The sequence below is a fragment of the Camponotus floridanus genome, unplaced genomic scaffold, assembly GCF_003227725.1.
Source record: "Camponotus floridanus strain SB8 unplaced genomic scaffold, Cflo_v7.5 scaffold115, whole genome shotgun sequence".
NCBI lineage: Eukaryota > Metazoa > Arthropoda > Insecta > Hymenoptera > Formicidae > Camponotus > Camponotus floridanus.
Window position 1 is genome coordinate 383,730 of NW_020229232.1, and position 117,444 is coordinate 501,173.

At 36.4% G+C, this 117,444-nt stretch overlaps 10 protein-coding genes across 29 annotated transcripts in view; 7 read left to right on the plus strand and 3 right to left on the minus strand.

Annotated features, from left to right (window-relative positions):
- Positions 1 to 1,188, plus strand: part of LOC105258877 (protein spaetzle 5) — a 119,608-nt gene extending 118,420 nt beyond the window's left edge. For 3 of the 9 annotated variants that reach the window (XM_011270433.3, XM_025415196.1, XM_025415194.1), the window contains 3 exons: positions 1 to 73; positions 148 to 390; positions 590 to 1,184. The exon at positions 1 to 73 is cut by the window's left edge and continues 77 nt beyond it. In XM_011270433.3, the coding sequence (XP_011268735.1) occupies positions 1 to 73; positions 148 to 390; positions 590 to 761 (488 nt within the window). In that variant the 3' untranslated portion in view covers positions 762 to 1,184. Of the gene's footprint in view, positions 74 to 147; positions 391 to 589 lie in introns of all 9 variants that reach the window. The other 6 variants (XM_011270429.3, XM_011270430.3, XM_011270431.3 and 3 more) reach the window with 4 other exon arrangements.
- Positions 1,189 to 11,557: 10,369 nt separating this feature from the next.
- On the plus strand, positions 11,558 to 60,132 carry LOC105258876 (DNA N6-methyl adenine demethylase). The gene is given in 13 exon segments (XM_020029878.2): positions 11,558 to 11,814; positions 19,075 to 21,599; positions 39,958 to 40,032; positions 48,010 to 48,240; positions 51,528 to 51,762; positions 52,072 to 52,307; positions 52,473 to 53,408; positions 53,411 to 55,025; positions 55,314 to 55,489; positions 55,601 to 55,954; positions 56,031 to 56,258; positions 56,409 to 56,563; positions 56,659 to 60,132. Coding segments are annotated over 12 exon segments (8,013 nt in total). The 5' UTR covers positions 11,558 to 11,814; positions 19,075 to 20,483; the 3' UTR covers positions 59,315 to 60,132.
- On the minus strand, positions 52,099 to 84,075 carry LOC105258875 (steroid receptor RNA activator 1). Of its 4 annotated transcripts, none has more exons than XR_889776.2 (5): positions 67,746 to 68,129; positions 67,081 to 67,605; positions 66,767 to 66,956; positions 61,723 to 61,908; positions 52,099 to 52,267 (listed from the first exon to the last, which is right to left on the minus strand). XR_889776.2 is itself a non-coding variant. In XM_011270425.3 (5 exons), exons 3-5 carry the CDS (start codon positions 67,583 to 67,585, stop codon positions 61,890 to 61,892), a joined length of 714 nt encoding a protein of 237 aa, XP_011268727.1. In that variant the 5' UTR covers positions 67,586 to 67,605; positions 74,763 to 74,865; positions 83,923 to 84,075; the 3' UTR covers positions 61,615 to 61,889. The 4 variants fall into 4 exon arrangements, 3 of the variants coding, with proteins under 3 accessions (XP_011268727.1, XP_011268725.1, XP_011268728.1); XM_011270425.3 differs by lacking the exons at positions 52,099 to 52,267; positions 67,746 to 68,129 and adding exons at positions 74,763 to 74,865; positions 83,923 to 84,075 and having other exon boundaries at positions 61,615 to 61,908; XM_011270423.3 differs by lacking the exon at positions 52,099 to 52,267 and having other exon boundaries at positions 61,615 to 61,908; positions 67,746 to 67,928; positions 68,023 to 68,128.
- On the plus strand, positions 69,346 to 83,763 carry LOC105258874 (aldehyde dehydrogenase, dimeric NADP-preferring). Of its 4 annotated transcripts, XM_025415193.1 has the most exons (13): positions 69,349 to 69,511; positions 72,154 to 72,250; positions 77,955 to 77,989; positions 78,150 to 78,293; positions 78,449 to 78,544; positions 78,657 to 78,878; positions 79,511 to 79,674; positions 79,787 to 80,017; positions 80,140 to 80,340; positions 80,634 to 80,749; positions 82,294 to 82,429; positions 82,613 to 82,766; positions 83,404 to 83,763. In XM_025415193.1, the coding sequence occupies exons 1-13, from the start codon at positions 69,470 to 69,472 to the stop codon at positions 83,416 to 83,418; spliced, it is 1,653 nt and encodes a 550-aa protein (XP_025270978.1). In that variant the 5' UTR covers positions 69,349 to 69,469; the 3' UTR covers positions 83,419 to 83,763. The 4 variants fall into 4 exon arrangements, with proteins under 4 accessions (XP_025270977.1, XP_025270976.1, XP_025270978.1 ...); XM_025415192.1 differs by lacking the exons at positions 80,634 to 80,749; positions 83,404 to 83,763 and adding an exon at positions 81,583 to 81,698 and having other exon boundaries at positions 69,346 to 69,511; positions 82,613 to 82,864; XM_025415191.1 differs by lacking the exon at positions 83,404 to 83,763 and having other exon boundaries at positions 69,348 to 69,511; positions 82,613 to 82,862.
- Positions 84,076 to 84,135: 60 nt separating the features above from the next.
- On the plus strand, positions 84,136 to 89,541 carry LOC105258881 (spermine synthase). 4 transcript variants are annotated; one of them, XM_011270442.3, is made up of 8 exons: positions 84,136 to 84,257; positions 84,701 to 84,987; positions 86,112 to 86,223; positions 88,091 to 88,213; positions 88,276 to 88,430; positions 88,497 to 88,586; positions 88,661 to 88,852; positions 89,063 to 89,541. In XM_011270442.3, the coding sequence occupies exons 2-8, from the start codon at positions 84,706 to 84,708 to the stop codon at positions 89,207 to 89,209; spliced, it is 1,101 nt and encodes a 366-aa protein (XP_011268744.1). In that variant the 5' UTR covers positions 84,136 to 84,257; positions 84,701 to 84,705; the 3' UTR covers positions 89,210 to 89,541. The 4 variants fall into 4 exon arrangements, with proteins under 4 accessions (XP_011268744.1, XP_011268746.1, XP_011268743.1 ...); XM_011270444.3 differs by having other exon boundaries at positions 86,115 to 86,223; XM_011270441.3 differs by lacking the exon at positions 86,112 to 86,223 and adding an exon at positions 87,287 to 87,398 and having other exon boundaries at positions 84,137 to 84,257.
- A 2,129-nt stretch (positions 89,542 to 91,670) lies between these two features.
- On the minus strand, positions 91,671 to 93,370 carry LOC105258882. Its single transcript, XM_011270445.2, has 2 exons — positions 93,100 to 93,370; positions 91,671 to 92,568 (listed from the first exon to the last, which is right to left on the minus strand). Exons 1-2 carry the CDS (start codon positions 93,199 to 93,201, stop codon positions 91,702 to 91,704), a joined length of 969 nt encoding a protein of 322 aa, XP_011268747.2. The 5' UTR covers positions 93,202 to 93,370; the 3' UTR covers positions 91,671 to 91,701.
- A 102-nt stretch (positions 93,371 to 93,472) lies between these two features.
- On the plus strand, positions 93,473 to 97,944 carry LOC105258883 (elongation of very long chain fatty acids protein 6). 2 transcript variants are annotated; one of them, XM_011270446.3, is made up of 3 exons: positions 93,473 to 94,006; positions 95,466 to 95,824; positions 97,387 to 97,944. In XM_011270446.3, the coding sequence occupies exons 2-3, from the start codon at positions 95,499 to 95,501 to the stop codon at positions 97,937 to 97,939; spliced, it is 879 nt and encodes a 292-aa protein (XP_011268748.1). In that variant the 5' UTR covers positions 93,473 to 94,006; positions 95,466 to 95,498; the 3' UTR covers positions 97,940 to 97,944. The 2 variants fall into 2 exon arrangements, with proteins under 2 accessions (XP_011268748.1, XP_011268749.1); XM_011270447.3 differs by lacking the exon at positions 93,473 to 94,006 and adding an exon at positions 94,897 to 95,102.
- Positions 97,945 to 102,025: 4,081 nt separating this feature from the next.
- Positions 102,026 to 103,536, minus strand: LOC105258886 (transmembrane protein 242). Its single transcript, XM_011270449.3, has 3 exons — positions 103,343 to 103,536; positions 102,418 to 102,794; positions 102,026 to 102,049 (listed from the first exon to the last, which is right to left on the minus strand). Exons 1-3 carry the CDS (start codon positions 103,410 to 103,412, stop codon positions 102,044 to 102,046), a joined length of 453 nt encoding a protein of 150 aa, XP_011268751.1. The 5' UTR covers positions 103,413 to 103,536; the 3' UTR covers positions 102,026 to 102,043.
- LOC105258885 (rap1 GTPase-GDP dissociation stimulator 1-B) lies at positions 103,522 to 107,069 on the plus strand. Its single transcript, XM_011270448.2, has 10 exons — positions 103,522 to 103,709; positions 103,807 to 103,944; positions 104,103 to 104,336; positions 104,680 to 104,846; positions 104,978 to 105,209; positions 105,451 to 105,597; positions 105,666 to 106,061; positions 106,167 to 106,299; positions 106,358 to 106,626; positions 106,718 to 107,069. Exons 1-10 carry the CDS (start codon positions 103,697 to 103,699, stop codon positions 106,858 to 106,860), a joined length of 1,872 nt encoding a protein of 623 aa, XP_011268750.1. The 5' UTR covers positions 103,522 to 103,696; the 3' UTR covers positions 106,861 to 107,069.
- A 1,672-nt stretch (positions 107,070 to 108,741) lies between these two features.
- LOC105258887 (protein transport protein Sec24A) lies at positions 108,742 to 116,835 on the plus strand. 2 transcript variants are annotated; one of them, XM_020029891.2, is made up of 15 exons: positions 108,742 to 108,925; positions 109,598 to 109,730; positions 110,209 to 111,341; positions 111,480 to 111,635; positions 111,739 to 111,854; positions 112,413 to 112,515; positions 112,671 to 112,797; positions 112,875 to 112,984; positions 113,155 to 113,770; positions 114,053 to 114,382; positions 114,450 to 114,560; positions 114,734 to 114,906; positions 114,993 to 115,328; positions 115,442 to 115,545; positions 115,705 to 116,835. In XM_020029891.2, the coding sequence occupies exons 2-15, from the start codon at positions 109,619 to 109,621 to the stop codon at positions 115,817 to 115,819; spliced, it is 3,642 nt and encodes a 1,213-aa protein (XP_019885450.1). In that variant the 5' UTR covers positions 108,742 to 108,925; positions 109,598 to 109,618; the 3' UTR covers positions 115,820 to 116,835. The 2 variants fall into 2 exon arrangements, with proteins under 2 accessions (XP_019885450.1, XP_011268754.1); XM_011270452.3 differs by having other exon boundaries at positions 108,745 to 108,925; positions 109,598 to 109,760; positions 115,705 to 116,216.
- Positions 116,836 to 117,444: the final 609 nt, after the last annotated feature.

Below are 117,444 nucleotides of genomic sequence, written 5' to 3' on the forward strand. Positions count from 1 at the left end.
ACCCACGACAAATCGATTATAATTATCCGCAAGAATCCTTGTTCAGACAGAATCAATCATGGTTAGCGAACAGGTAATTACGATTGAAACGGTGAAATTCTCCTTCACACTTGATATATCGATAATACATTTTTCATTAAATAACAGATATTCACGAAGTGATAAAATAGCACCGCGAACTTATAACGTGAATCCTTTATTGGAATATGCGAAACTTAAGGACGATCGTGTTAAGAGACAGTCGAATCCGGATGTCATCGCTCTATGCCCTACACAAGCGCAATATATCGCTCCCAAGGCTGCTCTAAATAATCAAGGCAACTGGATGTATGTTGTTAATCTTCCAGGGCAGAACAAATATACGCAGTTGGTCAAAAGCGAAAGATGCTTGTAAGTCCACATCAAAAAATTTGTCAAAAAGTTTAACGATTACGATACGTTACGATATATCTATTCTGATTGTCAAATGATATCTCAATCTAGAAGAGATTAAACTTTCTAATATCTACGATATACATTTGAACGATATCTTTATAAGTTTAAAGAAGAACGAAATTATCGTGAGATATTTCTCATTTGTTTGTTTTAGGAATAACGAATGTAACGGTATATGTTCGATTCCGGAAGGATATAGAAGCAATTGTCAACAACAATTTGTGCAAAAGAGACTAATTGCACTCGAAGGAAGCGGTAATCGACTTTACACCGACGTGTTCTGGTTTCCACACGGCTGCTCGTGCCAGATTATACCAAATTATTGAATATACAACAACAAACTGTCACATTTAATGAATAGGAATTATTTTCAAGGGTAAGCTATATTAAACGCAATTATATTGTTCTATTCATGATTATAATTCGGCATTCCGTAACGCAGAGTGCGCTTCGCATCAGCGTTTAAGGTAGGTACCGATAATGTAGCGTTCTAGGAACGATGATGCGTACTCGAACAAGACTTGATTCAATGCACATTACCAGTGGTGTTAAAGTAGAGATAGATAAGCATTGTCAACATATTTACTTATTGCAGTAATAATTATAATATAGAGCAAATTGCGCAGGCAATGTGAATTTATCCATAAAAATATTAATTTTTTAACACTGAATGATTGTTAGCTAAAAATAGATAAATTCTTCTTTTCCAAAATGAAAAATGTCATTATTATTCCATCATATGATATTTCATATCTATTTACCGTTAAATGTAAAACATAAAGATCTTTTATTTTATTGATTGAATTATTAAAGATTATTAAAGATCAAGCCTTTTTTTATTTATTTTTTCGATCACGATTTGCTCACAATTACTACAAGGGTAGGCCGCATAGAGTTTTGAACTATATTATATAAATATCAGTAGTTCTTAATTATAATTTATAGTTAATATTACTTTTAATGTATATGCGTATATGCATGTGTGTATAAGAATTTAATTTAGGGGATATTTTTTATAAATATTTGAACTATCATAATTAAGTTTATTATTAGAATAGATAATTTTCATCTCAGAAGATTGAAGAGAGATAGTGAGAAAATTTTTCATATTGCATAATAAGATTTAGAAAAGAATTTTATGTATTTGCTATTTACATATCAATAAGTGACAAATCTATTTAAAAATACCATTTATTGATATTAATTATTTTAATATCATGTGAAAAATATAAAGGGAGAAATTTCGTAGAAAATATGAAATTATTGTCATAAAAAAAATAACTATAAATCTTTGAAACAGATTATTATTTGAAACAGATTATTATTTGAAATCACATAAAATAGGTAATTGCTATCAGAGAGCTTATCTTACTAAATAATTTATCAGCTCTTTTGTTAGCATAATATTGCGTGAAGCACGACATCGCGGTTCTAATCGTGACACCTTATCAAGAAGGTGATTATGCTGGATGTTCAAGGAATGTGGGAGGGACCAAGAAGCATAAAATAAAGGATCTCGATTTCGTTATTACATAGATTGGAAAAGGACAGACGAACGCGAAAAGAGGGATGAAGGCCGAGTAACAGATGAGGAGAGGGATAATGGGGGAAGGAACTGGAGGTCAGACACGCGCAAGTTCCGCAGAAATATTGCGGGGCAACATAACGATATCCTTTTCGCGCTGTTTCTCAACGAATTTTGTACAGTTTAACACGTAGTTTCAATGCGTTATATAATTTTTTGCGTATTATAATTTTTACAACGTACACACAGTTCGCACTTTCATGTATATACAAATATTTAACATTAATCTAGGAGTCAGAATGACAAACGGCGATACTTGCGTGTATAATTTTCTTTTTTTATGGAATATCGCACAAGTCGCTGAATCGCGCGTTTCTAAGAGAAAAAACATTTAACGCGCCCCGGATTTGTGTGCGAGCTCCCGCTATAGATTCCGTTCCGCTTGGAGAAACGCGCTCTCTCACACGCACCCACAGCTCGTACCCGCTCGAGAACCGCCCCGTATCCCCCTCAACATCCCTCCGTGGCCAGCGGAAAGAGGGGTGAATTCTAGGCGAACGTAAATGCACCTACACGGTGCCTATACGCGTGCACTTGTACCTTACGCGTTTCCCTCCACTCGTGCGTGGCAGAAGTGTCTGTACACATGAGGTGGATGGTAGGCTACTTGAAGGGTTTCCGTTTATATGCACGCGTGTAAGCGTGTGCGAGTTGAACGACGGACGAAGGGGCCTTCCACAGAGAAGCGAGGTCGTCCTGCGATAGCGTGCATATCATATACGCGAGAGAAGCGAAGGATAGTATATAATTAAGAGAATTTCCTAATTACAAATAATTTTTTTTCAATAAGCAAAAAATTCTGTCTGACAATCTAGTTGATCTAGCTACAAAAATATATTCGCATGTTTTTTTTTTCCTTTTTTTAAATAAGATGGAAGATACCAAACGGTATCGCGCGATAAAGTTTACGCCGCAGTTGCTGCAGTTTGCTTCGCATCTGGAGTCTCGCGAGATTAAATCGAGATTCCGAGTCGATTCACGGCGTCCAGATGTCACGTTTCAGGAAGAGGAAGCCTGACCACCTTTGATCCCTACCTCCAGTCGCAAGATGACGAACGAAGCACATGGACCACAAACGAGAGTGAATTTATTTACAAAAATGAATCGAATACATAATCAAAGACGTTATGTATATGCTATTAATCTTGGGAAAGATTTCGTTGACTCTCTAATTTACGTCGAAACTATACGCGTCTTGTATTAAATCCCGTCTGACCCATTTCCGCTTGCGTGCTATCCTATATAAACGTCGCGGTCAGATAGGTCAAGTTTGCGACGCGGTCTCGATTCATCGTAAAATCTCATACTGCGATTGGCATCATCAATCAACAATTTTGTTCAATCGATAGGCGCCATCGTCTATTCATTCGACGCGATGGTCAGTCGGTGAAAATACACCGCATAAACGGAATCGAGTTTATCGTGTGTGAAAAAAATGCGTAAGGTCAACGCTGACGGCACACACTTTACCTATGATATTTTTTTCCACGCCAACTTTTGTATAAAAAGCGACCTTGATTACTTGGCGACAATTTTTTTTTAATGTGACGTAAGTCTCCATGCAGCGTTTAATGCACCGTGCACGCGAATGCCCTGCGTCATCGAATACCATGACATTATTATTTACTGGAAGTGAACTGATACGGGACACATATGCGTCTATCCGCGCTTCAATGGTGTTCCAAAAAAAAATATGTGTATATATATATATATATATATATATATTTCTGTAGAAAAATTGCGCAAGTTCAAAATGCTATGGTGTGTGTGTGTGAACTTCTTTTTTTAGAAGAGAATGGCGGCTTTGTTTCCGTTTCCGTGACGAGATCGGGACCAAGGCTGGAGGGTTCGAAACTTTTTTTCTTCTCGAGAAATCCACCCCCGTAACGGCAGGGAGTTTTACAGTAATCTCTGTGCCAAAAGTCGATTGCGTTCTCCGTCTCGCTCCGAGCGTCCATCTCCTCCCTTCTTCCTCTTTTTTTCTCGCACTACACCGAGCCGGTCGACCAGCAGCTTCGAGCGCCGGGATAAAGTCACGAGCAGTAATTATGAACGATAGCAGGGGAGAGAGAGGATATAATTGTGATTGATGGAGAGATGAGAAGGGAGGAGCAGGGGGTGACTTCCTTTTAATCTCGAAGCTAACCCTTTCGTTCATCCATTGCCGCTTCTGCCCGACCGACACCGCGCGGCGCGACGACGCGATTTTATTACCTCGAGTTGTATCTCTTCTCGGGAAAGAACTTGGATCTCTCATACATTTTTGTTCCTCTGAATCGAAAAGTCGAAGGTGTATTAAATATCATAGAATATGTTTCGTTACAAATGTTGATTATATCATTTTATTCTCATTATTCATTGAAAACTCCGGCAAAATACAAATATACGAATGTCTTACAACGAGTAGAAACATAAATTTGCGCGAGCAGGAAGCAAAAATAAAATATGATAATTAAAAGTAAAATATGATAGATCCGAGGACGTTTGATAATAGTATATATCTGATCGAGCGATACGAGTCCACGATGCCGGGGGCTGAATTTAATAAAAATAAATAAATGATCACTGTTTTGTAACAAGAGGCGAAAATAATGACAGTCTAAACGGACGCTCTAAATCGTCGTTATAAAACACGAAAGAAAGCCTCGGTAGCGAGGAAGCCCGTCGTGTCCGCTTCGTACGCGCATTATCCCCGATGCCTGCCTCTCCGCGTGCATGCGTGCGTGCGTGGTGCGTGCGTGCGTGCGTGCGTGCATGCGTGCGCCCGTATATGCATTCGTGTGTGCGTATTCTCCTCTCCTCTTTCTCCGTCGCGTCTCTACGCACTCGACTCCACAGTCCACGCACCGCCGAGCGAGCGAGCGGGAGTCTGCGATCAATGCGTGGCACTGCCACCGGTCGTCATGGCAACGAAGCGCGCCACGCACAACGAGCGAACGATCCGCGTCGATCGTGCGTAAGTGCGTGCTCGGGGCGCGCGCGCACACGTATACGCACGCACGTACGTATGTGTGTATGTATGTATGTATGTATGGACGGCCTCCTGCGACGTATCGCGACGAGACTCGCGAAAGACCGCGTGCAGGACGATCGATGGCCCGCAAACTTGGCGACGTACTACGAGCACGTGGCACACGACAAATCTACGCAAAATCTCTCTCGCTACGCGTTTTAAAATCTCTGCTATCGATACTTTTCACATGTAATTGTAATTTGAATGTCATTAAATTAAAGTCGACTTTAAAGTAACATTGAAGTTAGATAGGCGAATGTGTAAATATGTAACGAAGCTGCGAAATAGATAATAATTTTTGATATTAATGAGGCTTTAAATATTAAAATATCAACGACTATTAAAATTGCAAATAAGAGCCATTAGATAGACCCCAAGGCCATTGGAGAACCATTGGATAGACCCCAAAAATTATACATCTTCTTAGCTTCAAAATAAAATTTTTATCGTTGAATATTACTTGTTTATGTACGCGTAACACATTTTGATTTTGAATAATTATTTTCGACCGTTTCTTTTAAAAAATAATCTTTTCCTCGAGAAGTCTCATACAATGTATTGAAGTCTCATACAATGTGATTTATATTTGATCTTATATACATAGAAGATTTTGCGGGTTCACGCGTGACAAAAGACTACGCAGGTATCTTCCCCAAAATTAGCGGTCAATGACACTATCCTTTTTTGTGGATTTCCTGGTCTAGTGTCGTTGACATCTGTCCGGAATTTTCTGCCCGAACTTTTTATCGCTTTTACTTTGAATTTGTCTAATGTACGTCTTGTAAGATACATTGTCTCATTTCGCGATGTTTAATCGCAAATTATTCACTAATTATTCTTTCTTTATAACGTAAAATCTTCTAATAATTTTTATTTCATTATATTTTATGGAATATTTGAAAGCACTATGTAAATAAATATTATCAAATACGTAGATTAAGGCTGTTAATGCCATAAAAATTTTAATCTATTTTTTATTTGAATTTTAATAGAATTTAACAATAATTGTTGCAATTGCATCTAGTGTAATTGTATCACTGTTATTGATGTAAAAAATTGAACGATAGTGTATAATACTTATAGTATACTTGAGAAATAGAATAGACAGATAGTGATAGGCAGACAGAGAAAGAAAGCAACAATCAAAGAGGATAATGTCTAGAAATTGTCTTGATACTTTGCAGCCACAACCGCAAACACTCGCGAGAATAACAACGTCAGGATGCGGCAGATGTTCCTAACGAGCTTCAGAGCGAGAGAGAAAGTATCGATCGATATCGTTACGATTATGTTGTCCATCATAATGAAAATAAGTTTTAACGACTTTGCCGTGAGAAAAATAATTGCGCCTTGCGCGACGCATTAATCTCTTATGCACTAATGCTTATCATAACTCAACGATATTCGCGACTACATGTTTACAAGATCAGTGCAACAAGATCAGTGTACACTAGTTATCAATGTATCATTTATATTTATATTTATTATCGTTAAGAGCGATTCTTCTTTCAACATTTGACTCTTAAACTTTATCACGGATTAATTCGCGAAAAACGTAGAGGTAAGAAAATGTGTGTGGAATACATCAATTTCTCGCTTTCCTCTCCGAGAAATGTCGAATGTCCTACTACTCCGATTATTACCCCATCGTAGAAGGCGGAAAAAAGAGCATTTAAACCCTTTCGGTCGGGGTAATTCAGTGGCAGACCACTACATCGAAGATGGCACGCGTTGGGGAGAAAGGGAGGAGGGGGTTGCGCGACCCCCAATTCGCTCAAACACCTAGAGTAACCCCTGCACCCTCGCACTAGGGTTCATTGCAGATGAATCCACCGATTCTCGGCCTATAGCGCCATCAGGAACGCAAGGTGTTTTATGATAAATATCGTACAAAATTTCAGATCTATTTTTAATCAAAGTATTTCATTATACATATGTATATGTTGCGCGTATTTGTATCTCTTTGACTTGTAGAAATTTTAATTAGATGCAAGTTATTTATAAAAGAGATTTCCTATTTCCTATTTCATAGGGCGATTAAAAAAAACAGAGGAGATGCCGTGAGAGTAAATTTTCCAAAAAAAGATTTCTCTTTCTCTCTTCCATGGTCCAGGTGATTCTCGCAACGACGAAGAGCAAAGGGCGAAGGGATTTTGTACAGCGAGAGATGGGAATACGAGGGACGATTTTTCATTTTTCGATGCCCACGAAATACCGACAATGGACGCATGTCACACGACGTTGCAGCTGCTTTCGCCACTGTATTTGACGCAATACAGCACACATGGCGCAAGATCCCGTAAGACCGAAATGTACGAGTAACCGAACCTTCCTCAATCGATTTTGCTTCATCGATGTGCGTCAGTATCGAATTGATATTTATTAAGATTCCTGATTAACGACTGCCATTAATATGCATTGCACAATTATAAATTTTGATGCTTAACATTATCATGAATTTTATCATGAAATCTTGAGATTTAAAATTTAATAAAAAAACTCTGAACTGGGGTTTTTTCATTTTAATGTCTTTTTAACAAAAACATCAAAATACATTAAAATCAAATTTTAATCTGTTTTGTATAATTTTATATTATATGAATAAAATAGATAACAATTTTATACATATGTATATATATATATATATATATATATATATATATATATATTGTATATATATGTCTGTAGATTGTAAAAGGATTAATGATGTTTATTCAATAGAAAATAATTTTCAATTAAAGATTGCGATTTTACGATAGTTGAAAAATGAATACAATTGAAAAGATGCCGAAATGCGATAGAATGTTTCTTCAGATTTAGTTCTGCATTGAATGTTCGACTAGTCAGAGTTAAAGGTCAGGTAGGCAGTCGTGCTCTACGATCAGTTTCAGGAACGCATTTCAAATTTAACTCGATCGATGAACAATGCTGAAATTGTCAATAATACACATTCTACGAAATATCTATAGATATTTTGTAGAATAATTTCCCAAACACTTCCGAGATCATATTATTTGGTTGTAACTCGCACAAGTAAAAGCGTCACCCGGAAGAAATAATTAGGTCGATGATTCTTGTATTGAGAATCGCTGCTCGTAAAATATTTGATGGACCACCGAAGGTATCCAAGCCGGCACTTCCTACCTACCTGGCTTCGATAAACTGATTTATTTCGACATCATTGTAATCTCCCCGAGCAGCATCTGTCCTCCGGAATTTCATGCGAGACTGCAAGATGGCCGATGCTGGCCGCGTAAAGACTCGATTCACTTTTTGCAAGCAAGACTTGATCGAGTACAACGCTTGATCTAGTTAGGGCTGGAGATGATTTATCAAGCGGCCACATCATTACGAAGGGACACAGAATCCGTGTGCCGCATGATCCGTCGTCCTTCCATCGAAAGAAGAATACGTATTAATTTATATCTGCATGCGGCCGCCATTGTCATGTTAATCGGGTCTCTGGGCATTAATCCAGAGCTTTTCGGCGATGCGTGCGTGCGGTTCGCTCTTCCCAGCCGCACACACGAAAGTCGAGAGATAGCCGACAGTGGGGATCTGGGAAACTCGGGCAGAAGGGTTTTCCGGGATAAACTTGGCCCTGGGCCACTGCGATTCGGAGATTGCTTTGATTGCGTATGTAGATTATAAACGATATTAATGCTTGAATTAAAAGAATTATACTCGAAAATCAGATACTTATAATTATTTTTCATTGAGAATAATATGATGATTTTACGATATCTCCCTCTTGATTTTTAACAATGAATAATTCATCGCAATCAATCTTAATTTTTTGAGCGTGACATTCGAATTCTCAGGTCGTTTAACATCTGGTTCAACTGATGCAATAATTTAAAAAATGATAAATGTACCCGCAGCAAAAAACCTATGCGCGTTGAAAAAATTATGCCCGTATATCTGCGTCTTGCGTATGAGAACATCTTGGATAAACATCTCGTTACCCTCATGAGAAATCGACGGTGTAGCGCGGACACGAAGATCGAAGATTTTCGCGCCTGGAGAAATACGGTGAAAATTATTATCACACAACGCGCGTACATTTCAACATGCCTGAGCGCAGCTGGGTCAGACCTGCTCCATTTACCACGAAATGTTAACGCGCGCGTGACTTTTCGGCTTCCGAAATCATTCGCTCGAGGGGGCGGAAGGTGAGAAATTCGCGAGAAGGGTTACCAGGGATATGTTTCGCCCCAGGGCCCGAAAAGTCGTTGATATCGAATACAGGAGGTCGCTGAAATAAATCGTTAGCTCTAGATAGAGGGGAAGGGGCTCGCTCTGGGGTCGCGATTGGTTGCTCGGGGATGAAAGTACCCGAGGCCTAGCTACGTTTTACGAGCTCTTTTTTTTTTACGAGTCCCGGAAAAGAAACCGAGTAGCTCGCAAATTGGAATGTAATTTCGCAAAGGGTGGGAAGGTGCGAGCGAGATAAAAGGAGGGGCACCGGTACGCAAAATTTCGTCGATCTCCAGACTGCTCGAAAATCGCAGATCTAGGAGTAAAAATGGGGAGAAGGAGAACGCTTGAATTAATATCTCTCCACCTTATCATTCTCAGCCTTAGCTAAGTTCTTCACCCTCAGTTTTTTTAGCAAGCTACGATTATTTTTATATACATATATTTAATACAAAGCATCGCTCTCTTAGTAATATTACGTCGTTTTCTCGATTTTTCAGCGATGGGGAAGGTCGCGGTGGAATCCTCGAAGAACATCGAGGACTAAGACGACGACGGAGACCACCCGGAACGAAGAAGAAGAAAGCTACTCGAGCGAAGCAGGTTCGTAACATCCCCTTGTCGCTCGCTCGCTCGTTCGTTCGAGGGGTTGCGACGCGCGTGCGCAATTTCCAACCCCATCCGCCGGCTCCTCCCCGAGCCTGTCCCCCGGCACCCTACCCCGTCCCGCGGCACACGTGCATCGGCGAGCCCGCTTCGCGAGAGAGCCCAACGAGATCGCGCCGTCCTCGTTCTCCCTCCGCGTTACTCTCCCCTTCTCGTCTCCCCGCCGACGATGGTCCTGGGCTAAGTCCTGGGTTCCCGCCATGGCGGGCGGGATGACAGCCGACGAGTGCCGAGCGCGGCCGAATCGCGTTCAAGACGAGCGGGCGAAACGAGCGGGCAGCTGTGAACGGGCGAGCGAGTGAGCGAGCGAGTGAGCGAGTCCGCGCGTATATACGCGGACAGACAAAGACTATTACTAATCGGAGTGTACCACGGTGAGCGTGCGGCGGACATACACCGCACTCGGCACGGGGCAGCCCGTCAAACCAAAGGTAGATAGGCAGTTTCGTTCGTTCCGTCGTGGGCCAACGAGCGGCCGGCCGGCGCGTCCGAGTCCCAATCCCTGTCCCAGTCCCTATCTTGTCTTGTCCAACGCGCGGCGCCCAGCCGCGTAGGTACACGGTATGAGGGAGGCGTCTGTATGAGTGCGTGAGAGGGAGAGAAAGGGGGATAGAGAGAGAAGCGTCGCGCGTATAGAATTAGGAAGTAAAGCGGCGCGAGTGGTGGTGCGTGGATCGGTAATCTGTGACCCTGTGAGAGACAAAGAAGATGCGTGGAGGGAAACATGTTGGATCTAGAGTACAGCGGGGAGGAATCTAGACATGTCCGAGAGTTCGCGGGAGCTTGCGAAACTGCGATTGCATCGAGCCTCGAGTTGGAGAAAGAGTGAACAAAGGGAAGGATAGGATTGTGTGTGAAAAGTTTACGTCGCCGGATTTGCATTCGTAATAACGCTCGAACGTGTTCCGTGCTCGAGGAATCGGGGAAATCGAAAATGTCGCTTTCCGCCGCGCGCGGTTCCTATTGACGAATCGCGACCGCAGCTTTCAAAGTAGCGCGAGAAACGCACTGCAGCCGCGGGACGGACAGCACAATGAGGGAGTGCACGGAATCGCTCGTCTTTTCATTCGGCTAACTTCGACTCTGCTCGCTGCCTGCCAGAGGAGGAAGGACAAGCGGTGGAAAGAAGAGAAAGAATAGGGTGAGTGTGTGCGCGCGCGACGACACCGGTACTCTCCTTCGGCGCGAGAGGTGTGGCGCTCGAATTTTGGATAATCCTCATAAATACGTAGAGCTTGGGTTAAATGAAAAAAAACGAAAAAAAAAAATCCTCCCTACGATCGAGAAGCGATTTAAAGGCCAGACCATGAGGTTTCGCGAGATCGCAAATCCCCCGTAAATACGTGGAAACGCTGGTCGCGCCGGCGGGGCGCGTTACGTCAAGGTATCCTCGGGGACGGGACGTCGCGGAATCACGCGGAAGTCGGGAGCCGCGTTTTCGCCGTTTCTCTCCGCCGAGTCCGCGGAGTCCGCGCTCATCAGCATCGCCATCACCAGCGAAACCACCACCACGACCACCACCACCGTCGTCGCTACCGCTAGGCACCAGTGGCATCGTCGCAACCACCACTACCCGCCGTTACTACCACCACTGCCGCCGCCGCCGTCGCCGTCAACGCCTCTTGCGCTAGCCGGCGGCGGTGCACGGTAGTGTCCTCGAACACGGCATGCACGTATCGTGCTGCGAAAGTTTTACGGGTCTCGCGGTGCGTCAAACGAGAAACGTGTTCGTGTGCCGACGCCGACGTCGGCGTCGTCGTCGAGACGCGTGAGAACGCGGGGCAGCGACGAGTCTGGCGCGTCCCTTACCCCGAAAGAAATCCGCTTCTTCCTAGGCTCGACTTACGCACGCAGCGCGTGTGTGTGTATGTGTGTGCGTGCGTGCGTGCGTGCGTGCGTGCGTGCGTGTGGGAAACAGGTTCTTATAACCACGCATTACATCGTTTTCCGTCAGCGGCTTTTATTTCGGATAGAAGCTCCGGAGGACCCGTGTCTGTCTGTCTTCCCTGCCTGCGCGCGCGAGCCTCTCGTTTCAAATTTTCGTCCGCCCGTCCACTCGCGCGATTCACGAATGCACGAATGCGAGGTCTACGAGTTGAATCGATTTACCGAAATGCGAAACGATAAAGCGATTATCTCCGAACGATTATCGTTCCGGAAATAATCGTCAAAGCCGTCCAGTCGAATGTGTGTCACAATCAGTTTCGTGTCTTACAACTGTCAACAGCTGAGCGAGACTGAAAATTTCTCATTATCGATCTTGATACCTTTAAAAATCGATATTATATACACTTTTAATTGGAAAATTATCTCACGCTCGTGTGCGTATGTGCGAGTGACGTGATTTATTAGGAAAAATTATTGAAACAAATTTGCTAAAGATACAGATAAATAGGGAAAATATCGCTTAGGGAAAATATCGCTTAAGAGCGTGAAATTTTAAAAATTGCATTGTCTCGATTAGAGCCAATTTGATGATAATTCTTTTTCGTAGTCGGGATACGTGAAAGGGAGAAAAAGATTTTTTGATTGTTTCTCTCTCTCTTTTTCTCTCACTCTTTCTCTTTCCTATAACACAGTGGGAGATCGAGATCGAACACAAAGAATCAAAGAAACGAATGAACGATGAATACAAGCGAGAGAGGAACGAACAGCGAAAGATTTACGAGTCAATTCTTTACTTTACATTTAACTCGTTCGATTTTACGCTCGTCGTTTCTATAATCGATCGATTCATCCATGTAACTTTCGCTAGACAGATATGACTCACACAGGCATTTTAATGCATTTTAATAATTCGACAGATTCGGTGCCGCGATACCGCCAACAGTTTGCCGATCTAATTTGGCATCTAATCAATTATTCTCCGTTCGATTTTGATCGCGTTTTTCGGAGCATCTTTTTGCTTAATTAAATGTTTGAATCGCGGATTGCTTTGATTATGCGTCTGATGCGCTTTTGCATGATGATTTTGCGGAAAATGCTATAAAATATTAACCTTTTTTAAAAATTTAAAAGGAAGTTAATTTAAAAGGAAGAAAAAAAGAAAAGGATTTTTCTCTCCGCGATTATTCGACACGATTGTCTATTATTCGGCCGCGTAATATTTTTTTCCACGCAGCACTCTTTTTCGAAGCCCGTGCGTAGGCTCGGACGTCGTTGCGCGCATTAATCCGTGGTTTAGCGAACCAATTTAAATATCAGCGGCGCGCTCGACGCAATTTTATATCATTTCCGATATCGCGCGCCTGTGTGGGTGGGTTTAACGCTGCGAAAGCTCTCCTGTCCCCTCTGCTGGCCCCGCTCCTTCCCCCCCTCGTACGTCCTCGCTGTCCCCCTACCCTTAACACGAACCGTTACGCACCTACACCAGATATGCGTGTTTTACGATGCGTGTCGTCGCGCACTCCATCGCCTTCTTCATCATCGTCCTCGTCGTCGTCTTCGTCGTCTTCGTCATCTTTGTCGTCGTCGTCCTCGTCGTCGCCGTCGTCGTCCTCGTATCTTCCTCTCCTCGTCATCGTCGTTTGTAAACGAGCGTGTGACCGGCTCTCGTACACGACGCTCGTAACGTCGTCACGACGTACTTTGCGGTATCTTGCGAGAGAGAGAGAACACACGCATGCGCACGTGCACGCACTGGTATATACAGGGTGGCGCGTCTTCGATTTCGAATTTTATTCGGTGGCATTGCCGAGCGACATCGCGATATCGGGCCTCTCCCGTCGTTTCGACGTCCCTCTGGATCGAGAGTCGGCTTAAAATTTCGATCGAGGAGACGTTTGCCGTCGAGGAAAAAATCCGAGCGACTCGCCGTTCGTTTTCGTCGACGGGCCCATCAGACACCCCGTACATGCGCACACGAAGAGCGCGCAGCCGGCCGGCCGGCGAGCGTGCGTGCGTGCGTGCGTGCGCTGGCGCGCGCGAATCAGTGCGCGGCCGAATGCGTCGCGTATGCGTGCGCGCCGTCAAACGATTTTGACCGCGACCGTTCTTTTTTTTCCACCGTCTAGAGAGAGGAGATCGGTATAGTCGCCGGAAGTCGCGAGTTCGAGAAACGGTACCGCGAGACCGAAACTGGACAGCAACAAGTGACTCGGTTGACAATCCGCGAACGCAACTGTCAGTTCTCTTCCACCCTCGCTCTCGTCCACCCGCGAGATAGATCCCCCATAGATGTACGGCTCGCGCGGTTTCTTTGTTTCCGCGATGCGTTCGTTTGGATCCGTTCGCGATCGCGGTCGTGAGAACCAATGAAAGGTCTTGGGGAGAGGAAGATCTGTTTCGGAGGTTCGTTATCGCGAGGAAGTCGAGTTCGGTAAAAATAACTACGCGGAAACGATTCCTCTGATAAATTGCGGTCGAGCGTGCTAAGAAGGATCAACGTGTAAGGAACGTATAACTATAACTGTGTCGCAACCGGACCTCTGAGGTAGGTCCGCGAAGTCTCTGTTATGGAAAATTGATAAAGTCCTAAAGAGATTCGTAAAATCTGCGTAGTTACAAATAATATCCTTCTTCAACTTTGACAATCTTCATTTTCCGCAATCGATGCGTATCGTTGCCGACAATGTCACCATCATCGCGCCATTTCCATCGATCATCGTGCACGCTGTATACGAGTCATCGTCATTAGCGATCCGCGACGCTCGGAGAGAATCGGAGTCGAAATCTAATAATAAACGCATCTTCCGTCCGTTTCCGTCGCTCCAAGGAGTTGGCCGAGCCTAGCTTTTAAGAGAAGGAAGAGGGCAAAAATGAGCGCGAGAGGCAGAGCCGCGAGCAAAAAAAGGGAGCTTCGGCGGGTACACACTTTCGCCGACCTCGCGATGCCGGGCGCGTTCGGCCGAGAGGAGCTGTGTGTTCGGCTCTCTCGCGACAAAGGCCGCTTGCTTGATTCAAGGTCCCACGGATGTGCACGCGCACACGCATCGGCCCTTCGCGCGGCCCATTCGTCCGCGGCGCGCTGCATCGAGGACGTGGTCGGGATAGAGTTCCTTCCACATGTGATCCTTCGCCTTCTTAAATCGTCTATAAAATCTCTGCCGGCGTATTGAATCGTATAGCGAGGAAGAATTATTTCATCCTTTCATATGCGCGAAAAAATCCCCTAAAGTTCTCAAAAGCCTTTCCGATTTCTTCATCTTGTCTCGAATAATCTGAGAATTGACTCCAAAAATATTTCGGAGTCGATACTCTCCGATTTTAACTCCCAGTTTAATTTTCCTCCGAATGAATTCGGAAAGAATTGTTAAAGTATTTAACGAATCTTCGAAAGCTTCGAATCCTTGAATGCTTGAAGCTCATCAGTCTTCTTCTCGTGTGGTAGTCCGCTTTCTCGCGATGGCACCGCGCTAATTTCGGCATTACGCTGCGGCAAAAATGGCGCGCGAATCATTCTATTCTTTTTCTTCTCGATGCATAGTACGCCTGTTGATGCATATTCACGTTTCAAAATTTAGGCTGAAATTAATAAATACGACAGAAGTATTATCGCTTCATTTGAATGAGCTTATTGTTCGCAATCGCTCTATTTTTAAGGGTTTCATAGATTCCTCGTGTGTTATTCGTCATAAATATTTTTATCCTTGTCCCTAGCAATCTTAGGCGAGAAACTTGTAAATTAAAATCGGCCAGCAAAGATGAAAATCGTGCGTGTGAACGTTTGTTGCGTTAATTCGGGGGAATTTTGTCGGTGAATAAGAATTCAGCTTTGTAAATCGAAGAGCGGGTGCGATTTTTCTCGGCGACGTTTCCGTTAGCGACGCACGGCTAATATTAATTCCAAGCGTGTGGAATCTCCGGGTCTCTATGGCAGCTGGTTTATATGCGCTTCTCGGAATTTGCGTTCTTCGCCGTGGACGAAAGAATCCGCAAACGACTCGTTCTCTGTCGCAACTATACGGAGTGTCCCAAAAAAGGTGTCCTATTACTCCCTTGCCTCGGTGTCTAAATTTTACTGCCAAAAAAATCTCCATACCTTTCTCATTGAAAATTCCGCTGGAATTCTATTGGTACAATGAATTTTTAATTTCAGTGTTCGAAAATATTGAATATTGAAATTGTCGAGGCAAAATTAGTTATAAAGTAATAAAATAATGTCATTTTTGTAACTTTGTGCTCCTTGTGTTATGTATATTTGCTTTGTAATATGATTTGGTAAATTTTTATTCTACCAGTAGAATATTTTATTGATTAAATGACACTAAAATTCATTCGAGAAAATCAGATTCTCCGTCTTTCGGTGAGAAAGGAACCGATAACTCGCATATATTCTTTTAGATCACCCTATGTATGCCGGGCGACGGTGATATTGAATTTTTGTGCATGCACCTACAGTCGATTCAACGAAAGTGCAAGCGGAGGTGGCTAACGGGTGTCACAACTATTCTTATTAAACACGCATACTGAAAAATGAGAAATTAGGTTTCATCGTTTAAAAAAAATAATTTTATTATATTTTATAAATATATTTTTACTGAGAAACTAATTTACATTTATATATTTTACAATTTTTTAATTAGTTTCATTGAAGGCATAATTTTCTTAAATTTATTTATATGTACTGAAAAAAAAATTTGGTTGAAAATTTACCAAAAAAATATTCTGTTATAGTAACTGTACATCGTTGTACTGAACTCTCTCTTTTAATTTGATGATTTGAATAAGCTTTGTTTATATCAACAAATTATTTCGGAATATTTTAGTTATATTTATTTGAACGTATCGGACAATATATTTAGTTGGACAAAACAAATTTTGCCTTTTTTTCAACCAAGTTTTTTTTTCAGTGTAAGTATTATTTTATATATTGTTCGAGAAAGTCTGTATCACATTATAAAGCCGTTATATTTGAGAGTTTTCTCGAATATTCTTGAACGGAACGTTACTTTTGCGGACAAAGGCCGATTATTTGATTTGATTTTTCGGGCTCCACGTCATAAAGTCAATATCTAAATCGACAAAGAGGGTATCAGTGTCGATCAACGATTGATCGAAATAATCGAACGATCGTTGCCTTATTTGGATAATTCGCTACCGGTAACCTTATTCCGTGTTGTCGAAAAGATTCACGATCAGAAGGATCACATGGGATACACGCGTTCACCTTTGTCCGTAAAATATTAATTGTTTCGCGAACCGAAGTTCTAAACGTGCTCGGACGGTCCGTAAGAATCGATTTTGCTTTTTTAAATAAAAATATTTTAGTTCTTTGTCCGGATTCTTTTCCGTCTACCTTTCTCACCAGTGAAGAAGAATAAATATTTTTAATGCAGTCGTGAAAATCGAAGACACGGCTGCATATATGTATAATTTAATTAATATATAATTATAATTCCGTTTTACATAAAAAATTATATGCTACCACTTGAAGTTTTTGGTAATATTCACATCGAGACCTTTAAAGACTAAAGTTCGCGATATTCAGCCTAGTCCAAGATTTATGGACATTAGTAAAGTTCAATTGCTGAGACGAAAACCCTCCGGTCTTTATACGAAAATTTAATCAATTCAATTAAATAAGACTCCGCGTAGCTTATTTCATTATTTCATTATTTACATGCGTATAACCACGAATTTCTAATCAGAGTACATAAAATATAATTTACATTCGCGTATATTAGTTATTAATTATGAAAACAGATTACCAGACTGGATCGTAAATTATAATTATAATATTATTAATATTTATATTAGGCAATAAACATTAAATGATTGCAATAATGAAAGTGAATCTAGGAATAGAGTCTTAAATTCTTACATCGACAAGTATGCACGCAAAGTACGTAAATGGTGTCGTTCACGTGTAGCGCGAAATAGCAGACGCATCTCCGCAAGGTCAAACCAGCGAGCGAAAGTTCTGGCCAAACGACAGTGCAAGTTTCCAGCGATAGCGAAAGCGCCGGGCGGTCACAGCTGTAAAGCTATTAGAGTTTGGGGGTGGAAAACGAGGCGGATACAAGGGGTGGAAAGGCAACCGCTACACAGCGAGAGCTACTATCGCGCGGTTTATGTTACATATCCGCGTACTTTGCGAAAGCTCTCCGTTTATAGCCGCATGCGCGTGTGTATGTCACCTAGATTATATACAGGGTAGTAGAACGTCCAGAGATTCTATCTCTCACGTCTGTACAATTGAAGCATAATCCGATTGTACTTGTACAGCTTTTCGCGTACAATCGTACAATTTTTGCTTCTTTTACAAATGTCTCATTTTTTTAATCCGCATTAAGAATAATATACTTGAAATCCGTCAAATAACAGTTCCGTGCTGTTTTCGTCACCCTATGTAAAAGATCGTATTCTATATGTATTGGTTGTGCGCCGAGAGAAAAAGGGAAAGGCGGGAAGAGGAGATAGAAAAAAAGAGAAACAGTGAGAGAACGAGAGAGTAAACATCGATCGATATTTCGCAAAGGGCTAGTCGGATTTTTGACGATGGTAACAAAACTCTCACGAACGCGAACAAATACCTGGAAAATATTAACTAAAATGATATAAAATCTATATTTACACATTTAGATATTTTGGACGCTAATCTTTTGAAAGTAAATTTGTCTAGGCAAAAGATAAATGAAAAATTTTTACGTTTAATGTAGAAATGTTATTGTTTAATTAAATATTAAAATAAAAAATATTATTTATTATATGTACTTAAAAATATAATTTTCTCCACCCGCGAAATTATTCGATTTTTGAAGAATTTTCAGTCAACAAGGCAACACTTTTTATCTTGTTTGTCTCCGATCGAATCGGAATCCACTCGGAATGACGCGACGAGTTCCAAGCCATCGTCAGACTTCTAAACAACGTGAATGAAACAGCTAGGCACAACGTACGCGAATATCAAAGCGAACGTACGAGAGTTGATGCGCGAACACACTGAACGTAATAGTAGCCTTGGCTTAGCGATGGTCACGTTATAAGCAACGTCTGTGACACATTCTCGCATAGTCTCGCGTCACGTGCTCGCTCGCGCTCACGTGACACATTCGTTAATCCGCGCATCCCCCTTATTCTTGTCGATTTCTCACCCTTTTGAGATATGACGCTGACGGATAAAATTAACGTTGATCGAGCAATTTTTTTTTTATGTTTGAGTAATTTTCATTTTCTTATAAACGAGATACGCTAGAAATTTTTCTGATGGATGATCTTTCTCTGTTTCATGTTTCAGATCGTACAAATCAACCGCCTTCTAACAAGCCACATTAACCTCAAGTGATTTCTATTTTCTTACGAAGCGCGAAAGAAATATGTAATTAGTATGTTTATATTGACGTAAAGAAAAACCACACAAAAAGAAGATATTCCAAGAGCTTAGGTTCAGAAGAAGACAAAAGATTAAGAGCTATATTATCTAATAAGTGTACAAAGTATATCTAACGAGAAAGGGGGAAGAAACAGATAAATTAAACAACTCCGCCAGTGCCAAATCGAGGAAGAAAGCAAGGTGAAAGTGATCGTTGTAACAGAGAGAAACGGAAAGAAGATAGCGAAAAAGTAGAATAAAGTAGAGCAAGATTTATTTTATCCTGGAATAAATAAAGTAACTCTTTAGGCACATACAGTGTTATCTACAAATTTCTTAAAAATAAACAAACAAGTGCAAAAGCGGCAGCGATAATAGAAGGAAAAAACAAGAGAGAGGAAGAGAGAGAACAGACAAGGTAATATACAGTGCGAGGGCAGGACCGTAAACCAAAGAATCTACCATTTTTTTCTATTCATTGAATAACATAATCTCTCGTCAGGTGAAATAATAGTGAGACACACACACACCGATTCCTTCGTCAGAACCGATTAAGAGTTAAGCGAGCCGGCGCCGTTTTGTAAAGGTTTATAGAAATAGCCGTAAAATATAAGTGCATTTTTTAAACTGGACGCGTCACGTGACAGATTTTCGCCAAGCGAAAGGAAGAAGAAGCAGACAAAGGGAGGAATCAACCAGATTCGCTTGAACACTCCCAGAGCAACCGATCTACTTCAGTTCGTAGCCTAAACCTGTTGAGTACAAAAAGACACAGAGCTAGAGATATAGATAGAGACAGAGGTAAAGGAAGAGAGAGAGAGAGAGAAAGAGTGAGAAGTTGAGTGCAAAAAAAAAGGGGGGAAAACGATCGTAATATCGAAGAACCAACAAAGAAGACTACGTGCGAAATATACGGAATATCCAATCGCGCGACATCGTGCATCGAAGTTGAAGAATTGACTTCAAGACGAGAGTTGGACAGACACCGCGAATGTCAATCCACAAACGACACTACGCCGTTTCTAAGTCGGGTCTCTAGGATCCGGCTCGACGCATCAACGAGAATCAAAGTGCGACTAGTCGCGAAAGAAGCGCCAATGTCGCGTGCAAGAATTTCATTGATTATCCGTTCGAAAAAGACTAGATAATCTCGAGCCCGCGTACACATCTCTGGGGCAAGTATATAGTGTTGAGGAGAATCGGAACGCGAGAGGGAGTATCGCTCGCGCGATTCCGAGAGGATCCGAAACGAAAAAGGATTACCACCGTCAAGTGGCGAGACTCGCCGTACGAGGGACGGACGTTAAGGTCGCGATGACGTGGCGAGGAAGAAGATGAGCGCCGAGGTGACGAAGGAGGTCGTCGCCACCGAGAGGGTCCCGACGAGCCCTCCGGCGGCGGTCGCGACCTCACCGGGCACGGTTGGCGCCGGCGACCTGTCCGCGCGGCATCTGCCGCCCTTCAGCAGCTTCGCCGGCGACAATACGATGGATACCTCGACAACGCTGACGACCCTCCACTCGCAAGACGTCGGCACGGGTCTGATACCGTCCTGGGAGTACTACGAGGGCCTGACTGGACGGCTGATCGACTCCCGCGGCGAGGTTTTGGCGAACCAATATCGACCATGGGAGTCTAAGGGCGGTATAGAGGGCTTGCCCAGCTTCGCCAGCCAATTTACCGCTCCGAGCGAGGCCGAACCGCAATTGACGGCGTTGACGCCACTATCACCGGCATCTATCTCGCATTCGCCGCCAGTCACGTCGGCCGTGGGTCTACCGAGTTTCCACACGCTCGGGACACCGCTTCCAGTACCTCACCCGCATCGCGGATCCGTCGGTTATCCTCTGGTACCGGCACCGGTACAGGCTCGGGAGGTCCCGGCGCTTCAGCAGCAGTTATTCGACGAGCGTCACATACAGCTGTTGGGCTCCAATCCGGCCCAAGCGTTTCCGCCGCCGGGTCACCCTCATCATACCGTGCTGACCGTGGTGAAGCCCGAGTATCCGCAATTGCACCATGCGAATTTTCAAAATCCGATGTCGACCGTGCTGGATTCATCGCCGACCTCGCGACCGATCGGCATCGACGGTCGTAAGAAGGAGCGCAGAAAAATCCGCGCGGGTTCCATGGAATCGGAAGATGGCGGGGGCGGTGGCGGTGGTAGCGGGAGCGGCGGTACCGGTACCGGCAACGTGGAGAGTTCCGGCCAGGTCGCAGCTGTATCCTCCACCGCGAATCGCGGCGTGCATCATCTCGGCGGTGGTATGACTGACGGCGACGGTGACAGCGGCCTCGGGGACAAGCCGGCGAAGAAGAAGCGAAAGAGATGCGGAGAGTGCATAGGCTGTCAGCGCAAAGACAACTGCGGGGAGTGTGCACCGTGCAGAAACGACAAGAGCCATCAGATCTGCAAGATGAGGAGATGCGAGAAGCTCACGGAGAAGAAGGTGAGTAGATCGTTGAATCACGAATTCATCATTAATTTACGATTCATATTACTTATCTAAACGTTCCTTTCGTTATACGCATATCTTTTTTTTATTATCGTAAAGCACTTTAAAATGAATAGCGCGATGAGGGAGATGAGTGAAATAATTCTCTGCGACTTAAATGTTCGTGTCGTCTACAAATCTAATGCATGTTTGATATAAAGAAATGTATATATATTTAAAAATGTTTCTAGCGTTGAGCAATTTGTTAAAAAATGCATACTCGCTTTTCCAGCGATTTGTTTTTATAAGCAAAAAATCTTTCTTGCATTAAATTTGTCTTTATTCATGATTAATTTTATCAATTTTATTAATATATATTTTATCGCGTTTTATGAAACATGTTTTATCCGCTCGGTAAAATTCATTTTATATATATTAATAAAGACGCACGATAGAGAAATTAATAAACCGCAAAATAAAATGTAACGCAAAAAAAAAAATTTAAAGGGCGTTTTAATATCATTAGATACGCGCAATGCATGTTATAATCGTGATAGTATGTACAAGATGGTATAAATGCACAGACAAAACGCCGTTATAGAACGATATATATAGCCTGAACTTGGCCTCGATGCCTGAATGTGCCGAGAATCCCTGAGGGAAATACAGAAATACAGATAACCGAGGTGGTTTATTATTGTAGCGACATTGAACAGGGGGTTGGTGGGTTAACTGTTCAGCTGCTACTGCAACTAGAGATGGCGTCGAACTACCTGCAATCTCGCGTTTGATCAAGCTTGAGCTAATTACTATATCGATATCAGACAGGAAGTGTAAATATCTTATCTCGCCTCGTTTTCAGTTTCAAAGATCTGAATCTATTTTTGTATACAATGCATACAATGTGTGCTTTCGATACAAGAGTAAAATTGCTTAAATCTATTTGCCTGAATCTATTTTTGTATACAATGCATACAATGTGTGCTTTCGATACAAGAGTAAAATTGCTTAAATTAAAAATTGACATTCTTGTAATTAATACATTTAATTAAATGCCACAATGTAAATATAACTTAATCGAAAAATACCGCGATTGCTCCGATCTGATTAACGAATGTTGTGATCCACGAATGTTATGTACACATATACAATATATATCGCCTCGGTGATTATTGGTGAATGCCTTTCGAGAAGGCGAGGCGCGCAGCAACAACGACTCATAAAACGGCTTCGCTTATCGTAGGGCAAGTTCAAGGCTCACCGCGGGTCATAATAATCGCGTATCGAACTTCGTCTCGTTCAGAAACAGACGTGTTGTTTGCCGGCGACACGCGCACCGGCACTGTACGTCCCGTTCCGACGTTGCCGTCAACATAATCCTCTGATAACATTCCGCCATTTATCAATTAGCATTTCGCTGATCGGTGCACTTTGCAGCTTCCCGATGGCGCGCTGCATATGTATCTAATCAGTCTTATTTAAGGGGACCAATTTTTTTACGGGACGGTTTACGACAGCGGAATGTTTTAGGAAAGAAAATTTGCTACGTTTTTTCTCAAGTAGATTTGTCAAAATTTCTCGAGTAAGATTTTTCTCTCCTCTCTTTCCTTCGCGCGAGCTGGATCTGTCGAATCTACCGGCACGTCAGATTCCCGACTATTTTCGGCGACGTCAACAGCGATGGCGAAAATGAAACGCGCCGAAAAAAGGGATGATAGATCGCCAAGAGTCGAAGACCGGTGTATAGGCACGCCGTCACAACAACCCCGCACCCCCTAGAACTTAACACCCTCTTTATCCCAAGGGAAGGAACGGCCGTCCCCGCTCTGTCTTTCCTTTCGCCCGCGAGAAAGGACTCTGCCCTCGAGAGTTCATCGCACACCTGCTGTCGAGAGGCCGACATCCACTCTTTCCCCCTCGACTGTGCTGGTTTGATTTTTATCGTCTTCCTCCTTGTTTTGACCCGATTTCTCATAAACACATGGATCATCGACCCGCCGCGTACCATCTTTGCACGATTCGTACTGGTTTTTTTATCCGCGAATAAAAATACAAGCAGGTTCGTACCCAAAGCGTGTATTCTTGTATGGCCTAACGAATTTTTAACGCAATGTGATTTTATGGATAACGATTTTATATCCTAAAAACTTAACCCAATAATTTCCCAATAATTTCTACAAACGGACAAAGTTCGATAAACGATAAAAAATTTCGCGTCTATGAGTTGCCTTTCATCGGGAACGAAATAAATTGCGCTGAAGCGGTTGCTTTTCGGTTCCGGTTTCTCGATAAATCGAAACAACGGAAGCCCGTCAAAGCCAGCGGATAGAAGAATGAGAGAGCGAACAGGGGAGAGGAGAAGGAGAGAAAGAGAGGGCAAAGAGAAAGGGGATCTGTTTGGTAGGAACGAGGGTTTCGGTTACGTTAACTACAGCACTGCTCGGCCTGTCTCGACGAACGGAGCGAGTTTCGCGAGTGCATTACGAATGCTTTTTGCGTTATTCGCCAAAGCGATAACCGTACGATAACCGGATACAATTCTCGGTTGCTCAGGGTTATCTGACGGCAGGCCAATCAACCCGTTCGCGCTCTCTTTGTCATGGCAAAATAATGCGACAGGCTCGTGCCGTTGATGCGGCCATTAAAAACTCAGTGATGCTGCGCATCGACATTTCGATGCGACACTTTGGGATGCTGCGAAGAGCAGGGCAGAATTTATCTCGCGTAACGACAAGGGCTCGATTAACGCTTTCCACGTAATTTGTAATATTCGACCTTAATCATCGACACGACAATCATTGATTAATTTCCAGTATAATTAATCGAATTCGTATCACTTTGTCTTTAGAAATCGATTCTTTCGAGTTTACCAGATTATTTGCGATAATATTTCAAAATACGATTAAATATCTCGCGAAACAAAAAAAAAGAGGCAAAATAGATTTAACGAGCGTTAAAGGCGCTTCCGAGCCCGCCCGAAAAATCGACTGTATCGAGGGTAAAGGCGAGAGGGAAGAGGAAGGAAAACGTAGAAAGGGGTGAAGTGGAAGGGTGCGGGGGAGGACCTTGAAGCTACGCAGTTCCCGCTAACGGCAGGAGCGTTTCAAGTCGATATATCGATCTCCACCCCCACTCGTTGTTTCCTGCCGCGGGAACAGGACTCGCTCTCTTTCTCCCTCTCCCGCAGGATGAGTCACAGCCTCCCCGACACACGTAGGCACGCACGTGCGGCGGTCGCGCGCGCGCGCCTCGACGGTTTCTCTCGAATTCTCTACGCGTTACACGCCAGGATACGAGAATCATAAAAGATATTCTCGAATTCTCGGCATGTTTAGTTTCCAAAACTTTAATGTTAGTCAAGGAGCGTAGATTTTTTAAATATATACAAATATTTTGCACGCGCGCGAATAAAGATAAGTAATTATCGTAGAATATACGAAATATTAAAGTTTTCAAAATTAATCTCAGTCTGAACGAATATTCCATCTTTATGAGTTTAGCACGCTTTAAAAAGCAGAGTGACACGTGTTTCATTATTCAGCGTCTGTTCCTTTGCGAACTTTATTTTCGCACTTTCGAAAATTTTCTACGCGCAAACATGAGAAAACGAGAGAGGGATTAAGAGAAAAAAGAGGGAAGTGAAACTAAGAGGGAAGTTTTTCGTCAAATTCTCAGCATGGCTTGTGTTTATAGGAAATTTTCTACCTCTCGACGCGCTGTTTTTATCGTTGTCTCATCTCCTCCCTCGCTGGCCGAATTTTCCACCCACACGCGAAGAAAACGCACGCGGAAAATGTTTGCACACGCACTTGATCGACCCGTTTGCCACGATGGAGATTCCTTGCACCCCTCCACCCCAGCTTCTCTCCCCTGTATGTCTCACCCTTCGCATCTCTCTTGCTCGATAACTCCATCCCCTCTTCACCCTTCATCCTCCCTTTCTCTCTCTCTCTCTTTCTTTCTCTCGCACGCACACACGCAGGTGTCGTCTTTCTTCCTTCTTTCTCTTCTCGCGGCGATATCCCTCTCTACCCCTCTTTGACGCCGGCATCCCCGCTAAGACTATTTGCCAGAACGCAGGACGAGGAAATTGTAAAGCCAGTTCTACATTATTCAACCTGAAAATTTAATGCGGATCCTCGCAATATTAACTAACTGTAAAATTATGGGTTAGTCTTGATATTATAATAGAAGCTATGTAATATGATGCGATATATAAAAGATTCGATAATCTCACACACATGCGCGCATATACATAAAAATTGTTGACAACGTTTACTAGAAATCTCTTCTAAGAACCACGCAATCATTATTTGAAAGCGTCATCAGTCATTTGTTCACGTGTAGTTGATGATACGATAAAATTCCTCGCTGCACTGTGCAATTATTCTTGAAAAATGCAAAATTATTTCAAGGTTGAATAAATAAGTAAAGAGACAGAAACTAAAAAAACTCGATAAAATTTACAGCCTTTTTGTCGAAACAAGTAATTCGAATCCGAGAAAAAAAAGGAGAAAGAATTATATCGCATGACGAGTATAATTAATAAATAATTACTAATTTAATTTTTTCCAATTGTTATAAATTTATTATATACACGTAATTTAATATCTTTGAGACGAGCCGTCGAAAATAATATAATTTAACAAATTTATTCTTTTGCGCAGAGACTTTTAATTCTTCTCAATAATATTCTTTATTTATATCAGAGACGATTTGGCTACATTCCCATCGCACGCAATATTTATTTGCTATCGATTTTAGACACGCGCCTAAATATCACTACGATCTCAACTGTGGTCACGGTTTACAGCGGATTACATGTATTGTGCGAAGCCCCGCGAAGGATATAATCTGGCTAGATTCGCTATATCGATTTTGAGTTGCAGCTCCGTGCATCAAGCGCGTGCGTGCGTGCGTGCGTGCGTGCGTGCGTTAAACGTGTGTGCGTTGTGTGCTCTGAGTCATACGCGTATGGATGACGCTGCGTGTGCGTTGCACGTTTTACACGCACCTCGAATCTTTGGATCTCATGACGAATCGATTGGAGATATCAAGTTAATGGCTTTCTCTATTTCAAGTCAGAAACTAAATTAATCTTGCTCGCGTATCTAGAAAATTATCATCGGGTAATATTCAGTTTTATATTCCTATATAAAATAGTATATAAGATTTATAACAGCGAGAAAGAATTTGTATCTCTCTTTTTTTTTCAATATATATTCGCGAATAGATTGATAATAAGGGAACGATGAAGCCTGATCTCTTTCAGCGACGTACCCCTCTCCGCCAGGGTACCTTGAATTTTCCCTTTCACGGGAGTCCAAGGTCTGTCTTGGCTTCAGGGTCGATGCCAGGGAGAGAGAGAGACTCTCTCCGCTCTCTCGCGTATCGATCCGACCGCTTGCCGGATGTAACGTCTTCGAGGCGGTTGCGATAGCTAAACGCGAACGCAGCAAACTGCCGCCTCCATTCTTCGCACACTTACACTTTATTTTGTTATTACGCTATTATAATATCGTACAGACATTTTCGACGATAAAAATTTGATAAACGGATAATTAAGAATTGATATTCAGTTATCAATCATTGATTGATTATTTCAGACTGTAGACTGTAAACGAGGAATTTCTTTCCTCGAGCAAAATAATCGCGTCTGTCACGCCGTTCTCGAATGTGATACTTGAAAAAGAAAAAACGCTCGACTTGAATAACAGTATCGTTTGAAAAGCAGCGAAAGTAACAAAGAAGTCATTAATCGGAGCTGCACGGTTGATCGCGAAAGAACAACCAGCGAGACGATAAAAGCAGCAGCAAAAAACGACGAGAAAATGACGAAGAGAGAGAGAGAGAGAGAGAGAGAGAGAGAGAGAGAGAGAAAGAAAGAAAGAGAGGGAGAGAGGGCTCTCCGTTTCTTTCGCGCAGATTTTCCTACGAGATCCACGATCGATTCCGCGGATCGTCGCCGGTATGTTTCGAAGCAGTTGGAATCGTACGCGCGCGATTATAGCGTAAACGCGCGGAGCAGGTAAAAAGCCCCGTACAGCTGTCTGACAGCTGCCGTAGCGGCAGCGGCGCGCCAAGCCAAGCCACGCCATGCCATGCCACGCCATGCCACGCCACGCCACGCCGTCCTATATACATACGTGATGAACCACCCTGTACATAGACCCATAGGCGCATGCGTCTGAAAATACATTTCTCTTCCTTGGTACACGTGCACCGCGCGCGCACAATACGCGTCGCCGATGACGAACGTAACAGAATTAGTGGCGCATCATTTCATCCTTTTTCTGGGTTTCCACCCTTCGCCAGCGAGCGAGGGGCAGGAGGAGACGGGCACAGATTTACCATTGATATTGATTTATCTCGCGTGCGATTCTCCCGCCGAGAGATTCGTTCAATCTAGAAGAAACATTCCGCGAGAAATATTCATATCTCGCAACGGGCGATATATATTTTTCATGCGAGAGAGGTCTCATTTTTTTATTTATGCTTTATGCGAAAAGGTAGAATTTTTCTTCGTTTTATTTAATATATACAAAGATAGTTAAATCGATCGATACTTTGAGAGATCGAGAGATCGCGCTCGAAACAACTTGGGACTTGTACGAAAGTAATTGATCAGATCAGGGTAATCGCGTGCGAATCTCCTCGACATGCAGAATCGCGAGGATATGTAATCGTCGCGACGGTCAATCGTTCGGTCAATTAAGAACACCGATTCGAAAGCTCTTTCTTCCGCGCGGCCAATTTCGAGCGTGTGCGTCAACCACATCGCGTTATCCCTTTTCCCCCCTTGTCGTCCTTGCCGATCCCTTCGTGTGGCTCGTTTCAATTCGACCACATTGCTTCCTATCGATTTAACTTCAAAGTCCTCGCGACGCGGGGTAAAAATGTCTCTTTATATGCGTGACAATCGTACGGGTTTGCTCCAATATTTTCCGGGAATTCTTACGGCCTGTGCGATACTGTGAGACTCGATTAACTTTCCGAAAAGTGTTCCCCCATCCACGTGTTCGATTCACCTTCTTCACCGAAGAAGACGGGACGTAAAAAGGAGCAACGGGAACAATATCGAGTTGACTGGGATCGAGCGAGACAACGCCACGGGAATTATGTCGACAACGCTGCTGATTGCCGGTTCATTATGACGTCATAAAAGCGAATCTAGCTGGTACGATATGTACCTACCTACTACACTAACCTACCGCTGCCGATCAAGGATAATCGCTCTTAAGGCGCGTACAGTTCTCTCCAAAGTGCGAGATGACAAAGAAGCGTTCGCGCGATAGATTAAACTAGTAGAGAACGATACGCGTAAAAAGTTAATTGCGAGATATCGGATTTCTCCTCGTCGCAGATTTCACCAGCTTTTCCGCGGGATGCGAATCTGACCGGTGCGTTCTATCTTTATGTAAATGAGGATAATTAGCGTGTAAACATAAATCAAAGCCGCTTGGCGCGCGATCGATTAACAGTAAAAGCGGGGAGGGTGAAAAAGGAAGATGAGGCACAATTCTCTCGTACGAGTGCTGACCCGATTTTGCCCGATCCGCCGATTAAAATTAACGGTCGTTTGTAATTGGGATTAGCTTAGACCCAGGTCTCGCGGGGTGCGATCGGTGAATTGAAATCGGGATCGGAGAGGTGTCGAGCGACAGCTTGCGAGCATTTATTTCTGACAGCACTACACGTCTCGACGCGAGGGGTGCGCGTTTCTCGTTCATCGATCTTTCAGGATCATCTTTTGTCGCATTAATGGCCGTGTGGATGACGTCATTAAATCCATTAATCTCGGAACGCGTAGGACAGTCGGCAAATCACGTTCGAGTCGTCGAGTAATCAGTATCATCGAGGTTGCTATTCAATCGCTGAATCAAAGTCGCTTGGAGCGATATATATTTATGACGATGTCGTCGATATTTTCTCAATCATCGAAATTAGACGTTTCGGAAATGAGAAATCTCGGGATTCGAAATCAATTCGGAACAATTCGCCCTCCTTCATCTCCCGGCTCCATCAGCTCGAGACTAGAAACTAGATCCGCACAGCTGCCGCGTCGCAGCCGAAACCGGAAGCCGTCGGCCATCTTGTTTGTACAGTAGCTATGGTTACCATGGGAGATCCTGCGAACAAGAATCTGATGTATATACATACATACATATACGTAAATCCGTCACGGATCTTTTTGTCCGTGTGCGATGCGTTGTATTCTCATTGGCGAGGCTGGTTTTAGATTTCTGAAATTTATGAGTCGATCGTGTCATGGGGATCAAATAGGGAGAGCTTTTCCGCTCCTTCTTCGGCCATGGACCTTTCCGACCGGGAAGCTGGCAGATGGTGATTCTCTATTGCGTTTAATCGGCTTATCTCGCTGGTCCACCTTGAAAGATATGATCGCTCCTTATTCATGATTACGGGAAACGTTATGCTTGCATTCGCTAAAGTCATCGATCTCTAAATCACATTCATCTTTAAATTATTAATTATAAGATGAATATGACAGAATGAATGTGATGAATGTATAACAGAGTGTCACTAGTTTAGTGTCTAGACATGAGAAATACTTATATATAATTGTTTCCTATGGTTTTTTATTCTTTCTCGTTGTATATTATATATTTACAAAAAGATTTTATTTCTTGACAGAATAAACGGGTGATTTTAAGAATGACTCGGTACGAGACTCACGAAAATTGCTTAGAAACATAAATTTCAACGAGACTTGTGACAATATGTACATGTAAAAAGTCTATACGAGATGGGCGAAAAGAAAAAGAGGGCCGATTATTCGTTGTCGGATGCTCGAATTGTTGTCACCGAAATAAACATTAGACACATCTGCGCGCGCATTTTTCACAGCCGCCGTAAAAGGAAATGAATTTCCTCCGCACGTGGCCCCTGTTTCATTTCGATTCACGCAGCTTCCAAAAGCACCCGAACATCTGTCCAAGTTAGGAACAGTTGCCAGATTTACTCTCCCAAATTCGGTAAACGAATCGACGAATTTAATCGACTAGGACGATATAGGGAAAATTCATATGCGCATATGCGCGCTGAAAAATTCTGTAAAATATTCTGTATATTTCTTCGAAGTGTAACATCTTGAAAAATTCAGGAAAATTTCTTTGGCATTTCTATAATTTCCAAAAATAGTTTCTGTATAATAATACTTAGGGAAAATCCGAATACTCCACAATTTCGAGAGAACTTGTATAAAGTTTATAATGTTAGAAAAAAAAAAGTTACGCGGACTTATACATCGTTGGAACGGGACTAACGGCGCTCCCGTAAGTAACAGGATGCGTCTGATGTATTTAACATGACAAAGAGGCTAGAGAGCTGGATGCGCGTCATCCAGCATCGTTTCTCCCTGGAATCGCGGTAGCGACAAAAACCCAGGTATATGTGCCGACTGATCGATACGGTAGCCTGTGAGAGCGAGTGAGAGAGAGAGAGAAAAGAGAGAGAGAGAGAGAGAGAGAGAGAGAGAGAGAGAGAGAGAGAGAGAGAGATAGCTCTGAAATATAATAATCGTAGACAGCTGTGAGCTGGAAGAGGATCGGTTGCTTTTGACATCCGTGCTAAATTGAACGCAGCCCTTCTTTTCATTTAGGATCGGTATAATTTATTCGTATATCTCGTCTTTGTTTCTCCATAAAAATTGTGCATATTTCATCGCACACCTACTTTCCTACTTATATTGAAAGAGCGGTACGCAACGCATGTTAATAAATCTATGACAGAAAAAAGACTCGTGCATAGAATTTTTCGATTGTCGGAATCGAAAGTGTATAAGATTATCGCAAAGAGATTAGAGGGAGTCGTAAAGGCAAACGTAGCCTCGCGATGACAGAAACTAGAGACGGACACCGCTATTATCGTACGGGCATACGTAATGTATGTCTGTAGGTTAATGCAATTCGCTCAGATCTCATTGCGAGAATAGTGCGGCAGGGAATTGATTGATTGGCTCTTTCGTTTTAGCGCGGCGATACAGTCGCGGTCTGTCGCGCGCGAAAATGATAATACCTTGACCGTGAACGCAGTCACCGTTTACTAGTTTTCCTCATAATGGAAAAGCTTTTTCGCCTTTTTCCTTGGCCTTTCGGGAAGACCCAGGTAGCCCGGCAAGTTCGGGTCGTTGACCCGACCTCTCCGTCCCGTCGTGTCAAAATGGCCCTCTCTAATGGCATATAATAATTTCCTTATAAAATCTGATACTCTATCGCCTCTATCGCCGCTTCGCTCGCGGCTATTATTATTTTACATCTCGTCTTTATTACACGGATATTCGAATTTGAAATTGAATTTCTAAAGGAAAAGTCGATGTACATTTTTTTTATTCTTAATAATTGCAGATGCATGATTATGTGAGAGCACGGATTGATATTACGAGGACTATATGTCCCGCGATCGGCCGTTGATAGATCGAAAAAAAGCAGTGACGGACGAGACAATGGCGGAATATTTTTATAGCGATTCGTGTTGCGCTACGGTGCGGTGCGACGCGTCGGCAGCTACATCAACATGACCGGTTTCCATTGGGCGTTTTAACATCTGCCGCTTCGAATCTTTTGGCAGTGTGCACGCGTATGTGTACGTCCGCGCGCGCGTGCATCTGTGCGTGCGTGTCTCGCCACGCAACGTCGCACGCCGTTTTCCCACTGGCACGATCGACACGCATGCGGATATATGTGTGCCACTGTAAACGACACTTTTGACAGTCGATCCCAATTCCGCCCTTGGAGGCAGTCAACGGAGACAACGATCGATTCTGCCGTTTCGCGGAAAACCCGAAAGAGCAGAGAAGGCGATGAGAACAGCCTGTGCCAGGAGTAAAGCGATGAATCATCGTACCCGAGGACCGTCTATAGTCTAGAGAAGGCGGGAGCTGTCTCTTTCCAAGCCGGAGGAGCGAAAAACAAACTGTTGACGACGCCAATCGAGCATTACGGAGCTTTCCGACTGCCATGTACATCGCTCGGCAGCTTATACGCCAATTGCGCGGAGTTATAAACGAATTCTTGAGGTAGGCGCTCCATTCGGAAGCAGCCTAGCAATTTTAATTAAAGCAGAAGGCACGCCGAGCGAAGAGAGACGAGTCTTGGAATCGAGGCCACGCCGTCTTTCGATTAATCGTCGAAAATTTCTCATTTGGCACGGCCGGTCGATTTTATCCAGTTACTCGGGAAGATTAATTATTGTTTCGACGATCGGTGATGGGGAAGAAAAGATCGCGCTATCTCGTCCCTATTGCTCGTAGATAACAATCGTTCGTTCGCGCGTTTATCTATCTTCTATTCGAATATTTTTCTAGGACGTTCTTTTATCTGTCGTGCCTAGAAATATAGAAATTACGAGAGATAAATGATCCCTGATGCGTCTCATCGCCGCGATAAGGGGGCCCTTTCCCGTATCGTTGTGTAAATTCCATGTTGCTTTCTTTTCGATTCGAGTTTAAAACGACAGACCGAAGAGAGAATGACGGACACGCGCGGACACTCGCTCTCCTCATCGCTGCTCTTCGTCAGTCAATTTGGCACACTTTTTTTCGCCTCGTCCGTCTGCGAGACGGGGAACGAGGGGGAGGACACGAGTATACGTGCGTACTACGCAACGATATAAATTGAATAGGTAGAGACGGACATGGCCGTGCGCGCTGCACTCGCTCGCTCGCTCGCTCGTTCGCTCACTCACTCGTGGATAGAAAAATCCTGGGAACGAGACCCCTGTACAAGAGGCTCGGAGAGCGAGTCAATGAAAATAAAAAGGATGTCAGATTGTCGCGGCGTCGGAAGTTACGGATTAAGTTAGGAAGTAGACAGTTAATGTCGCTTCGGAGAGAGAGATACGAAGATAGATAAAGAGAAAAAGAGAGATATGTACAGAGATATATATGTAAGATATATATGGCGTACAATTTTGCATCGATTGCTGTACTTTTATAAAAAGTTTCGAGAGAATCAATCTTAAAGAGAGGGGAAAAATAGAAATTTCATTGCGATTAATTTTACTACGATTCGACTTGTTTAAATAAAATCTTTAGCTTGTTGCTGTAAAAGAAAGCAATTTGAAAAGTGTGCATGGAGATTTGACGTCAACTTGAAAGAAATGAAGTGTTTCAAGATTCACTATCAATCAAGAACCACTGTAACAAATCAGCTTTGTCCCCATTATAGCAATAAAATAGATCGGGTTATCTCGAACGGTCTGGCTTTATAGCTCGACCTTGGCAACTAACGCATAACTATCCTACTTACACCTTCGTGGCCGCATATTCTGAGGAGGGTTCCAACCGAGAGGGGGGGGTATAACCGGGTCGGTTAATTTGCGTTTGAACGCAAAGACACCCTGCTTTTTCGTCCTTCCTCTCATTCCCATAGAATCGCTGGCTTTAACCGGTTCGAGTACGACCGATTCGATTACGAGTCGCTTGTGCCTCCGATTGGTAGACGATGCAAGGTAGCGAAAGGTGCTGACCTATTCAGAATCTTGATATTCTATCTTACGAATCTCCATTGTTTCAACTGGAAAATAACAGTGTGACATAGTTGTAAATTTCTTACACAAACTTAAACATTTTCTCCGCTCGCTCCAAGAATGATCTTTCCGAGGAGTCTCCTCTCCCGCGATTAAATGAACCGTTCACGCGATCACCCTCACTGGAAGAAAAAAGTACTAGATAGGGCCGACACCCTCGAGTCCAGAGGATGGTAATGCGAGGAACTGACCTAGCTATCCTCGCTGTCCCGTGTGGCGAAGGTGGCGGCTGCCGTTAAGTAAAATACGATGTGGGAGCGTCCTTGACTCGACAGAGACGCCTCTTCCTCCTCCCTCCTCTTTCTGCCTCTTGCGCGGGTCTTGTATTAAGATATCAAATGGCCAAATCCGAGGGTTTCCCCTACCATTCTCGAGACGTCATGTGCCTCGACACGGAACTACCCTTTTCTGGTGGTAATGTATCGCTTGCCCGCCTGCTCTCGCAGTCTTTGGAGAAGCCGGGCAACGGGGGTGGCTTTCGGGGATCATGAATGAAATCCCTCCTGGTGGCTCTACCCTGGGGTGTCCGACCCTCCGTACCTATTCCCCTATCCTACTCCTGGGCAGGAGTAACAACACCCTTATGTTCAAAACAATAACATGACCACGTGCGATAGCCACGTGGTGGTGATCCCTCCAAGATTTCGACACGAAAGAGCAATTGTCAAGGTCTCTCGCAAGTGTTGAGAATTCAGCCGTTGTCTGCAAGTCCGAACTCTGCTTCCTCGGAACAGATAACGCCAAGTTTTCTGCAGGTCAAGGACCAATACGTGATGAAATATTACGCAATTCGTGGAAGGAGACTAAGAATTTTGTAAAAATAGCTTCATATGTGAAATTAATATATAATCAAATGTATATAAGTTATATTAAATATATATATATATATATATATATATATATATTTCTTTTTTTAATAGAGAATGCGACAAACATCGTTTCATTGAACATTTTGACGAGTAGAAAAATTACACGGGGCATCGCGATAATAGCTGTCCTCGTTATAAATAGCACCTGATGCAGAAGAAGTATTAAGTATTCCCCTCTTGCTTTAAAAGAGCACGTTACTTTCATTACTTACACCTGCCAACCGAGTCGCACGAAGTTCCGCCCTTTCCACGCAGTCCTTGCGCCGTGAAAATTGTACGCAGCCGTCGTCAAATTTTACCTACTTTCTCCCAGGGAACACATCGAGACAATTCCGTTTACGTTCATTTACGAAAAAGAATAATTTCTCCGATAGGCGTAGATTTTTCTAGCGACTCACCTTGTCTTTTCGGAGCAATTAAATTCTCGCTCTCGCAATATTTCTCTTTAAGAACCGATTATCTATTCACGTGAAATATTTTGTGAAATTTAATTTACCTGGAACGTTGATTTTGATTCAAATTGAAAAAAAAAAAAACGCTACGCGATGGAAGGACGACGTCTCGTCGGTTTGCATGCGGAGCCGCCCTTGTGCCGCAGGGTTGTATGGAAGCCAGCTGCGAGTCGGCGAAGCGCGACGAACTGAGGCCGCGTGTACTCGGAAACGTTGTAAAAATAATTATTAAAGCCGTTACCACGCCGTATTACTTGTTCGTCCGTCTGACACGTGTACCGACAACGCCACGAACGACGGTCCAAGGTTCGCGTTGCGTATCTGCGGAAATTGCACCGATAACTCGATAGCTCCCATCGATACCGCAGAAGCTTGTTTATTAGTTTTCGAGCCGCTTCGAAGTAGGTTGTTGCGTGAAGAAAACAAGTCGCAAGTATAGCTAATGAAAGCATGCGCGATTGCTCTGTCGCTTGTCAAAGCGAACGGGAAGCAATCGATGTAATTGTTGTTATAAATTTCTCTTCATCCTACACCTATCTATACATTCTGCTCGAAATTAGAAAGAAACGATTGAGCCTGAGATTATCCTTTCCATGGGAATTATTCCGTTGAATTTCATTTTAGACGCGGGGAATAATTTTGCGAATTTTTCGGCGCTAATTACGAGCGATTCTTCTTTACAACGAGCGCCATTATTCGCGGAAATGTTAACGCACACCATCGTTTTTGCGCTGCATGCTCGGCAACCTGTCCTTCCTTCCGACGCGTATCTACCATTTTTAACCGTCACACTTCTAATGGATGCAACGGTTTTTTCGTCCGCCGTCGCCGGCCATCTGTCGTACAATGAAAATGGTTTGATGAAATTAAAGTCAGCTGATCGAAAAACCAGCGCGGTCTAATATTGCCAGTCTCCCAGCTGCGTGTATTAATGCCTATAACAATAGATACAATTTCAGTCTCGAATGAATTACTTGTAGTCGCCAAAAATATAGCTTCTAATATTCGGTAAGACATGAAAGACTTGCCGGACGTTTTCCTCGCGACGCTGGGATTTGAATATCGAGAATAAAAAAAACTTTCTATGGGCGACAAGCGCAACTTTTTTGCGAATGTCAGGATCCCCCTGTTACCGTTTGACAATTTTATCGGGCTTCCTGTTACTTTTGCGCGTGCATGTGACACGCATGCAATGGATACGCGATGCAGAAAAAAAGAATATAATGCCCAAGTGTTGACGAAGCGTCCAATACTTTCGTTATCGTTTACGGAAATCTAGGATTTTCGTCGCTTTTCCATAGCTTTAAAAACACGAAGTAAAAATATAACAATTTTTCGTCTGCAAAATTATTAATATCTTAAAATAAATAGACATAATTTTATAAAATAATAATTTTCTAAGATAGCTTCTATAATATCTGTGACTAGCAATGGCGGGTAGAAGACATTTGCAATAGTTTGTAATATTATTTTATAAAATTACAAGTAATATTATTTTATAAAATTACATTATTTTATACAATTACAATTATTTTATATTATTTTATAAAAGCCACGACAAGGACACGGAAAAACTAATCCTTATGCGACTTTTAATAGATGATCGACTTGCACGAGTGCGTGATATTTTGACAGATCAGGCAATGTCATCTTTGCTTCATAAAAGGATTATAATGTACCATCTAGCTCAGCAATTAGAAGCACGCGTTCGACTGGCAGCTGCCGGAGTACGCGGCGATTTGACGATAAGGTAATTAAAATATTTCGTAAACATGTTTCCTCGTACTGGCAGATGCCCAGAATTTGATAAGAAAAACGTACGCGAAAGTTACGTATCGTTCCTTTTCATCGGCTGCGTCACAAATTTCCGTCTACATCGAGATATTTGAAAAATAACTTTTCAAAATGCACCGTTCTTTCGTCCCGTCGTTATTACGTTAAATTAGCGCAAATTAGGATTCCTCCTTGTGATTTTCAAGATGCGCGTAGCAGATGCGCCGCGCCAGGACGAGCGTTTAATGTTTCCTCCGGAGGCAAATGTTCGGTGTCGTCGAAACTTAAATAAATATAAGCGCCGGCTGCCACCAGGCTGCTTTCTCGCTGTCGTTGCAACGTAACTTGTAGGCTCTTTAAAGAGCTGTTTACACTGCGAGTCACGCCAACGCAAGCATCCGAGATGCATTCGTTAACATCCAAATTTGAATGACTGAAAAACTGGAGACCAAAACCGGCAGGCTGCCGGGCTCTTCTCGATCTCTTTAGAAACGCGCGATTCAATTTTCCACGCATATATAACGCGAAAAAAAAAAGAGAGAAGGAGAGAAAGGGAGGAAGGAGGGGGAGAAGAACAAGCGAAAGATACAAATTGATCGAAGGAGGAAGAGAAAGAGGGAAGAGATTTCTTGGCTTCGACGATTAATTACGCTCTCATTCCCGCCCTCTCAACGATGCATCGTCGATATTGACATTTGCCTTGCCTCCCTTTCACCCCTGTCTCTGTCCGGCTCTCTTTCTCCGCTTTTCACCGCAAGGGAGAAAGCGTGCAAACGGGCGGGAGGAAAGGCCCGAGAGGGAATAGATACGTGCATAGATTCTTTCCCCGGAAGGGGCGGAGGGGATGAAATCTCGTGAGGGCCTCCGCGGCCTCCCCTGCCTCTCGAGCGTGTGCTTATCGCGGTGCACCGGCGCGATTAGCGCATTTTTCCTCGTTGCCTCCCGAGGAGGCACAGGTAGGTTGGTAGGTAAGGCAGTCAGGTCGGCCAGGAATGCGCGTACAAGGGAATTAGACCATAATCGCCCACGCGTGTGTCGCGAAGGGGACGTTTTCCGCCCTGCCTTTGGATCCCGATGTTCACTCGTTGCCCTCACCCTCGCCCTCGCACACCAATCTTGACCTCACCTCACCGCACGGCAAATTACACTGGCCCTTTGAGCGCGGGATAGAGTCGCCGGATATAAATATAAACGGTTTTCAGCGCTCTCCGTAAAATGGTCACTATGCGATAATTAAGGCTGCGTTATGCAAAAAAAAATAGTTATATCTGTATAAAAGAGGGCGGCTTCAATAATAGCTGATTCAACGCGACAACCAATCGTCTATTCCAGTCTTCGAGAATAATGCGTTTACGATATACGCGAGATTAATCTGGAATTTAATTTCAATTTTTTTCTTTATTAGCTCCGCACTTTGGAATAGCTACGGGTACGTCCATCTTGACAGAAATGGGAAAGGTTTTCGCGGCTTGCTCGCTAATTGGAATTGTGCCAGACATCGATAAGTCACGCATAAGTTATTGAACGTTTAATGAGCGTTTCTGAATGATTTTTTTTGTAGTCTGTTGTTTAATGATTCTTATGTATCATTAACTATTTTTCCTTAATCACTTTAATTAAAAATATCGCGATAATTGTAATTTCCGAAACATTTGCTCGCTGCTTTAATCTTGCGAATGATCCCTCGACCATTCTTTAAAGAAACTCTTAAAGATGAAGTTGCATTTCTTATCTCTTAACTTTGAAGGGTTGTTGCTTGACCGATCAATTGCGCAATTAATTTACGCTTGATTCGATTCTCTTTATGGTCGACGATTTTTTTTACACGTCGGTAAGGACGAAAGGTTCTTCTTTGCTCGGTTACCGCATGTTTCCGCCAACATCATGAGTCGGTAAATGGAATCTTCTTTGAAGGATAATGCAGTTTTCTGCATCCATCTGGCGCAACGTGTGAGATATTTCTATTATTGGGAAACAATAATTTTTGACGAAATTGCACGGTATGTATTGTAGCGCGAAAATTTGATTCCACGCGTTTCTGTCAACTTTTTTCTTATTAAAGAGTCACGATTAGATAAAGATTGATGGATAAAGCAGGTGTTACCGACAAAAAAATTTTATCGAATACGTTTCATGAGATGCAACGTTGAATAAAGAATATATCAAAGCTCCTCTTATATTTTCATATATTTGTATGGATATAATGTTATACTTGTCATGCTTAAAATAAGTGATAAAAAATTGTACTCGTATATCCGTTGCGTTCTTATTAAATCACTGTCAACGTGACATATGCAACATGAAAGAGATTAATCAAACTCTCGATTTCTCACAGAGACAAGACACAATAATTATAATTATATGAAATATAATTATCATAATAAATAATTATCGCGAAGCATGAAATAAGAAGGATCGAGTCAATAAATGACGGATTATCGAGAAACGTCGGCTTGTCTTAATTTATGACTGTAAAATCCGAATCCTTATCCTCATTCTCGAATAATTTAGAACGTTGTTTCATCGTCTAGAATTTAATCTAACACGCCAGCTCTGTGGAAGTGATACTTTTATTACCGGTTCTATTGAACTTAACGAGATCAATTGAGACGATACGGTTGCCTTGATTTTACGGTAGCCAAACGCTGCGATATATATATATAAGCGGCGATCCCGCCGATCGTAAATTGTAATCCACCCACGCGTTTAACAGTTTTTTTTTTTTCATTTCAGCACCTGTACCACCTGCAGACTGGCGAAGGGGCGTTCCGAGAGCGCGGGAGGGGACGAGGCAAGGGTGCCACGAGGGTGAGTAGTGTCTCTGCTTTAAACTCTCATTACGTGTACGTAATTTGATTCTTAACATAAATATATATAATCCTTCAAGTTTTTTTTTTGAAACCTCAAACTGAGGAGATCGTGCTTTTTTAGACGTAATCTTGAATGTGTCGTTTATGATAAAAATATATGGACTTCCGCACGATATTTAAGAATTATCGTGAAAAGTATATACCGTCGAGATGGAGATTGGTCAGTATCAGTTAGTTATCTATTCGCGTTATTTAATTAAAGCTACGACACTTTTAAGTCTTAATACAATTCAATTATCATGAATAACACGTTAATTAATAATAATAATATGTTATATTAAGAAATATAATAATTGACAATTTCCTCCAAATATTTTGAAACCATGAACTAACGGAGATCACTGATGTTTTTATAGGCGTAATCCTAAATATATCGAGGGCATTCTTGATAAAAAGATAAGAGCAATCGATATTTAGGAATTATTATAAAGATTATATATTGTTGGAGGTGGAAATTTGTCAGTATTGGGTGGTCATCTATTCGCGCTATTTGATTAAAGTTACGATATCTTTAACTCTTAATACAATTCAATTATTAAATAACATGTTAATTAATAATAATAATATGTTATATTAAGAAATATAATAATTGACAATTTCCTCCAAATATTTTGAAACCATGAACTAACGGAGATCACGGATATTTTTATAGGCGTAATCCTAAATATATCGAGGGCGTTCTTGATAAAAAGATAAGAGCAATCGATATTTAGAAATTATGATAAAGATTATATATTGTTGGAGGTGGAAATTTATCAGTATTGGGTAGTCATCTATTCGCGCTATTAATTAAAGTTACGACACCTTTAACTCTTAATACAATTCAATTATTAACATAAATAACATGTTAATTAATAATAATAATATGTTATATTAAGAAATATAATTGATAATTTCCTCCAAATATTTTGAAACCATGAACTAACGGAGATCACAGATATTTTTATAAGCGTAATTCTAAATATATCGAGAGCATTCTTGATAAAAAGATAAGAGCAATCGATTAGGAATTATTATAAAGATTATAATATATTGTTTGAGGTGGAAATTTGTCAGTATTGGGTGGTCATCTATTCGCGCTATTTAATTAAAGTTACGACACTTTTAACTCTTAATACAATTCAGTTATTAAATAACATGTCAATTAATAATAATAATATGTTATATTAACAAATATAATTGATAATTTCCTCCAAATATTTTGAAACCTTGAACTAACGGAGATCAACTAACGGATGCTTTTATATGCTTTTAATCCTGAATATATCGAAAACATTTTTAATAAAAAGATAAGACCGATATTTAGGAATTATTATAAAGATTATAATACATTGTTCGAGGTGGAAATTCGTCAGTGGGTGGTCATCTATTCGCGCTATTTAATTGCTAAAGACGCGGTTCGCGCTGCACCGTGTCGGCTCTATTCCGCTGACGTAGGTCTAGCTATCTCTTGGTACCGACAGTACGGAGTTTCAGAACTGATATTAAGCAAGGTGGTATTGATCGACGCACGTTGCGCCTGTCCGCGTTGCACCGCCATGTTTAAAATCCGTTTGCCTTAAGCCGCGTACGAACTTGAGCACGCATACGTCGAAACGTCGCTCATACATACGAGGAACTTTATCAGGATCCATAAGATATTTAATTTTCATTCGCGGAGATGAAATAGAGCAGAGCTTCTATCGCAGCCATTTTAGCGGAGGATCGGTATATATTATCAAACTAAATACGAAATTAGAATAAACATTGAAAATTGAGAGCCGCTCGAAATTTCACGAAATATTTTAATCAAACATGGATTATTCGTCCTAGATTATCAACTAGATTCGTTTCCCTCTTGCCTCGAGTAAAGAAAATATTATCGCTTCGAGAGATCCTGGGTTTCTATCATTTTGTCGTTTCTTTCTCGAATTTCCATTATTCGATGAACGTTCTAGTAGTGCAAGAAAATCGGCCCAACGACCCATGGGGCCTTTTTCTTATCTAATCTGTGAACATGTGGATAAGATACTAACATTCCTCTATTTAACTGCCCTGGTAAAATAAGATAGGGACACGTGCATATTTGCTGACCCCAAATAAACGTCTTTTTCTTTTAACACTTATTTCGTGTTTCTCTTTCAATTTTTTTAGAATAAAATAATATATGAAAATAGCACACACACATTCAGTGCGTATCAGAGTATACTACATTATCTTCAATATATACTAAAGTTCCTAACAAAATAAATATATAAAGTAAAGAAATAATAAATAAATATAAGTACAAAATAATAAATATAATTTATTATACTTGTTTATAGCACATATTTATATTGCATTATTTGTTATAATAAAGAAAGAAAAAAGGCGCATGACAATATGATACAATGGTACAATAAGAAAATGAGAGAGGATTTGGCGTGCAAAGATCGACGAGCTGCGGAGGGCTTAAGGATAGATCCGTAAGACGGTTCTTCGAGAGGGCTCGTTTATTAACGTCCCTGCAACTTGTTGCTGAGCGCGTTGCCATCGGCCCTTCTGACCTCTTTCATGGCATCTCTACCGGCCTCTTCAACGACGCCTTCAGACTTCGGAGAGACAAGTCCGGCCGAATCCTTCCGTTGAATTGATCCTAACGAGCAGCCGATTGAAACATCCGGTTATTTTCTCTTATCCATACCCATGGACAAGTCAATTTCCCCGTAAAAGCATCCCTCAAAATTCAACCATCTCGAGATCGAATCATCTCGCTTAACTAAAATTCCAAATATTGCGTGTAAAATTATATTCAGCGAAATCAGATGCCACAATTTGACGCTGTATTTCTGTAAAGTGTATCATTAACTCGCCAATAATGTTCAATTTGCGCTTAATGCTTTTCCTAGAACGAGCTGCAAGCGCACTTTTTCGTTTCTCCCGATACATAAACATTTCTCTGACGGCGGCAGGTATTCTCTTACCCCTCCAGAGCAGCCCCGTTCTACCCCCTCCGTCGCGTCAGCCACCTCCAGTTACAATGACGCGTTGGTGAACCATCCCCTCTTCCTCATCGTCGTCGTCTCGTCGTCGTCGTCGTCGTCATCGTCGTCGTCGTGCGGCGGTGGCGACGACACCAACACCGACATCGGTCCTATTGCGCTACCATCGTCTATCTATGGAGAGCCATAACGATTCCGCGACGGGAGTTTTGTTTTTTTTCTCTCTCTCCTCTTTCGCGACAGTCGCTGGAGCTTAAGCCGATACTTGAAACATGTTTTTCTCGCGTACAATGCTCCGATACTTTTTTATTTTTCTTTATGCGATAGACAAGCATTACTACTGCTATGGGATTTAATCTAGGTAATAATGTGATGTTAAACAATTATTATATTATTATCGATATGATAGAAAGGGACAGGTACTAATAATTATATGTGCATCATCGTAATCGACGGTAATTTTGACGGTTCATCAAAATTGTCTATTTAAATTTAGTCGTATGTCTGAATTTAGAAGAGAGAAAATTGGATGATGCGATAAAATTTGGAACCGGTATCATTCCACCGCAGGCAAAGTAAGTCGATAACCGAATCAGAGCCCCATCGTTAATTCGATGGCGCGCCGTCTTTCACTTTAGAGAAGGAGAGTCGGTTGGAAACACCAGACGGAAAGAAAACGAGTAAAACAGCTCGAGAAAAAGACACAAAAAGGTTGGGAGTGGAAGGACGAGGAAGCGGGAGGGGAGATCGTGTAAATCAACGTGGGCATACACGACGCGAGTTCGTTCTTCTACATGGGAAGAGAACGGCGCGCGCTTCTTCGCCGAAAAGCTCGTCCGCATGATTCGCCGATGACGATTGAAGAGGTGGTGGCGGTCGCGAAAAATTCGCAACCCTTTCGAATCCTCAAACGGGACGGTCTCGGTCTCTCGCGAACCATATCCTAACTCGCTTTAAGCCGCTTTATCCACCATCCTTCATCTCGCTGTCGCCGGATTCAAGCGAGCGAGTCGTAATCTCGTAATAAACGTTGCATCCCGGAGCGCCGAATACACTTTCGGAGTAACGTTAAAACCCAGTAGAGCCTCCGACTTCCGGTGCAACCCCGGACTCGTCCGGGAACCGGCGCGTCGCGTCGCGTCGAGCCGCGAAGAGACGCTCGACGCAGGAATCCGCGATATCGCGTCGCGATAACGCGCGACGCGGCGGGCCCGCGCGGGGGGGTGAGGGGGTGGCGAGTCGTGGGAGAGAAACAACGAGCACAACCGCGCACACCCACACGCGCGATTGCGCGCTCGTGCTCGCGTTGACGAACGCGAGAGGAAGAGGGAACGTAGAAAGGTGGGAACGCAGTCGGCGAGCGCGAAGAGGCGCGGGAGGAGAAGGTGGAGGAAGAGGCAAGAAAGAGAGAGGAAGGAGGAGGTGGCGGAGGAGGAGGGGGAGGGAGGGAGAGGGCTCGTGCGGAGGGGGTAGCGGAGGAAAAGGGAGAGGCGTCTCATGGGAGTTATTCGGCGGATCGCTCCGCGACCAGAGTGATCTCTCGCGAGTGTCGAGCGATCGATTCGATCGGTTGCCGAGTTCGAAAAGCGGAGGTTGGTGCAGTCGGCGCGAACGCTCACCGGCGGGAGGAAGCTCGCACGAGGCCGCGCGTGACGTACGAGTGTCGATCGAAAGTAGATCGGAAAGGAATCACGGTGCACGCGGGAGATAAAACGCTAGGGAAACCGTATACGCGGATGATATATGCGCATGTATGCGTAAGGATAAGTTGACCGACGAATCCAGGTGTAGTGACTCCTATCGGAAATTCCGGAGTGCCTTCCGGAGCAAGGATTCCGGAGGTGGATCTGGAGTGAACTTTGAAACCGTATTCGGGACGTATCCTCTCCTGCGAAGGATCCGGAAAGTCGACAGAGTGAGTTCCTTCTTCTTCGTCGGCTGTATGCACGCGAATATTTCCCTTTTTTCAATTTTTCTTAAAAAGATTTTCGACACGCGCGATTGATGACACGTGTTTAGATTACGCGATAGCGTTCCCGCTTTCTTCGGCCGGCCGGCAAAATCCGAATCTTGTCTTAATGTCACGTTTTTTTTATGTTTTTTACGTGTAGTGGACATTGATAAAAGCACGAGAAAAATTAAAGAATTTATTTGTTGTTCGATCAATCTTAATTTATCAATCGCGTAGATATTTTCGAGAAAGCACTTCCACTTCAATGATTATGATCGGCGCAATACGATCCTGCCTTGGTATATCTAGAAAAAAAAAGTTGGATGATTCATGAAAAACTCAGTCTCGAGGCACTTTGTATATGCGAATGCGATGTCTCGATCATACTCTGATTGCATTCTAACAGCTTGCATTCCTATTTAACACATAGCTTTTTTGCCCTCTATCATTTTAAATCCAACAAAATTATATAAAAATATGAAAAAAAATCTTCCTTTAATAATTCAAATATGTATGTATATACATATACATACGCATATGCGTAGATAACGGTCGGTTAATTTTATTTATAGCTAAGTCACATGTTGAAATGTCGAATTTTATCGATAAGTCGATAAATTAATTTTTGCACAATATAATCTGTTACAACCGGCTTGATATGTTGTAACGAGTCGTTATAATTGAACAAAGTATAGTGTGTTCGGATTATATAAGTCAACGCACGACTGGTATCTCGACAAAACGGAGCCCTTGCGCGTCAAGGACCAACTCGTCGAGCGCGAAACTGACTTTACAAACCGCTGGTTACGCAAGCGGCATCCGTCTATCGTGATCGCGGAATTTAGGTCAAACGATGTATCCTCCGTTACTATCGGTGGTCCGCGAAACGTCATAAATTCCCCGCTCGTTTATTAACTTTTTACCGTTTTATCAGCGCGCGCGTGCACGCCAACTAAGCAACGATCAAGGTAATCTATAATGGAGAAAAATAAACGCGTTGACCTGCGAGTAATGCGATCGATCGAGTTCGAAGCGAGTTCGTATCAACGTCGAGAAGAATAACGTATCCGCCGTGATTTAAAAGACACGCGGTATTTGTAGCGAAGTTAAATTAAGACTCGGCGATAAAGTGATTCGAGAAAAATTTTATAAAAATATTTCAAATTTACTCCAGACAAAATATTCTCATCCTACGCTTTTTCTCGATTAATACAGTGCTTCGTAATATTCACTGTTCAGCACATTTTTGTCGACGTGCTCTCGTAGAATCTTTAAACTAAGCTCGCGTTGAAGCTTACAACGTCTTATATAGCACATCGATAGCATTCATGTTGCTGAAACGAGTATTGTACGTATGCACTTATACTTTCATTTAGCTTAAGTCAACAAAATGTGAATCACCACGAGTGGAATGGCCGACGTTGACGTTGAAATCGGGTACTAGCGGTCGGTCAATGCCCACGCGCTAACCACGTGGTTTGACAGGGCTCCGTGCTCAATTATTTCCAGAGCTCTCGCTCTAAATTTGAAATAATTGACGATTCAAATCCGTCAACGTTTGTTGCAGTAATGCCGATTCGATTGTCATGGTAATAGAAATGAAAAAAATATCATTATCGACGAGCGTCACGGATGTACGATATAAAAACGCTGACGGTGATTGATAGTATATTGTTCGTTTTAATATTTAATCATATCTATCGGCGTCACAAAAAAATCTATAACGGGTGCGTTATTTTTTTTTCCGAATCTCGAAAAGCTGCACGCACGAATAGTCATGGATAATTGGCTATTCGCCCGCGCATGAGAAGGTAAATCGCAACAACATCTAAAATAAGTGGATCAGCCGATCCAAACCGCCTCTCAGAAAGGTCAGCCGTCTTGTATTACACTTCCTGATCGATGATTGACGTTCGAAAGAGAATCCATCATTCTTTTCCGGACGTATTCAATGAGGATTTATCGATAGATCGAGATCGGCTCGACGTGCGTGCACGAAGAATAAAAGCGCCTCAAAAAGGGCTTCCTTCGTTTTTTTCTTCCTTTTAAAAGATGAATCTTGTCGAATGTATAACGCTGGAAATTTTTTTGAAGGAGAAAACGCTCAGCTCCGATTATATAATATGTTGTTTCTGACGTTTGATCGAAAACGGAGAAAGTGCAAGTTGCTCTTGATTTTTTTATATGCAGTATTTTTGATGACATGTTGTTGCATTTTGATACGTAAAGCTGAAAATTTCTGGTGTTCTGAAGCGTTGATCATCAAGCGTCTCAGCGTGTGACAAATGTTTCGTGAGGAAAGGAACTCTCCTTGCAAGCTCAGCGTGGGTCCGACGCGACGTCTTGTCTATTTATAAACCGATGCATAATATAACACGTACATGCTCACATACGCGACACCATGCCACGTGTATCAGAGTGCGATTCTCGCACTTGATGGCATCGCGCCACGAGAAATTGACCATGTCATCTAATAGATGAAATTCATGAAGAGAGACATTCTGAGGGGAAAACAACAATCAGCAGCTTATAGTTCGATTGACGATGCTTGTTGAACTATGGAAACCATTTCAGCCGCCTCGGCCTACTTAAGCCGCGTCGTTATTTTTAGCATTAGGGTCACACCGCCATATAGCTGGCTCTAGTAGTACCATCTTTTCTTCCTACCATTCGAGTCGACTAACTTTCTCAACCCTTCGCGTCGTTTTTATAAGATTACGACGACCATAACTCGATTTACTTATGTCTACATTAAATAAAAAGAGAGTTTTCTCCATAAAATTAACGACTCCACAAATAAAAATTTGAAAAAATATAACAATTAAATTATAATTAAAAATATTATATTTGAATGAGACTTCATATCGCTTAAATATAGGTATGAAAATTTATTCCATTTAAAATTGATTCTTAAAAAATTCAAGGAAATAGATTTTCTCATAAAACTAACGCACGTGTTTTTGTGCGAAACTTTGAAAATAAATACGGATTATGTTTGTTGCAGAGTTATCGAAAGATTGCACGGCAAGTTAGTACGCCTGACAGCGCACCAGCTGGTCTTGGTAGTCCGCAGGCTGGTATCGGCGGTTTGCAACAACAACACCAGCAACAAACGCAACAACCTTTGCATCAGGCAGATCCCATGCAGCAGACCAAGGACAATCTCAATCCCGCGGCGAACCAACAAACGGGCGCCTTGAGGAACGGCAACCCGCCACCACCCGTCGTTTCTATGGTGAGTTTTTATCCAAATTGTTTCGATTGACGCAAAGGATAGTATCCCTGTTGTGGATGTCAGCTTTTTATTAAAAAATATACGTTGACCGTTTTATATTTAAAAGATTAGCTCGAACGTATAAGACGTGATGCCAGATGCGTTTGCCAGACATTATCGAATTAAAAAGGAAAGGAAAGGAAAAATATTGAAGAGAGATTTTTCGCGAGGATTTAATCGAGCCGATTAGGACGTGTAAGGACTAGTTTTAACATTTCGTGGAGTGACGTTGCTCACGCGACGGTCCATGGCTGCAAAGGAATCGACTGCCGAAATAGCGGCGTAACATGGAGGGCAAGGGTAGACTACCGGCAGACAGTGAGTGCGGGGGCGGTGACCGGCCGCCAACGCGAATCAATACCCGCAGGAACAGGAACCACCGACCTACCGAGAGAGACGAAGATAGCGAGAAAGAGACAGAGGGAGAGAGAGAGGAGAACGACGTGTCCCGGGGACGAAAGGAGAGAGAAAGAGAGGAGCGATGAAAAGCGAGCGGTATCAAGAGGTGGAGCAGGAGTAACGATAGGAGAAGCCGGCGAGGGTAGCCGTTCAAGCACGGGAGGGGGGAGGGAGGTTCGCTAGGTACACTAGGGATAAATCTCTCGTTACATTCGTATATGAGAGATCTTTTTAACGTTACACGTATTTGAATATCTCGATTATCAATGACGACAATTTGATATAATCTTTGCTTCTTTTTCCCTCATAAATATTTGCGGATACTTGAAATAATGGTCGGCGTCAGTGTCAAGTCCATACGAGTGTATTTTTGCGCCCCATCGTTCACACGCGACGCGCGTAAAATCCTCCACGTGTGTATTCTTTAATGAAATAAACGAATCGATATGGCAGAGCGATATCGCGCGTCACATCGCTTCGCTTCGCATCGCGTCGGCAATAAATTCGTAACCTTGTGACTATAAACTCAATGTGTTTTTTAACACCCACTTGATCGTCTGCATTCGACGTGAATCACTCTTTTTTACATCGATGCGTTTAGTTACAATTCGTCGTGTGGAGACGCGGGAAAAATCTCTCTTGCGAGAAAGGCCATTGAAATCAATCAAATAAATTCGAATTACCACTTGATCCGAATTCAAGTTGAATTAATAGCTGTAATCGTTTCAACGATACATTCTCCCGTCTGATAGTCACGCCTTGTACGGCATTCATTATGCAAAAAATACTGCGCTCTATTCCACTATCGTTACAACGATATCATTTTTAATTAAGTGCGATAATCGTATACAACAGATTTATAAACCCAGAGGTAGAAATACAATACGGGCGAAACGCATTCATATCGCTTCTTTCCGTATCGCCGTTGCGTTTACACGTGCGACATTTTCATTGATGACTATGTATCCGACGTTAATTGTGCATTTCGCGCGTTAAACGCGGCTATATCCAACGCACGCAAACACGTTCGGTGTCGGGCACGAATACGATAATTGCTAATGCCGCGGTGATAAAGGAATCAACGTTACAGCGGCGTATTCATTGGAACGCCCAATTATGCAATAAACCGAAACCGCGAAATGCCGTTGCCCGATTGTTGCCGGTACGCAAATTGCGAATTGCGAATCCCACCGCGACGTGTAATGCGGTTTAGCCGCTCACGGATAGCGAGAAATGTACGAGAGACGCGCGAGCAGAATTCTTTTTCGCGACATCAGACATCGTCGATCGGATCGGACATCAATGTCAACATTTACATCGATTACATCGAGCGGTACTTCGTGCGCGATGATGCATTCGCAAATGCAATACGAGACCGAGAACGGGAGTAGGTGAAAAGTCGAGGTCGACAAACTCCCCCGGGATATCCGCCGGAAGGGCAACTTGGCTCCCGAGGGTTATGTTTGGGTGCTGTCACAGAACGTTCCGTTTTATCACGCCAGGGTCTTAGGTTGCCCTAGGTCACGATGCCACGGGAACGGAAGGATTTTCTCCCTGAGGGAGCGCGCGCGAATGTGTGTGCGTAAAGTGGAAGAGGAGGATGATACCGTGGAGAGGAATCCCTCGCCTCGCTTGGCGAGACGCCCAGGTTCTTCGGCGCTATCAACCTCGACCACAAACACCGATTCACGGTCACTTTTGAGGGTTCTCAGAGTTTCTCTATGTTCCGAGAGAGAGAGAGAGAGAGAGAGAGAGAGAGGAGAGAGAGAGAGAGAGAGAGAGACAACTAGAGCGATCGAACATTCGGCATGAACGGCTTGTTTCAATAGCTTGTCGCGACAACGCGTTAAATGTCAAACGATTAAACAATATTAATATACTCTCTTATTTCTATACACGTTGTATTATTATATTTTGATAAGTGCGAAAATCACAAGTCTTTTTATTTAGTTGAGTGGAGTGCATTTCAGCACTTTTACATTTTGGAATCGCGTAAGATCACTCGATTTAGGGAGCGGAATCGATTCGTTTTAGCTATCTAAAAGCAATTAAACGCAAATCTTGTTGTAATTTGAAGTTTAAATGTTCGCTTACGTTGTTTTTGCTTTGACAAATTTCGCTCTTGTAAGATCGCCAACATATTTGCGCGCGCCTTTCGAGGGCAATCGTTGCGAAAGCGGATGACAAAAGATCGGCCGCGGTAAACGAACCAATCGTCCTGACTCTCGCTTCTCTCGTTTTGTGTTGTACAAAGTTTTACAGTCTGGTTGCGAGGTTGCCGGCTTTCCTCTTCTTCGCCTCGCATCGCTGCGGACGGTTGGTTCCTCTCCGCCTCGGCAGCCTCGATACCGTCCTTTTTTCCCCTTCGATTCCATCTCTGTCGATTCCAGTCCCGCACACCGAGCCTTCTCTTTCTCGCTCCATCTCGTTGACGAAGAAGACGCGAGACAGGGAGGCAATGCCGAAGAAAACGAACAAGCGAACGAAAATAAATGAAAGTGAATTCGTAGCTCCATTTTTAACCGTGCGACGCATCATTTTATCTCGGCTGCGATTGCTATTATTCTGTTATTATTTATTATTTAAGTAAGTTATTATTGTAATTTATTGTAAGTTATTATTAATATAAAATATTTCGCATTTTTGCAAAAAAAGTATGGAAATTGTTTAAAGAGAAATGCTAGAAATAAAACTTGAACGCAAGAATAAAATATCGATTCTAATATAAACTTTTTCAATTCTCGGCATGTTTCTTCAACGGCAAAGGAAATTTCTTCGCGAATAAGCTGAAATTGGAGGAACCGACAAGTGACGGAAAAGTTCTTGAGTCCTTCTTTTTTTATGCGCAGTCACCCGGAGTAATGCCATTTTACGGAGATTCCGGTGCTGGCTTCCGACCCGCTGGTTTCGGAAACACAGTTTGGCATCAAGGAGTCGGACCGGTTGGCGCCGTCGCAGTCGAAACGTCACCGGCACCGTGGCCACCTCAACAATTCATTCAACAGATTTCCGCGCCAAATCAACTTGAAGAATTGAGGTATCATACTCAATATGGCGCCGCAACACCCTATCATCCTCAAACAGGTGAGTGCAAAACAAGATAAATATAGAGCGCGGAACGTTTGCATCAAGTTTTCTGAAAATCATTGTAAATGATTGCAAGTGAGAAATGTAAGCAGTATAAAGAATTTTTTTTATACTTCTTTATATCTATATATAGTTTTTCTTTACTTAAATATGGCTTACAGTATACATTTTTTTCTCGTTAAATATTTTTTTTAAATGTGACTTACCGTATACATTTTTTTCTCATTAAATATTTTTTTTCGTGTGACATTATATAAGATTGCGATAAGTGTCTTTCTTATCAATCTATTAATTTGAACGTTGCAGTCTCATATCAGCAGCAAACATTCATACCGGCGGATCAGTCTGCATTTCAACGAGCCGGGACGACGGGACAATACACCATCACGGGACAGCCCTCACCACTGGCTCCAGTTGGAGGACAAACAGTAGTTTCGACATCTCAGAGGCAGTTGAATGGACAATTTGTAGATCCTGCAGCTTCCGCTAATCAATCAGTTGCCTACGAAAGACAGGATTATGTAAATGGCTACCAACAACAAGTAAGAATCGCTGATTAAATAACGGTTCCAGCTTATACATTTAATTACAAGAATGTCTTACGACTTTCTCGTATTTGTCCTTATTTTGATAGCTATTCTAAAGCTCATCATAAATCATGTGAAGCGTTAGCAACGAACGCTACACGTCCCGTGGGCTTCTTGCAGGAAGTGACGATGGCACCGCCTCCATCGACAACGCCGACGAGTCGCAGCAGTTCGGTGCACATGGATAGTCAGCAACAGCAACAGGGAGGTCCACAGCAGCCATCGCAACAGCAGCAGCAGCAGCAACAACAAACTCCCACGGATACGCAAGTAAAAGGATTCGCCACGATTGCCGCCAGTAACGTGTCGGGAAACGAGATGCCTGGGTATCCACTTCAACCGGACCCACAGAGTTTACACAGCTCTAACGGATATCCAGGCTACGTGGAAATGGGTCAACAAACGCAGAACCAATGGCAAATGGTTTCGCAGCAGCAACAACATCATCAACAAACGCAAATGCAACGGCAACAACCAGCAGTTGACAATAATCAACAACATATATGGTCAGATACGAGCGGAAAAATGAGCAACAATGTTAACAGTAATTTAAATTGGCAAGAAAGAACGATGCAACAGCAGTCGCATCATTCCCAACAAAATATGCAAGGTAATATAAAACAAGTGGAGCAGCAACAGGCTACTCAAATGCAACAACAGGAACTGCCGAGACCGGCAAGTCACATGAGCTGGGAGACTGGAAGCGTAAAGGAACCCCAAACACCACAATCGTGGTCAGAGAACGCTGACAACCAGCAGCAACAAACTCAGGGAAACTGGTCGCGACAAAGTCCAAAGCTAAGGGATCCACAAAATTCACGGTTAACGCCATCCAGTCAGCAGCAGTCGTCACAACATCAGACGTGGCTGCAGCACTCTCCAAAACTATCAGATCATAATAGTGCTCAACAAAGCGCAAGAATGACGCCTTCTATCCAACATAATTGGCAGCAAAATAGTCCGGAAATGCAAGGATCTCAGCAGAATCCGAGACTTACGCCCTCAGGACAACAGCTACAACAGCAACCGCAACAACAACAACAGCAACAGCAGCAGCACAACAACAACAACAACAACAACAACAACAACAACAACAATGGACGCAGCAGACCAAAGTAGAGCAGAATCCCAGACTCACGCCGTCCAATCAAATGTCATGGCCCGACACGCCGACTAGTCAACCGAATTGGTCACCAAATAGCATAAAAAGTGATAATAGTCAACAGCCACAGCAACAGTGGCAAGACTCGCAACCCAGTCCTAGACGAACTCCAAGTCATCAATGGCAAAATCAGTTGACACAGGAGAACAAGTTGGACAATCGAATGTCCTGGTCACCAAAATCGGTATCGGAAAATCAACCGAATTGGGGGCAACATACGACAAAGCAAGATATGCAAAATTCTGGAGAAAGAATTGCGTGGCAACAACAACAGCAAACAACGGTAGATATTAACAAGCCGAATGGATTTCCGGAGAATCAGGATAATCCGGAAAATAGTGTCTATACTCAATCTAATCGAGTCAACCTTAATAGTCGTCTAAAATCGATGATCCTGAATAAACAGCAGCAACAACAACAACAGCAACAAATGCAGCAGCAGACATTGCAGACTCATCAACATCATCAGATGCAATCGCAACACATTAATAGTAACAAAGGATCTGCTGGAGAATATTCAACGGATGATCAGATACGCGATGTGCATGAGAATAGCGAAAAGATACAAGAAAAGCGCACGGATCATTTTATTAATCAATCGAATATTATTTCGATGTCGCAATCTAACGAGAACTTGACCGGTAATTTTTTATCGCATAGCCACCACCCTCGGGTAGATAGTTTGCCCGATGGTGGTGGCTTATGGGAATGGACGGGAGGAGAACATAATCATGATAACAATGATAATAACAAGGATAACGGTAATCCTGTATTACCGTCAGAAAATGGAATGACAGCTCTCGAAAGCTTCATGAAGCTTGCTACAGAAAATAAGAATGATATCATTGATCGATCGTGCGAGAACAAAGAGAAAAATCAACAATCTTGGGAGACACAGAGGAAAGACAACGAAGATCGAAACATAGATGACAAGTCTTTTCAGCAAAGATTATGCATAGATCAAATCGCAGACACGTCTTTCGAGGAGTCTCAAAAGACATCTGACAATGATGAAGTGAAAAGCGACAACCTAGATTTCTTAAAGACGACAAGTATTACTGTTCGTACGTCTTCCCAAGATATTGACAAATGCGACTCCGATCATGCCATCAAGCAGGAGAACACCGTGGATTACAATTGTAATGGCGATACGTCTAGCATCGCCGAAAACGAAGAAAGCAGAAAGATTGTTCCGGATTATAAATTCCGCGGTGATGGTGGTCCCGCAAAAGTATCACCGGAAACCGGTTCGTGGTGCTGTCGAAGAGGTGGAACCAAACAACCGAGTCCCGAACATCTAAAGGATGGCTGTTGCCAGGGTCTTCAAACCAAGGATGAAATGTTGGCAGATTCCCCGCAAGCAGCCGAGTTAAAAAACGAAGGGCCGCATAGTCCGCGCACTCCTGCCTCCGCGGCAACCACGACGACAAAATTGCAAGACCACTTGGACAAACTGAAGAATAATGTCAGGACCGAAGTACCGGACTGCAACTGCTTCCCTGCCGACAAATGTGAGTTTCACAATTGCGTATTCCGCATTACACTAACATTGAGAGAACACACTAACCACGAAACCACACGAAAGGAAAGTTATAAACGTATATTAATATACATTTTATGGCCAATAACTACACCGACCGATTATGCGTTCCGAAACTCGGAGGAGAATGTGCGTACCTAACCTACCCCCTTTTGCAAGGGCATACCTACCACATGCGCGGCATAAATGTTTCCGCTTCTGTTGCTTCCTTTCGTTGACGCGTCGGTCGCTCGTAAGTAAAATGAGGTTCAACCACAAGGTCCGCCAGAGCCCGGCTCATACTACACTCATCTCGGGGCGGCTGCAAGCCTGCCTGATCTTCGGAACGATCTTGAACGAAGAACCGGCCTTAAAGGTGATGCGATAAGGTTCGAAAAGGTCATCTACACCGGCAAGGAGGGTAAAACTACACAAGGGTGTCCAATGGCCAAGTGGGTAAGTCGTTTTCTCTAAATAATGATTTAGGATGTTGTTAGAAAACGAACAAATTATATCAGCAGTGGTTCTTTTCACTTTTGCAAAATTGTAATATTAATAATCTGTTAGATTATCCGACGATCTGGCATGGATGAAAAGATCTTAACTATCGTCAAACATCGTCAAGGTCACAAGTGTGCAACTGCCTGGATCGTTGTAGCTATGGTTGCCTGGGAAGGAGTGCCAACTCACGAGGCGGATCGAATTTATTCTCTCTTAACTCACAAACTCAATCGATTTGGTCTTCCAACGACTAGACGATGCGGTACTAATGAACCACGGACTTGCGCATGCCAAGGGCTCGATCCTGACAATTGCGGTGCTAGCTTTTCCTTTGGCTGCTCTTGGTCGATGTATTACAATGGCTGCAAGTATGCTAGAAGCAAAACCGTCCGAAAGTTTCGACTGTCTGTACGATCGGAGGTATACAACTCGAAAACAATCTAAACGAATATCGAGAGATTCGATTTTAAATTATAACGAAAGAATTGTCTTCTAGGAACAAGAAGTCGAGGAGAGAATGCATGTCTTGGCAACACTTCTATCACCTTTATATCTTAGCCTCGCGCCGGAAGCCTTCAATAATCAAACTCAATTCGAACGAGAGGCAAGCGAATGTCGGTTGGGATTTAAGCCAGGTCGACCATTCTCTGGTGTTACAGCTTGCATTGATTTTTGCGCGCACTCTCATCGGGACCTACACAACATGAATAACGGATGTACCGTGGTACGTGAATTCGATATATCGAATCTGATATTAATCCGATAGATTGATGTAATATTGTTTCTTCAATAATATCAAGAAAAAAAATATAAAGCTAATCATTTTATAAATATTAAAACATGTTTAATTTACACACATCGTGGTATTTTTCAGGTAGTTAGCTTGACGAAACATCGGGCATTGTCAAAACCTGAAGACGAGCAGTTACATGTACTACCTCTTTATATAATGGATGATACAGACGAATTCGGTTCAAAAGAAGGACAAGAAAAAAAGGTTCGTTCCGGCGCTCTTGAAATTTTATCCAAGTAAGTACTTCTTGAAGAATCTGGAATATTGTATATGAGGATCGCGTAAAACATTTTAATACACATATAAATGCACAATTGTGACTTTTGTTTAGATATCCATGTGAGGTTCGAGTTAGATCGGTTCCGCTTCAACCTTGCAGACGTCATGGTAAAAAAAGGAAAGAAGACGAATCTGATATTTCGAATGGTAAAAAAGATACAGTCAAAACCTTCTCAGAAAAAATGGTAGACGCTGGACGTTCAATGGGGCACGCGGACTCTTCTAAACCACAATTGAGAGAGTCGCAATTATCGCTGGAGATGACGCCAATGTTTGAAGGAATTGATGCGCAATTACAAAGTTCTCAGGTATCATCTACGGTCTTAGATAGTCCGGTATCCATGTATCAAGGTTGGGGATCGTACCAGACTGAGCAACAAGGATGGAATCGAAATGGTTGGCTTGAACAGCGAAAAAATAACTGGTTGAATCCATGGGGAGATTATCCCTCGTTTAGCGGTCTAGAAAGAGACATCAAAGTAGATCCAGATAGTACTAGTTTAGATCCAGATATCAGACCTAGGAGTACCGTTTCCCAAGAAGAGCATAGACCGAGCTCAAGGAATTTAGCTAACTCTACAGTGGATTCAGCCAGAGGATGTTATGGAAATTCAACTAGAACTCATCCCATTTCGCCTCGTTCTCATGCGAATGTAGAAACGTCTTATAGTGCATCATCGAGAAGCTATGCCTCGATGCTTCACGAACCAAAGATGATTTCGTCGAAAGAGCTAGAACATTCAAACGTGGAAAATAATTATAATCATCATATGATATCTGGAAATTATCCCGTTTCTGATAATAGACAAAATGACTGTTCTCCGAGAATAGGTTCTCTCAATTCATCGTTCGATGTGGAAACCACACAAAACGCTCCATCCAAGATAAATCCGTCGCCAAATATTCATCATGTTCGCAACACGGGACAGGATTACATCGCTAATCAATTAAGATTATCATCTCCTAGATACACGGATTCTAGTCAGAAATATTCAAACAATACGCAAAATTATATAGATGCTGAAAATGCAGCAAAATTATTGAGACCACAGACTGAGCAAACGTTCACAAATAGAATGCAACATTCTTATCCATCGCAACAGATGCAATCACCCATAAATTCCGGCTATCCAAATCAATATGGCGACGGTAATGCAGCAAATTTATTCTCTTGCGTAGACAATAGTAATCATAAGTCAATGGATATGCCAAGCACAGACATTGTGATGCATAGTTCATTGCATTTGCCAACATTTGAACAGCGAAATGATGCGCAATGCTCATTGATGCCGAATGATCAACGAAAACCCATTTATCATGCGCAAAGACAATCGGAATTAAAGCCCTTCGTGGTTAATCATCCTGTATCCCCGTCTTCCAATCAAGTTGTCTGTCCACGTAATTGGAATATGACGAACTCATGGGGTTGTAATCAAGTTAAGAATATACAGCAATCTAATGATCAGCAGATAGGTGATAAAAAAATCTGGGCCAATAAACTAACAAGGCCAGACCAAGCCAAGACTACTTCCTGGGAAACGCCATCTGAACCGTCGCCATTTCGAGTGCCAAAGGGAAGACCGCCCTCGCGAACAATATCGAATCAGAATGCATCTACGGAACTCAATACGTATCCAAATCCTTTAAACAAAACATTTTTAAAACCATCAGAATCGGCAAAACCTATTTTTGCAAATGCTCTAAGTAACAGCTCAGTCCAAAATGGATGTTTACCCAATCAAATAAAGAATAATTACACAGAAGATAAAATGCGAGAAGGATTCTACGATGGTAGACAGGAAGTGTCTAATTCCAATTCGAATTCTTTGGCTTGGGCCGAGGAGATGAAACAAGTACAGGATTTTCATGCCATGTCTGGTTTAAGTCACCATACGTTTCCTCAATATGGATATCCGACCTATCCAGTATTCGAAAAATCTTACGCAAACTCATGGGAAGGTTACAATTACAATCATCAGTCGTATCAAACCCCGGAATATCCCCAACAGTTTTATCAGCAACCAAAGCGCGAAGGCTGCTTCCACTCGTCTCAATATCCGTATCAGGGCTTGAATCCAACATACCAAGGTTTGAATTCCGGTTGGACGAGGTGGGACGCACCGCGGTGGGATATCTATGGACCGCCACCTTACTTTCCGGTAATACCGGAACCTCCGCCAAAAGCGGAGCCGCTTGGTGAAGTAGCGGACTATTCTGAAAACGAGGAATGCTTCAAAGATCCGCAAATGGGTGGTGTTGCGATCGCTTTGGGTCACGGCAGCGTACTCTTTGAGTGCGCAAAGCACGAGATGCATGCCACCACCGCCTTAAAAAAGCCCAATCGCCTCAATCCAACCAGGATTAGCTTGGTATTTTATCAACATCGTAATCTAAATAGACCCAGGCACGGTTGGGACGAGTGGGAGGAGAAGATGCGACTGCGAAAATTGGGCGTCACGACGTCGACCATCAGTAGTATGTCATCGTCGACGACCAATCCATCGACTTCAACCACTGCGACAAGTCCTAGCGGATCCATAAATGGAAAAACAACACCACTTCCATCACTATCCCACATTCCAAATGTTCCCAGCTCACAGTTTATGATGAGATCACCCACATATACCACGATGACTTGGACGACGCTCTTCCCGATGCACCCGTGCATGATAACTGGTCCATATCAGGAAGGCGGTGCGATTGGATGAGTCGAGGTTGGGCGATACAACTTCGATCGTTGATGATTGAAGCTTGTATCGAGAGAAATGCCAGAAATCGAATCTAACAAGAGGATCTAAGATGCAAGATCCTGATGAGAATCGCGACGTCTCCGATCGAGGATGAGCGATGAGGCGGCGACTTTACCACGAGAGGCTTTATATTGTTATTATCGTTATAGTTAGTTATTCCGAAAAAAAACGAGAAACACAATTTGCACTGCCATTTTTCTATTTCGGATTTTACGCAGGATTTAAACATAGCGACAAAAACGTGCTCGAATAAAGCCTCAGGTGTGATATCACTCTTTATCGGGGCTCGCATTTTATATTGACTTTTTACTGAGCTGAACTTGACAAAGGCTCTCGCAATCGAGCCGGAGGCTGCAAAATTGAGATGACAATTGATGAATGACCGAGGCTATTGACGTATCAGAAAAGCTCCGATGAAAGGCTACGCCTTGCGAAGACTTTGATACGATAGATTTTCGTATTCTGATCCTGTACACTTTAAGTAATATCGCTTACATATAACGATTTCGTGTTGGTAGAATTGTAACCTTATTAGCTAGTCGAAGTCTAGATGATGAATCACGCGATGTCACACGTATACACAGAGCACACATTAAGCGTATTGCACACTCCAAACACTCAAAAAAACTTGCACGATATAATCTCAGAATTATCGCACTTTCGAGAAATTTCGTAAAAGATAAAAAAGAAAATAAAGAAATATTCATCGTATAAGAAATATCAATTATTTGAATTAAATATACAATGAAACTGCTGGATAAGATATCTTGATTGGACACACACTATATATATATATATATATATATATATATATATATATATATATATATATATATATATATATGCACCGTGGCCCATTTTAATCGACGCACCTGAATATCTCCGTTGGTAAGCCAAATACAAAAAAATTGTTCAGACAAAAGTTGTATGGTTTCAAGGGGGACATAAGATGATTTTACATAAACCGTAAAATATCTTGTAAAATATTCATTTTTCGATTATTTTACCTTAATACTTTTATGTACAAAATAATGAGAAGAATCAATTGGTGTAAAGAAAACACATAATTGTTTCGAACAAAAAAATGTAATTGTTAATTGCAAATTAAAAAATGATTTCAAGCCTCATAACTTGGAAAGTATTTAATGAAAACTAACTTAATTATAGTGTTTTGGAAAGCTCTTCAGATGAGCTACAAGAATATGCGAAAGCATATAGGGTGTCCCATTTAAAAAGTTGGAGCTGACCTTCACGTGACCTTCAGGTGGCTTTTCAAGATCAAACTAATGACACCATCTTATGTCCCCTTTGAAACCATACAACTTTTGTCTGAACAATTTTTTTGTATTCGGCTTACCAACGGAGATATTCAGGTGCGTCGATTAAAATGGGCCACAGTGTATATACAGAGTGTTGAAAAATTAAGTGCCATAAATTTGTGTGATGAAAGAAGGAATCAATATAAGCATTTTAAGTATAGGAACCGTGGGTCGGCGACGCTTAGTTACGGCGTGACAAGGGTTTAATTAAATTGTCACAATGTCTGCAATACAATGATTTTATTCGGTTAATTTTAGATGTTTATAATAAATGTTCGAAATTACGACCGCCAACGTTCCGACAAAAATCAGAACGACGGAGCAATGATTCCCGCGTTCTTTGGAATATTCCAGGAGTTTGTCGGATAGTTTCAGACGCCTCAACGATACGAGCGACCAGATCCTCCTCGGATTCAACCGGTTCGGAATAAATCATATTTTTCATTGCACCCCAGAAGTAGAAATCGAGAGGCGTCAAATCTGGTGACCTTGCAGGCCACGCCACAGGTCCATCCCGCCCGATCCATCTGTTGCCGAAAGTCTTGTCACGCCGTAACTAAGCGTCGCCGACCCACGGTTCCTATACTTAAAATGCTTATATTGATTCCTTCTTTCATCACACAAATTTATGGCACTTAATTTTTCAACACCCTGTATATATATATTTTTTTATAATATCTCTTATTACATATATCATTTAAATAACACATATATTGAAATGCTTTCAAGTTTTAATATATGTTGATTTTAAATTTCTTTTCAGAATCTATCGAAATGAAAAAGAGAGGGCGATAATTCCGGGAATACTTCTTTTTATTCGTTAGTTGAACGATTCTTCGCGAAAGTCCAAGCACAATCCTAAATATCCAAATGAGGACACGACGACAATGATCTCAAGTCTTTAAATTAATTAAACGATATGTAATGTATATCTGATTTTTAGCCTTTGTACATTTCGCTTCTTATTCTCGTATTTATTTACGTGTTTGTACTCGTAGCTAAGTACTAAGTACGATTAATTCAAGTGACAAGCGATATAATACTAACCATACACCCTTCGGGTCGGCTGAGTACAAAGCATTTATCTAACAATCACGTGACGCGTAGAGTAGGGGTGGTGTATCTATTGGTCCGCGATACACGTTGGACACGCCAAGTGTTGTCTCCATCATCGATTTGACGTTCTTCCCTTACGTGTGTTTGTTTCACTTCATTTAACTCTTTTCACTCGATCTAAAAAATATTCGACATAATTTATTAAAATTCGACAAATATATCAAAATAATTGTGTATGAACTAGTTTTAAAGTAGAGTTTAAAGGGTTAATCATTTTCCAATATGAGCGATGACATTTGTACTTGACATCTTGTCGAAATAAAAGGGATAGATAAGAATGGTCGAAAACTAATTGGTGCGACAAAAGGAATTTACTCAATTCCTCTCTGAGATTTGACGCGTGATCGTATTATTGAATTAGTAGAAATGGAAAGATTCGATCTGTGACTATCATGTTCTCTATTATTCTTGATTTTATTTGTACATATTAATCTTTTAGCCTGAGCCTGTTGCAAGCGGTACAAGGCTAGGCAACAGAGTTCAGTTGATGACCTTTGATATCGAGGGCCAACCTCTGGCGGTATGTCGATTGACTTCTTGATAGAGAATAGATACCCACTGTCATCGTGGAGAGTCTCTTAAAGGATTTCAATGCCGTAGATCGGTGTCTTGACACCATGGTAGCGGATCGAAATCAACTTTTTTGTGCGCATGGATTTTTGTTGCGTATAGAAAATCATTAGATCTTAAAATAGCAGATTTGTTGATAAGAAATGTAATGTTAGCGCATTAGTACATCCGGACTGTTACTTGTGACAAGACTTTTTAAATTTTCACAGTTTGGCGAAAGCTAAGAGTGTTCTTCATCCCGTTACGCTCCTATTAAACTATCGAACACATTCCATGTTTCCGTTAAGAGATCCCAGTAATGTCTTGACGGTAGTTTTTGCACTTTCCATATTCTTGACTCATGCTTTCCATATTCCTACATTTTCGGAGCTTAACTTGCGTTATTTCGAAAGGAGTGACGGGCAGGAGAATTCATCATGTTCTTTAAAAAAAAGGATATCGCAGCCTTTCTCTCAAGTTGCTTGACCTCCCTCAGGGAAGATTGAGAAGTGTAGAGGAAATGTCTTTTTATCGAAAATACGAAATGTCGCGTTGAATTTTAAAAATGCTCTCTTCGATGACATTGGATAGTAAGAAGGTAGATAGAATTGAATCTGGAATGTTAAGAATCAAAAAGGAAAACGGTAAAGCTTCTCGCGAGGGGATCGTATTGTGATCCATCGTCTATGTTTAGCAGAGTAGTAAATAGGTATCTAGATACTCTATCTGCGGAAAATTGACCAGAGGAAGGTAGCCAAAGCGTGGAAGAGAATGCAAAATCGAAAAGGTCCACTTATTTATTTATTTTCGCTACGTTATTTCAACGATTATTTTCGATTTTTTCAAATAAGCATTTTACAGCGCAAAAATTTGTATTTTAGCTGATAATGAAGAGTGAATTGTGAAGGGTTTTTGATTTTGGCTCGCGTATCAGTCGAGTCCTATCTTTCCTTTTTGCATTTATGTCCGCAAATCGGTGAAATGAAAAAAAGAAAGAAGCGAGACGCGACCAACCCTCGCCTACTGGAGTATTATAGGAATCATTAATATATTATCATTCATTAGTTATCGCATGTAATAGTAATAGTAATAGTAATAATAATAATATCGGCAACACAGTAATAACTAGTAATATAATCTCTAATTTAATGTATTATTTATTAATTAAGTTTGATAACGTGGTGTTATACCGTTATTCTATTTTTTCAGCAAGCTGACGACTCGAGTTTCGATTGAGATTATCCGACTTCTCGTGCGTTCCGGTCAATCGAAATTTTTTTAATTTCGAAAATATTTTAATGTTACGTTGATTTTTTGCTCGTATCACTCTTCTCATAAATGAACAATCTCAGATATACGCACATATTTTAATCGAAAAAAAGGTATTAATCAAATTTTTTCACATTTTACATTCATTCGTTTTTTCATTTTTTATATTTATTAACTTTCATCGTATATTATCTCTTGAATATTTTAAACATGATTTAATGATTAAATCTCGAGTTTTTATAATTTTAAAAAAGAGGAATTTTGGATGCATATAAATAGATATTTTTATTAAAAAAAAAAAAAAATCGATTCCGGCAAAAGCACTTGGAAATGTCGCGATACATTTCACATCGAAAATCCACACATATATACTAATTTTCCAATCTATTCCAAAAAAGTATCTCCGTTCTATAAGCTATAAGTTCGCTACTATTTCTTCACGTGAAATTGATAGAAATGCGTACAAGTACGGCAAATGGGATTATTTCAAACGCAACACTCGTTTCTTTCGTTTCACACGGATACACGCGCGTACATTCGGTACGCGAGCGAGATCACTGATACATTTTCTAGATAAGGCAGCTTTTTTCAGATGGCAATGAGAGTACAATGTAGAATATCATCGGGGCCCGATGGCTTTTTTAACATATACAACCAGATTATCCTCCTCCTCGAATCGTTCCGCAAAAATGACAATACAATGACAAACGCGATATATTTGTATCGAATTTTGATTAAATCTCGAAACGCGCGTTTCTCCCATAATTCTCGGATCTAATAGGTGTCGCGAACTCTATGCGTGTTGTATGTTATGGTCTATTGTAAAAATATTTTATTTGGTATCGATTATAGTTAAAGGATATTTTGAATCTTCTCTTCCCCCTTCCCCCGTAACGAAGAATAAATTATGATTTGCCTTTGTTGTGTAATTCAATAATAAATAATTCAGTTAACACTTTGAAAGTATAATGAAAAAGAAGCATAAAAGTTTTTGCGACACCTGTTGCATTCTACGTGCGAAGGAAATCAAAATTCCATATCATCTTCCGGAATAAATAAACTTAGCCTTATGATGCACCTTAAATGCCATTATATAATTACTACTTCCACAACTGTCTATCTATAAATATATTGAAAATCGTTGTTCTTGCTAAAAAGTTTTTTATAAAAGGGAAAACTTGAAATACACACAGTTCGACGATGCCAAAATAGTATTAAATAATGAGGAAGTGTTTGTAAAATAACAATAATTAATATACAAGAATAAAATAACCATTGCGGGTGTCCGAAATATAGATTGATATGCAACGATAGTTCATGCCCATGATTATTTTATTTCTTTGTTGCAGGCACAAATTTATAAAATTAAACAAATGCGTACTTTGTGAACATTTCTCAGATGCAATTTTTATAAAAAATTATTTAATAAATTATTTAATGACACAAAGCGATTGCGCGATTTTTCGGGCGAACGAATCGTTGCATAGATCCCTGTATAAGGAGGAAAAAATCTGAAATCTGATTAACAGAGATTAATTAATTAGCGAAAAAGAGGAGTTACGATTGAAGATAGAACGACGGTGAATTAAGAAAGAAATAAACGTTGAAGAGTGTATTTTTTCTTCCAATGCCAAAAAGATGCCATTTTGTTTTATACAAAAAACTTTATGAGAAAACCCAGAAAAAAAAGAAATAAACGGGCGAGTGAAAAAGAACGGAAAGAAAGAGAGAGAGAAAGATAGAGAGAGAGAAAGAGAAAAGTGCGAAAATAAATTTTTTAAATAGTTTATAGTAAGCGTATGAATGTGTAACAATAAAAAAATAACAAACAAAAAAGCAAAACTAAATAAGTCGATGTATATGTTCCGCGAAATCAATTTTACACGCTTTATTATTGTATGATTAATGGATTAAAATTAGCGTAATACTATATTGTCATAATTACAAGCAGAAAAGTGAACAAAATGCAAAATCGCACTTTCTAGTGTTACCTAAAGACCAATTATATCACATCGATTAACATTAAATTCTAATCAATTAAATTTTCCTTTACTCTCTTTGTATAAGTATTATGATACTATTTACAGGCAAATAGCGAGCACATATATCAGTTGAGTTTGAAATCGATTTGTTGATGTAATTCACAGATGCATGTTGTAAGGATTGTAAGGTATAGCGTTACATATACACCGACCATATATGTGTATATATATTTTTGGATAAAGCCATGAAAAAATTTTAAATCGAAATTCGGGCGGGGACGTGCGAGAACGTGGTCATTTCTCGATGAATTAATAGTTTTTCGCCAGATTGGCCGAGATACATTCTTCCTGAGAGAGAGAGAGAAAGAGAGCGAATGAAAGAGAGAATGAGAATGAATGAAAGGGAAAAATAAATAGTCGAGAGAACCTTCACGCACGTCACTTCCCAATGTATTTATGAATATTTATTTACGTGAAGAGTGGAAAAAAATTTAATATATTGACGATTAAAGAAATGATTGTAAGTTATAAGCGTAAGTTTTCTAAGAGCCATAACTCTTGTAAAGCATTTTTTGTGCGCGGTAGTCGCGACACGAATCGAAGCAAAATGAAAATGGAAAACAGCGAAAGCAATGGAATAAAAGACTCACTTTGGACGAAAAATAAATGAGGACGTTTCAAGTTCAGGTTAATAATAAATTTCGTTCAGGATGCACAGAGACGCGTCCACTTAAGATTGAAATATGCTTAAAGTACGATAGGGAGTATATGATATGTATAAGTAATAAAATAAATGATTTTAGCTATCGACTATTATCAGCATAAGAATACATTTAGACAAAAATATGTGGTAAGACAGATGTAATTGTCCTTTGTGAATATACATAAGACAGAAATGAAAAATACAAAAAACTTTTATGAGTACAATCGCTCTCATTTTTATTCCTATAATTAATTCCTTAAGAAATCGTAGTGAATGTATGTATATATATATATATATATATATATATATATATATATATATATATATATGACAATGTATATGATGCTATATATGAAACTATATAATGCATTTTCTATAAAAATATCGTATATAGTCGAGTATATAGAATAACAAATAAATAACTTTTCTACTCTCTTTTTTTAATTCTGTACTTATTTAACAATAAACTCACTTTTTCTTTAATTCAACAGATAATAGAGGTGACTGTTCTGGCTGTGAGACATTAGAATTCTCACATTCTTTTTTTAGTTCGAAAATAATGTGCCTAATAGCTGGTATCCAGGTACGACAAGCAGTTACATGTTGCGTCATAAGAGCAATATGGATCTTGTTGGCTTGTTCAATATCTTTCCTCAACAATGCTGAAAACATACATTACTTGTTAAAAAAAAAAAATATATATATATATATATGTAGAATTAATATATATATATTTAATACCAATATATTTACATCAACATATAAATACAAAGATCTTATCAATACCTTTCGATATATCCAAAACACTTCTGTGTATCATATTATTCAATTTATTTTCACGCCAATCAGTTTCCATGATATCTAATCTCTTCTCTATTTCTTCTATCATATTCATCTCCATCTTTTGTCCTGTCATTACTGATTTTAAATTGGTCAAAACTTCTGTAAGAGCTTGATCTTTATCAAAATCTGAGTCCAATGTCATTGTTGTAAATTTTTTATCCATAGATGCCACAAGAGGCTTATAGGGAGCTGTAGTTATCGTAGGAACCATCGAAGATTGTAAAATGGGAGGAGTATTTGACGGAAGAGATGAACTAACTTTTTCTGCAGTAGAGGTCTGTGAAGATAATGGAAATGCCACTCGCTTGTTCAAGAGTTTCTTCGTTTTAGAGGAATTATGCTGTAAAGACAGTGCCCACTCTGGTGGATCGTTCCAACCAGAATCGTAAGAAGATGGCAGTGACTTTTGGCTGGACACTGTATCATTTGATGAGTTTTTTTGCTCCATTTCTAGGTTAGATTTGACAGCTGGCAAACAAGATGAATTAATTTAAATGAAAAATCAAAATGCAGATCAATTTCAGAGATTCATAATATATGTGATCAAACAATGTATAGACTATTCTTTGCTATTAATCGAGTTGAGATCCTGTATATCTTTCGCTTACCTGCTTGCCGAGTCGAACGAAATTAAAATTGACAAATTTTTATATCTAACCATTACATGGCTTTCTTTATCGTGCGATAATATTGTTTCTCATATCGATCAAAATACGTATATACTATTTAACCTTCTATTGTAATCTTTCAATCATTTAATTACAATGCGCTTTACGTGCGCATATTTCCAGCTGTTTATTTAAGCAATAAAACGTATATATAAAAAAATCACGTTCAGTAAATACAAAAATATAATCAATCACACAAATCCCGTTGTCATATTACTTATTCTCTATTTCCATTTTATCTCTGTCTCGTCACTTGTCATCTTCGTTACATTGATGCCAGAAGCCAGAATGTCCACGCTAGCAACACGCAACCGCGAGTGGAGGGGGTAACGGTCATATGAGCGATTCATGTGTCCGTTACCCCCTCCATTCATGGTTGCGTGTGTAGCCATTGATTTAGCGTGGGCATTCTGGCATCACTGATTACATACATTGCATGATCACGTGACGATACGTAGAATCAGAGAACAAGTCTTTCTCATTCCCTTGTCTCACTCACTTGTCACGTGTGAATATGAATGGGAAAACAATGCAAAAATGAGAAATGATGAACAATAGAAAAGCAAAGAGGTAAATAATTCGACATGATTAATACTAAAGAATTTCAAGTAACGTGCGTTCGTAAATGAACTCGAAGCGTTTCTATCCTTCTGACTTTTAACGATATGTTTAAAGGCACCTGCACATAAAACGCGATAGTTGTAGCGACGAAAAAGCGATGCGATAATCAATCGTCACGTACCACTGAATCTATTTTTAGAACGAAAAACGAAAAATAAAAAACTGACTATTGTGTGTAAGACAATAATTTCGTAGGCTTACCGCGACATGTGCGCATAAAGGCTCGTATCGAATTACATGAAGATTAAAGATTGAACCAATCGGAAGGGCGAGAGCCTTTCCGAAAATTCCTTTGTCCTGATGGATCAAATTCCAATTTTTTTCTCATTCTTCAACGCGCAGTCTGATACGGGTTTAAGGTCATTAACGAGAATGATGAGATTGTGTTTAATTGATAAATCTTTCAGAATCATTCTCGCATGAAAAATAATCATTGAAATCTTTGAATAAGATATATCTGCAATGATTCTGAAGAAGATATATTTGGCTATTTTTATTTTGTGCTTTAACATCTATATAATATTTCGCAAGTTGTGTAAAACCACGTTAGCCATTCGTATAAATAAAAATATTTGTTTCGAAAGTACGTGAATCTCTGCGACACGTGAGATCACGTAGGGTCATTATAATGATTATTCATGAAACTTGCCTTAGAGAGAAGTCGAAGCTTCAACACAAGACATTTAGTGATTGTGCGCTATGCACTGTTATATTTACTTCTAAGTTTACTGGTTAATATTTTATTAGTTTTTTTGTGGTTTTTAATATAAATTTTTATATTATATTATTTATATTATATTATTTCTCGTATTATATTATTTTTCGTATTTTAAAAAATATTAATTAGTAGCACTTAACAAATCTTACATAACTTGCTTATATTCATATAATATAAATGTGAAGAATTTACATATAAAATCACGCAAAGATTGCGCTATGTAATTTTGTAGTTACACCTGTATATAACAGAGAACCTGTATATAATAGAAAACAAGTTGTTGCTTTGGTTAGTGATCAATCTACGTCTACAAAGATAAATAACGATGAGCGGAACAACGACACCTTGTACGGAATCTGTAGACATGGTGAGTTCTTATACAAATAGTCATAATATCAGCTGATATTTTTGACTTCTTGTGACCACGTGAATACATTTCATCATACTCGATTTGCCGAATTTTGAAGTAAAATAATGCCAAATTATAACCATGACGATAAAAATATATAACAGACATTTAAATTATTTATATAGTTCGAATTTCATCAATCATTTTCTATTAAGCGCTACTAATGTAATTTCGAGGTTTGATACTATTAAACATTATAATATAGCACATAGATTCTTACATTTTAATTGTCGATTCGAAGGACTCAAATTTTAGAACTTTCAACAGAGACGTTATAATAGTATTAAGGTCATCTTAAGTAAACGCGTATTTTAAAATATCCTTCACGAGTAATATTAGTGAAAGATTCGTATTACGTAATTCGTAAAAGTATGTTTGTGCAATACCTAACGAAACATTTGTGTGTGTTCTTTCGGTATTCTTTAAATATTTCACTTCTTAAGGAATCGTTAAGCTTGAAATACTCTTAAAATGTCACGCAATTTTAGATTGCGATAATGATCACAAATAGTACGCTCACTTGACTATGATTTCATTATAAATGTATGAATATGATTACATATCAATGTACAATCGCGAATATTTCACTTCTTAAGGAATCGTTAAGCTTGAAATACTCTTAAAATGTCACGCAATTTTAGATTGCGATAATGATCACAAATAGTACGCTCACTTGACTATGATTTCATTATAAATGTATGAATATGATTACATATTAATGTACAATCGCGAATATTTCACTTCTTAAGGAATCGTTAAGCTTGAAATATTCTTAAAATGTTATGCAATTTCCGATTGCGATAATGATCACAAGTAGCACGCTGAGTTGACTACGATTTCATTATAAATATATTAATATGATTACATATCAATGTACAATCGCAAAGTTCAAATTCCTTTAAGGATGTTTTGTATGTACAATCCCAGCAAAAAGTAGCTGAAATTGACGAATATATCCACTTTTGGTGTATTTTGAGTTAGCTACAGTGCAGAAATGTATTTTTTAAATATTTATTGCGTTTTTACTGAAATATTCCGAATTTTGTTAATCGAAATAATTAACTTTTGGCAGAATTTCGCCTTGTGTCAGATACATGGCTAATTTTATTAAATATCTTTTTAACCAGTTAGTACTTGTATAATATTATTTGATCAAATATTTCCTCTGTATCTAAATTACACTTTTGCAAATTTTAAACAAATTCTGAATATTATTTCCATGTGTTTTTGTTATTTGAATCGACGTGGTTATAGATTTCCCATAAGAACACATGTTAATTCGGTGCAAGTTAAAATCCTTATAATTTGTGAACGCTTTAGTGACTCGATTTAAAAATTGTACTGAAGATTCTGAATATATGAAAGAACATTCTGTACAATTTTCATTTCAAATTCTCAATATTTTGAAAATAGGTACGAAACATTTTTAAATATTTATCAAATGAAAAAAAGATATCAGGTTCTTTAGATGACTGTGAAATATTGTAACATAAGTTTATATTAAATTATATATTTAAATTATAAAAAATTATAAGAGTCAATTTCTTGAGCAACGAAATAATCAGAATTTTGTTAAATAACAAAATAATCATATTCAAACGATAATTATTTTAATTATTTCCAATCCTTTCCGCCTTAATGTGCACATGTGCATAATCTCTGAATGCACATGCGCATAATCTCTGAATAATGTAATAATGTAATTGATTATTTTGCATTATATATATCAAATTCAATTTTAAAAATTATTATTTAGATATTGAAAATAATGATGTGAGATATATGGTATAATATTCTTGTTATAATATGCTATTGTAGCTCTTCTTATTCTATTGTGATTTTCAGAAAATTACCGGTATAAGAAAAAATAACAAATATATGTATTTCATAATACGACACAAGATAAAATGGTAATTTATCTGTCATTTTTAATTACATTATAACGACAGTACATAATAATTAAGGAAACCAGTATTTATTTTAAATCTTAGCATTTAATATAAGCAATTTTTTACGTAATAAAAACTTGTTCTATATATTAAGACTGTTATAGACTATCATTATTCGTATGATTGAGCACTGAATGTAGTATGAGCATTATAAACCACATACGCGTAACTTGCACTTTCGACAAGGAAGTGAAATGGCATGCGATAAAAAGACTAGGAGCTCTCTCTATTTCTCTCTCTCTCTCTCTCTTTCTCTTTCTCTCTCTATTTTCCACTTTCCAGATCGTTAACTGCGATTTGATAACTATATACGTGAATATGTATCAAGTATGTACAATAAATTGAAAAATTCTTTGAAAATATATTTAAAATAGTAATTGTCTGCCATTGTACGATTTAAATGCTGATAATTGTACAATGATTAAACAATTTTTAAAATATATATGAACGCAAGCTAATTACTATCATTCATTATTGTTTCTAAAATTTCTCTAGTGTATATTTAATATAATGTATATTTAATATCTATTTAATGTATATTTAATATATGTATTTATGTACATATTTATTTAACGAGTGAGTCAGAGATAAACAATCTGACAAAATATATTTATTGATGAATTACTAATACTCGTGATATTTTGCATTTAGGATGATGTAGTATTGGAGATTCCGACAGATACCGAGCAACATTCCGATGACTGCCGCATTAATATGCAAGAAGTTGTTATAAATGTTTCTGAACTAAGTAAGTAATTCTTTCATAATTTATTTTACTAAGGCTATAATCTTAAATTATAAGAATAAGATATATATATATATATATATATATATATATATATATATGTATATATATATATATATGTGTGTGTGTGTGTGTGTGTGTGTGTGTGTGTGTGTGTGTGTGTGTGTGTGTGTGTGTGTGTGTGTGTGTGTGTATAGGATACAAAATTGAATTACATTAGTAAAAAAGTTATTATTTCTTTAGCCTTTCCAAATTTATTGCGAAAAAATTGTCATAATTTAACATTTACATAATATAATAATTACATTTTTGAACAAGTTTTTTTTGTAAGTAAAGATCACCTTGGCATAAAAATCTTTCATCACTTGTTCTTTCACCTTGGAACGATAAATTAAAAATAGATGAGACAAAGTAAGGATAAATTCACTTAGCTATATGTATAACTAGAAAATTACATATCTAACAATAAATGGAAGACGAACGTGTAATTTTCTACTTAGCTACCGTATGTCACGCATAGATTATTTACTGATTGACATTGATTTCTTTCTATGAATGTATAACATTGAATTTTTAAATAGAACAATCAATTTACTTAATTGTCAAACAAGGATAAAATTTATAATTATATAAGGATAATTGTGTGATTCTGTTATCAATTTACTTAATTGTCAAACAAGGATAAAATTTATAATTATATAAGGATAATTGTGTGATTCTGTCACTTTTATCTGTAAAAGATAATTCTGTAAAAGATAATTCTAAAAATTAAAGCTAAAATTTTCAAAATTTTTAATTTTAATTTAGAAAATTCTGAAGTCCCAAAAAAAGAGAAAGAGAGAGGGAGAGATATGAAAAAATTTACGATTTGAAATTTTATGCGAATCTTGAATTCAGAATTGAATAATTATAGAAAATCAAATAATTAAATATGTACACTAATTCATACAATTGTGTGTAAGTGTATATATTTTTAAACTACTTTTCACAACAAGTTCACACAGCTTTAGATTAAAAATTAAAGATTTTGAAAGATACTGTTTTATATTCCGAACTATCCCCACCACATATCCTTGAGCCTTTCGCATCATCAACTCACCTTAACCAGTCTCGAATCTGACAACCTCGAAACAACACTTGTGATATAGAGTATCTATACGAGAAATTAATAACACACACACACACACACACAAGTGCTATATTATCTCAAATCATTCAACATCTATTCATAAAAGATCTTATTTTTTTTCTTCTATTATTGGTCAAAAAAAATTTGACGATATTAATATAACTATTGTATTACTTAAAAATTAATAATTGCAGTAACGAAAAATTATTCGATATTGATAAGAGATATTGCTTAGAATTTACTTGCTATAACGAAATATTCTAGTTAAAGATATTTTTCTGTGAAATGTCGAATGATACTGTGAATACATTAAAAGCGGACTGTGTAAAAATACATGTGCATCCAGTACCACGGAATAATCATCACAATGGTATGCCTTTTCATATTTGAAAATGATACTTTAGCTATCGTTCAGCAAATATATTCTCAGATCACATTTTTAGAAAATATGTTTTAATATCTTCGAATTGCTTCTTCGATTTTAGTTATGAATTGTGCTTAAAAAAAATTCGATAAAAAAGGATTATATAAAACTTGCAAAACCGCCTAAAAAAATAAAATGATTGTAGTATAATTAATGTGTATAATTAATACGCTTTTTTATACTTGATGTAATATATAATACTTATCATACAAAAAGAGAATAAGAAATTTATCTTAATATCAAAATATATTTATTACTTCCAAATTTTAGTGAAATCAAGATTTTCAGGAATTAAGTTTCAAGAGAATAATTAAATAAAATTAAATAAAAATTTCGTTCATTTAATTTTCAATGTTTCATGTAATTTTCAATCTTTAATTAGCATACTTTTAACTTGACACTTTAATTTGACACTGAATTATTTAAGTCTCGAATATTTCTTTGAGAATATCTAATGCATTTCTTCTTATATAAATATAGAATAATAAAACTGGTTTTTTTAAACTCATTACATAATAAACTTCCTTCTAAAGAAGGTAAGTGTTAAATCGTTAAATTAAAAAGTCAGTTAATAGTTTTGTAAAGGATAAGGTAATTAAATGAAGTTTCGCACCAAGAAAAAAAAGATCTTGCAAATTATAAAAAAAAGAAACTTACTTCCATATCCAGGTGAAAGTACGTAATATCTAAAGAATGTAATGCCCTATAAGGAAATGCACGTGTGAGACTGGTTTGTAGATAACTATCCACCCCACAAAACTTAAATTTTCACCCTTCACTTTTACTCGGCTAGTTATCCGCGAACTAAGTTTTAACATGAACGTCCTATGTTCTACATTTTATGGCATGGTAATTTTGACAGGTGGTACCCTCTGACGACGGTTATTAATAACCACCTACGACTTTTTTCTCAATATTTATTTATCGATATATATATATATATAATATACGCATGTATGTACCTTCAGTCACTTCTCATGATCTTGAATCCTCGAGCATCTGACACTTCTTAGTTGCAACATTTCTCACTCTCGGCGCTCCTTTCGCTCCCTTCCTTCTGTTTTTCTGAAACACGGAGATAACAGAAGATGAAGATACACTTTGTGCTCCTACGTTGCATTTTAGAACTTAGTCTATAACGTGCAATTGTACGTGCTCGTGCGACCATTGAGTTGTGCCTTGTCAACTTAACGATTAGCTCTAACGATTTATACGAAATAGGAAGACAGCAAGTACCATGATGGGTAAGACCAATTGCTATCGATTTTCCATAATTCGCGTCAAAAGTACGGATATATTATCGTTCAAATAATCTAGTAATAATGCAATTTTAAAATTTGACTGTGCAATATTTTTCCTTCATATTTTTACATAATTGTTTCTTGTGAATCATGTCATTATCATTTGATTGATGTTCTCGATGGCCATGAAATGACGGCACGTAGTCATTACGTATTACATTTCAAGTTCCATTATTCCTGACATGTTTATAACTGGTTTTTTGTGAGTTTAGCTCCAATAGTTGAGACTTCTCAATTTACGTATCTCGATAACGAGAAACATCCGAATGTTATCTGCATACAAAATAAATTCTAGTGTTATCTGCATACAAAATATATACATAACGTCTTAGATCATTCCTTTACATCTATATCGATTTTCGTTTCTTTCTCTCATTCATCTAATAAGGATATATTTATGTTCTTTAACAGAAGCGTGATGCAGCACAATATTATTTCTGATTCTTTTGTTTTCTTTTCCTTCTGTCATTTCGTAACTACAATGTACAATAACACAATAACAATATTGCAATACAGTAACAATATTGCAGAACACTAAACTGATAGATGACAATCTTTTTTAATATATTTATAAATATTGTCTTGTAATCTTAGTTTTATTTATAAATGTATAATATTAAATAAAATAAATATTAATATTTAATGAAATAAATATAATATAAAATAAATAAAATAAAATAAAATAAATTTATAATATTAAAAATGATTTTAACAATTTCTATTTTTTCTCAAAGTTTCACCTAATTTTTAAATATTTTATTTTCGATGAATTTTTTAAAACATTAAATTTCTTATCGAAATAGCTTAATCTTTCAATTTTTTAAGGCTATTTGAATCAAATTTAACTTAATTGTTGATAATTTACAATATGATATGCAGCAAATTAATTTAAAAATTTTTAATATATTAATAATTACATTGTACATTAGAAATTTTGATATCGGTGTCATCCTATAAGTTAATCAATTAGTATTGAGAATTTAGTCAAGGTAGTAACTCTTAGCTTAAGAGATATATATAGGAAAAAGAAAGTAAGAAAGTATTATAAATTAATATTTTCGAGTGAAATAGATTTTTGATTGCCATGAGAGTGATTTTAGACCCAATTTGCGACTAAAATATATGTTTGAAAGTAGATTTTGAACTGATTAATATAAATAATGTAAAGTACAGAAAAGTAAAGATCTGATTAATATAAATAATGTAAAGTACATTCGATTTCTTTTGCTATTTTAGCTTTAAATTACAAAAAATCTTTGCCATGATTGATCAAGCAAATGCTTTCTATTTATTTCAAGGATTAATTTAATAATGCAATAGTAGCTTAAGAATTTATATCGTCATTAATCGCTTTCGGAGCAAACATATTTGCTTCATTTGAAAACATTATAATCAGTCGTTTATATTCAGAGTCACATTTGAAGATATGCTGATGGTAAACTGACAATGATATGCATTATTCAGGAATAGATAAAGCTAAAAATATATGTAAACGTTTGGAACATATTTGATTACGATGTTGCATTATCATATTATATACATCATTATATACATCATAATCAATGATTACGATATTGAGAAATTTGTATTCATCGAAATTAAATCGATTTCAACATTTATAAAAAAGTCTTTAAAAGTATTTCAAAATACCTGTATATATTTAAATATTTTAGCTATAGTTTAATCTTTCAATATGCTCTCAAAATATATGTACTCTATATTTAATAAATATTCAAGGTTGGCGGTTTTATTGTTAAAATGCATTTTACTTTTAAACGAGATACATTCGACTGATTTATTTCGAATCGCAATAATAAAGCCTTTATTATTTTTTCTTATTTATTCTTTATTTACTCGCTGTTTTACATTCAAATATATACACATACATTTTACATTTCAAATATATTAAGGCTAATTACTTATTTATAATTTTAGTAATTTCATTGTTTGCGCATTTTTTTATAATATCTTTATAGTCTTTATAAATTATTATTAATAAATATTATAAATTATTATTAATAAATATAATAAATTCTTTATAATCTTAATATTTCAATATTGTAATTTAAATAAATCATTATACAGGCGCCAAATAATTAATTATGTGAATTAATTAAAATATACTATTGCTCACGTAGCACATATTTATAAATGTAAAAATAAATTTATCAATATTACAAAAATAAATAAAATAAAAATAAATTTTTAAAATTAAATATGAAAATTAATGAGATAATATTTGCATTTCTTTTTAACAAAAACTTATTTTGTGTAATTTTCTTTAAGTAGATTTTTTCGATATTAAATTGCTCTGCAATACTAGTCATTTTATCAAATATTTATTAAAGTGAAGATTTATCGAAATTAATTAAAGATATAAGAATATAAGATATTGTGATATGTTAATGTCCTTATTATTCTTTTATTGAAAGAGTTCTTGATACATTTATATAAAAGCTATTTATTAAATAATTCAATCTTTATAAATTTGGATTCAATTTTTTATTTAAAAAACCGAAATTCAAGATATGCCAAACATTCTATCTTATTATTGTATGCGTTTTTTATAATATATATAATTCAAAATGAATTTGTATACGATATGGATTTAGCATATAATTCGTCGTTACTTCCGTAACTTAATTATATATTTATGTTTCATTCATTTCTTATATTTATAATAATGTGAATTTGCAAGGTTAAATCAGTTGATGTGTAAATCAATTTAATTTACATATATCTTTTTAATATTTAAATTAAGGGTGTTAATATTTAAATTAAGGGGAATATATTTTTAACTTCGCTGTATATTCCTGAGTCATGATTCGGACGCCGAATATTTATTTGTTTCAGCAAATGGTAAACAAGTGTCAGAAAATTATGCTGATGTAAGTACTTTATTGAACATATTTAAGAGAATTATTATTTATATATGCTGTCCTTGTATTTATAATTTAAAATAAATTAATTAAATCTGTTTAATTATAAAAAAACGAATTTTAAAAGATGGATCAGCATTGTTAATAAATTATTAATTATTTATAATAGGTAAATCAACGATTGCGGGATGCATTTAACAGAGGAAAATCAAAACCGATAGAATGGAGAATCAAACAATTAAAGCAGATTTTACGTATGATAACGGAAACTAGCTCAGATATTATAGCAGCATTAGCATCAGACTTGCATAGGGTATGATATAAGAAAAATGATAAAAAATTGCGTTATCTGTATATATAAAAATGAAAAATCTTGTGTTATCTGTATCTTGTATGAAAAAAATGATGTCACATACGATATTATCTTGACATTATTTTAATAACAAATTTTAATCGATAATTTTTCAGAGTAAATTTGAAACGTACGCTTTAGAAATCGATTATATAACTCAAGAAATCAAATACATGCTCATGCATATTAAAGAATGGTCAGCAACAGAAAAGGTAATAATTATTTGTATTATTTTCTTATTCGAGACGATCTTTTGATTTCCGTTTATAAAATGATTTCAATGTTCATCTGATGAATGTAAAAATTTGAAATTTATTCTTGCAGCCATCCAAAGGATTATCGAACCTTTTCGATTCGGTGGAAATTCGGAAGGATCCCTATGGAGTTGTATTAGTTATAGGTGCATGGAATTATCCTCTTCAGCTAAGTCTATTACCTATGATAGGTGCCATGGCAGCTGGAAATTGTGTGATTTTGAAGCCCTCCGAGGTAGCTATGGCTACAGCGAAATATTTGTACGAAACTATTCCGAAATATTTAGATATGGTACGTAGATATGCTGTTTTACACAAAATACTCACAAATTCGGAATGTTAGAGAAATAATAGTAGAAAAATTAAGCTCTAATAAAAATGTTTGCAATTTTTTTGTGTTAAATTGTAAAAATAAGAGAGAAAAAAGAAAATTTTTGAATATAAAAATACTTCAAAATTAGCCAATTGCAAATTGTTAATATTATTATATTGTAAAATATTAATGATTGTATACTATTGATGCGTATACTGACTTACTAATGCTAGAGCAAAGATTAGTTATCTTTTTATGTATATTCTCTTTTCTATGAATCATATACATTAACAGTAATAAGATGCAAATAAGCAGATAATGTTTTTTCCAGCATGAATTGCATAAAAAGCATGATTACATCACTATGGCTGCGGTCAAAACTGCACTATGAATGGTCCGAAACATCATTCTAACTTTATTTTCATGGAATGTAGAACAAAGATAGAATGATGTTTCAAAGCATCCAGAGCGTCTTCCCGACCGCAGCCTATATATGCAATTCGTAAATGTTTAACTATAATTTGATTTAACAATTTTAATTCTACTTTTATATCTAAAATGATTGCTCGAAATTGTAAAGATTCTTATTATTTATCATTTATTGTATACAGGAATGTTGCCATGTAATATTAGGAGGAGTCCAGGAAACAACAGAGCTACTCAATCAACGTTTCGATTATATTTTTTATACCGGATCTTCCATGATTGGAAAAATCGTACGGAATGCTGCCAATAAGTACCTGACACCTGTTACATTGGAATTAGGTGGCAAAAGGTAAATGTAAAAAGCTGATTATATATGTAAATGCAAAAAATGCAAATTTAGTTGCATTTCTCTTTCTTTCTCTTTCGTATGAAATGCATTAAGCAACGATGGAAATTTTTAGTCCCGTATACATAGATAACACAGTGGATATGGCGATGGCAGCAAAACGTATTTTGTGGGGCAAATGTATAAATGTTGGTCAAACTTGTATTGCGCCTGATTACATTTTGTGTACAACCGAGGTACAAAATAAACTTGTTGAAGAAATTAAAAAGATTCTAAAGGAATGGTACGGCGAAAATGCACAAGAAAGTCCTGATTTAGCACGCATAATCACAGATAGACATTATCAGTAAGTTTATTTTACGTACACGTAATCAAACTTTCTGATCATTTATAATTTCTAAACTAGTATTTAATATCTCTATTTTTCTCAATTTGATTAAATCAAACAATTATTTCTTTACTTTTTAGGCGACTTGTCAGTTATTTAAGTGGTAATGGCAAGATTGCCGTTGGTGGCGATACAAATCCTACAGAGAGATATATCTCGCCTACAGTACTCGTTGATGTCAAAGCAACGGATCCTATTATGCAAAATGAGATATTTGGACCGATATTGCCTATAATAAATATTGATAATGCATATGAAGCAATTGAATTCATTAATAAGCGGTAAGTTTTTTAATTGATATTGTAAGTATAAGCCAGAAGAGATCCGAGAATAACGCAATGGATACTTTCTTCTAAAATAACGTGTATTTTTTAACGCGACTTTCCCTATAATTAAACATTTTAATCCGAACCTATTTTATTCTTCTTTTATAATTTCATTATCGAATAATAGAATTTTATTTCAATCTTCAATATTTGTAACAAAAAAAAATACTCATGCGCTCGTGTTTTACATCGATGAGTTCATTGTTGCATATGAGAAAGGCACGAAGTAATTAGTTTTTCGCATCTAGTGAAAGACCACTCGTACTATACGTATTTTCCATGAGCAAGAGGGTGCAAGATTTAATTATAGACCAAATCTCCAGCGGAGCTGTATGTGTCAATGACACGATATTGCAATATACCGGTGAGTCCGGATTCTAGGTGATGACATTGGAATTGTTTCATTATTTATTAAAAATTTTGGAAAAAAATCGTGAAGCAGAGATTAAAGGAGGATCTTCTATTGTAATTCTTTCACAATACTTTTTCCTCGTGCTTGGAATGCCTACCTGTGACAATGACATTGTACATATTTCATCGAAATTAATAATAATCTTTCTTTGGGGAAAATGTGGAAAATAATTGTAATGTTTAGAAAAATGCGCATGAATCTTCCAAGTTGCTTAGAAAGAAATGCTTTTTTATTTTTCATTTAGAAATGTATGAAAAATGTATCCTTTCCTTATCTTAAGAATAATACTATATACTCATTTCTTCTAGTTTTATGTGGGATAAAAAATACTATTATTCTACCAAATCAGATTTCTCATTTGTATATATGTATATAAAGCTTACATCTATGCATGTACATATAAAACTTTTCTATTTTTATTTATACACATATTGTATATAAAGAAAAAGAACTGCAAATCCATCGTTAAACTGTAAATTTTTTTTATAAAATGGAACACACCTAAAAATGATAACAATTATTATTAAGATATTATATTCAAATACACATTCAATATAATAACTGTTTAATAATAGTCTGATTCAAACAATATCAGCTCAATCAGTACAAAAATAAAAGATTTTTAATGACTTTTGCAAATTTAATAGTATAAAATAGTATAAAACATAATTTCAAACAAAATATTCATTATTACTGTGTATACAGCCACATTTACGTTATCATCCCTGAATTATCAAAAGAAGATACAATAATGTTCTTAATTCATTAATTATTTAAACACACAGGGAGAAGCCATTAACATTGTACTTATTTAGCCAAGATAAAGGAACTATATCTGTGATTATAAATAATACATCTAGTGGCGGTGTTCTTGTCAATGATGTAATATTACATGCAGCAGGTATTTTTACATAGCTTGTGTTGTAAAAAATTGTTATAAATTCTGTTTGAATTTTGGTTATTTTTGGTTATTTGGTTATTATTTATTTTTTTAGAAATATTTTTCTTGTTATTTAATGTTTCTTGTATTAATTATAATTTTTTGTTGAATTGTGCTGGGAAAATGGTATATGCACATTATGTAGAAGCAGTACACAAAGAGATGCATGTATATGTATATAGGAAGTGCACGTTTCAATATATGTAGGAATTCTTATGTCAAAGCATTTCTATCCTTCCGTAATCTTTCTGCACTATTTTTATTCCATTATTTATTAGTTTAGTTTATATATATATATATATATATATATATATATATGGTATATATATTCGCACAAAATATATATATATATATACATATCATAAATAATATTTATATAATTATTCCTTTATTTCTAGTTATTTTTATATGCATTAAACATAAAAACTTTAAAGTTAAAATTGATCAAAGTGGATGAAAAAAATAAGAAAAATAAAATATAATACTAATAAACTAATAAAATATTGTCATTCTCATATTATATTTCAAAAACTATCATTATATATTATATTCTCAGTTGAGACTCTACCCTTTGGAGGAGTAGGAAATTCTGGTATAGGAGCCTACCATGGAAAATATACATATGATACATTTACCCACAAAAAAGGTTGTTTGATCCGGAATTATAATAAATTTGCAGAGATATTAGGAAAGTAAGAGAATCTTTTTTTTTATAAGTATTTATCTTGCATTAAAGAATAATTATATATCATAAGTTAATATCATAGAAGTTATATATCATAGAATAACATATTCTGCAATAATTTATTAATCAATGCTTTAGCTCTTCAATATTTAAAAAAAAGAACTTTTTCAAAAGAAAATACGTTTTTCAGGAATCGTTTTTCGCCATATTCCGATAAAAAATTGATGTTGCTTAGACATTTGCTTGAAAGAAGACCGGGAATACCTGGCGCAAAATATTTGCCATACGTATTGATGTTTGGCCTTGGAGTACTTGTTACAATTGGACTCAAGGCTGCATTTAAGGTACAACGAGTATCTAATTAAATTTTACACACAGCATTGTAAATAGATTTTCTGCTTTAATTATATACAATTCATGTTATATTCATGTTTTATATAAATGCTAATAAGAATAAGCAGTCTATATATGTTATAAAATTATGTAATGAATAAAACATTTATTTAATCAATGGTATAGTTGAGAGTGGCGTTGAAGAGTAAAGAAAAATGCAGAAAAAAATCATGATTTTTAAAATATGGCTTTTAAGATACAGCAAGAAAAAGACAAAATGTATAAGTAAATGTTAATATTATTTTTTTTTAATTTGATTACTGATATAAAAAGTTTTGCATTTATAAATTTATTACATATATATGTAGATGTTTTTTAGAATTCTGATCTTCCTTGAATATGAATAATACATCAAGTTTTAAGCATCAAATGAACAGATATTTGATATTCAAGAAATAATAATTTATGCTAAATCATTGCATATTGCTATCATATTTATTTTAAAATAATTTAATCAAATTGTTAATATCATTCTCTCGAAAATTAACTCTCATGGCAAGATACAACTATTTTAAATCTGTTAATAGCAAAATATTCCCAACAATTCAAAGAAAGAGTAAAAAAGAACATATGCAAATATTGTTACAGGATCAGGAGGATTAATTTTAACATGACAATACCATGCATTATTTAAGAAACACAAAATGTACTTGATTTCTTAATATGCATTTCTTGAGTTTTATACACTTACACTATACATTTTACAATTAAGCTTATAATTTAATGGGCAATATATACAAATTTTTTATACAATTGCTTATGGGTTTTACATATATATGTGTAAACATATTGTTTATGTATTATATTTGTTTTACACATTACATACATGTACAAATATATCTGATCCTTTTGTGGATCATGGGGAAGATTGTATTGATAGAAATAAGTACTCTTAATAAGAAATAAGTTTCACAATGAGTTTTAAAATAAATATGATTAAATCTTTAATTTGCACATATTACTCTGTATTCTTTTTACACATACATTCTTTTATATCTCTTAATTGATATCCATATCTTCTACAAGAATCGCACATTATTTTCAATATAATTAAATTACTAGTATATGCAAGTTATATTTACTAGTATATGCAAGTAATAAACTTACGAGTGCTTCTTTTTTACCGAATTGTCTTCAAAACGCAATATTACACGTTTGCACATGGTAAAGTCGTGGAGTAAAAATTTTTTTGAAGGTTAATTCATAGCGCTGTGTTTACGAAGTGGACGGCAAGTTCACGTCAGTGTTCCCAGAGATAAACAAATTTTACCACACGCGGGATTTTTTGCGCCTATCCGAAAACTTGTATATTCCATTAGTATATTAGTACGCATGCGCCAGTCGTCCCTTCCCTCCTCCCCTCCCCACCCCTTCCTTCCCCGGGAGCAATACTGGTGTTCATCCGAACAGACCGAGTGTGATAAACGTTATTGCATAATTATGTGAGTATAAACAACTGTAGATCACACTGGTTTATCAATCACCTGTCGATTATCGGTCACTACTACGATCGGTGGAATTAATTATAATGCGTTGCGGCACAGTAATTATGTAATATTTTTTTATCCCAATGATAATTAATTACGTAATGTTTTCCCTAGTGCTATCGACATTAGCACTCTTCACCGCGGATTCTTGATTATTGTATCTTAACCTTCGGCTTTTTTTATGCATCGATGAAACGAACGATGTTATGCAAATATGTATTTAAAAGGTTGCAAGAGAAGTACATAACCTTTAAGTTAGAACTCCTCGTATGTTAATAAGATACGATTGTACACCTGCTTGCGATAAGAACCCCCTCTACGCGATAAGGGACCCCCGATGGAAAATATAAGACGAATTCATGTGCTCCGAAATGATTTGATTAATCCTATACCTGTAGAAACGATGGTGGCACATACAGTACTCCTGGACTTCACGGTGTCCAGTAGCGTAATCGCCGATATGGAAAAACGATCGGGCTTGAAGTCGGCGATCGGGAACGTACTAGCGGAACATTTCATCGGTCTCAAGCCATTGACAGAATCTAATATCGATGGCAGTTTGCTCGTTTTATATACCGGACCTAGGGGCAGTTTGATCACTGTCAGAGGATACACGGAAGGTCTGATTACGTTAAACATCGAATATTACAAGCAGGATGATCAGGAAGCTCTGTTAACTTTTGAGGTATGTATGCACTAAATTAAACAATTTTGAGTAATAGAAAATGTCCCTTTTATGAATAATTTTAAGAAACGCTTATAATTGTCAAAAATACAATATATCCTTATATGTATGTATAGGTAGAATTTATCCTGTATTTATTTGTTAATGTTTCTTCTTAAAGAAATCTAAAGAGGAATGAATAGCGAATGTAGGTTTTCATTAGAAAATTGTAATTAATTTGACAATGCAACAATGAATGAACAATGCAACATAATGTGATAAAATTATAACTAATTAAAATCTAAAATAGTAAAATGCAGGCTGTTAAAGAAAAAGATATCATACACACAAGTTCCCATTAGAGTTTCAATGTAACAAATTTGATAGACAATTGATTATAAATATAATGCATCTCGATATGTATTTATGACTTAGTGTCTTTAAATAATAAAATTTAAAATTAAATTAAATATAAAATAATAAAATACTAGTTGTTAAAGGAAAGGGTTCAAAATCTAAAGCGCATATAATACTTTTATTGAATTAAAAGTACTTAATTAATATAGTTCGAAAAATTTATTTCATTCAGGATAAAAAAAATTTTTGACTTTAATATACAAATGATTTACGTAAACTTATCCCTTTTATTGTTAACAATTGCTCAACTTTAAGATCAAATAAGTAAAATCAGCAATTTGGTTCTAATTTTTTTCCTTTATCTTAATAAGTTAAAAAAAGTGAGAGAAATAACTACGCTTAATTATAAATAGAAACAATATTTGACTTTAAACTTTGTTAAACTCTCAAATTAATTATACAAACAAATTTTTATATCTGTATTTGTAAAGTTTTGAAATGTGTAAGATCAAATAACCACATTACAATGTGATGTGTATAAATGGAGAATTATGTTATCTTGTCTAAACACACAATGATAAGATAATTTTTATACCTAGTGAGTAAAAAGTTAAATAATATGAGAACAAAATCATAAAGATCTATTTTATTTCGATCTTATTACTTAAATATTATTTTATTCAATTTCTGAGTACTATATGTCTTATTAGTCCCTTCTTTTTAACAACCTGTATAGGCATTTTTACAACAAAAGTAGGAAATATGATATAACTGTCAGAATATTGTAGCAGTTGCGATACTTGGAAGCTGATGTTGCCATGGCTTTGAACAGCCAGCGTAGCAAACACTTACCGCCAATAAGACGAGGAACCATATATGACCTCTATCTGACGCTATCAGGTAGAAAATGTTTTCCCTCAATTAAATTTTGTTCCTCGTTTACTTTTCCTAACACATCTACTTTACATATATATATATGTAGATTTCATATCATGAAATATTTTTGGCATAGAAAGAGTTACAATCGCTATTGACTGTCATTAATAGATATTTAGGATAGGCCGCTTGTTAGGAATGCTAACTTAATTTTTTCCCAGCACTATTACATTCCCAAGTTTTCTATCCAGCACCCTCAATTTATTCATAAAAAAATTTTAACTACTTATTATAAATATAATATTTGAATATATATATTTCTATTACAATTATTCTCTTGTTGTTTTTGATCGTACGAATAAAAGCTCTTAGGCATTTGATTCAATATGTAGGACACATATATCACGTTAAAACTTACTTCAACAATGATTACACAACATTGAAAGATAATTAAAAGATCTAATGTGAACATATGACTTGCATTGTAAATAATAATAATTATTAATGCTATTACATTTTCTATTTTCTATTATTTTAACAAATTAAAATTCTATTAAAATAATGTTTACACGTAACTGAAATGTTTGTGAAGAATTAAGATATATATATATGTTTATAATATATATAAAATTATAAAATAATTTAAGATATTATTTTCGTGATTATATTGTATTTTTCTTCTTTAGTATTCGGAAATTATTTATCCTTTAAATTTTAAAATTTAATTCTTAAATTTGTAAATCTTTGTCACTTTTAGTCGTACGATTCTCGATAATACAACATGTATAAATACACGCAGATACAGCTATCTTTATCATAACTCGCGTTATATCGCTTGTTACGTATCATTTGTTTGGACAAAGATAAGTTTTGCCATATATCATGGCTTGCCAGATTTTGACACCTTTTTTTAGCTTCCTTAACAACAAGGAGTGTAGCGATTCCGTTTTACAAGATAGTGTCTTTGTTCTGTTCATTCATTGGTTCGGCTTGATGATGATGATGATGATGATGATGATGATGATATAATGATAATGATGATGATGATGATGGTCATGACGATGATGATGATGGCCGATCGTGATAGTTTGCCAAAGAATTGGAAGCGGCATTGCAGACAGCAGCAACCGCTACACGGTCGCACACGCTTACCCCAATTAAACGCGGTGGACCTTTTGAGAGATACTTTCCTACCGCTGGTGAGTTTTTATTTATAATTATGTTTACGGACCAGCTAACGACCGCTCTTACGAAGGAACTGCTTATACTTAAGGAGCTCGATCAAATTGGAAAACTAGTATTGTCCATCGATTTGTAAATGTTTGTATTATAAATGTCCTCTCGTTTTTTTTATTTAAAAAAAGGTATAATACGAATAAAGAACATCTATCCAAAAATCTAAAGTATCGAATATATCTCTCAGGCGTTTAAGAATCGAAATTCATCAAGCCACAAACCTGTAAAATTTATTTAAAATGTTTGATTTCGCATATAATTGAAGTTTATAAGAGGCCCTAGGCTTGAGAGATTTTTGATTCTAGACACCTTTATATTCGTTGGTAATATGCACATAAAAACCTGTGCTCGATTGAATTGATTTCCAGATTGAATATCTGGAACGTCTTTCCTACTTCTCCGCGTTAATATCGAGGACATTATTGCATGACGAAGCGACCGCAGCTTTAATAGTATCTTTTACAATCGTCCCTCCTCTCATATCATTTTTCGTCTGGTTATGATGCTAACGTTCCCATGCGTGTTATCAGCTTTGTCTTGCGATACCTCGTTTTCTATTTGTTGCGATGTTTTTCTTGTATGAAAGCATGCTTTAAATTAGCGTTTATTGTAACTTGGCGACAAGTGTTGTCAATAAAAATTACTTTTATTCAAGATGAACGGCTACTGGAGTATGACATCGACAAACTCGTATTCGAGGCTAGATCACCATATCAGAAGGTACAAATTGTGCACTCCAAATCGCTTGGTAATCTGCTAGTACTCGACGAGCTACAAAGTAAGCGACATTATATTATAATTTTGTCTACTATTTGCAACTTACTAGAAATTCTTCCATAGATATGTCCGAGGCAGATCTTATATATACAGAAACACTAATGCAGCGTGGCAAAGAAAACTATGCTGGCAAGGAAATAGTGATACTTGGCGGTGGTGATGGCGGCCTATTATGGGAATTGTTGAAAGAAAAGCCAAAATTTGTCACAATGCTAGAAGTATGTAAACTAAATTTCATATCATAATTGTGAACAATTTATACTACTTCTCATATTTGCTTGCAGATAGATGATATTGTCATGAAAGCTTGTAGTCAGCATATGCGAAGCATATGTGGTGATTGCTTAGACAAGAGAAAGGGCGATAATTATGAAGTAAGATTCAGTCTTGAATTTTTGTAGATTATTATATATATTTGAATTTATAAGAATAATATAACGCTTTATAGATTATTGTTGGAGATTGCGTGAAAGCATTAGCGCATATGATTGAGGAAGGACGACAGTTCGATTATGTATTCGGCGATTTAACGGATATTCCTATTAGCACAACACCACATGGTGATGCCTGGGACTTTATTAGACTAATCTTGAACTCATCAATGAAGGTATTAAAACCTTCAGGAAAATATATGACACATGTAAGTATTTTCACTTAAAAAGTTCAAAGTGTATCTAATTTTATTAATTATATAAGAAGATTTAACTTTAATTTATAAGTATCAAAAAAGATATATTTTGTTAAAAAAAAATTATATACAATTTTTCAAAGTTCTAGACGTAGAAGTCGGTTTAAAATATGTTATAAATATACTTTTTACTATTGTATTTAATATATTTTTCAAACACAGGGAAATGGCGCGTCTTGTCCAGAATCCTTAAAAATGTATGAAGAGGTTCTATTACAACTGTGCGTACCGGTCACATTCACAAAGGATCGCGCCTTTGTCCCATCCTTTTTCGAGGACTGGATCTTCTATCAAGTCTCATTGAAATGATGGAGCAAAGAATATTCAAAAACCTGGAGGATTATAATAAGGTGGCCTCCTCACAATCGATTGTCTCTTTTATGACACAAGCTTTATTCCTTACTCCTAGCCTTATTAATTAATGAAATTAGTTCCTGACTGAGAAGTAAATCAAACTATTATTAATTAATTCATCTTGTAATACATTAATTAATTGCGCTATATTTTCTTTCGTTAGATTTTTAAGAGAATTTGTTTATATTTTTAACATTAATGTAAAACAGAAAGTGCACTGGAAAGTGATTCCAAAATTTGATAAATTGAATATGTGATAATAAAGAACAAAGCAGTTTTTACATTAATTTACGACAATTATTTTTTTAATTATATTTTTTATAAACTATAATTTTTATTTTCTTCAATAAGTAAATTTCTTTTTTTATTTTCATTGCTGCTTCAATATGTAGATTGTTTTACTTCAAAACTGAACAAAACTTTCAAAGGTGCTGATATTTTTACAAAAGTGTAGTGAAAGAATTAATATTACAAATTCTAATCTGTCTTTTAATTTTATTTAATCGCTAAAGATAAGAAAATCAATTTATGTTGTTATGCTCAATCTGTTAATCCTTTATCTACATATAATTATTGAATATTTAATACAAGATTTAAAATTTAAGTAGCTTTTTACATCGGTCTGTTTTTTTTTCTTTTTTAATATTCTTAATCAATAAAAGGATTAACAGCAGTGACAAGTGCATGTTATTGCCTGCGTCTGCGATAATTGTATTGAAACATATATATATATGGCTGTGTTCCAATATCCACTGCCAGTACTGAAAATCTATAGTGTACGTCACGTAAACTATAGATTTTTAGTACTGGCAGTGAAATTGGAACGCAGCCTATATATATAATATATATATGTTGATATATACATATATATATATATATATATATATATATATATATATATATATAATATATATATCGCACATATAATATGCATACATATATCGTATATATAAATATATTCTGTATTGTAAGACACGATGTATAAAAACGATGAACTTTGTCAGGATAAATTATTTTTCTAGCAAATGTTTTTTTTATTTGAAGAATTGATAAAATATAAATGAATGTAAAATAAAATATATGTATACTCAATTAACCCTAAACAGTATAAAACAATATAATTTAATATATACATATCGATATAATAAATTTATATTATAGGAATAAAAAAATGTTCATATAAAACCTAATAAATTTTCATATAAAATCTAATAAATTTTTGATTGATAAATTAAAACTCGATTAAAAATAAATTTTTAAAAACAGAATTTGAAAATTGTATTATATGTTATTGTTTTAATATATTAAAAAGAATATGTGTTACGAATTCTTATACAGTTTAGGGTTAAAAAAATATGAAATCAACTTAAATTCTGCATGAGCATAGAAGTATTAAAGTAATGATGGGTATTTCTCCAGTTATCTTCTAACTCTATTTGTGCAACTTTACAAACAATATTAATTTATTAAACACCTTATTCTTTTCTCACAGTATTTTAAATATAATATAAAAACACAGAATATCTATTTATCAGTAAGTTAAGCAACAGTGCCCTAAAATGTAAAAGCGTGAAATAATCCCAGATTATTCCAGTTTCTTGCAATATATTTATTGAAAGGTTTTAACTATATTCTTTAAACTGAGCATTTAATTTACTCAATTAATTGGTTCAATGGAATCAACAATTACATGCATACGCACAATCTAGTTGTGTAAGTGAAAAGAATTTAAATTATAATATAACAATGAATTATAGGTTGATTATTTACAACATACAATCATATGTTATGTTTATAAAAAGGATATTGTTTGAAGAAATTGTTACATTAAGATTATTCATTTATTCATTGTCAAGATTCATCAACCAATATATTGTTCATTAAAAACATAACACAGCAAATAAATTGAAGACTTACATATAAAATAAATACGCGATATATTTTAAATAGAATAAACACAGTCTTATAAATTGTTTCATAAATTATATCATGGATTTTAAGCAATATTTTTCAAAAGGGCACTAACTAATTTTGTTCGATATTTTAAGAAAGTATTTGTTGTATAAACACGAAAAAACCAATAAGTACTGTTGCAAAGATACTAAAAGCTTATTAATGTACAATAAATCTTTTACTCTTTCTCCTTTTTACAAAGCATTTGTTATATAAACGAAGAATAATGCAATAACTGTCTGTTGCAGAGGTACTAAAGTTTATCAATGTATACAATAAATCTTTTACTCCTTCTCCCTTTCTTTATCAAGTTTGGTGTCCTTTTTCATATTCCTTTTTTATTCCAATGTGTAACGATATCAATTTATTTTACGAAAGATTATATAAATTAAAAGCATCTGGTATGTAATTCTAAGGTAGATCAGCCTTTTCAGTTTGCTTTCCATAGCTCTGGAAACTTTGGCCCCAATATAAATACCAATTGATGAATAAGATTACAGTTTATTACAAAGTTTCACTTTGGATATTTCTGAAAATTGTCCAATTTCATGAATCGCAGGTTCTATCTCAGTCTCTGCAAGAATTTGTTGTAACCATTGCTGTACCTGTATCGGATGCTCGTAGTTTTTTTTTCGTTGTTTCGAGTATCTAATCAATTCGGAGTCATCCTGACTTGACATTTCCTTATCTAATTCTTGTAAATTATTTTCAATCTCTTCATGTGTCAAGATATCTAGCCTACAGGACTCTGTGTTTTTATAAGACATCTCGAGGGACTGTATAGTCCGTGAATATGCTTTGCCAAAGGCATGTAATCCATCTAAGGATACATGTGTTAGGCCAAGTTTGCGTTTTATAATTAAAAGTGGTGAACATCCTGACAAGGATAATGTATTTTTGAAAATCTTCAATGCGTTGTTTTTTACATTTTGTGAATTTTGTAAATTTTTGAAGGTAGGAGGCAAACTTGAAATACGTAAAGTTCTATAATCGGATATAAAATCTTTGCAACGTGGAAGGCTCAGATCTTGATCTTTGATTTTTTGGCATGTAATCGCCTTGTCAAAGCTAACATGATCTTTATTAGCATCTTGGTAATCTACAACTTTATATGGCTCTGCATCCTTCACTGTAATACCATTCAAGCCATATGTTTCAATATTACCAAACTGACGTATTTGCTCCTCTAATTCGCTTCTATCATTCAATACTACTATTGACGATGGCAGAAAGTCCAATGAAGTCTCTACTAGTGAAAGTTGTTGTCTATGAATGGCTTCGGCCTGACGTAGCAGTTGCTTTTCTCTAGATCGAAGTACTTTTACTAGTTCGTTGAAACAGCTTTTGATTTCTGCCTCAATCTGTAAATTATGTTCTTTTTGTAATTTAAACATTATCGATTGTTAAAAAATTTCTTTCTTGTCGTGCTTTCTAGGATTACAAGTACCAATCTTTATATGTATTTAATTTGTAATTAAATAATATGTATGTAATTTTAAACATATATATTGTAAATAATAAAAATACTAATCTTGTCACTATTTTACAACAGCAGTATATTTGCTTCAAATGCTTAATATATTTATTTTAAAAAGTTTTTATAATTTTTATGTTAAATGTTTTTACATACATTTCTTTATTTGTCTTAATTTTAAAATTTGTGAATATATATATATATATATTGTATAACTTACTATCTTAAAAATATTTGTCATACATATAATAACAGTTCAATTACATATTTACAATGTATATAACTTTTGTTGTAAAAAAATCTCAAAGAAAAATCATGGCACAAAATTCAGAACTACGTATAACGAAAAAAAACATTAAAGTTTAGCGCACAAACGCAGACGTACATACAGTAATATCGAAACATGGCAAATGTATACCTGGGCAGATTTCTCTTCCAGGAATCTCCGTTTATTCGTTATCAGTTTTATTCGCGACTGATTGTCCTCGTCGTTATCCAGCTGACTTTGCTTGCCTATCATGTTCCTATCACCCCTACTATCTCAATTCGATAACGCACGCCAGAAGAGTCGTTCGATCAGCAACGCTCGACCTAGCTCAACCATCAAAGTCGAGCCACCCGTGCAACAATATGCGTCGGTCGGGTGTCGCGTTGCCGACCGGGATACGGTACAGTGGTGGGGAGATAGATGTCACCGCCTGTCGCAATCCACAACGGGTGTGGAAAGAAAGGGGTAAAAGGTAAAAGTGCGTGCGGCAAGAAAGTACAAGACGACGAGCAACGGACGAGCGGCAGTCTCGCGCGGCTCGTCTTGTGGTGGAGTGCGAGTATGGCGAGTTGATTGGGACGACAAAGCGTTTTTGCACATACATCCACGGAGAAAGAGAGAGAGAGAGAGCGAGAGACCGAGAGGCGATCGCTCTCGTGCCGAGACACAAGATTCGGGAAGAGCGAGCGCGCACAATCTCGAGGAGGCGAGGATTGACAGCGCGGAGAGATATTGAAAGAGATCGAGCGATCCACGCACAACGACGAGAGTGCCTCGCTCTCTACCTCTCTATTTTCCCCATTTGTTTATCTATCGATCGCACACTCGTGAATCAGAAGGCGCCGGTGCTACCGGACGCTCGCCCGGTGACTCGCGCTCCAATAGAGGAAGTGGCCTTGCCCACGACTGGAATACGCCGGTTTTCGCGACGCATACGCGAGCTCCCTTTCGACGTTTGACAGATCCAAGCTTGAACCACAGTCCGTGCCTAGAGCCAGCGACGTCGCGCTCGACGGGTCTGAAAATTGTCTGTAAGGTGCAACGCCAGCTATTATAGGTATGTAGTAATACATTTTCACCATACGCACACACGTACACACTCGCACACGCGATACGCCTGCGTGTATACGTGTGTGTGCGTGTGAATGAAGCGAATTGGGCAGCTATTCCGTGCCCTTTGCGTGCGCGGGCGCGAATATAAATCGGAAATCATTCAGAAAAAATCTCTCCGATTAATCCCCTTGCGGTGATGTCTCGTGTGTATATTTGTCGCGCTTCATAATCGTAGAGACAAAAAAGTCGCCTCATTTTCTTCGCGAATCTTTTTTTCTTCCATGCATATGTATTTTCAAATTTGCATTTGTGATGAAGTTTTTCGCAGAATGCATGAGCATTATTTCACTTTATAATTTATGTTTTTTGCAATATTTTTTATATACTAAATTATTCGAACAGGAAAAAAACGTTAACATTAATATTTAATCAAACTGATTAAGCGATAAATGTTGATAAATGTCGATATTAAATGATCTATAGAAATTAGAATGAAAACATGTATCGTAACTCGACTTAAACTCGAATAAATTTCAATCAATTATTTAAAAAGTACACAAGTATATCATAAAAATATTTATATTAATGACGTAATTTTTCAACATCAAAGAAAATCTATGCTTTTTGCGTGACTTATCACAATCTTACTCGCGGCGTAATTTAGAAGCAATTTGTCGAGTGCAATTTATATCAACAATTTTTTTTTTTTTTTATTCTCTTCCCAACGTTGTATTCGATCGTTTCGAGCCTCGTCCTCCGCGAGGACGACCAACGCGACGTTGAAATTGCAGGTTGAAACGCGAGAATCCGTATATTTGGACTTTTGGATTTCGGTCTCTCTCGCACATCGATCGAGAGGTGGTGCATCGCGTGAGATCGAGCGTCGAACTCGGATTGGCGCGCTCGTGGCTCACGCGTGCGCCGCTTCACCGTGGAACGTGTCTGCGCGCAGCTGTACGTTCAAAAGGCACCACGAGGAGACCGTGATCTAGTCGTGCCTTGGCACGGTGTAATTGTACGTTTTCTTATCGTTAGAATTATTTTCTTTGGTCTTCGAGCCTTGAATACCGAGAGTCTCGAAGAACATTCAACATTCCGAGGTAAATCCTGAAATGTATAAATATTTACATAAAACGTGTGGTCTTCCCTCCCATACAGCACAGAATATTGCGGCAATATTATTAATATTGTTGTAACATAGCAGCGACATTGCAATATTGCCGCAATATATTCTTAGAGATCCATTTGAAAGGAGAAATCGTTCGTGGATATCGAAAAAGAATAAATAAGAAAATAAGACGAAGAAAAAATTGTTGATATAGATTTCACGAGCAAATTGATCTATTACGATGATAGAAAAACTCTTAATGTACAGAAATGATATTTATTTTCGAGATTTTTTCCTTATTTGATTATTTCTAGATGATTTTCAGAAATCATGTATGTATTCGTATTTGTTACAGAAGCATTGACGTAATAATCATTAATCGTCAAAGATGAACAAGGTGGATTACATGGAGGTAACTCTCCCAAATTATTCCTACATCTTTAATTTCGAAGAGACATTCAGTCACTATGAGACCAAGCAATGGATGATGAAAAATTGGACGAATGGTTTCTATTACTGCGGATTGTACATGATCTTAATATTTGGCGGGCAACTTTACATGGCCAGCAGGCCCAGATTCGAACTCAGGGGAATATTGTGTCTTTGGAATACGTTATTGGCTACCTTTTCTATCATCGGTTTCACCAGAACGGCACCCGAACTAATTCACGTTCTCAGGCATCATGGATTACACCATAGCATTTGTATACCAAGGTCAGTTGGTCTTTATTATTCCATAAAATTAACATTTACGCATATTTTTTAAACTTTTCAAGTAAGTTTTTTCATACCTTGATGATTATACTAATAAAAAACGTGTCCATATAGTTTAAGAAATTTAAATTTTTAACTACTCTCAGAAACTACATGTATTATATTTATTTCAATTCGCTTGTACAAAGAAATAAAATCACTGCAAAAAAATAAAAATATTTCAAGCAGTTAAATAGTTGAATAGAAAATTGTTGGAAACGAAATGACTGTGACACTCAATAACCTATGTATATATTATGTATATATTATCGTCATGCATTATATGTCCTTCAAGATTATTTTTTAATTATTTGCTTATCATTACGAATTGAATTTTAAAGTCTCAAAGAAAAAATTTTATTTAAATTTTTATTTGTGCTTAATCATAAATTTGTATGTATATGAAAATTTATCAAAAGAGATATAAAGATAACTAAAATAATATAAAAATAAACATAAAATAGTAACAAAAAACATACAAATAATTTTATTATTTTGATATATATCTTACATTGAAAAAAAATTCTGAGATACATTTAATAATGTATTTTTGAAATATATTTAATTTTTATCATCAAGTATAATGATAATAACAAGATATTTAGTAATAGTTATAAACATTTTAAAAAGGATCAAGTAAATTATTTCGTCTTAATTTTATACAGTTGAAACTATTTCATCATAATTTAGTGAAATAGTTTTAATATAGATAATTAAGACGAAATAATTTACATGATGTTAATATTTAATAGGTTCTACTAAATGTAAAATATTTTTTAAAATGTCTATAACTAAATGTCTATTACTAAATATTTTGTTATTATTATTTTATTTGATAATCAAAATTAAATATTTCAAAAAATGCATTACTAAATGCATCTTGCAAGTTTACCCAGAACTTTTTTTCAGTGTATTTGCGCTATATACATATATTTCTGCATTTCACGCATGTTTCGACATGATAATATACTAGCATATTATGATTTGAAAGATCTTCTTTTGTTAAAAAATATCCACAAAAAGATGTACGATTATTTATTCATCACGCGAAAGAGATATAATTGTTTATGAGAATTATTTTCATTTTATCCTTTCTCTCTTTCTTTAATTATATAACTTAAGTATTGATTTAAATAATAAAAACATCTTTATATTTCGGTTTGTAAATATGGTTAAATCTTGATGACTTAAATTTTTTTATCTCAATGAAAAAAAGCAAAAAATTGTCGCGTTACAACATTTCAATTTATTATTAAATATTCAAAATTATATCAGTCGATTAATAGGTAAAGAAGCATTACACTGCTTTTCGCTATCAGATACCAAAAATAATTTCTTTCTATTGCTTTTTGATTGATTTATTGTATCTTATATCGAAGCAATTATTTAATTTACACGAGACACAAAGAATAAAAAATTTATTTAACGTCACATTTTTTAAGGAAATTATTAATTCTTATCGACTATGATAAGATATTGACTATAAAAGAATAATAAATTAATAATAATGAATTTGATTGCAGTTTTATCGAACAAGATTGTGTATCGGGTTTTTGGACATGGATGTTCGTGTTGTCGAAACTACCTGAATTAGGCGACACTATATTTATCGTGTTGCGTAAACAACCGTTGATCTTCCTGCACTGGTATCATCACATTACCGTCTTACTGTACTCTTGGTTCTCGTATTCGGAGCATACCGCATCCGCGCGATGGTACGTCGTAATGAACTACTGTGTCCACTCGATCATGTACAGCTACTACGCTCTTAAGGCAATGCGATACAGACCACCTAAAGCGATCTCCATGGTAATCACTACGCTACAACTCGCCCAGATGGTGATCGGCTGCGCCATCAACATATCTGCCTACCAATACCTGGAGAGCGGCAAAGTGGACTGCCATATTACTCGCATGAATATTCGTTTTAGTTTTGCGATGTACTTCAGCTATTTTGTCCTATTCGCGCGATTCTTCCACAAGACGTATCTAGCCAGAAAGAAGGCCAACAAGAAGCATTTTGCTAACAGCGAACCTGGTCACATCGGTTATAATGATAAGCTCAAAGCCAACTAAGGCGGTAACCAGCGCACCAAGACGCTCGGACGTCTTTTTCTCTATCTTTTTGCCGTTTTATTTCTCTTTTTATTTTTTTCTCTTTCTTTTTTCTTTCTGTTTCTTTTTCACGCCGCTGGTCGACGTAGCCATGTACATCCAGGATCTATTTATATTAGAAGATATTAGGGTTTAACGGCTTCTAGGATTCACGCACTTAATGGCTATTACTATTAAACTGATGATTTTTGAACTGTGATGTGAATTTTAAATTATAATATTTTATTTTTTCTGTATTTAAAGATTATTTGATTAAATAATAACTGCATGTTAAATAAAATTAATGAGCATTATATTTTTTTATTAATATTATATTTTTACAATACAATTTGTCTTATGTTAATTTTGTTAATAATAAAAATACAAATACATGTTTGTAAAAATATAAATGTTTGGTTTATGAATACATGTATGTATTCTTAAATCGAATTAGAGAAAGCTCATTATAAATATTACTTTTATTAAATTATTGTGTCTAATCCGATTGAAATTATATTTATTGCACAAAACTTTAATTCTAATTATTAAAATTATTATGTCAATTAGTGCCGAAAAACTTGAAGTTATATAGAGCCTAAAGCGTATAGGATAACTCTAAATCTTTAAGATTATTTGTAGGATCTATATCCTATAAGAATCTAAATAAATTCTCTTTCATATATATGTAGAAAATCATATACATTTCTAGGAATCATCGAATTTTAAGTCCATAGAGCCTAGAAACCAACTTCTCTTTAAATCCTCAGATTCTAGAAGCCGTATATCCTAGAGGTTATAGATTTTGGGTGCTATTTCTCAGGATCTTTATATCCTAGGATTCATGAATCTGTAAATCCTCGCGAATCGGTAGAGATTAAAATATGCATATTTAAAATGTATGTATTTTTCAGAATTCTTTTATCCTAATATTTAGGTCTTATAAAATAATGAATTCGTAAAGTTTCGAATTAACGAGAACCTAGGATTCATATTTCATGTAATCTTCATATCCTACGGTCTGCGTCGATCTCCTTAAATCTAAATTTTTCAAGATCTTTAGATCGTAGGATATATAGCCAATTAATATCCGCTTATGCGCGGAAAGTATCTTGAAAAGGAGATTCACTCGAGAAATGTAGCGATACTCCTTTTCATTTTTTTATATGTAATTAATAAAGAACTACTTTCGTATATAATTGTGGAAACGCGCGTAAGCGTGCACATGCATTTCTTTAGGTCTGACCGGCTGTTGCACAACATTGTTATTATGATTTTGTTACTCTCTACATTTCTCTTTTTTGTGCAATTTAATATTGATATTATTTAATAATAATTTATATAAGATCAGATATATATACATGTGTAAATAATAATTTCTCATCATAAGTCCTGCACGATATTTACCGAATCCTCACTTGTTCCTACAATATCCCACAGTGGTTTAATTATCATAAACTTTACGAGCGAAGATTTCTAAAATTTTTTTCGCAGTCATTTCAATTTTAAATGAAGAGAGGAATTAATTAAACGATCTTTTTTTGTACTTACTGTTTAAGCAGAGTTAACTTATGATCCATAGATCAATGACCACAAATATTGGAAAGAAAATATTTTAGGTGTATTCTTTCATTTTATAAAAATTTAGCTGTTCGCGTCAATGTAAAAATCTCGACCTAAATAATGCATAAAGGAATGTGTTAAGAAACGTATACGATGCTATTGTTTGTAGTCAATCTGTCCAAAGTACATAAAAATCTATTTGACGAACTCCTTAATGGTCATATGATAACGAAATTCTTAATGGTCATATGATCAAACATTCGCAACTTTTATTTACAGACATACAAATTCTTGAAAAATTTCAGAATTTTTATTAATTTATTTTCGATTAATAAACTATTTAGAGAATAGCTTGCATATTTCGTATTGACGGAATGAATTTGTTGCAAGCATAAAAAAGGCGTTTTTTATCAAATTCATTGATATCAAGCTCATATCAAATTCGCATCATATTAGATTAAATATATAGATTAAAATCTGTACCGTCGAGAAACTTTAAAAGACATCTCAAATAAATAATTATGAATATTGTTGACTGTCTAATATACTCTCGCGGGAGAAAAAGTTGTAATCGTCAAGTAAATTATCAATTTAATTAATCGCGGAGAAATGCGCGTTTTTAATAATTGCTTACGAATTTACTGTGCAAATATGTCAAATTTTAACTTACGAAATTACGAATTGTAACAAATACATATTCCGTCAAAAAATTACAATTTCCAAGTAAAATATAAATATTCAATTGGTTTTATCGTAATAAAATATTCAATTTCATTAAAATATTAAATTGGTATTTCATAAATATAAATCGACGATTAATAAAACATACTCTTCTTCATGCATTATTAATTATTTACTATTATGCTGTTGTTTCTTATGCAATCGTTATTTCAAGATCACCTTCGTATCTCTTTAATTTAACATAAGTATACAAAGTATATAAAACCTCACGTTCTTTTAACGTGATATATCTTTTATAGATAGTGCACGATCAACTTTTTTACCGCAATATTGATATGGTACTGGAAAATTTGTTGAATCTTTTTTTTATTAATAAGACATGTGCGATGCGTTCTTATACGTGATATTTTAATAAAATAAGATTAATTGCTTTTTTATAGTATTTAAAATGATCTCCTGAGATTTTAATTACTAAAATATAATCGAAGAATCTTTAAAAATGTGATTTGTGCCAAGTTCTTTATCAAATCTGCTATATTTGTGGAGATATATGGTATTAAATATTTACTTCTGAGTGTTTTTTTTCTTTTTTTGCAAAATCGTGTAATTTTTAAAAATTAGTATTCGATGGTTTCTGTGTGATTTAGTATGAAAGAGCGCATTTTTATTGTATTTCTTTTTGATATCGAAAGAGAGAAGAATTCAAAATTCATCTTGAACTTTATTTGTAAGAAATATTGAAGTTTGCACTCACATGAAAAATTAATATTTGATGTATTTATATGGATTATTTACGAAATAACAAATTTGAATCTTATATTTTTTATATAATTTAAAACCTTTTATACAAAAATTTCTAAATAAGCAAAAATTTCTAAATAACTAGTTTTCCACATTTATTAGTTTTTAAATTATATAATTTTTTAAATTACATAATTTTAGAAAAACAAAGATCGAACAATTAATATTTAAAAATATTTCTCCGAAATATTGCAAATTTTCTAAAGTGCAAATTAGAATTAATTAGAATAAATCTTCAAGTTTTTAGATTATAGTAATTCTTATGAATCTTAAATCTTTTTTAAAATTCATCGACTATAAATAACTTAGTAATTTCATAGCTTAAATAAAAAATAATGTAAAGCAATAGCGCACAAATCCAAATATAAAAGTGCAGATTAAATATTTTGCTAACTATAAGACTTTCTAATATAATAATAGTATTTTCTAATAGTATTTTCTCCCATTAATATTTTATTATCACACTTTGATTTTTTCCGAATAATAATTAAAACTGTTAAAATAAATTCTCTAGTTTGTATGGATCGTAAAATTTCATGCTCGTTATTTTGATCTAAAATAGAAAAAAAACTATTTTTTTATTTGCGAATAATTAATATAATATAATCATAGTAACAACATTTATTAAATTAATTACTCTTTTTAATTTGATGTTAATAATGACATTCCTTGAATATTATAATTTTATAATTTTTATTTAGATAATATTGTATGTAATTAAATATATATATATATATATATATATATATATATATTTATTTATATATATATATATATATACACAATAAATATATAAAATATTTATCCACAAGTTAATTCGCTAGAATTAATTTAGTTACGATTTTTAATTTACGACAAAACAACTTATTCAATCTTGTTAACAGACGCACAATGAGTTATTTGCAAACACGCGATGAACTCATGCGTGATTCACGTGTACGATCGTACGACTCTCGTCTGATCATGCGATTCGTAAAGTTATTAGATGTCAGTAGTGACCCATTGGTCACAAACAAGATACATACATTATGTACATTCAAGTCTTTATTCCTACAACAAAAAATTACAAAAGAAATTATCGCGCGTTAATCATCCGTTACAAACAAATTTTATATTTTTATAATTAATTATAATTAATTATATGAATATATCTAAAAATATTTTAATAATTTTTTTAGACAATTGTCTAAATATAATAATCATATCTCGATTAATTTTCTATTAGCCAATACTTGCAAATAGTTTTATCTTAATATTGTGAGGATTTTAAAAGAAGATTGAGAATTTGCAAAATTTTAAAAAGCTTTTCAATATCTTTCTACACAATATCTTAATATATATCAATATTGAATGTTTATAAATTTTAGACATTGCAAATTTCTAAAAAAAATGTAGACATCTATTAAAATTAGACTTACTTCTTTATTTTGTCCCCAATCTTCAGAGATGTACGTTAATAGGTCTGTCAAGCCCTCAAATTCTGTTCTACTTTGAGGTGGATTATTCTTTGGTATTTTTGGTAATAAGGAACCCATTTTAAACCTAAATTCTTCTGCATTAGTGGCTCCAGAGATTTTCCAGATTCCATAGAAAAATAAGCCACATCCTGTGATAGCAAAAAGCGAGCCCCAGCCAAGGGCTCGTATTGCTAATGATGCTCCTGTTTCGTTAATTCCTCTAACGCCAGAAATTCCTTCTCCAAAGTGTTTTGGATCTTGCTTTTTGGTAACCCCCACGGCTCTGGCAAAACCAGCAAAGGCAGAAATACTTGCGACGGTGCTTAGAAATACTGCAGCTATGGAAATATAAATAAATTTATTGAAAAAACATGTAATGTATTGCGTGAATATTAACGGAAAATAATGAAAAAGATAAAAAAAAGAGACAAGCTGGAATTGAAGCTTAATTGATTATAAAAATATAAATGCAAACAGTATGATGTATGTTATATAATATTAAAATTATAACAGGTAAAAAAAATTGAAATATTAATTTCACAGTCGTGAAAAATATCACTTATGATCAAAACTTCTTGTTTTTTATCCAGTATTTTGAATTTTTTCAGTATTTTGAATAATTTTTGTATTCATGATAAAATGTATAAAGCACACTGCGTAATAACTAATGGAGTTTTTCTGAGCAACGTTAATATTAAAATGAATATTTTTCTATGTTAATAATCGTATGAAAAATTACAGTTTGCAGCTTTTTATATGTTAGTGACACGTGTATCAGAGATAGAGAGAAAACGCTTTCATGGATAATGAGGTTAGCTTGGACAGCGCACGATATATGTGCGGCAATACGGATATACTTTACAACTTCTATAATTCTTAAACTTACCGTATATTTTCTCTTTCTGTTTTGCAGATTTTACAACGGACGTATTCGCAGCATCCTTCGATTCCGCCATCGTATTCGAAGAAAAGTATCTTGACGGTTACTCCGCCATTTTTAAAGTGCCCACGCGTTTACACATGCGGAATAACCATTTAGTAATCGAATAATAATACATCTAACGTATACGTAGATTGTAGATATATGCGCGCATTTTACAGAACCCGGCCATTAATTCCATATGTCAAGAGTGAGCAAAAAGGTTGCCGGGAATTTTTTTTAGTATTTCGTTAAAATCGTGAAGCACGTTTGACATTCAGGCAAGTCGAGTTTTGTGAATTCTCAACGTTGGCCCTCAACATGGAAATGGAAGGTAAAATCCTGTTGTTTTTCATTTCACATATCTTTTTCGTTTTTCTCTACTTTTAAAAAGACGAAAGAACATAGATTTCTTTTAATGTATGTTACAGGCGAAGTAAAGCATAACATCGATGAACTCGTTGATGATTTAAAACACGCTGTAAAACTTGATATCTCACAAGATGAATGTCCTAATATCATTCAGATATTGGATTCTATGGCGAATGTTAGCAAAACTTCAATTGAAGGTATAATGAGAGAATTGCAATATACATTGAATTGTATTATAATAGATTTGGATGTGTGACTAACATTTTATATTTTTTGTTTCTTTCCCATTTATCGTCGCTCATGTAATTTAATATTGTATTATATAAAGTTGTTATTAATTAGTATATGGTTTTAGAGACATCGGAACTAGTCATTGATGAAGTTTTTCTGATGTTGCTTGGACACAAGTCTAAACAGATTGTAGTAAATACAACAAAAGCCATTGCAGAGATTGCAAAGACTGAAAAAGGAAGGGAGAAATGTACTAATACAGAGTTGGTACAAGCATTGATTGAGTTGCTAAAAAAGAACGATATAGATATACTGACGCCAGCTTCCAGAGCTATAGGAAATATCTGTTATGATAATGGTTGTTGTAACAGTCGCATTTATATAAGAATTTGAACATTACATATGAATTTATCTTATATAACTATCCAAAATAAAAGTCAAAGTTTCCATTTTGATAGATTTATATATATTTATATATATAAATTATTATATATATTTATTATATAAATTATATTTATATATCAAGCATCAGATCATTTGTTATCATGCAGATATAAATATTTGTTATTAAAAAAATTATAAATATTTGTTATCATGAAAAGATATATATAATAGTTTTAAATATATTATTAATTTATACAATTGTGTAGTAACCATGATAAAAAATATATAAGCTTCAATGAGGAACATTTATTTTACAGAGAATGGTAAAAAATTGGTGCAGGAGCAGGATGGATTGAAAGTAATTTTAACAGTGCTGAAGAAAAGTATTGCATTAAAGGATGCTAAGGGGGCCAGTTTTCTGCGAAGTGTGGCCACTGGTTCTTTATTAAATTTTTTGGTGGATCAGGAAGCATTGTATGAAGAGGTAATACTTGAACAGAGAGAAGCTACATTTCTTTGAGAATATATATGCTATAAACACTGAATAAAATAATCATCAATGGTGTTAAAAGCACGATGGAAAGGCAACAATTATAATTATATATATTCCATCAGGCACTCAAACAAGACATAGTATCCACTATTTGTAGTATCTTGGAGGAAGATAGGACCAGCGATGGTGAAAGGACAGTATATGCATTACTCATTCTTAGCTTATTAAATGGCACGAACATTATATTTCTTGATGAGAGATTAACGAAAATTCTGATTGATGTATTCATCAGTGACACTTCCTCTGAATTATGTGAAATGTGTTTGGAATTATTACATGGCCAGGCCGAAGATGGTAAATTAATGATAATTTCATTGATTAATAATTAAATGTAGATTAAATTAATTTAAATTAATCTCTTCGTGTAAATTAAAATGAAATAAAGTAAAAATATCTTAATATAATTAGATTTAATTCTGAATTTATTCGAAACATTAGATTTAAAACACATGAATGAGTTAAATTGAAGTAATAATTATAAATTATAGTTATAATTATAATAATAATTATCAATAATATAATTTCAACTTTTTAGAAAAAGTAAAGTTATTGCTAGCCAAAACAGGAGTGTGCGACTTACTCCTCAAATTATTAGAAAAACATGGTCCACATTGCAATGACGAAGAAACACGGTTTGTTGTGAAAATTGCTTGTAACTTGATCGTTTTGATCTTAACCGGAGGTGAGTTCTGAGATGAGCTCTCAAATCCAGTATTATTTGTTCTAATAAATATACTACTTTCTGTCTAGATGACAGTATGAACTTCCTTTATGATGATAGCAAAGGGGCTGTCTATAAAAAGTTGGTAGACTGGCTAGAGAGCATCGATGAAGACTTACAAATTACCGCCGTTTTAGCTATGTGCAACTTTGCACGCACCGACGTACATTGTAAGCATATGGTCGAAGAGGGTATTCATCGGAAGCTACTAAAACTCCTTCAAAAAAATGATAGCAAGTGTGGCGATATCAGATGTCAACACGCCTTACTCAGCGCATTACGTAATCTCGTCATACCTGTGAATAACAAATCGTTGATACTCACCGATGGTTTGATCGATGTACTTTATCCGATGTTGGACATCCCTACTTTTCCCGTTGTTTTCAAATTGCTGGGAACGCTTAGGATAGTCATAGACGGCCAAAGTGAGCACTCATAAAAACCTCTCTTAAAAACTAAAATAGCAACAATATTTACTATAATTTAATAAGAAAATAAGGTAATAATTATGGCCGAGTTACTTGCTGTAGGAGAAGCAGCAATCTCCTTAGGACGAAGAGAAGATCTGATCAAGCGAACGGTTGAATGGTGCAGTACCGCGGATCATCCTGGCGTTCAGGGCGAAGCGAATCGATTAATTGCTTGGATAATGAACAATAGCAGGTTCGTTTTCAATGAAATTTATGAAATAATTCCCACAAACTATTGATATATTTTTTAGGGACAAGCAAATTGCTTTGTTAATTATCAAATACGGAGCAGTGCAACATTTGGTTAAAATGCTTCTGGCACAGCATACATTAATGCAAAATGAAGCAATACTAAGTCTAACGATACTGACAAGGATCTGTTTGACGGAGTCTGAAGAGTTGTTAATCGAGGCGGACTTTGGGAGTAACATGTGCGAATTTGTTAAAATACGCGCAAAGGATCTCGACATACATATTGTGTTAAATGCGTTATCTTTATTGGATAGCGTCGTGCAATCAGGTATTATGGCAAAAAGTATTAATTTGAAAAAGAATTAGCTATAGCACTAGAATTGTTCAATATTTAATCACACTAAATAATTTTATTTTAGCCCGGTTAAAAGAACATCTCAAAAACTGTGGATTAGCTGATGCGTGTAAAACTTTGCAGTTCAAAAACGAAGATAGTGCTGAAATCTGGACGCGTGCTACTGCACTGCGAACCGCGCTGTGCACTGCCTTGGATATAAGTTAGGAATTCGATTATTAAAAGTGTTCTAGAAAAATGGATGACCAATTCAAACATTACGCATTCATGTGCGCTGCCATTGTTGTATCTTCCATTTATTCCAAAAAGCTATACAAAAACTCAACTACAACTTCTCCAAGATGACCAAATCATCATTCAATTTGATCCACAGATTACAAAATGTACTTTATTTATTGAGAAATATATATTCTATTGATGTACTTGTATTATTGCAATTAATTTATTAATTTATTAATTATAAAACTTTTGTTAAAGTTTTCTTAAGAATTATTTCGACTAAAATCTTAACTTAATCGATAATTGATTTACTAAGAATAATATGTATCTAACATATAAACATGTATATCTATAATATATTTGTAATTTTTCAAATAATTTTTATTATAATTTTGTGATCTGACATGTAAAAGATGAAATTAAGAACGACCAGTTAAAAATTTTTTTGTTTCAGTTAAATAAGTTCATCGAAGTCGTTCCAAGAAAGTATTGAAGGTATATATTTCCTATATTTGCAAGAGTATATAAAATATATACTCTTATTATTTATCTATATTTTTTTTATTTAAACATATTGCTTTATCACAGACGAGATACTGTTAAAAATAATCAGTTTTATGAGTACTTACATAATATTTGAAAAATCTGTTGTATATTACGCTCTCTCAGGAAACAACGACCAAAGTAAAAAATAATAAACGTAAATGATAATAGAAATAAATATAAACAAAATATTACAATACAATATATAATACGATATAATACATATAAATATAAATCATAATATAAATAAAAAAATAGTTATAATTAGTTATTGATAATAATTTATTATACATAAAATTATTTCAGTATGTTATTTCTTTCAATACTACTATTATTTATTTATATATGTATATGTATATGTGTGTTTATATATGTATTTATATATGTATATTTATATATGTATATGTGTGTTCTTTTTTCTTTCAATATCATTTTTTATTTATTTATATAGTTTCCTAAAAGTCATTTTTTTGAAGTGTAAAACTAAAAATTATACTATAAAATCTAACTTTGGAAAAGTAGTAAAACAATTTAATTGCAGGTTCAAATAATTACGTGATACTTCAGCCGTTTGATGAATAATTAATCTATAAATTAAAATATTTCTATAATTTAATATTTTGTGTATATATATATATATATATATACATATATTGTTTTTGATATAGAATAAATATATTTCAATATTAATCGCGATCGCAAACAGAAAATTTAATAATATGAAGTTTCGTATCATTATTTTATAATTCGTTGCCGAAATATCGACCTTAGCGGCAATAATACGCGCTATTATTATATTTTTGTTATCATTCGTACAATGACACTCGAATAATAAAGTAGTGACACGCTCCGTATATTATAAAATTATTTTTTCTTAATTAATTATTAATTATTTCAAATTAATTATAATATTCAGAGTGAATATGCTTTGATATTATCAATTATATAGAAGATATTCTGGTAAACATCATAAGAAGAAAGAAACGCGACGAGTCCCTACAATCTTAGGCCAATGAAATGCGACAGTTTATAACAACCTGGACTCGAAGAGGAGGCTGCATTAGATAAGAATGCATGGTAATAAATGACCTTTTTAGGGTATATTTAGACAAATTTGTATAGCGCATAAGCATATATGTATAAAAAAAATTGATTGAACCATAAGCATATCTATAAGGAGAATAAATTAATCTATTTCCTTATGCTTATATTTAGACAAGTTTATCTGGATGCCTTTAATGTGAATTAAAATATCTCTGGAAAATTTAAATTTTCAGCGCCAATTTTTTTCTAGTATCTTACTGCCATCTAGTACCGTCACGTGCTATCGTCTATCCATGCCCTGGCGCAGCAGTCGCGCGAGCTGCCACGTAATGTTGTGTGTGCTGTTTGTCCGTTCTCGAGTTGCTGCAATTATATCGTCCTGTAGGATTACGTGGAGATAAGCGAGGTGATGCGCGAGTTTGCGTCCATCCGTTTTTAATTTTAAACGACCCGCGTTGTTGTAAAGGTAAGGAGCATTCGGATATTCCAGCCATTCCGTTCTGCATTTTAACCTTTTGTCGCACTGACAATGCGCTTTGACGACTCAAATGTCAACCTGCTAGAATTCATATTTTCTTTCTGGATTAATAAATATGATAATTGCCCTAGAGTAAGCTCGATGTAGCTCTGATCCTCTCCTTGAGATAACTAATTTTCTTTTCACTCTGTCTAATTTTTAATCTGTAACTTCTTATTCAGTATAGTCTATGAGTTGCTTTGCGTAGACCCATAATTTGATAGTATTGTAAGATTCTTATTGCTGCTACTGGCAATAGTGCTTAATTAATGTTTGATGATTTAAAATCATTTGTCGATTTACATCATTTGTTGATTTAGGTCCATATTCTGAATCCTCTTTTATCGATAAAAGAGTTTTTAAAAGTGGCCTGTAGCCAATCAGAAGGCTTATATGCCACTTTTAGAGGCACTTTTATCGATAAAAGAGGATTCAGAATATGGGCCTTATAAAAAGAATTCAAGCAGAATCTCTAAGCATTTTTATATTATATATCTTAAATTTATCTTGAATATGAAGATAGATTTTAAATCCAATAATTTATAATTTTTAATATAGAAAACATGTTTCTGTTTAAACGTATGTTATCCTAATTTATTAAATAATAAGTTTTATTTGCAGTGTGACTGTTAAAGGAACAAAATGTCACAGTCAAGTGGTTACCAATATCCAGTGTATGCAGAGCCCAATAATTCCTTGAAGAATGATCCATCGCCAATAGTAAATGGCCAAAATTCTGCTTCTCAACAAAATGGTGTGCAGTCTCCCCAGTTCAATCTAACTGGTAAATTTTTGTAAAGAAAAAGGAATAGAATAATATGAATGAGCAAAGAAATACTTCTTTATATCTTAAGTATAATGTACATATAACTTTTCTAATAGCATCTAGGTTTTTATACATTTAACACTTCATAATATAAAAACTGAGATAACACAATCAATAAATCTTTTGCTTCTTTGAAATAATGATTAACAAATTGATTGCTAATAAACAATTTTGTGAATTCCATATCTTAATAGATTGTATCAATATTTTAGTTAAATATATAAATAAAATTTTATTTTAAGAAAGATAATAAATTTACATAAAATTCTATAAAGCAGTTGTTATAATCAATTATATCTTATTTAAATAATAATGATATTTATTATTAATTGAAGTTTTAGAAATATTATACTTGATTCTTGTTTAGAAAATTTATTAAAATTGAGATAACTAAACGTATTCGTAGGTACACCATCATCGCAATCGTCGCGTGACCCGTCCAGGGAGACTTCCAGAGACCCATCGCCAACTCAATACCTTCATAATCAATATCGGCCTCAGTTGCCTCGACCACCAATGCCACCAATAAATGGACCTCCAAGCTCCAATGCGTTGCCTTTGCTATCTAGGACGACACAATTGCATAATCCTGTAAATCCTTACGGAATTTCTAACCAATATGCTGCTAGTGCTCATTCAAATGTTGCAGTCAGTACACCTTCGACTGCCTTTGTATCCCAACCTAATCAGGAAGTTCAGTATAGAAACACAATTCCTTTGAATCAAATGCCTTTACTAGCCAAAAACTTGTCATCAGGCTCTGCTCCTTCGACGTTCACAAATACTACCGAACCGGAGCTTGCTAAAGTAAACCAAAGTTATCAATGGACAACTAATCCCCTTCCTACTAATGCTGCACAGGGGACCACAGATATTTCTGGAACATCCAGTAACATTGATAAGACTAGTCAAGTCTCTACAGATCAAACTGCTGGAGTTCAAACATCTTTTACTGGATATAAGACCTTGGTGCAGGGTCAATGTGACCCTACTTTTCCATCTTCAGCCAATGTTAGTCTACCTCCTTCGAATCTCCGTCAACATGTGAATAAAATTAGGCACATACAACAAGATCCAGCGATTTCCAATATACAGTCTCCAAAAACTCAAAATATTCAAGCATCACAACCGATAATCGGTGTTTCTGAAAGCTTAAATAATCCTCAACTCAAATATAGCAGTCAACAGAATCTATTCAGTCCAACGTCAACACCATTGAATTCTAGCACACCAAACTTATTCCACGGTTCACAAGGCCATAATATAGATTCACGGAATCCTCAAAATTATAGTCCTCAACCATTGAAACCACAGCAGAATTTACTTACTGGTTACATGGATTCTACGGGATTGGGAAACACTCTTCAAGGTCAGAATATACATCAAAATTTACCTGGCCAGAGAAGATATCCACAACAAGACACTGCCAATACTACGATGCTACCTCCAAGAACGACCGCACCGCCTTTGGGAGCTAATCAATTACATGATGCGAGACCGCCGCCACCAGGAATGCCGCCTCTTCCGAGTCAACAGCTGGTAATGGAACTTAAGAAGATATAATATATTATAACATATTATAACATCTAATATTAAAATTAAGTTTTATTTCATTAATAGTTTTCTATGTGAAGTTGTGTAATTTTATAATATTAATGATTTTATTTATATTTTTAGTACGATACTCGTTCACAACATCCCGGTCCGATGACGAACGTTCCATTAGATTCGTTAAATAAAAGATATCCTAATATATATCCTGACCAATTAAATCAGTTAAATAATCAGATGGGCAATCTAAACGTTACACAAAGTAGCTACAACAAATTATGGGTATTTATTTTTATTTTTTTTATCAAAATATTTTACTGATTGTTACGTATATAGAATGTAGCATATAAATGTGTTACTTTAACATATTATTAATATTTTTCAGGGGATGGAAGCGGTAGATCTTTTACAATGCAGAAATATACTGCCACCTGAAAAAGTTGAGCCACCAAAGATCAGATTGCATCAGGAAGTCTTGGATAATGTAAACTGTAATCCTGAGTAAGTTTTTCCTTTTTTAGAAATTGTAAACTCTGATATATGTCAATGAAGGAATTAAATGAGAACATAATTTTTTCATATTATGTGTAGTGCATTAATTATTTGAACAGTTCGGTTGCTAGATCGGATCATTAGCAAAATTATATTTGTTATAATATTGATAAGTAAATGAATTGCTTCTCTGCAATCCTAATAGTATTTATGAAAACACATTTCGAACACTTGAATATTGCACAATGCTTCTCTCACAGCCCAGAATTTCTCTTCTCATAGTTGAAATCATGAGGAGATATCTTTGTTTCATCATAGAGTTTCATTATAAAGTGAAAAATTGCACTTTGCTTTTCGCACTTGGCTCTCATTTAGTCTGTTTCATATATTTATTGATATTTTTTCCTTTTCTTTATTTTTTTATCTAAGATATGGAGATTTTTATTAAAAGAAAGCATATATTTAATATATAAAGAAAATTAAACAATAAATTTTTAGAATTTTTATTGTTACTGAAACTGTGTTTTAGGATGTAAATATCATTCTTAATGTATCAAATAATTACAGCATATTCAGGTGTACACTGACAAAAGTCCCGGAATCGAACTCGCTTCTTCAAAAATCAAGATTGCCATTTGGCGTACTAATACATCCTTTTAGAGATCTAAACGTAAGTAATATAGGTGAAAAAATTTTCATAATTTAAATTATACAGGAACCTAGATTATGTGAAATATATTTTATAATTCTTAAAAATATTTTTTGTGAAAATATTTTTAAGTTTTTATAATTTAATAATGTGAAATTTGTTATTTGTCCCAGCAGCATTTGGCAGTGATACAGTGCAATACAATCGTACGCTGTCGAGCTTGCAGAACATATATCAACCCATTTGTATATTTTGTCGATTCGAGAAGATGGAAATGCAATCTTTGTTTCAGACTTAATGAACGTAATAAATATACTTAAGTTGTTTACATTATTGCTTAATATTATATGATGATTAAATATATTTGCATCTTGTTGCAGTTCCTGAAGAATTTCAATTTGATCCTGTGACGAAATCGTATGGTGATCCAGCGCGACGACCAGAAGTCAGAACTGGCACGATAGAGTTTATCGCGCCAAGCGAATATATGGTCAGTGATTTTATTTTTCTATTTTCGATTACATATATGTACTAACTAAAATATAAATAATCAGCTTTAGATCAAATATTTACATATTATTTATAATTATAAAATCTGTATGCATAAGAAATTTGTTTTCTTCGATGCATTTAATTTAATGGATACTGTGTATTTTCCAGGTCCGTCCACCTCAGCCTGCTGTTTATCTTTTTGTCATGGATGTTTCTCGTCTCGCAGTGGAAAGTGGCTATTTGCAGATTGTCTGTAACACCATCACTGAAGAATTATCGCGTCTCCCCGGCGACAGCCGCACTCAAGTCGGTTTTCTTGCTGTCGATTCTGCTTTACATTTCTTCAGCATGCCTGATAATGTATCGCAACCGCACGAAATGATCATGCTAGATATCGATGACGTATTCCTGCCATGTCCAGAGAACCTAATTGTAAATCTGAAAGAACGCGAGGAGCTCATTCGCGATCTTCTCGCCCAGCTATCTGTCAAGTTTTGCGGTACTCACGATACTAACAGCGCTCTCGGCGCTGGTCTTCAAGCTGCTCTAAAACTTCTTTCCGCTACTGGAGGACGCGTCACTGTTTTCCAAACATGTCTGCCTAATCTTGGTCCAGGAGCCTTACAGCCCCGGGAAGACCCCAATGCTAGGGCGAACAAAGATGTGCCGCATCTTAATCCAGCAACAGATTTTTATAAAAGATTTGCTCTGGATTGCAGTGGACAACAGATTGCAATTGATTTGTTCTTATTGAATAGTCAATACAGCGATCTGGCAACTTTATGTAAGTAAAGTTATTTATTGGATATTATTCTAATAAAACTAAATTTTGCAATAAAATAGTAACTGTAAATAATTAATCATTGCGATTTTATAAATCTTTTTTTCTATAAATTTCAGATATATTTTGAGAAATAAGAAATTTTGATTTTTGATAATTGGAAAAATTTCTTTCTTTGTATAAATTAGTAAATAGTTCAATTTGAAAATGTATTGCTTATTGTCAATTCATTTACGTTACTGACAAATATTTATAACATTAATCTTTTTTTATTATATTCTGTAGCATGTATGTCAAAGTTTACTGGTGGCTGCATTTACCATCTGCCACTGTTTCGAGCGTCAAAGTTGCAGAATAGTGAGACATTGGAGAGATTGTTTCGCCGTTATTTGACCAGAAAGATCGGCTTCGAGGCGGTAATGCGGCTTCGCTGTACCCGTGGTCTCAGCATCCATGCTTTTCACGGCAGTTTCTTCGTTCGGTCGACCGATCTTCTCTGTTTACCAAACATTAATCCGGATGCTGGTTTCGGCATGCAAATCTCTATTGACGAGAATCTCTCCGACGTGCAAAATGTATGCTTCCAAGCGTCTCTTCTCTATACTTCGAGTAAAGGTAATAATATCTTTTGGAAAAATTTTTTCTCACATTTCATATATATTTTGTATATTTATATTTAAAGGTGAACGAAGGATTAGAGTACATACCCTGTGCTTGCCAGTTGTGGCAAGTCTATCGGATGTCCTATATTCTGCAGATCAGCAATGTATAGTGGGCTTGTTATCAAAAATGGGTTAGTCAATCTTTTATTTAATTTCATTTTAATTTCGTTTTGAATTATAAATTCTTAAAATATAATCCAAAATATAAAACAAAAATTTAATAATAATACATACATAATAAAACATTTTTAGTTCCTGTAATTATACATAAAATTTAAAAAAGCTTTTGTTTAAATATTTATAGCTGTCGATCGATCACTTCAGTCGTCTTTATCAGACGCTAGAGATGCATTAATAAATGTTGCTATCGATGTCTTGTCTGCGTTCCGACTATCACAATCTTCCGGCAGCGGAGGACTTATCGCACCAGGAAGTTTAAAATTGCTACCATTGTATATTATCGCGTTGTTGAAAAGTGTAAGTTATTAATGATCTAAAAAATACACCATAATTTATATTTAGACACGTTCATTATGGTTCGTATTTTTGTTACGAATTTACAGATAGCGTTCAGATCCGGCACGAGTACACGTTTGGATGATCGTGTATTCGCCATGTTTCAATTGAAGACATTACCATTAGCACAACTAATACAAGTGGTCTTTCCCGATTTATATCCTATTCATGCGCTCGATGATCGCAATTCAAAGGACATTGATGGCAAAGTGTGTCCACAGCCGCCGCGACTTCATTTATCTGCAGAAAAACTCGATAGCCGAGGCGTCTTTCTTATGGATGCTGGTGACAGAATCTTCATCTATATTGGGAAAAATATTAACCCAATATTTTGTTCAAATGTACTCGGAGTTTCGGCATTCGTGTCTATCCCGGAAGAAATGGTGAGCGTTTTATAATTTTTATCAACTGCATTTAAAAAGATTATAATTTATGAATTATAAAAATTTATGATTTAAGATAAAAATTCAATTCATCATTTAAACTTACTTTGCAGTACGAATTACCAGAGTTGGATACAGTAGAAAGCGAACGGTTGCGAAATTTTATATTTAGCTTGCAAGAAGAAAAGCCGTATTACGTACCTGTACAAATTATCAGGTAATTATATTGTTTCTAATTGATAACAAAAGAGATTGTACACATTGCAAGTTATTAAACATATATAATTATCTTCAATCTACGTATCTTTTGAATCATCTATATTTTGATTTATATATTATATTTATAATGCAATTTTTTTTTTTAATTATTTTTTAGGGACGACAGTCATTTTAGGACATTATTCATCGAACGATTGATAGAAGATCGATTTGAATCCGCTCTTAGTTATTACGAGTTCTTGCAACATCTCAAAACGCAAGTGAAGGAGTGACCAAACTAAGGAAATTCTTGGGTGAGATTAATTTGTGAAAGTGTTAGTTAATCGAATCCATGAATTACATGGAATTATAAAAAAAATTGTGCGACGATAAAGTTGTGTGATTCATCACAATTCATCGATTTTGGGTGTCACTTGGGATATATTTGGGACATATCACATGATTCAAGATCTATTTATGCCATCTACTTATGCAGCAGTGATAGCCTTATTGAAAGACACTGACGCATTTAAATATGATAGATTGTAATTGTTATTATTATAATAATTATTATTATTACATATTATATAATTCTTTATCATCAATAACTTCAATTTACATTCTAATTGCGCCACTTGGGTTAAGCAAGATTTCTCTATGCTTTAACTCATATATATCCAGTGAATGGTATCCAATTTTTATGATTCGTGTTACATCTATACAGCAATTTTATTTCAACAAAATTTTTATTTCTTCAATAAGAAAGTTTTCTTTCTCACTAACGGTATATAATTTTCAATAACGGTAATTCGTTGAATAATATCAATAGTGACAAATATAAAGCTGTTTAATAAGATATGTTTGTATAGAATTTTTTTTAATTATATATGTTTCTAAATATTCTTTCTTTCTCGTTCATCGAATTATCGTTATTGTCGTGAATTAATACGCAAGTGTTCTTATCTTAAATACCACACACATGTACACACACATCTTCAAAAAATCGTAAAAAATATTATTTACAAATGATTATACAAATATTATTTATAAATAATTATACACAATAGAAATGGTATTAAATATGTGCAATTTTGCATTTTTAATATAAGTAGTAAAATAAACGAAAGTGTGTGTACTTGCAAGACGTGTGTCGCCAAATGAAAATATTTAATGGTGATAAACAATGTACTTTTTGCAATTTAATCACCTATAGGCAATAAAACGAACAAGAGGATAGTAACGACTCATAAAATATTATATTATCGGTTGCTGTATGTCATTCTTCAGATAATGACAGGTTGTTAATCACATAAGATTAGACATTGCAACGTCGCGACGATAATTTCAAACAATCGATAAACGTTACGATTAAAGAATATTGCAATTGAATTATGTAATTGAATAGGAGGAGATGCGGAGAATAATTTCACGTGAATGTAAAGTACTGATACGTGATCGTCGAAGCGGATATAAAAGACTCGCCTATAAAGACTTTATAAGAAATAAATAATGATGAATGAATATATAGAGTACTGGCGAGTGTTATAGTAAATAAAAAAAATGAATATTGTAAAATATAATCATGCTGTTCATACTGTATCGCGCTGCCAAACAAGTTTCCTGGCATTGATTTCTTTTTGTCATCATATTTTACGATTTGCTAGAAGCAAAAATAGCATGACAATTTAGCCTATTATTTAATAAAACATTTATATATACATATATAGATATATACATATATATAGATATACATACACACACACATACACATACATACATACATACATTACACATATTATACGGGAAATTATTGTACATCTTTTAACGAGCCTTGTCCGTGTACCACCCAATTTTTTATAACTCACCAACTGTATATTACGAAAAAAATGCTTCAAAATTTTTAGTCCGCTTTTTCTAT

Excerpts from the sequence above, each read along its gene's own strand:
- LOC105258883 (XM_011270446.3), top strand. The coding sequence starts at position 95,499 with ATGAACAAGGTGGATTACATGGAGGTAACTCTCCCAAATTATTCCTAC. Across the intron at positions 95,825-97,386 it reads CATAGCATTTGTATACCAAG|TTTTATCGAACAAGATTGTG; the intron begins GTCAGTTGGTCT and ends ATTTGATTGCAG.
- LOC105258874 (XM_025415192.1), top strand. The coding sequence starts at position 69,470 with ATGAGCGGAACAACGACACCTTGTACGGAATCTGTAGACATG. Across the intron at positions 77,990-78,149 it reads TGTCAGAAAATTATGCTGAT|GTAAATCAACGATTGCGGGA; the intron begins GTAAGTACTTTA and ends TATTTATAATAG. Across the intron at positions 82,430-82,612 it reads TTTGCAGAGATATTAGGAAA|GAATCGTTTTTCGCCATATT; the intron begins GTAAGAGAATCT and ends TACGTTTTTCAG.
- LOC105258885 (XM_011270448.2), top strand. Across the intron at positions 103,945-104,102 it reads TAGCAAAACTTCAATTGAAG|AGACATCGGAACTAGTCATT; the intron begins GTATAATGAGAG and ends ATATGGTTTTAG. Across the intron at positions 104,847-104,977 it reads AGGAAGCATTGTATGAAGAG|GCACTCAAACAAGACATAGT; the intron begins GTAATACTTGAA and ends ATATTCCATCAG.
- LOC105258886 (XM_011270449.3), bottom strand. The coding sequence starts at position 103,412 with ATGGCGGAATCGAAGGATGCTGCGAATACGTCCGTTGTAAAATCTGCA. Across the intron at positions 102,795-103,342 it reads ACAGAAAGAGAAAATATACG|CTGCAGTATTTCTAAGCACC; the intron begins GTAAGTTTAAGA and ends ATATTTCCATAG.
- LOC105258875 (XM_011270425.3), bottom strand. The coding sequence starts at position 67,585 with ATGGAGCAAAAAAACTCATCAAATGATACAGTGTCCAGCCAAAAGTCA. Across the intron at positions 66,957-67,080 it reads TGTTTTGGATATATCGAAAG|CATTGTTGAGGAAAGATATT; the intron begins GTATTGATAAGA and ends GTATGTTTTCAG.
- LOC105258881 (XM_011270442.3), top strand. The coding sequence starts at position 84,706 with ATGGTGGCACATACAGTACTCCTGGACTTCACGGTGTCCAGTAGCGTA. Across the intron at positions 88,214-88,275 it reads AGTACTCGACGAGCTACAAA|ATATGTCCGAGGCAGATCTT; the intron begins GTAAGCGACATT and ends ATTCTTCCATAG. Across the intron at positions 88,431-88,496 it reads AATTTGTCACAATGCTAGAA|ATAGATGATATTGTCATGAA; the intron begins GTATGTAAACTA and ends ATTTGCTTGCAG.
- LOC105258887 (XM_011270452.3), top strand. The coding sequence starts at position 109,619 with ATGTCACAGTCAAGTGGTTACCAATATCCAGTGTATGCAGAGCCCAAT. Across the intron at positions 111,636-111,738 it reads GTAGCTACAACAAATTATGG|GGGATGGAAGCGGTAGATCT; the intron begins GTATTTATTTTT and ends AATATTTTTCAG. Across the intron at positions 114,383-114,449 it reads TCTCTATACTTCGAGTAAAG|GTGAACGAAGGATTAGAGTA; the intron begins GTAATAATATCT and ends TTATATTTAAAG.
- LOC105258882 (XM_011270445.2), bottom strand. The coding sequence starts at position 93,201 with ATGATAGGCAAGCAAAGTCAGCTGGATAACGACGAGGACAATCAGTCG. Across the intron at positions 92,569-93,099 it reads TGGAAGAGAAATCTGCCCAG|ATTGAGGCAGAAATCAAAAG; the intron begins GTATACATTTGC and ends CATAATTTACAG.